General features: G+C 37.8%; 1 protein-coding gene and 1 long non-coding RNA gene across 2 annotated transcripts; both read left to right on the top strand.

Annotated features, from left to right (window-relative positions):
- The first annotated feature begins 13,546 nt into the window (after positions 1 to 13,546).
- LOC139725770 (uncharacterized) lies at positions 13,547 to 25,817 on the top strand. Its single transcript, XR_011710569.1, has 4 exons — positions 13,547 to 13,682; positions 23,721 to 23,792; positions 24,464 to 24,501; positions 25,371 to 25,817. It is a non-coding gene; the product is annotated as an uncharacterized lncRNA (long non-coding RNA).
- An 8,538-nt stretch (positions 25,818 to 34,355) lies between these two features.
- On the top strand, positions 34,356 to 107,668 carry LOC139725769 (cilia- and flagella-associated protein 337-like). Its single transcript, XM_071636851.1, has 31 exons — positions 34,356 to 34,520; positions 37,701 to 37,761; positions 38,550 to 38,658; positions 45,441 to 45,524; positions 48,941 to 48,994; positions 57,494 to 57,559; positions 59,163 to 59,197; positions 60,125 to 60,248; positions 60,881 to 60,983; positions 61,591 to 61,678; positions 63,432 to 63,565; positions 64,293 to 64,395; positions 67,450 to 67,548; positions 68,002 to 68,066; positions 69,794 to 69,858; positions 70,768 to 70,927; positions 75,073 to 75,230; positions 75,819 to 75,983; positions 80,093 to 80,208; positions 82,149 to 82,221; positions 82,715 to 82,885; positions 83,297 to 83,485; positions 84,289 to 84,451; positions 86,689 to 86,823; positions 89,690 to 89,841; positions 93,505 to 93,567; positions 95,478 to 95,619; positions 96,380 to 96,498; positions 98,760 to 98,795; positions 106,182 to 106,320; positions 107,330 to 107,668. The coding sequence occupies exons 2-31, from the start codon at positions 37,703 to 37,705 to the stop codon at positions 107,596 to 107,598; spliced, it is 3,438 nt and encodes a 1,145-aa protein (XP_071492952.1). The 5' UTR covers positions 34,356 to 34,520; positions 37,701 to 37,702; the 3' UTR covers positions 107,599 to 107,668.
- Positions 107,669 to 114,846: the final 7,178 nt, after the last annotated feature.

Genomic DNA, 114,846 nt, shown 5'->3' with positions numbered 1-114,846 from the left:
GAAAATGAATAAATAATTGTTCAACTTATCAATGAATCTTGAGTAGTTCTTCATATGTTGAAAAACACTAGAATAAATATGCAACAGAACACTGAAACTTTTCTCGGAAGCGTTTCATAAACTAATTTTTACTCTTTCAAAGTTTGGTAACGTATCTGGCGTACCGTAAATGAATCTGTCGGTGAAGTTACAGAGCAATTTCTACTAAATATTCTTCATTTGAACATAACTTTAATTTTTTATGGAAGCGTCATTCTATGCAGAATTGTTTTATGAACACTTTGTTTTACATAACATTATTTGTCACCGTGGGTGCCCTGAATTATACGTAACGTATCTGCTAAATCCGAAAAGCAAAAAAATGATATGCTGAATCTTAGCTTCGTCTTGTAAGATAAACGTTCAAAGTTGTTGCATAGAATATGAAAGTGGCTGGGTTTTATAGAATAGAACTTTGGAGTTTATGAGCACACAACGATTTGTTTGTAAAAACATTTACAATTTCTTTTCAGCATTTTGATTGTGTGGTAACGTATCTGTCGGAAAACTTGGCATTAAGTTGTGAGACACTGATGCAGAAAGAAAAATCATGTGGAAGTGTTGGTCTTTTTCACCTCTCTGTCCTTTTGGTGTAAGAATATAATCCTGAGGTCCAACAAAACGAAGCATGTAAAATGTGTAGGGATGAATTTTGACCAGATTTGATCCCCAGAAAGCACAAGACCAATGAGCAAAATTCGGTCACGTATCTGGGGTAACGTATCTGTGGTAACGTATATGGTCGATCATATTATCATGAGAGCGATATCTACCAAATATTTCTCACTTGTACTAAACTTTAATGTTGAATCGATGCGTCATTCCGAGGAGTAATGTATAATATACAATTTGTCTGACATTGCAACATCTGTCGCAGTGGGTGGAGTGAAAAGTATGTCACGTATCTGTCCAAATAAAAGTGTAGAAAACCGATATTTCAAACATTGTACCGTATTCTCAAAAAAGAGCTGTTGCACAAAAAATCTAAGTACTTGCAATGTATGAAGTATATCCTCAGGGTTTCATATACACAGGGTCATTGCATAGTCTTGTTATTTTCGCAATGCTGTAACACTAAAGAAACTGGTAACGTATCTGGCGGTGAACTTGGCGACAGGTTTCAAAAGGCTGTAAAAAAAGAAGTCAATAAAAATTTTGGAACTTTTTGAGTATTGTGATTAGCTCATATGATATGCTCATCGTCCATGAAAATGATATTTGGAAAGTGTGTTTGTGGACGGAGAGGAGCAATAAAACATAATTCTGAAATAGCCGTCGACACTGCGTTTTTGGGGTCTTAACGAAGTTTAACAGCAAAATTTTATACAAAAAGGCAGATAACCGCATTTGATCGTGTTTATTTTTAACAAATAAAGTCCTCGTGATATATTATAAACATTTAAATAGTATCTAATAGGTTTCAGGGAACCGCAAACTGTCATGGAATGTCGGCGACACCAAAATTCCGTATTTGAACGCTTTTACTGAGAACGGGCCATATGTCCTCACTAACTACCCTTTGGCTGACTTCAATGGGCGAATCCGAAAGTTCCTGGCTGAGAAGCCGTGCACGGGTAATGTATGATATTGTACTTTCTTCAAATGAAATTACATATTTGGGGTGACCATTAATACAATTGATATCAATATAAAGGTAGATATTACATTCTTCTTGTCACAAGGGGACACTATTGCACTTTTTACATGTGCATACTAACATTATTCTTTAATTTTTTTCCAACATTTTCTTTACAAAATTCAAAGGAAAAAACTTGAAAAATGTTGTGTAAAAAACCTATGGGAAAATCAATTCTAATGGTTCTTTACACGTTTTTACACGCATTTTTCCTATTTCTATTCAATATAGCCGAGGGCCTTGATCTCGACGTTTGGACACACACTACACCACGGCAGAAGAAGTGGAACAAGTGATAAAGGAAACAAGTTGCAACCACAACCAGATCATGGTAAATGGCGAATTCTGGAGAGCGTTTGGCGAATGGATAGAAGTGAGTTCTTGAAATGTTGCAACCTACATTGTTATCCCATCCCTAACTTCCCTTTAGCGTCAGTAAAATAGGTATTAGCATCAGACATAAGTAAATATCATTGCTAAAATGAAACAAATTTAAAATGAAATAGGATAAAATATCACAAAGTATAACAAAGTGTGACGAAGTATGATGAAGTAAGCGATAAACTGACCAGCTTGTATTGATTCAATTGGATTATTTCGATGATTGCAATTTGTTTCTAATCCCACTTGTTGAAATCCCATTTTCTGTGTCTCATATTTCTTCAGGTAGTCATCAGGACCGAAGGAGAAGTCAACTATGTCAAATTCGCTCTAATAGAACATGGGATGCGATGGGGTGATGTGTGAGGACGAATTCAGCCATTTCATGAAACTAATACCGCCACGATGTCTAGACTACCTCGAGGTGCACTCCGGCCTGGACCTGACGATGACGGAGGGACGGATAATGTTAAATGGCGAGTTACGAAACACCCTTCGTAAATAAGAAAGGGTGTTCCAACCGATGGCGGACATGCTAGGAGTTACTGCAATCCTGAAGGTGGCGGCAGATGGCTCAATCATTGACATAGTGAATATTTATTCATATTTAATTATTGTGTCTAAAGTTCAAATAAAAAACGCAGGTATTCATATATATCATTTTGTTGAATAGCAGGTGGGAGGTATAGAAAATTTTCTCAGATTTTTTCATATAATTTTTTTTAGAAAACGTTCCAAATGGTACAAACCCTGTAAAAAACATGTTTTAGGAAATTTTCATTTCACAGAGGTTTTGTACACAAAATTTCAAAGACAGCTGGAAGCACGACTAACAGGAATTGCACTTTGAAACTTACACATGTTGGATCTTCTATCCCATCAATTATTTTTTGAAAGTATGAGTGCATAACTATACTTAGTCTTCCTTCCAGCCGCTTTCAAATATTGTATGTATGGTGTATACCTAAAATTTCATTTTAAGACGGCTGGAGCAAAGACTAACTGGACTCTAGGCCTGAAAATCACATATTATGTTAGATCTTGGGCCAGCCCAATAATTTGTGTGAATTTCGAGTTCTTAACTATAATTAGTCTTCCAGCCGCTTTGAAATATCGTATGTATGGTGTATATAAAAAGAATTAAAGACGGCTGGAGCAAATACTAATCAGACTTTCGGTATGAAAATCACATATGTTGGCCCTTGGACAAGCCCAATAATTTGTGTGAAGTTGGAGTTCTCAACTATAATTACTCTTCCTTCCAGCCGCTTTGAAATATTGTATTTTAAAGTGTATATAAAAAAATCAAAAACGGCTGGAGCAAAGACTAACCAGACTTTCGGTCTGAAAATCATATATATTGGACCTTAAACCAACCCAATCGTTTGTGTGGAGGTTGAATTCTTAACTATAATTAGTCTTCCTTCCAGCCACTTTGAAATATTGTATTTTAAAGTGTATATAAAAAATCAAAAAAGGCTGGAGCAAAGACTAACCAGACTTTCGGTCTGAAAATCACATATATTGGACCTTAAACCACCCCAATCGTTAGTGTGGAGGTTGAATTCTTAACTATAATTAGTCTTCCTTCCAGGCGCTTCCAAATTTCTTTTGTGTACAAACATATGGTAAAATTAAAAGCGGCTGGAGCCAAGACTACTCGGAGTTGAGATCTAAAATTTTGGAAATTTGTATATCTCGACTAGGCCTATCTACCATATCAATTTGGGGTCTTAACTCAAAGGTCAGTCTTATGTGATTGAGCCCTAAAGGGGGTTTCACACCAGGCTTTGCGTAGAGTTGCGTAGAGTTGCGTAGCGACTACGCCGAAATCGGCTGCGTACTCATGAAAAATAATTGCGATGATCCGCGCAGGATTTGCGTATCCCCGGCGTAGGGTTACGTATGGTTGCGTAGGAAGCGCGTATCAACCTAGCTTATTCGGCGTGTAGTGGGCGTAGAGTTGCGTACATAAACGTAGGTCGGGCGTACCGGCCGCGTAGAGTTGCTTACAGTTGCGGGAAGTTGCGTACCGCGGGCGTATGCACAAATTAATGAAACTGCAGAGCTACTTCAGCATAGCCTTCTGCTTCTTATTCCACTAATTGCCTGCTGTTCAAACATGATATGGTGGGGAGGTTAAATCCTTTGCTGGTATATTCAGTTCTCCAGCATTTAGCAGTCCTAGAAACAGCATTCGCATAAATACGAACGTTTTGCAAAAATGAGAAAAGAGAAGAAAGTAAGATGTTGCAAGAATCAGAATTAAGAAGTACGTGGGTCAAATCTCGGATCCAGCGGCGACCAAGGGGCAATACGAACAATTGATGAAAAAAAAAACTGCATGCCGACGATGTTTCTTCATTTATCAATTTCATGTGATTTAAGCCACAGGCGTTCAATAAACTCTTGACACGACATGTACCGAGAATTACACAATAAGATACAAATTTCAGGAAATCTTTAGAACCTAGCTTCAAACTTGCCATAACCTTCACTTGATCAAGATGACCGGCAGCATTATCATGAAGTAACTTCAGGTTCGTGGAGATAAGTACAATGCCCACCTGCATTAAATGGCACTAAATGGCACTTGCAATTGCAGTAGCTTCCTCTACCTTATTGGGCATCCAAGGATCCAAGCCACCAATAACACGAGGAGACAACATGTCTTTATGTACCGATTCTCCCTGACACTCCTCCAGAAATCTTTACTAGCCTGCCAACTTTATCTCGTTGAGTTTTCACTCATGTCTGCGTGCGCTAGCCTGGTTGATTACTATACTGTAGCATACCTTCTACCCCACTCTCCATATATATATATATATTTTATGACTGATACAGCAGCTTCTTAGCCTCCTTGTTACAGTCTTTACGAGTCTTATCATAGACCATCCGGTGCTTTTGAACCCACTCCATTAGAACATGTACCCTTTCTTGGTCAGTTAAAGCTAATAAGGCTGGAAGCACGTTCTGTTTCCTCTACTTCGGTGATTTAGGGAACTTCCCGCTTGAGCTTCATTGCCAGATTAGTTCACACAGTTCTGGCGAATTGTCTGCATCTTGATCAGTAGAGGCATGTAAAAAAAAAAATGAGCAGGAGAAGAACTCTTGCACCTACCACAGCAGTTTGCTCTTCTTTTTCGGCCTTTTGCAGTCATTAGGCCTACAAAAGATATAATGAAGATTCGAAGAGCACAGGAAGATACATTCACCAGCCATTCAGAGTCCAGCGGGATGAATGAAATCATGTAGTTTTCAAACATGGATCTCATTGAAATGCCAAATTTTCTCCAATGATAGAAGTCTACGCAATTGTAAGCAACACTACGTAAATGTACGCCAGGTCTACGCAAGTCTACGCAAATGTCTACGTAACAGTGCGCAACACTACGCCATGTCATACGCGAACCTTAAAATTGACTTCGCGTGAACACGGTTTTATCGCGTACTGTTGCTTATAAATGGCGCACAGTTGCGTAGTGTTGCGTAGACTTGCGTAAAACCTGCGTATCAGTGCTCTACGCGGAGGGTACGCGAAAAAATTAAACATGTTCATAATTTTTTGCGTACATCTCGCGTACGTATTTTGCGTCCCTCGGCGTACTCTCCCATAGAGTTGCGTACTCACAGCATACAGATGCGTAGTGTTGCGTAGTCACTACGCAACTCTACGCAACAGTACGTAAAGCTCGGTGTGAAACCCCCTTAACTCTAACCCTAAACCCTAAACCCTAATCCCTAAACCCTAACCCTAGCCCTACCCCTAGGCTCGGTTCAAACGTTTTAATTATGTCAAAAATTTGACTTCCATTATTGCTCACTTATTCACAATTCGAAATGTGTTATAAAAAGGTATTTTCATATTTTCAGGCCTAATTAAGGTATGTGTGATCTAATTTTAGTATCTATGTCTATTATAAAGTTTTGGTACCTCAAAAGTTTCCCGGAATTTTTGTGTTTCAGGTTAAAGTACCTTTCATATAACTGACACTGTGAGACTTACTCGCCCCAAAGTGCTCTCATGTCTCAGTAATCATGCAATTAATTGCGACCAGCAGCCCCATACGCATAGCGTAATGGGGCTTCGCATTGTAGCATTCAGGATCATGACATATTTAGAGCGGTTACACACGGTCAAAATTTCGTCATTTGAATGATGATTCCAGTGAAAAATAATTCTAATGACGAATTTTTAGCACGTGTGGAAACAAATTAGAATCACGAATACTAATCACAATCACGAATTCAAATTCTAGTCCGGAGGTGAATTCCAGTGAAGTTTCACTCAAATTACGGTGCGAAATGTGCGTGTGTGATGCTTGACCTCCAAAACATCTTTTGAGGGGCGGAGCTTACGTGACCTTTCAAGCACTTCCGTAGATGATACGCGCGCCGCATGCATACACTCGATCGTACGTTTCTATACGAGATCGCAGTGTGTGTACCTATGTGTGTATACCTCGTTGTTTTGATTGACAAGTCACCAAGGATTACGTATTGCCTTCGCTCGAGAATTCGAATTCTAATCACAATTTTCGAGCGAGCGTGTGTAAGGTCCGATAATTCTAAAGACGAATGGCAATCATCATTACAATGATGATTCAAGTTACGAATTTTCTCTCGTGTGTAACCAATCGCGGGTAAATATCAACTTCAATCCAAAAATTTCTTCAATTTGAAGACTTACCAATTAAGTTGAAGTATTGAAAACAGGCTTTGGGCAACGTTTGGTTCTGCCAATAGTCCCTTTCTGTTCGAATTGATGACTGAATGTGACTCGGTCGAGAGGACCTTGGGAGAACTACATACATTGAATACTACGGCCAGCGCATGCGCACACAAACATCTTATCCGTTAATGGATTTGAAATTTGTGCGCATGTGATGCGTGCGCATGCGCTGGTCGTGTACTACCTCGGCGGCGGTCCTGGTACGAAACCATTATTGCATGATTACTAAGACATGAGAGCACTTTGGGGCGAGTAAGAAAGTCTCAGAGTGTTAGTAAACCTGAAACACACACTAAGACAAGGAAATTTAGGGAAACTTTTGGGGTACCAAAACTTTATATTATCTTTAACGCATTACAACATTTTTGCCGGTATATGTTCCTTATGTCCTACCACCTATGCTTATCATCTTCCTAGCAGGTTAGGATAGGATAGGATAGGATTAGGGCTTACTGAATCCCAAATTGCGCCTGTTCATGCATACTCTCATACAATATACCTAATTATATGATATGCCAAATTCAACCATTATTTTTAGTTGAAAACCTCGGACCCTACATTGGCCCGATATTGGAATAGGAAGGTGTAACATTAATGTTTTTCTTCATTAATGATATGTGAAACGTTTTACATTTATACTGCTGCTAGTCCAGGTTACATAGCTACCTGTAATATGAATTACAATTCTGAACTGTATGTTATACGCGCGGTCTATATTTTTACAGCAAACTATGTTCTTGCGACTCTGCTGCGTTAGCAGATTTGCTGTAACTTTACAGTACTTTTTTTGCAGTGCATGCAAATTGTCACATCCAATTGATCTCAGACGTATCAGAAAATACCTTAATTACGATAGTAATACAAAAACAATAGTTCATGCTTGCCTTACTTGTAAGTTAGACCACAGCATTCATGGTTATCATAATATACGAACTTCCTGATTTTCAGGTTGGGCGAATTTAGCAAGTCTAAAACACTTGTGCTACACTGATTTACTTAGCAGATAAAGATTCCTAAGGATCACTCTGAGTATTTGAAGAGATCTGCACTCTCTTCAAATTCTACAACATAATAAAGATCTTGTGAATTGTATACCCTAGACACATTAAAGAACTGCAATGTACCACTCAAATCTAACAAATATATTATACTCATGACCTGCGCACGTTGTAAGGATGGCATGTTCCGTTACAGTGTAAAACAAAAGAACACGAGGAGACTGAGCATTTGCTTGTGCAACCCGATACGATTGGATTCACTTACCGTTAGAAATTTGTACATTTCTTTATACTCTAGCATCATTAATTTGAACCAAAACTAAAGACATCATTAAGCTTATCATTGAGTTCTTGCGGGGTATGATAGTGAATAATACAAAGGTTTACGAAATGATTTCATTATCATCAATTCCCGCGCGCACAGAGTCTGTCATTGATCTCGCAGCAGACCGGTCGGAGATGACCGACTCTCGCACACACTCAGAAGCTTCCACCGAAGATTCGTCGAACGAAGATGACGGCGTGGAAGCGTTGTCTGAACTCTCCGCTGAATCACCAGAACTAACTAAACGAGCAACAAAAGAAAGCAAAGTGAAACAAACGAAACGGAAGCAGAAATCATCGAAAAAAAGTGCCAAAGAAGAAATGAGTGAAGTGACAAAGAATAATTATATTTGTGTTCTCTTTTCCCAGCAGCCCTAAATAGTGCCCAAATAAATTCAATAAAATGCTAATAAGGATATCCATTTCTTGAATAACGTAGAAGATATTTTCCTGTAGCTATTAATTGTATTCTTCAATTTTCTTGATTTAAGTCAGTAAAGCAATCATCCCAGGGGCATCGTTCTGTTTTAATGATGGGGGTAGGGGAGGGACTTGGAGTTTGAATATCTGTGCGAGGGAGCGGAGCGGCCTAGCGGGGGGAGGGGGAGGACAAATTGGCATTTTCAGACCTGGAATTCAGCGATCTGGTGCACACTTTTGGTGAAATTTGGGATTTTTTTCCTATCAAAAAACAAGTAAGAAAAAGAAATATTCATAGATAATTGAATGACTACATCGTGGTATTTCAGCTCTTGCTCCGCCTGTGCGACATCACTGTGAAGGCCTACTAAATAGTGGGGCCTATCACCGGCGTAGCCAGGATTTGATCTTAGGGGGAGCGGTTAGATGCGAGGGAGCGATGCGAGCGAGGGGGGAGGGTGTAGGAGGGGAGTTTCCCCCTCCCACAGTGAGAACTTTTTGCATATTGATGTTGTGAATGGTGCAATTTGATGCATTTTTTTTTGCGTGTTCTATCGACTTGAAACAGTCCAACATGTTTAAGGTAGCAGTACATTTTATGTAGATTATTATTGAACAATTTTGTCTATAAAATGGTACCATTCAAAGAAACTTCTTGTCTTAATAATAATGAAATAATTTGCTTCAGAATGGTCTCATATTCAAGTAATGTGCAGTTTAATGCTTCCAGGTTAGCGTCCCTGGTCAGTGACGGAGCATTAATCTGCACATTACTTGAATATGAGACCGTTCTGAAGCAAATCATTTTCACACAACAATAGATATACAATGAACTCTTGAATGAATCCCATAAGGATTGGAACAATCATCTCCCAGCATTTCCACTGATTCCCACTGATCAGTTACTAGCCTTCCCCTTTAAGAAGAATGTAAAAAAGCTGAGTTGCAATGCAAAAAGATAAGGCACCCGGTTTAGATGGAATTTCTGCAGAGTTTTATCAGGTGTTCTGGCCTAGAATACAAGCGTTTCTCGTAGAAGCCTTGAATGAAAATTACTCATGTGGAATCATGTCAAATACCCAAAGAAAAGGTCTCATCACATTGTTATTTTAAAAAGGTGATAGTCAACAGCTGAAGAACTGGAGACCTATCACTCTACTCAACTGTGGCTACAAGATAATAGCAGCAGTTTTGGCAGTAAGGGTACAAAGGTCATAGGCGGAATTGTGAATGGAACGGAATGGAACACAGACAGGATACATAAAGGGCCGCTTAGTTGCCTGCAATGTAAGGTTAACGAAAGATATCATTGAATATGTTATGAAAAGCGGTAAAACCGGAGCAATGATGCTAGCAGACTTTGATAAGGCATTTGATGTCTTAGACATAGAATTTTTGAGTTTGTCTTCAGAAAGGTTGAATTTTGGTGAATCATTTCGAAAATGGATTCGTATTCTTCACACACACATATCAAGCTCTGTATTGATTAATGGTTGGATATCGCAAAGTTTTAATGTGGAAAGAGGAGTCCGACAAGGATGTCCACTGTCATCACTATTATCTATTTTAGCAGCCGAATTCATGGCAAACAGTATTAGAGAAAACAGAAGTATTCGGCCAATGTAATTAGCAGGCTATGATTTTCAACTGAAACTGTTACAATATGCTGATGATACTTTGTTTTTTGTTCAAGATGAAAAATCGTTTGAGGAAATTTTAAAAGAGTTATATTTTTTTGGAGATGTAGCAGGTCCAAAGATTAACAAAGATAAAACATTCATGATATGGTTGGGTAAACAAAGTGAACGCTGGAATTTAGATAAGTTTTATTTGAAGTGGTCGAATAAACCAGTTGGATATTTGGGGCATTATATTCATCCTGATGACGCAGCTTTGGAGTTAGATAGGGAGCAAAAATTATTCAAGTTGCAAAAAATTCTTGACAGTTGGACAAAGAGATGTTTAACCATCTTTGGACGAGTTATTGTTTTAAAAAGCTTAGCTCTTAGTCAAGTTATTCATTTGATAATGGTAGATTCAATACCGCTTAAATTTTTGAAGATTTTGGAAAATATGATGTTTAAGTTCATATGGAAAAAAAATGACAAAATAAAGCGAAGTATTATCACAGAGGATTTCAGTAAATGTGGAACAAAGATGATGGATATACAAAAACAATTGTTCAGTTTTCGGTTGAAATGGCTGGGTCGTTTTCTCAATGACTCAAGAGATATATGGAAAATAATGTGTTCATATTGGTTTGATTTGCTAGGGGGTATTATTTTGCTGCTGAATTGTAACTGCAACACGAGTATCATTAATGATATTGATACAAAAATCCCTAAGTTTTATAAAGAAATTTTACAGGCATGGGAACAAATACGATATTGTACTACAGTGAAAGATATCAACAGTGCAAACAGTGGGTCAACTAATGTTTGAAATCAGATTGTTTGGCATTAAAAAAAATTATATTATTTGACAAGCTTTCACTGTTTTATAAAGATTGGTAGGAAAGTGGCATACTCTATAAAAGAATTAATAACAATTAATGGTTTCCGGTCTCTGGAATACATTATGTCAAAAATAAATTTTAAAACAAGAAAATGTACTGCAATTTTTGATTATGCAACATTACAAAAAGCAATTCCAGTAGTACGGATTAATATGATAGATAAGGAAATGTTTTATAGTTATATCAGAAAAGACAATGTATTGTGTATACCAAGTGTGTGTTTCAAAAAAAAAGTAATTTTATTATGGATCTAAGCAGCAAGGCTTTGTACAATTTGATACCTTCAAAAAAAAATTAACCAATACATGTTCTTTATACTGGGAGAACAAGTTTCATTTCCGAGCTGATTGGGCCAGTGTATTCAAATATGATTTAGAAAAACAAACTACGAGAATTTAATTTGAAATTGTTGTATGATTTACTGCCAGTGAGAAGTAATCTATTCAAATGGGGTTTAAGTTATGATGATTTGTGCCCGAACTGCAAAGTAAGAGAGGACATCGTTCATGCCTTCATCGCATGTAAACTTAATTATTTTTTTATATATACGTAAGGAGTCTGTTACATTAAATCAAGATGTATACCATGCAACAGTAACAAATATCAACGTTTCACATTTGCTGAAAATACAGTGCAAGAGTCACTATAGCTTGTTTTTGACAATAGCATTTTGGAGTATTTATAAGCTTATTTTGAAACGGAATGAAACCAGTAATGATAAAAGAAGCTGTTCTTTAAAGCACGTGTATATGAGAGAAATTAGAATGAGAATAGAAATACAATGTTACATAAAACATAGAAGAACATTAAGGATAAATGCACAATTGTTACCAATCGAATTGTTGAATCTCTAATGCACGATTGTGTTTGTATCACTTTTATGTGACATCGTCATGACAATATTATTTTGATTGTGTATTTTGAATGGAATCCTGAATAAATCCTCGGACGAGGCAAAAGAAAAAAATTATCATCATAACAGTTCAAGCTTTGTGGACGTCAGTATGAAGGAGATCCATCCCACCCAATAATAAACAGTCGTTATGTAGAAAGAAATGAAAAGTTTCTCGTTAAAAAAAGGAACAAACAAAAGCATCATGAAACATTAGTGCCTGTGTGAGTTAATGTTGATTGCTTTGCGGAAACATCGTGGTAAATGATGAAATAAGATCCAGAATATATCTATTAACAGGAGTTCATGGGTTCGATTACATTCAGGTGCCTAATGGTTTGTATAAGATGTTTGATTGCCATGATTGTATACAGCACGTAGATGGGTCTATATTACATGGGATATTGTAGAGTGATGATCCCAGGCCCCGTGGGAGAACAATTCAAGGCCAAGAGACTGAATCGATAGAAAAGTTTTTCTATCTATTAATTAACATTTTCATTTATTCCGTTTTCTATTATCATCATTTTGGTGACAGAGTTATTTCAAAAGCATTCAAGCCAGTTCTGCTAAATACCTTGGCTTCTTATAAGGCAATGACAAGGTCTTCTCATCAAAATGAAACATGTACGTGTACGTGTAGCATATACTGTTATAAATTAGAGAGCGATTAAGTATTTTATAAGAATGCAAGTTAAGTGTTGTGTTCCTCATCTGTAACATTGCTAATCTCTGTAGGGATTGACTTTCACATATAAACATGATATCAACAATATAAAGTGTTTTTATTTATTCATTTATTTATTCGTTTTCTTTAAAAGCAGGCTTGTCCCGTTCAGAGCCCCAATGGCCTGCTTTGCAAGGGAGCCCTGCATCACATACAAAGGTTACAAAATCAAACAAGAATTACAAATAATATCGGGCAACATATATACAAATAGAAAAAAAAAACAAATGAAAACATAGTACGACATAATACAAGTGGTGGTCATATGAAATAATAAATAAATCAAAAGATAGACTGGTGAAGCCGGAGGCGTTTCTTGAAAACTGGTAATGAAGGGGATGATTGAACGGGAATTGGTAGTGAGTTGAACATTTTACAAGCGGAGTATGAGAGGGAACGTTTCTTATTGTCTGTTTTTGGCTTAGGTAAATATAACTGATTTGCTGGGACATGTCTGGTAGGATATATAACATTACGTTGGGATTTTTTTTAGATATAATTTAAGTAAACCAAGGACTCATATATTTAAACCTCTCCTAAAAAGATCCTCATTTCTCATTTCTAAATCTAATATTGTAGGCCTACTCAATACACGATGACGTCATTGTTCTAAAATATACTCTTGGTATAAAGCAAGACTTAACTACGTTGAGCCTCATAAAGAATAAAATATCACCGGTAGTCTTCTGGGAGGCCATTTCTTGGCTTTCCGAACAGCATTACCTTTCCACTACATTGCTACCATACACATCCACATGATCCTCCGATTTAAGCATTGTGGCACGTCCACTGTTTAACTTTGTTATCACAGCCATCGGATCAAAGTACAAACTTCGACAAAGTTACAATTTGCATGAATGATAGTGCTATCGGGGACACAGCCTGGAACTGAGTTTGTGCCAGCCTCCAAATGCGCCATTGACACGAGCAAGACAATGATTATTCAAGCGCCATTTAGAAAACGGTGAATTAAACGTTCAACTTGGTTCTTTATCATACCAGCAATTCTACCCACTTGGTAAGTATTTATAACTGCACGACTCAAAACACTTGTCAGCTGCTTGTGGACACTATGGTGGGTCCGCACTATACAATTATAGTCAAGTCGGTGTGTCTCACGTATACATATAGAGTTAATAGTCCTATTGAATCTCCACTCCGTTTCCTTCGAGCGTCTTGTTATAGTTTAGCTGTTTCCTCTCGCTATGATGTCATTATACAATGTATAATGAGAGTGAATGAGTAATGGTGAAATTTGATGTCATGACATGCGCCCGGTGTCGTATTTGTCGTAGGTATATAGGATGATATTTATTAATATAGCATGAGCCCCTATTGCCTTTCCATAAAATGAAATTTAGATAGATTCTGTAGATGTAAATAGATTTCAAATCACATGGTAGTTGCCATGAACGAGCACTTCTTTTTATTTGCTTTGGATGGATTTTAAGTGTTTGTTCTCGAAATCCCGTCGTGGGTGATAGACGTTGACGGATCTTAATATAAGATGAAAAGAGACACGACCGCGACACAATAAATGCTGGAATTAACCAAGAATTGTGATAGGAGCCAAACAGTCATTAGACAACCGATTGACCACTACTGAGAAAAAAAAAAAAAACCAGTCACGATTCTACTCCTTTCATAATATCTTCCAGGAAATGCTAAAAATGATATTCAAATCATTTGTGATAATTATTTATCAGCTTCTGATATTATCGTGACTGTCGAAAGCTTCTTCAAAGTTGCCAGAAATCAGCTTTCAGAGAGAGAAATATTTGTTTGAGCTTTACTGTATTAATCAAAAAATTATGTAGGCGATAGACGGTGTGCTGTGTGTTTGATTTTATTTCATTCTATTTTACTTTATTACTTTTACAAAGTAAATATAACGTTTAAAAAAAAGTATTCCAAAAATATTCAAACAATTGGGACAAAGTCTTTGTAATCTATGCAAATTAAAGACCTTGATCTTAAATCGGAACCTGGACATTGGCAAGGATGACAGATTTTTTTTTCTTTTTAATCATCCTATAAATAATACAGCTATTCATACCAGCAAAACAAGCAATGGAACACTGTTAAAAATAAAAATTGATTCAGCGGAATTTCATCTTTGATATGCGTCTTGAATACCATGATAACATCGTGATATTATAGATTAATAAAAATAAACCATACAGCAGCATGTGTAAATTGAAGTAATCCACATTTTATTTGTTATCGATTTTTTTTCCCCTGAGGGTTTTGCTTCTTTATTCACAAGTGCAAACTTGGTAGGTCACCGAGGTCACAATAGAAAATGAAAGAGTCTTGGTGAAAATATACGTGAAAATTCCTTTTGTTCGTCAGTTTGTTGTGAAATGGTGGTTGTTAAAAAGAGTAGTATGGATGGCCGCAAACTGTCATATCAAGAAATTAATTTGTTGCGGAGGTTTAAGTTCATTGGCTTAAAGATAATAATAATAATAATCAACAGTGCTTATACACACATACACACACACACACATATATATATATATATATATATATATATATAGCGCATAACATATCATGACATTGCATGATGTCTCTATGAGCTAAAAAAAAATGGAAAGATTATACAAAAACATACAATTTCAATTACAGTGATGGTACCGAGTTTCATGTTTGCTTACACTGTAAAGATAAAAAATGCGGGTGTTTTCAAAACAGACTCGAATCTATTGCTATCAGTGATTTGTCTTAAATTCTGGGATAGAATATTCCATAGGGTAGAGGCGTTAAAGCAACTGTTCGTGATCCATAAAATTTGCTTCTTGTATTTGGAATAGCAAATAAATCTGGGGATTTTGAATGAAGGTTACTCTCTGGTGTGTAGATTTGAAGTACGGTAGTAATGTGGAGCAAACTATAAAATAGAAACATTCGAATGCTAGTTGATAGCAATATCTTAAACTGAATCCGACTTTCGACTGGAAGCCTGTGTAAGCTTCTTAGAACTGGTGAAATTTGTTCATGTTTCATAATTTTTGGATACTACTCGTGCAGCAGAGTTTGGATTGATTGTAATCTCTGTATCTGTTTGACCGGCAACCCACAAAGCATTCCATTACGAAAATCTAGGTGGCACATGACCAAAGCATGAACTAATCGTTCTGCTGTGTGTTGTCAATGAACTCTCGAATTTGCCATATTTTGTCAAATGCGAATGAAGCAGAGCGACATTTTCGCGACACAAAATTTTCCATGAGCAATATATTCATCATCCAAGATAACATCTAAATTTCTGCAACGGTGTGCTGCATGGATTGTAGTACCACCAAAATCAAGAGACTTTATGGATTCTACTGCCCCAAAACGCGAAGAGATATGGAGAAATTCTGTTTTGGCACTGTTCAATTTTAGCTCATTGAGTATCGACCATTCCTTTGTCGCTCTGATACAAGATTCAATCTGTGGGATTACATTCTTAACTTCACATTTCTTAAAAGCCAAATGAATAAATGAATTGGTTAAAGATGCACATGGTTCTCAAAGTAGCTATATAGTATCAGTTTATTCAATAGCTGTGATTAGTCTTCATATTTCGCGACAATTTTTTTTCATTCCTGTGTTAACCCTATAAATCCCAAGTTACAGTATTTCGGCTCCCTCCCGCTATTTACCAAAACATAAAGAAATATATATGAAATATGCTAAAATCACGCTTTTTCTTTACATTTGTTTATTTCCAGGATATATGTTATCATTTCATACCAATCATTTTTATATTTGCCACAAAGGAAAAGCAAGTCAACTTTCACTATTTGTTATGGTTGAAATTTCTCAAGGTCAACATATGGGGCAGTATTCATTACAATATAAAGAAATATTTGAGACCTATGACGCATTGTTTGCAATAGGTATCTAATACTGGTATCACATTTCATATTTCCATAGTATTGGAAATTTGAGTTTGCAGATTGATAATATGAGAAAAAAATGATAGGCCTAGTACATGCAACCCTTGTGTGAAAAAGACACAAAATAAAAGGGTAGTCTTTGGAAAATACTGGGTTTTTTTCAATTATTTTTTATACATCTATTGTTTTATGTCTATGCCACAAAAAGTAAAGAAAATGTATTGTAATAAGAAGACCATTACAAGCTAATTCACAGCCATCATTACTTCGTATTTCGGTCCTTCAGCAAATTACAGTCAAGAAAACGTCCATTTCATCCATTATTATATTGTTATCTGAAATTGGAACAGAAAAAAATGCAAAATCTGACGAACGTGGTTGTAAGGTTACGGTTGCCATGGCAACCAGCAATATCGGACGTAGCTAAATTATATATCAAAATGTTAGCAATACAATTTTAGGAAAAGTCACCAAATTTGGTTAAAATTGGGTAAGGGGCGTAGGAGTGGCAAATGAAAATATGTTAGGGGCACAATGTGCCCCCCCCCCCCCCCGTGATATCGGTTGATAAACGCTTTCCAACGGGTGATCCCACCACTGCAAGCCCTTGAAGCTTTTACGTGCCATGCACCTTTTTCTTTCAGTTTGCTATACTTTTCCATTTATTCTTTTAAGCTGGCGTGCTTGCTACCTTGTTATGACCTAAGAATCCCTTTGTTATGTGCTACGTGTGAAACATGTTCATTTCATTCTAAATTGTATCATTGTGTAGAAAAAAATAGGGTGGTTCTATGCTCCCATCAGTAATGTTTATAATGAAATAATACTGTTGGTCGACCTAAAGGCTAGGTGTTCCACGTGTTCATTCTGACCAGATACTTTCAATGTCACATCATGTCAGTAGAGTGTGTCAGACAGCAAACCTCGATCTGAAAAACATATCTCATGCTAGAAAGTATCGTGCAGAGAATGCAGGTAACCATGCATGCAGTATGCTCTCTTGTTCTGAGCAGGCTTGATTAAGGAAATTTTCTGCTGGCAAATATGAATGTCAGTGATGTGAACAGACTTCAACAAGTCCAACATCGAGCGGCTCTCCTGGTGCTGGTTGTAAAGAATAGATCACCTAGTGCTCCTTTACTAAAGCAGTTAAAACACTGGCTCCCCAACAAAGATCACATTGATTACAAACTAGCCCTTCTGGTTTACAAGTGCATGATGAATAGCTCGTCAATACCTATCCCACCTGCTACCACACATACAGTCTACAATTCCTGTCACAAAATGATAAAACAATCCTACAAATCCCACAAGCAAAAACCAAAGCTTCTGATCGCACATTTTCATATGGTGGATCTGTCGTCTGGAATACTTCACCAAAACGACTCTGCCTAATATATGTGTATCAGAAGAAATGCTTAGAAGGAAACTTAATAAATGTTGATTATGTTGTCTCTATATTTCGTGAATGTCGGATGTTGATTGTATTGCGATTTGATCAGATCCTGCAAAAACACTCAAGGAGAAATAGTTATCATTTGTATTAGTAGTACTTAGTAACTAGTAGTAGTATCAAGCTGTGTTGTAGGTCATTTACTTTTTATGTTGTCCACTTTATGTGTATATCACTGTAACCTATCAAATTTCAAGTAATGATATCAACTGCAAATATGCAATATTGAATAATGAATTAGCCAAAGTTCAAGAATGGTTTTAGCAAACAAACTGAAGCTGGATGTTGATAAAACATCATGTATGATTTTTTTTTAAATATAGGTTTTCCCGGCCAATTTCGCACTTTTGTCAATCCAATTCCTAATTGCTGCGTTCAATTTAGCAAAATTTAGCGTAGATGACATGTTGGGTAGTTCAATTCTATGATCTCTTCATTCAAATTCATTTTGGAGCGTTCAAATTATCTTTACCCTCATTCTCATTAACACTTTTTCAATTGAAATTCGTAAAACAAACACCATTTCGTTATTCGTTCTTTCAATTTAGAATGATATAGTCACGTGATCACGGACATGCCGCACTCGTTCATTCAAATTCATTTCGGGGCATCCAATTTAACATCTTTTGCAGTCAATTTAGCCCGCATGTTTATACTTTGGTTCTTTCTTTATTTTTTTTCAACATAGTTATTGTATTGCAGGTGTCATTACATTTCATATTTTCGTTCTTATTTCAGAGATTTTGGCAAAAGATTTTTTTTTCTTCAATGTGCTTAGTGATTCTTCCAGACCGAAGATATAGTGCATCATGTGGCCACAACCACTGACAACTTATCTTGCCGTTGAGTGCTTTATTCCGAGTGTGTCGGCCAGTTCTAGGAAGTCAAGGTTATGATCATCAAATGTTTCTATAATTCTTTTTCTGTCTTCTTGAGAAATACGTCTGTATCTAACTTGCGCTGTCATGACTGTAAGAAGATGAAATTTATCTGTAGTATTGGTACATGTAGACCTAAAATGAAATGTATGAAAAAAAAGGGGCGTTACAGGACAACAAACCCGAGTTATGTATGGTAAGAAATATGATACTTTTACTGCTTAACAGTGCGTGGATGAAACAAAAAATCACATAGAATACGCGTTTAAATGTTATCACCTTTTCAAAAAAGAAATAACATGACGTTAATTTGAATGAACATGTTAGGAACTTGACTGCCCGTACGCGAAATTGAATGACTGAAATACCCCTTTCGGCCAGTGTTGGCAAATTTGAATGACTGAAGAGCACGTGCCAGTTTCAATGCTCGTTTTACGAATATTCGAATGGCACATGTGCAAATTTCATTGATCGAAATGCTAAATTGAACGACCAACTTGCAATTTTGAATGACAGAATGTGCAGTGACGAGGATTTTCGCTAAATTGAATTAACCTTTTATCAAATGGACTGACAAAAGTGCGAAATTGGCCGGGAAAACCTATAAATAAAATGATAGTTGTCACCGATATCAACATTTAAGTGGTCCGCCCAAAGAACATAGAACTATAGACCCAATAGAAGACATTTTGGTGCAGCTGAATATGGGCAATCCAGCCATCTTGTCGGGTGAAAAATGAAAACAAACTTTTTCAGGGGAAATTCAGTCCAAATACAGTGTTTAAATTAGTCTGATTAGAAAGAGTAAAATATTACGAGTTCAAGAGTATAAATCTGATCGAATAAATAAGAAAGAAAGAAAAATAAGAAAGTTATGACATTTTGAAGTTTCGCTATTTTGGGGGGTAACAGTTCTTGAACAGTCAATATGAATATACAGATGGCAAAGCGAGCATGTCATTCCCTCACAACTTACCATGTAAAAAATTGTAGTTTGTACATAAAATTTTGAAATTGCCAGTTTTTCATTCAAACGTAATTATGCCCGAGGCTCAAATCCTCATATATCTAACTGATCACTATTCTGAAGTTATTCAACCAGGAATAACGTTTTGTTTCAATCTTCAATGACCGAAACGTAGAATTTTCTTCGTTTTTTATTTTCTTCGTTTTTTTTTTTTTTTTTTTTTTTTTTTTGTCGAGCCCACCGGAGGTGTGGGGAGACTAAGGGATCGCCTGCGGCGTCTGTCCGTCCGTCGGTCGTCCGTCCGTCCGTCCGTCGTCCGTTCGTCCGTCCGTCGTCTGTCCGTAACGCTACAAAAACTTGAATAACTCTCTACTGAGGATTTCAATTTCAATCAAACTTGGAGGGAAGAGTGGTTATACAAAGTTACACATTTTACCAAACATGAAGGGCACCTCAATGTCAAAGGTCACAGGCAGAGGTCAATGAACTTTAGGGCCTAATGATAAGTTTTTAGGGCGCGTTTCGTTTATGGCTCGTAACTTTTGATGTATCTGTCTGTTTGTGACCAAACTTAGATGGTAGATGTCCCTTGGGAAGTTGAAGGTTGTCACAAGGTCAAAGGTCACAGACAGGGGTCAACGAACTTTTAGGGCCCAATGTTAAGTTTTTATGGCGCAGTTTGATTATGGCTCATAACTTTTGATCCCTTTGTCCGTTTGTGACCAAACTTGTATGGTAGATGTCCCTTGGGAAGTTGAAGGTTGCCACAAAGTCAAAGGACACAGACAAGGGTCAACGAACTTTTCGGGCCCAATGTTAAGTTTTTATGGCGCATTTTGATTATGGCTCATAACTTTTGATCCCTTTGTCGTTTGTGACCAAACTTGGATTGTAGATGTCCCTTGGGGAGGTGAAGGTCATCACAAGGTCAAAGGTCACAGACAGGGGTCAACGAACTCTAAGGGCCCAATGTTAAGTTTTTAGGGCACGTTTTGATTGTGGCTCATATAACTTTTGATCCCTTTGTCCGTTTGTGACCAAACTTGGATGGTAGATGTCCCTTGGGGAAGTGAAGGTCATCACAAGGTCAAAGGTCACAGAAAGGGGTCAACAAATTTTCAGGGCCCAATGTTAAGTTTTTATGGCGCGTTTCGATCATGGCGCATAACTTTTGATCCCTTTGTCCGTTTGTAACCAAACTTGGATGGTAAATGTCCCTTGGGGATTTGAAAATCACCACAAGGTCAAAGGTCATAGGCGGGTCAATGAACTTCCGGGAGTTAGAAAAATATTAATTTCTTGTACGCGAATGGGCGAGACACAATTTGGCACTTGCCTTGTTTTGTTTTGGTTTTTCTACATGATCAATTAAAATTGTAAGGGTATGACACGGTTTGCTCACTCATTTGCATATTCATATCCACTGTACAAGAACTGTTTTGCAGAAATTAGCAAAACTTCAAAATGTCATATAGCTTCCTCATTTTTCGTCCGATTTCAGTCAAATTTGTACCGTTGAACTCGTAAAATTTTACTCTTTTTATCAGAATAATTTTATTTGCACTGGATTAATATTTTCCTCTTTAATCAACATTTGCAATATCCACATGAACAGTGTAAATGCGCTGCTGATCCATCGCCTACTGAAACGCGCGCTTTACTTTTTGGGATTTAGGCACTTCATACTCGGTATATGTGAAATTATACTCAGGCTAATCGTTGTAGGAAACGAAACTTTGTAACTATTAAACAAAACCAGCGAAGTGAACTTAAGTTCGTAGTTTGGAAAGCTGATCTCTTAAAGCAAAGGAGAAAGCACTAGCACTATGTGATTTTCTGAAAGAGAACATTATCTCTTTGGTATCGCTGATCATTACATGACTGACAAATTCTGAATGTGATTGAGGTAGAAAAAATATAAAGGCAGCATTACCTAGTCTTAATTTTAATTTCCGAGAGCCAACTTCTAGCTGCACCAGGGGTGGGGTAGTTTTCTAGTCCATAGATAATTTGATGTCATGGTATACGTCCATACACACCTAAACATCACTGGTGCAATGTGCAGTTCTATGAGTACATTACTGTTCATTTTCTGTTTTGTAATCAAACCCGTCATAAGACGGTATCTTGTTCTTCTTGATCATCTACCGCCCATCATACAGCAGGCCTGTCATGCAGTGGTAGATTCAAGTCTAGACCAGCATTTTTTTTTAATGAGCGATATTCATCAAGACAGATATACTTGCTGGTATCTACATTGTTTGATGTTTAAAAAAAAACTGCTCCATTATGTTATTAGTATTAATGCTCCCCCACTCGGTCTTTTCGCTCCCTATTCAGCTTGAGTGTCCCCCCACAAAATATTGAATATATTCTTGTTCCCCTAAAAGCTGGACTGCCACTTTTCCTATACGTTGATGGCCATGTGTGTGTGTGTGTGTTTGTGTGAGTGTGTGTGTGTGTGCACGCGCGCACGCGCTCGTGTGTGTTATAATTTGAAGAAATTTAACTTATTGTGATCGCCTCATCCCCCCCCCCCCTTTCCGGGTCTGAGTACCTGTCTATCACGCCGTTGGATGTGGGTAACTCAGTAAAAAACAAAACAAAACAAAAACCAAAAACTGCTTCTTTAGCAAATTAAATGAATAATATGAACAATAAATGAATAAATGAATGAATAAAGAAAGAAAAATAGAATAAAATGAAGTTAGTAATAACAATAATGCAATTGACACGACTGATCTAGCTTCTGTAAACATGCGTGCAATAAGAAATCTGGAATCTGATTTCATTTTTTTCCTTATATAAACATATTCTGCGACGTTTGCGTTTCCGAATTGCTTCAGGATTTGTCATTCCTTTCAATAAATTTCATGTAAGAATTCATCTTAAATCAGTATCTTCGAATCTATACCCTGCAGGCAATGCTTATTTCTCTTTCTTGGTGTAGTCGATAATTCACTCATTCAATTTGTTGTCATCTATTAACTTTTGTTTAAAAGGGGAATATGGAACGATAAAATCAAACAATATTTATTATATACAATTCAAAATAAACAGGCCCGACAATAGATGAGAACCTTCCATGGAAAGAGAGCGGAGATTAGGAAGATCTAAACCCCATCTGTTTCTGATACAACTTTATAGTTTGGACTCCTTAACTTAGAACCCCCAACTTGGGGAAAAACATTTTGAAACAAATATCCTTCGGAATCTGTTTGCATGAGATACAATAACATACTATATTCACGTCCTACATTCATCTGAGGGATGAATAGATATATCCATGTCATTGCGGATCTTTTATAGAGTAATCCAATGAGTCATAGTTGTTTCGTCACGTGGAAAGAGCTGTCATCACATGAAGTATAATTACGTATGTTCATTTTGACGGCGCCTGTGAGACATGGAACAATTCATGGAACAGCAAATGCAACACTTTACCATCTGTTTACTGGATTTTGTATCTAAAATCAATGTCTGATATATTGAATTTGTTGCAAAACTTGATTTTCAAATACATATTATTTTTTTACTTTCGTCTATCCGTTGTATTTTGAACAAAAAAAAAGTCACAGAAATAAACTGAAATTAAAATCTTAAAAATAAAAAGTATATCGTCCGAATGAATTTCACGAAGCTGACAAACTAGCACATCAATAATTTTTTTTTTAACAAAAGACAAGAAGTAAAAATGTGATCTAAGAAAAAAAAAAGAAGACTTTGATATTAATCTTTCGTGAAGAAGGACTGAGTTATAATATGCTTTACCAAGTCTTTTCCTCTTGCAGTCTATGACATTCTTCGCAAAATTTGTATTGTATTCTGAAGATTAAAAAGATTTTCTTCTAATTGCCATTTTCTTTTCGGACAGCATGGCACCGTGGGGTGGATGATGTTATTTGCTGGCAACTCTATAGGTTGATTCGCAGGTGCTGTGTAAGAGGTGGGAATCGCACAACTACTTTACTTATAAGGGGGCTTCAAGGGCATTATTTAGTTGTGTTTTTTTTATTCTTATTATTTGATATCTTATTTTTTTACATTCCAAAGTGTTTTTTTTTTTTACTTCCATGGATCTTAAAGAGGGATCGTCACGCTGACCGAGGGCTATAATGCTTTCTTGTGTCGATGAGGTCAAAGAGGCAACACATTGTTTTTCTTTCTTTTTTTTTCTTCAGTGTTAAATGTTGTATCTCCTATTTGATCTATGCGCGGCTGAAGTTCACAAATTTTAGTCAGAAACAGTCGTTCTTTTGGCGATGGGTCATCTTTCCATATCATTACTTTTATCTTGAAAGATTTGGCATTGCGGTAGGCCCTTGTGATGCTTTGCTTTGGGGAAAAATGTATGCAACGTGCAATTTCAAGAATAAGTAATCCCACTAAAGGATTAAAGGGAGTTTGTTTCTTCCAATACAGGGATTTTATCTTTTTCCATAAAATAAAGGATTGAAAACCCATAGCCAAATACACTTCCTGATGGGAACATGATGTTCAACAAATGTGTGCCTTCATAATTAATGCTTGCATTTTTACACACAATGTGGCTGGATTTATATCATTAATGTAATCGCTGATGTTAGTTCTTTTGTTTTTCTTTCTTTTTTTGTAAAGCGCCGGGATATATTGACTACGAATGATGGTGGCTATAGGTAAGTTTGCTATTTACATAGACCATATGTAATTCAGAAGAGAAACTGGATAAATGTATGTATATATATATATATATATATATATACATATTTATATATATATATTTTATATATATATATATATATATATATATATATATATATTATGTATACTACTACAACATTATGACTGGTCATAAAGTAATCGGGATTAAGTCGTTTCAAAATGATTATAATATCTGAAAAAAAAAGATATGTGCACAATATTTGTGCTTACAGCTCAACAGTTGCATATAACTTTTTGACATTGCTGTAGATGATCATTGTAGTACATAGGTGAGACAGAGATCGTATGTGAATTTAGATTCGACCCTATAAGCTTTTGTTTTCCATAAGGCCAAGTCCTCATGACAGAGTTTATATCTGATGTTTGGTCCAAAGGGGAAGGTTATCCCTATAAAACAGTTATGGCTATTCTAATGGTTGACTGTGTCAGTCATTTTATTCTGATGCAAGTCTGACTTTGCTTTATCTGCAAAATCAAAATTATAAAAAGTAACAAGCATGCCTACCTTAGTGTGTCTCGATGGATCTCAGCTCCACATGTCTAGATGAGCTCACAGAGTTATAGCATGGGTTTGAGATATCGAAGGGTTATAATATCATGAATGCCCAGTTACAAGCAGCCCATAGTTGTAAGTTGTATATATGGCGATCAGAATCAGATGAAAAATTACTTCGTTTACTTCCTGCCAAGTTACACTCTATTGTCTTGTGAACAATATATTTGTTGAATTTATGCAACCAATTTCAGCAAATCGCAATCGAGTATTTATCAAATGAGGTATGTCATGACCGATTGTGTTTGTCATTCAAACCTCTACTGGCAGGTGACTACATTTGGGTGGCAGTTATCATTGCTCTCGTCATTTTAATCTGCTGTTGTGCGACGTTTTGCAAGTCTTTTGGATCACGACAGGATGGCGAAAACAGTAGCGGTGCTAATCAAAATCGTGTGCTCCATGTCGAGAGTGTGTACTCGCCCCCGTCACCCGGGATTCGACCCGATGACTTCTCACCACCGCCCATCTATTTAGACTACACCTCATCACCGTTCAATTTTGCCCCCGGAGATGGAAACGAAGGTGACATTGGCTTGACTAACATGGGACAAGATATAATCGATGCCCCACCTTCTTATGATGACGTCATAAAGGCCGATAGCAGTCGATGTCGAAGAGATGGGCAGAATGAGAATAACAATAGGCCTTCAGAAGGACCAGACGCATGACAACGTGATCCACATGATCGCCAAACTTTATAAATACTCACGAATTATTATATACAGTGTATGAATTAAACAATTCCCGACATACCTTTATCTGAAGGGTTGGACATATGGAAACAAATAGTCTTATACCGCTTCGTAATGGGAATCTGCAAGGAAAATACCGCTTCGATGCCTATCTCCATATAGGCGCTGCTGGATACCCGTGAACTGAATGCCTATGCACATTCTGATGACAAGTTCGAAAAAAAAAATGGCCACAAAATGTAGAAGACTGCACTCTAAGCAATACCATTGTGTTAAACTGCCAATTATGCATCAAATCTTACATTCCTACTTAAGCAACCTGTGTGCACATTAATGATTCTTTGAAGTATGCAAATTACAATGCTTCAATTAGCGGTGCAGAACAGAAGATATTATTCTGACGGCCTTGTCATTGTAATGTCAATCTATGTCTGTATCTATTACGTCGATCAATAACAAAGTTAAAGATCACACTGTGGCATGCTTTCGTGTTTTGACCTTACATTTCCGTATTCTCAATTTGTTTATACGATACAAAAGTAGTGTAAGTGTGATCCCTATAGTGAATGTGATCCACGACTCGTGCAGACTTCTCAAAGTAGCGTTCAACGCAGCGCCGGACGATTCCTGACGCACAATACATTTTACATTTGTGCTATCTCTATTGGCACAAATGTAAAATGTTTCAATCGCTTACTGAGGATGGTTAAGATACACTGATTAGATAGCGTCATAGTCGCTGCATTTTTCATTACAAAGATCGACGATGTAAAGCTCCTTAACTGCCAATCGAAGTGTAAATGCAGATGCCTTCTTTTGCATTGATTAAAATTAGTTCAGTTGGCTGTACGTATAGGCCTATATTAAAGTGGCGATAGCGTAAATACAGTTTACGTTCAAGTTGTCTTGGACCGATGGTATCAACTACTAGTATAGGACTACTATAACGACTATGCACTTGTTCCATGGACACGATTAAGCTATTGACGAAGTTTGTCTAAGAAGGATCTCTATTCAATTCAATGCAATTCAATTCATTTATTTTCATTCTTCTTCTTTTTTCTTTTTCAACAAAAAACATAACACAAGATAAATCAAGTTTTACATCATAAACAAAGAACATTTGCCTTAATTAATAAATGGTATCAATAAACATAGGTATCAATAAACAATAAACATCTCTATGTATATAGCATAGGCATCAATAAACAATAAACATCTCTATGTATATAGCAGGCGGAAAAGCGAATTAAGAAACGAACTGAGATTAAAATATTTACCATCATTTTCATACTCACCGCAGGATCCACGGAACGTATTTTAATGTGTGTGTGTGTGGGTGTGTGTGCGTATGTGTGTGACGGCGGGATGTGGTGTATGTGTTTGTGTGTCCCTGCGTGGAGGGGAGTGCATGCACGGATACTGAGGTTGAGGAGTCAATGCTTATCGCCTCCCCATCCCCCTGCACTCCCCAGCGGAATCTCCGGGCGAAACCTACGGGATTTTTTTTTTTTTTTAACTTGTTTTTAAAAGAGTTAAGGGTTGCTGGTTTTTTTTCTGTTAGTTAGTTTTTTTTTTTTTTTTTAAGCAAAGGGTTTGTGTGAGTGTGTGTGGGTTTGTTTGTGTGTGTGTGGCTGCACCCCCCCCCCCCCCCCCCCCCGTTATGAGCGCTCCTTTATACGAAATTACCGGTTTTATAGTAGTGTAGAACAACATGGCAGATGTGTAGGTGGTATGAGCTCTATGGGGCCCAGTGCCGTATATTAATATACGGCACTGATGGGGCCTATGCAACAGCGCCCTCTTGAATCCTGAATCGGTTTCCCTTTAAAGAGACTGTACAGTACTGGTTGAGGTGGGGATTCATGTTCTGAACATTCCTAAGTGAGATAATGAGAAACCTCTTATGAAATATGAAAGAGCATGTAATTTTAAGAAGGATTCAACGATTGTTTGATGAAAATTGGTTTACAAATGGCTGAGATATTTTTTTTTAAAAAGTGATAATAAAAGGCTACAGGCCACGCCTTTTATTAGCATCTCTTTGTTTCACCTTGTTTTTTGGATATCTCAGCCACTTCATAACCGATTTTCATCAAATAAAATTTTGATACCCCTTAGAATTGCATGCTCTTTGACATCTCACAGAGTGGTTTCTAAATATCTCGCAAAAGGTTAAACGCTAAGTAATGCTAATATATGCACTATTTGCTATTAATCACTAGATAAAGCTCCAAAGACGCATTTCTTTTTTTTTTTTTTGGTTTAGTTATTCTCTTTGGTGTCATTAGCAAAATTTGACCACGACATTGTTGCAAGCGTGAAAGTATGTTATTTATTGATCTTCATCAATAAACCAAAAATAATCAATCACGCATTTTTATAAAATTTGAATGTAAGCACAGTTTGCATTGAAATCGTACAAGAATTCACGGGTTTTTTTATCAGCATATTTTGATCTGACATGCATGTGCATATTTAATGCGTAACTTTGGAACTGCGTAGGCCTACTGGGTCGAAACATCACGACGATGCCTCTTTGCGATGACGACATACCACGCGGAATGTGATGGGGGGGGGGGGGGCTCCGAGGCCCCCCAGCCTAGTTAGGGCGAAAGAAACAAACTCCGGGATCAATTATTCAATTATAGCTCGGTTTTCTGAGCGTTCTTTATTCTTCTGGTCTATTATTTTGAGAATTATGCCTATGCATGTGTCTTTTATGTGTCTTGTAAACGTCTCGCCGGGAAATATGAAAAAATTCGCCGGGAAATGTGCAAACTATATACTTTAGCGATATTGTGTATACAGATAGTGGATAAACTCCATATCAAAACTGCCCACGAGCTTCCACTATTTATATTTTCTTAATGAAATCCTTGACAGATTTTCAACAGAAGTGGCAGGTAGCACGATTATGGCAATGGGATCTCGATTTGTTTATAATCGCCATCCCCCCCCCCCCTCCCGAAAAGGGGGGAGAGGGGCCTCAAAGTCCCATAACTACGGTTTTATCGAAATTCTTCTTATATTCTCTAAATAAGAATGAACTAGGTTGGTTCTATAAAGACATTGATGACAGTAGTTCAAGTTTAATGGCAGATCCAGCGATGCAGGGCACCGGCCATAAGTAGGGAGGAGGCTTCAAATTGAGTCCCTAAACTAGTGCTATGAAGACATTAATGACTAAAATTGCATGTTTGATTATGACGGATTCAGGGGTGCCCGGATCGCGGGGGGTTGGGGGTGATTGGGAGGACAGGGATTTTCTACATTTTCAGTATCTTCTTGAAAAGTCTACAACAGATTTTCACCAAACTTGTCAGATTGCCTCATTACGGTGATATGATCTTTATAAGTTGAAATTAGCCCCCAAGTAAACTCCCCCCCCCCCCCCGTCGAAGGGGGGGGGGGGTTGAAGCTTCAGAGTCCCTAAACTCTGGATTTTTAAATCTTCTTCTGTCGAACAAAAAAGATAAAGTGCCTTAAAGTTAGTGCCTTGAAGACATTAATGACTGAAATCTCATGTTTGATTATGGCGGATCAAGGGGTGCCCTGATTTTGAGGGGGGGGGGGGGATGATGAAGAGGAGGGGGATTGTCCACATTTACTGCATCTTCTTGATAAATCTCAAGAAGGATTTTTACCAAACAGATAGCATCTTTACGGTGATATGATCTTTATTAAATTTTGTTAAAATGAGCCCCACCCCCTCCCAGCGCCAGGGGGGGGGGGGGGGGGGGGGGAGCTGAAGCTTCAGGTCCCTAAACTCTGGAATTTGTAATCTTCTGTTGAACCGAAGAATATAGAACTATGTTTATATGAAGATACTAGTTACTAAAATTTCAGGTTTGATTATGACTGGTCCAGGAGTGCCCTGATAAGGGGGGGTAAGGGGGAGGAGGGGGATTTTCCACATTTTCTGCATAGTCTTGTAAAATCTATGACGGATTTTTACCAAACTTGGCAGATAGTGGTGATTCGAACTTAATTTGTTAAAATGACCCCCCCCCACCGCCGAATGGGGGGGGGGGGGGGGGGGGGGGTTGAACCCTCAGAGTCCTTATACTCTTGTTTTTGTTTTGTTTTTTAACTTCTGTCGAACCGAAAGAGTTCGTGCGATAAAGACATTACTGACAGAGATATCATGTTTGATTATGGCGGGTCCAGGGGTGCTCTGGTCGGGGGTAGGTGGGGGTGATGGGGATTTTCAAAATGTTCTCCATCTTCTTGAAAACTCTATGACGAATTTTCACCAAACTTGGCAGATAGCATCCTTATGGTGATAAGATCTTAATTTGTTAAAAAGAGCCCCACCCCCCCCCCCCCCCGCCGAAGATTGAGGTGGGGATAAGGGGGGGGGAGTTGAAGTCTCCCATTCGCTAAACTCTGGATTTTTCTGATCTGTCGACCCGAAAAAAAGAAGATAGAGCTAAGTTAGTGTTGTGAAGACTTTCATGCCTAATTATACCGGATCCAGGGATGCCCTGATGGGGGCGGGGGCGGGGGATACGGGGTGTTGCGGGATGGATGATGAAGAATGTATTTTCAGCATCTCCTTAAACAAATCTATGACTGATTTTCAGCAAACGTGGGAGGTATAGCATCACTACAGTAATAGAATCTCACTAACGGGCAACAAACCGCGGGGGGGGGGGGGGGTGGGACGGGCGTGATTCGGGTGAGATGAAGGCTCAAACCTAAGGGATTGAGAGTGAGTATATCATCTCTCCCACCATACGTACGTAAGAGAGATATAAAGATAGTACCGCGCTTGTTTAGTAAGTACTGTTAATGCATGAAGTAGGTTCACTAAGTGATGCCCAAAAAAGGAGGGGGGTATTAAGGATGCTTAATTTTCACATTTTCGTCTTTTTCTTGAAAACTCAAGACGCATCCCTCGGGTAATAAATTCCATTTCAGCTTAAAAAAAAAAAGCCTTCTATACAAAAGTGATGGAGCTAATAGAGTGCTGTTATAGTAAATTCATGAATTAATTTCAAGGGCGGGGGAGGCGGATTTTTCACATATTCAGCTTCTTCTTGAAACCCTTATACATTGTACATTTTATAGATATTCGCCAAGCTTGGCACGTAGCGTAGCGTATTTATCTGGTGATATGACCTCAGTTTGTTTAAATGAGCACTGCCCCAACCCATAAGGGAGGGGATGGAGATCCCCCGCACCCCCCTCCCCCACCACCACCATCTCCGCCCCTTGAACAAGACGAGGGGAGTGGGGTCGTTCGCGTGGAATTCAGAATTTTCTGGAAAATCCTACATATATGAAAATAGGAATACATACTTGAAGAAATTTTCTTTACAACCAAGAGTAATTGAACACAATTTTATCACATTTTTAGAAGGTATAGACCTATACTTTGATGAAATTTCACGTCTGCTTATGACGTTGGGGATACCTCGGTCTTATCCCCCGCTTTGGGGAAGGGTAACAAATTGGACTTGTTGCCCCTTCAAACAAAGTGGGATTCTATCACCCTATAGAGATGCTACCTCCCACGTTTGGTGAAAATCCGTCAAAGATTTCTCAAGAGGATGCAGAATATGTGAAAATCCCCCCTCCCCCTCACTCCCCCCCCCCTTATAGGAACACCCCTCTATTCGCCACAATCAAACGTGAAATAAAGTTTCATGGCATTAACTAAGCTCTATCTTTCAGGTTTGACAGAAGATGAAAATTCCAGAGTTTAGCAGTGTGTGTGTGTGTCTGTGTGTGTGTGTGTGTGTGTATGGGAGGGGGCTCATTTTAACAAATTAAGAGCATATCACCATAAAGATGCAATTTGCCAAGTTTGGTGAAAATCCGTCGTAGATATTTCAAGAAGATGCTGAAAATGTAGAAAATTCCTCTCCTTGCCCTTAACCTCCCCCCCCCCAATCTGGAGACCCCTTGATCCGCCATAACCAAACATGAAATTTCGTTCATTAACGCTCTGTCTTCATAGCACTAACTTAGCTCTATCTTTTTCGGTTTGAAAGAAGAAGATTAAAAAAATATCAGAGTTTAGGGACGCTGAAGCTATTACCTAGACCCCCCCCCCCCTTCGGCGGTATGTGTGTGTGTGGGGGGGGGGGGGCTCATTTGAACAAATTAAGATCATAATTATTACCATAAACATGCTATCTGTAAAGTATGGTGAAAATCCCTCGTAGCTATTTCAGGGAGATGCTAAAAATGTGGAATATCCCCTCCACCCCTCCCCCCCCCCCCCGATCTTGGCACCCCTTGATCCGCCATAATGAAACATGAAATCTCATTCATAAATGTATTCATTGCACCAACTTAGCTCTATCTTTTTTCGGTTTGACAAAAGAAGATTTTTAAAAAAAATCAGGATTTTAGGGACGCCGAGGCTTTAAGCCCCCCCCCCCCCCCCTTCGGCGATGGGGGGGGGGGGGGCTCATTCTAACAAATCAAGATCATGTCATTACCATAATGTGACTGTATCTGCCAAGTTGGGTGAAAACCCTTCCTAGGTTTTTCGCGAATATGCTGAAAATGTGGAAAATCCCCTCCCCCTCACCCCCGATCAGGGCATCCCTGGGTCCGCCATAATCAAACATGAAATTTCAGTCATTTATGTCTTTATAGCACTAACTTAACTCTATCTTTTTCGATTCGACATATGAAGAAAAAAACATCAAGCGTTTAGGGACTCTGAGGCTTCAACTCTTTCCTCCCACCTCCTTGGTGGTGGTGGTGGTGGTGGTGGTGGGGGTGGGGCTCATTTCAACAAATTACGATCATATAACCATCAACAATTATATGCCAAGTCTGGTGAAATTTCCTTGTGGGGTATACAAGAAAAATGCCGAAAATGTTTTTAAAAAAAAAGATTGTCGCTAAGACAGGTGGTAAAGATGATAATGGTTAATGTGCAGCTTTGATTGAGAGTTTCTCTTCCATCTACGAGTAGCCTATACATAATATAGGTGAAATGAATGGTTTGCACATTTCCCGGCGGCTTTTGCACATTTCCCGGCAAAACTGAACATTTGCACATTTCCCGGCGTCACGTTTGCACATTTCCCGTTGATGAAATTTAGAGATTTGCACATTTCCCGGCAAGACGTTAGCACATTTCCCGGCGTTTGCACATTTCCCGGCGTTTGCACATTTCCCGGCTCCACACCCTCCCCCCCCCCCCTTAATAATAATAATAACAATAATAATAATAGCTGCTTATATAGCGCATAATATTCCTGGAATCTCTATGCGCTTTACATAATTGAGTAAAATACCATAAACTACAACTTACATAATTTTAACAAAACAATATAATTAAACATACAAAATACAACATAATTATCATAATCATTTAATAACAGAACAAATATGTTTTAATAAATAAGGCTCGTAATTCCGAAAATGAAATAAACTCACTGTAATGACAAAATACGTTGCAGTAATTAAAAAAAAAAAAAAAAAAAACTGCTTGAATATTACGCAATGAAAATTCGATATTGTCTATTGTTTCCGAAGGCTCGTTTATCCGTAGATGAAATAGGGTTCGTTATTCCGAAGGTTCGTTGATCCGAAGTGATATAGGGTCCGTAACGAACCTTGAGCTTTATTTCATCTTCGGATTAACGAACCTTCGGAATAACGAACCTTATATCATTTTCGGATTAACCTATAACGATCTACCTTCGGAATAACGAATCTTATTTCATTTTCGGCTTAACGAACCTTCGGAATAACGAACCTTCGGAATAACGAACGGCACCCAATATAGAATACTGTTCAGCTCTGTTACCTGGCGGGCGTACGCCACACGAACGTCATGCAGTATGCCAAAATTGATACATAACAATCACATTTCTGCATCCTCCATTTTTTTTCTCAACATGATGTTGTCGGGGGGCGTGTTTTTTTTAGACGGCACAGATTGGGGAAACTAAAAATCTATCGGGGACCCTATCCCTAAACCTAGCCCTAATCCTAATCCTAACCCTAACCATCAAACCCTAACCCTAACCCTAACCCTAACCCTAACCCTAACCCTAACCCCAACCCTGACCCTAACCCTAACCCTAACCATAACCAAAAACCCTAACCCAACGTTTTTCCCATAGGTTTAACACGCGCCATGCCCCAATCTGTGCCGTCTTAAGCGGGGGGGGGGGGATGATAAGAGATTGTACAGGCCATCCCCCCCCCCCCCCCCTCCATTTCAGGGGAATTCAGGATTCCCCCCCCCCCCCCCGGATTTACGCCCATGATACACAAACATGACATCTTATTGTCAATCACACGCGTACCATACACATGCACAGTGCTTACGCCCTCCCACCACACCATAGCATAGTTTCGAAATGCTGGAGTAAGAGCAAAGCTGTTTCTAGGCCGAGATGTCCTGGGCCGTTGGCAAGGAACACAACAATCGTGAGCACAAGAGTCGCACGTACAATGTACACATAATTCTGTGCGTCGCGACAGGATCGCCGCAGCAGCTCCTCCGCGCCGCTTGCGGAACTTTCACGTTGCGAAGACAGAACCTTTTCGTGAAGGAAAAATGAAAAAAGCTGCGTAGAATATGTTTGCGGGCCGTTGACATCAAAGCTGACAGGGAAAGGAACAACTTTTGGACAGGATTTTAGATGCACTTTGTCTGAATTCTCTTTTCAAGTTAATTAGCTCCGGTTTTTCACGTTGACGCCTTTTTCCAAGGCCGGCCTAGCTGGCGCTTGCACCGTGCACCGTGGTAAGCAGTTGAGTACACTCGAGAGTACGAGTGGTAGCCTGGCACATTCATGAATCATAAGGCCCTTGTTGGCTATTATTGACCCCATTATTGATTGGCCGCAGGCCTACAGAGGGTAATTGTTTGAGAGTTGATAAGGGTGACAAGTCTACCAGTACCTGATTTAGTATTGTATAGATATATTGATTTTGTTTTCACTTGATCTTATCGCTATATCGTAACGTTAGAGGTCGAAGACTAACCGTGTTACAGATTTAAATCACAGTTGCTGACAGCGTTTTCACTTCAGTTCAAGCAAACTTGTGACGAGTTAGACTTACAAATGTCCCTTGGGTCAAGTTGGGAGTAGAACTCTATGCATGAACATTAAGCCAACCCTAAACCTACAATTAGTATTGATCAGTGGTTATTGATCTAATATGTTGAGTTTACTGGCATCAATAGTTCTAGTCAAAATCACATCAAAGAGCTTTGAAATATAAACAAACTGCAGTGCGTACTGCTGTTGTAAGTGTTAACTGTTGTCGACTGATATCTGAATCAAACTTCATTCATTCATCGCAACCAAAGGCAAAGGAGAGTAGGGTGCACACCCCAGTGAAGTGATCCACCTCACATTTTCTCTCATCCAACGTGTAAGGGTCAGTCATGTATCAGCATATCGTAAACTGTATCCAGATCCAGGTTTTTAGGCAAAGGGAGCAGTTCTTCTCAGCATCCTATTCCTAATCACCTTTTTAAAAAATCACCATTCTCAGTCTCGGACTACAGTCTATACAGAGTCAAACTTTTGTTGTGTGTGTTAATTCTAAAGGAATGACCAGTTTCATAAAGGATGCCCTCCCTTTCATCACAGTGATGTAGCCACCAGCAGGTTCCCATATTTTTAAATACACTGGAGCTGGAGCTGGATTGGTTTCAACGTTGCACTTGGCATATATTTCATAGCATTTTTTATTGTTTCACGGACAGTGCTATGCACCTAATTATGTACCCATGTACCAGTTTATAGGGGACTGGGGTACAGCTGGCGGCAGATGTATATTATCAGCATCCAAATAAAGCCACAAGTGGCACACAAAATTTAACCGTGTTTTACTAGACTGCTATACCTGCCCACCACCGTATGGAATGGAATGGAATGGAATGGTTTATTGATCAAACTTCGCAGCCGAACAGCTGAATTGTGTCTGATTTACATCGATAAAAATACAGTTAGACAAAATAACTTACATACATTTGTATACAAAACACGAACAAAATACAATCATTACGACACCAACAAAACAAATCATCAATACATCAGTAGTGGAAATACATTCAGTACCATATATAAATTATATTGCAACAAAAACAGAGTTGAGTGAAAAACAAAAAACAAACAAAACCGTTTTATGTATCTTATAGCCTCCATTAGTGACGTATCACAACCCTTTAAGCTAATAAAAGGGGTATTGGAGAATAAGGGAGGAGGCGTGGAATGAGGAATGTTGAGAGATAAGATGCTACATGTAGTGTGAGGCTGAGACAGGAACAGAGTGAGGGGGAGAGGAGAAAAAAGAAACAAAGGCTAGGGGAGAAGAAAAGGGAGGCACAAAGATAGAGCAGGAGAAATGTAAGGATAAAGGAGAAGAAGAAGAGTGAGTAGAGGGGAAAGGGAGGAAAGAAAGGGAAAGAAGCTGTATGCGTCTGGATAAATATAAAAACAAGACAATTCAAACAAAATGGACATACAGATGTAAGCACATATATTGCACTTCAGTTGAAGGACAAATACAAACATTTCTATATAAACTTCTGCATATAAATACTTCAAATTATTCAATCTTCGTACTAGTTCTTTGATTGTCAAAATATATACAAAAATAAATACACTAAGCGAGTCTGAACATTATTATGCAACAACAGTAATGACAATATGATTCCAACATTAAATAGTTGAGTCGTGACCTTTCACCAAATCTTTACACCATAGCTTATATATGCGTGTATTGAAATTTCAGAAACATAACTTACTTCCTTTCTATTCTCTTAACCGTTAACCTTTAGACTCTGACCCCATGACACAAGCCCCCCCCCCCCCCCCCCCACCTGTCATGACTTTCCTTCTGACGGCTCACTTGTTCTTGATCTTGATGGTGTACGTTGATCAGCCCTGGAAGAGCAACACTCAACTTTGGTTCATAGGTCATGGTAGGGGGGACATTACTCAAAGTGTTTGAATAATGTATCTTTGAATAAACTTGGATCAGCTATATTGGTTATTGCTTGTGGTAAGGCATTCCAGTATCTGGTGGTTCTTCTATCTCCTATCATCTCACTTCCAGTATACTTTGTATAGTGTAACTTCCTTTTTGAACTGCCAAAGGGATTACCTCATCAAGTATCAAGTATAGATTTCTATATTGTTCCTTAGGAGGCTGTATGGTGCTGTACCAGGTACCATAGTTATGGGTAAACTCGGCCTAGCGGGTTAATTCGGCCACTTGTAACGCGCTTGCTGGGGACCGAGTTAACCCGCTAGGCTGAGTTTACCCATACCTACAGTATCCATATACAATACGTAGGTGATATTATTTCTTGTCGTGCATATGATTCAAATTGTGAAAACAGGAACAGTTTCCATCAGTCCAAAAGACTTTTATTCTTAAGCAGTTTAACTCTAGTAAGCAAGGCAAGTTATGAGTGTGTGCTGATATTAGTAGGATTGCTGAAAAACAAACCAGTGAATACCTCTTGGATCCCTGGAGTTTGTTCAAAGACAGAAAGTGCATATTATAGACTAGGGTTGGTATTCTGAAATCCTTCCTAGGAAGAAATTTCTTTCTATTAAAGTCAGGATTTTTTTTCCTAAGTGGTATTCTGAAAATCTTCCTATACTTCCTTAGATGTCCTAAGTCTGTTCCTAAGTTTTTTTCCTAAACTTAGGAAGAAACTTAGGAAGGGGATATACCACTTAGGAAAAAATCCTGACTTAGGAAGAAATTTCTCCCTATGAAGGATTTCAGAATACCACCCCTTGTTGATTTTAACTCTTGGTATGTACTAATCTTTTTAACATAATGGTTGTCAGTGACAGGGTACAAATGGGAGGGGAAATCATTGCATACACTGTAGTTGTACATAATCGGTGCATAAGGCTTGACCATTTTTTTTTAAATTCCTTCTTTTCCTTGATAGTAATGGCTTCTTCACCAGAAGGCAGAAGCTCTCAATCCATGGAGCAAAGTCACAGCAACAAGTAAGTGTACGATAATCGAACTTTGTCATCATCTAGTGACAGTGCAGAGTTATGCAATCAAACCTGCCTATAGCAGTCACCCTCGAGAGAGGTTATCTGACATAACAATTAAAGTGTGTATTGCAGATCTTTTCAAGACCATGGAAACAGTCTGGAAATTAGTAAGTTCCATATGATAGGTATAAGCAGGCATGATATTCTATAGATTTAAATCTCATTTCAGATTTTATTTTTCTCAAGTCTGTACACATTTTGCTATTTTCATGTATCAAAATCACCTCAAAATTGTGATTTCCTTTTTTTTTAAACCTCAATATCATCCTTGAATAAGTTAGATTAAAAAGGAGAAAAAAAAAAAACCAGAAGTATAAATGCCAGCCTATTGGTGGTGAAATATATAGAGCACTTTTGTTTCAGAGTGCCTGATGTTATGATTTTTTTTTCCTTATAGTACAAAACAAGCACCCTGTATGCTCGGGGAGCTCCCACAGTGTACAAAGTTTAATGGAGCACCCCAGGGTTACATGTAGGCTAGGGGTCAAATCACATGTAGCAGTGTCGGTTGTCGGTCATGTTGCTTGCATCACTTGTGAACTTGTAGCATAAAATGTTCCCATGATCAACCTAAATTTCAAAGATGTCATTAAGAGAAGACAAAATTGTATTTTTATTGGTATTTTTGGCATTGTGTGTGCTTTGTTTTTAAGACTCGTCAGAGTTTGCTTCTCATCAGAAGATTTTCTTGTACAAGGTAGCCCTGTAATTGGAACCATGCATTGCCTTTACAGGAAGGTTGAATCTAGTCTAGGCAGCTCCTCTGGTGTGATGATCTATGGAGTCAAGATTGAAAACACACTTACCATCCAAGATCTACAGGCTTTAAAAGCTGCATTTATGGTATGTATACTCAATTTGCCAATATATCACAGAGGGCAATCTGTTCTAGTTTTTAAGAGCACCTTCTTTTTCTTTTTGTAATTTATTCTGTAATTTTTTGTATATTTGGCAGTGTCTGACATTTTTGTTCTGATTGAAATATTAATCGACAGGTGTTTATGTTGGCAGTTTTTGTTTGTAACTCACATTTTGAAACAGTCGTATATTGTAGCTGCTGTTCATATTTTGTATATTTGGCAGTGTCTGACATTATTGTTCTGACTAAAATGTTTACCGGTATGATGTTGGTAGTTTTTGTTTGTAGCTCATATTTTGATATTTTTTAATTGTGTGTAGGGGGGGGGGGGGGGGGGGGTGGGGGGAGTTTCTGTTTTGTTTTGTTTCATCTGCACATGCGTGCTCCAGGGAACAGGATTATGGGCCAAGGACAAATTACACATTCCTCTCTCCCCCTCTGTCTGTCTGTCTGTCTCTCTCTCCCTCTCTCTCTCTCCTTCTCTTGTTATGGAGCAAAGGGTTTTGGGTGTACATTGTAAGTATGAATGTTGAAATAGTAGATGTTGGAAGTGATTTGATGTACTTATAAAACCCTATAGGGGATATCAGAGGGTTTATTTAGTTATGTTTGATATTACTGGTTGTTATGACAATTGCCAACTGAGACTCATGTTATAGTCATTTGTGTGTGTTTGTGTGTGTGTGTGTGTGTGCGTGTGTGTGTGTTATTTTGAATTTTCTGATGTAAGTTGTATATTTTATAAATTTAAAATTGGGGGCTGAGAACGGTTGAAGTAGCTTGATTTATATAGGGTTATAAAGAACTGATATATTGTATTGTATAGTAGAGTTGTAGGGTGTTGTTTGTATTCATTGTGCTTATCATAGACGTAATTATGTAATTGTGATGTAAAATGTGTTTGTATTATCATGATCATTTTGTCGCAATGTAATGCCAGTGGAATTCAAATTTCTATGTCTGACATAGACCAATAAAGAAATGAATGAATGAATGAATGAATGAATTGAAATGATATCTTACTTTTGTGTGCAAGAGTGGGCATACGTATTGTCTATCAATTATCGATGTTGCTGTCTAAGCTTGTTGTCATGCAGGGCTTTTGTAACATCAGAGAATAAGTCATATACCAAGGGTAATGATGTTGCAGGACTACGTATTGTACTGTAGGCCTATACGCCATATACTGTATTTCGCAAGTCTAAATCTTTGCGAATTGGGGATTCCCGACGATTTGTGAGTGGTTAAATTCGCAATCCTGGAGTCCTGTACTGAACAGAGAAATGTACATGTGTACATCACATTCAACGTGGTGATCAGAGTCAATATTTTCCCGTGTCTTTAATTTCGCGAATGGCACCTGACTCGCAAAATTCGAGAAAATAAAAACCTGCGCTTTGGTACTTCTGCACTGTCACCACAGAGCTTTTGAATACCGGTATGCTCAAAATGTTGAAAATTCTAGCAATCCTCAGCACTTCAGATGAAGCCTCTAGCTTGATTAACCATGCTTTTTTTTTTTTCCATACATTCGGTATCACACCAGAATCATCTAATGAGATACAATCTCGGCGTTTTCACATCAGCCCGATAAAAATCCAAGCTTGAGAAATTTTTCACGATTGTGAGTTAGCGCGCTATTTCATTTCTTATTCACATCAGCCCAAAGAGAATCAGCCCGAATTTTTGTCGAGCTAATTCGACAGCTGAGTATGTGCAAACAGCATCGGTAATGTGTGTGCCCTCTCAAAATTCCTCATGATTTGTGTGCAGTTTGCCTCGATTGATCAGGTCACACACGCTAGGCAAGATGGGATGCATCGCGCTAATTTCTCGAGTCATTTTCACATTATCAAATAGCGCGCTACTATCCCGCTATTTCGGAAATTTCCCGAGTTGGAATCGAGAAATTTTCTCGATCAGAGCGATACAATTAGCGCCCTGATTTGTGTTCACATTTAGCGCGCTATTTCGCTATCGGGAAAATTTCCCAAGTCAGAAAATAGCGTGCTATTTCGAAACATCAGGCTGATGTGAAAACACCTAATGTAGAGATTTCTACTCACTGCAATTGAACTGTCTGATCGTGATTGTATTGCAGGTGTTATGTGTTGCCTTTTGACATTTTATGAATTAATCATGCAGTACAGTCACTAAAGTGAAAACAAAGTTTTGGTAAGGGTTTGAAAACCCGTCTGGCACCATTTCATATTTGCTTGCAATATATCGAAAGAGTCCACAAAGAAACTTACCTGGCTGACGCTATTTGCCGGAATGATGAGTCGTTTTGGAGTATTTTGAGAAAAATAATAAAAGTCAGAAAACCGACTTTTATTCCAGAAGGATCCAGGCTAACTCGGTCTCAGGGAAACCTTGACCCTATTTCAGACAATTTATACACAGTTCGTGATCGCCATGTATTCTACTGTATAATGCCAAACGAGGCCTAACTGAACGGTTCGGTGTAAAAATGGCAGAGGTAAAAATGGCAGAGGTAAAAATGGCAGGGGTAAAAATGGCAGAGGTAAAAATGGCAGAGGTAAAAATGGCAGGGGTAAAAATGGCAGAGGTAAAAATGGCAGAGGTAAAAATGGCAGGGGTAAAAATGGCAGGGGTAAAAATGGCAGAGGTAAAAATGGCAGAGGTAAAAATGGCAGAGGTAAAAATGGCAGAGGTAAAAATGGCAGAGGTAAAAATGGCAGGGGTAAAAATGGCAGGGGTAAAAATGGCAGGGGTAAAAATGGCAGAGGTAAAAATGGCAGAGGTAAAAATGGCAGAGGTAAAAATGGCAGAGGTAAAAATGGCAGGGGTAAAAATGGCAGAGATGAAGATGGCAGAGGTAAAAATGGCAGAGGTAATAATGCCAGAGGTAAAAATGTCAGAGGTAAATAATTATCACGTCAGTGGTAAAAATGTCAGAGGTAAAGTTGTCAGTTAGTATCAAATAGTATGTAGTATGTATGTTAGTTTAGTAGTATGTAGCACAGGAGTGTAAGAACATTCGGGGCTCGTGATTGACTTCCAGATTTTGATTTATAATGTATGCATTCAAAAACTGTTTACAGTGACTGTACAGATTGCACCATGTCAGTTTAAAGGTGAGAACTAATGCTACCCGTTTTCATGGGAAGTCGCTAAATTTGGCAGAGTTTGTACTATACATCAGGGTTCTCGCCAGGAATTTCTTCACGCTTGTCGGCATTTATGCGCGCTGTTCTGGGGGTGGGTACGGGAGGGGGGTTCCCACTGCCGCGCGAAGCGCGGAAGCCTTCGCTAATGCTCAATACAACACAGATAAATCGCCGCTAAAATGCCACTAAATGCGACATTTTCATGGAGATGTAATGAACGTTGTTGTGAGGGGCATATTCTCACAGAAACAATGCAGAAACTCCATACCTTTTGTTAGCGGCAGTTCCTAATAGGACCATTTTACACTTGCTTGGAAAGACCACAATGCTACGAAAACTGTGGCACTTTGATGATTAGATTGAACTAGATAAACGACAATATTACGGTGAGCTTACACTATACAGGGTGGCCCCAAAAATCTGAGCAGCAGGTTTTTAAGACTTTGCTGGGATAAAATGCGATAGTATTTTAGCTTGTTGGGTGGAGAATCCATTCTTCATTGAAATATCATCAGAATCAATTTGGTGGAGAAGTCTTTATTTTATTAGCAGATCAGTTTGAATAGTCATTTCCGGGGTTTGCTCGTGTAGCAAATTCAGAGCTCTGTCCTGCATTGATATATGAGATCGATTACAACACTTTTGCTGCGTGAGAAGTAATCATGAAAAATGAATTAAAGCTATTTTTTCATCATTGATTAGAGTAAGGCTCTTTAGATATGTACAAATGACAAATTTCTCACAAAAAGGATATCCTTTGATACACGTGGGTCACAGAAAATAACAAAATAACCATGTAAGAAAACCTGTTTGCAGGCAGTTCGCTGTCACTATGTTAGTCTAAAGTCCTCATTGGATGGGGTAATTACCCCTCCCTCGTTCGAGAGGGTGTGAAAGTTTGAGTTAACATGGGTATTACGATCTGGTGTTGCAGAGGCGGATCCAGGGAGGACCTCAACCGGCGCACGCCCCCCCCCCCCCTTTATTTTTTGTTGAAACAAAAGAAATAAAAAGAAAAAATGGGGGGGGGAGGGGTGCGTGCGCCCCCCCCCCCCTTTAATTTTGTAAACACGCCCCCTCTTTACGGAATTCCTGGATCCGCCCCTGTGTTGTGAATGAATTTTTTATTTTGAAGACTTTGGAGTCATGCTAAATTTAATGTAGTAATAACACAATGAAAAGGAAGCCAACAGTTCAACAATTCAACCCCGGGTGCATGACAAATATAAGTATACGCCTACTTTCTTTTCTGCATGAACCAACCCCATATTTACCATGCAAACACGCACACTGTCTATGAATGTGAATAAGTTCTTCTTTTTGTGCTGCCCTGAGAAAGATCGATTGTGATCATTATGCACATGTTTACTTTTTCTTTTTTCGTTTTAATGTTTATAATAACGTACATCATTTACGTAACGGTTTATGCACTCTTATCTCATAACCCGATGAAAATGTTTCGAATAAACCAGAAAGAGGCCAGGTGATGCGATATGTATTCTACCTGTAAGTGAGGAAAACGAGGGAAATATTTTGTACATGTACGTAGGCCCTACTGGTCATGAAGGAATACAGTTTTCATTCTGGACAATTTTTGTACATGCTCCATTTGCAATAGTTTAAAGACCTTGGCGGCTGGGTGGGAGGTTTGGTCCTTTCCATTAAAACGCAGAGGTTATCCGTGAGAAAAAAAAATGCAGGAAAGTGTAGGGGAGACCGGGAAGAAATGGGACATTTTTGCATCATCATGAAAGATTCCATGTAACTTTTAAAATATTTTGTCAAACTAGGTCATAATCATAATTATGTAGTATAGATTCTGAAATTTATCGTAGAGTACTTAGTGATACCCCTATATATATAAACACATTTTCGTGTAATTAATGATTTGTTTAGCCCCTAATTTTGGGGGAAATGGGACGTCAAGCGGGGAGAAATGAGACAACCGGGAGAGAAATTAGATAACCATCATGACCAAAGTAGGATTTACATGTGCCGCGGGGAGAAATGTAACACTGCCCTATCAAATTTCTCCCAGTGGTAACAGAAACAGTAAAAGATCCCTGCGAATTTTTCATTTTTTTTAACCTGCATGTCTGTTATCAAGCAATGTCATTTTCAGAAGTTTGCACACTTATTAAAATACCTCTAGGACCTACCAGATCTATAGTGAGTTTGATATTTTACTGACAAGATACCTGTAGAGCTGTACAGTGGTTAATATGTCCATTTTCAGGTGTACCGAGGCTCGTCTTTTCACTGGTATAATGGGATTGTTGACTGGCCGAGCATTTTTCAAGTTGCATGAGTGTCCCATATTTCTCCCCGGTCTCCCCCGTGCTTTATTTCAGGAGAAGGCACGAAAAGCGCGTATTGCGAGAAAAGTGTCAGAAACATGAAGAAAAAAAAAATCTCTGTCACTTTTACCTCGTCCTCTTGCATTTCTACGACTAAATTTTTATCAATGACAGTTTTATGTCTCGCATTTTGACCACTGACATTACGACCACTGACAACTTGACCTCTGACATTTTTACCACTGACATGATAATTATATACCTCTGACATTTTTACCTCTGGCATCATTACCTCTGCCATTTTTACCTCTGCCATCTTTACCTCTGCCATTTTTACCACTGCCACTTTTACCCCTGCCATTTTTACCTCTGCCATTTTTACCTCTGCCATCTTTACCCCGGCCATTTTTACCCCTGCCATTTTTACCCCTGCCATTTTTACCTCTGCCATTTTTACCTCTGTCATTTTTACCTCTGCCATTTTTACCCCTGCCATTTTTACCCCTGCCATTTTTACCCCTGCCATTTTTACCCCTGCCATTTTTACCCCTGCCATTTTTACCTCTGCCATTTTTACCTCTGCCATTTTTACCTCTGCCATTTTTACCCCTGCCATTTTTACCTCTGCCATTTTTACCTGGCACCAACTGAACAGACTGGAAAGTGCGTGCTAATCCTGTACAAAATAAATGGACAGCGCGCGGTCCTCAAGCGTATACGCACATCACCTCAGTTGCTGAGACGCGCTGTCTTTGAAGTTTTTGTTGTTGTTTATCAAGCGTCTTTGATTGTTTTTAGAGGTGCTTGATAGGCGCACACCAATTTTGCATGCGCGCCAAAAGGTTTTTTGATGCGCGCGTTGTAACAACTCGGACCATTACTGCGAGTAGCCAGAAGCGCTATACAGGCCACTCCCATAGTACAACACTTTACAATCTAGAGGGACAACCAAGACAACTCAGCCCGCCGTCAGAGCGAGGCCGAGTTATCCCCGAGTCTGAGTTTAGCCTGACCCCGTTTGGTTAAGTTATGAGACTGAACCTTTTTGGTTAATAATATTTCGAATTTTCGTTGTTACTCATTGAATATCTTGTTATTACAGCGTTATTCCGCACATTTCCTAGGCATACGTTCATGTTTGGGAGAGAAATTTGACAACTTTGGCAGGCGTCCCAGAACTACCGATGTTTTGGCTTTAAGGATATAGTCATTGTGAGAAACTAGAAGTATCCAGTTGTAAAACTAAAGAGGATAAAAGTAAGACAGGTAAATAGCACATCAAAAATGTACTTATGGAGGTTAGGGCATTGATACATTGATCTTTAAACATTCTTACAGAGATATACTGACAGAGATGGACTTGATAAAGAAGAATTTTGCAATCTTCTGGACACTGTGTTGACAAAAGGCACACAAACAGAGGTAAGAACTTCAACTCTGCAATCATTTATGAATGTATTATCCATGATAGTTCATAGTACTCAATCATCATTAATTTGAAGAAGAATCCATTATCCACTGCTGTAAGGAATCAGAACCATCACTGGCTGTTGGTGGAAGCTCGGTAGTTTTAAGTGGATATGACACCCGTCTTTTTAACCAGGAGGTCATTGGTTCTAGTCCATCCCGAGTAGGTGTGTACCCATGATTTATTTTTTTTTAATTTTTTGATTTTTTATTTTTTTTTTGGGGGGGGGACACAGAATAATCACTGCTTATTCATGTTGATGAAAGGCGATTTGTCAATCAGTTGCAATAAAAACAACATAACCCAAGAATCATTCAATTTGAATTAATGTGCACTACCCACTGCTACGAGGGATTAGAACCATTACTGGCTATCAGGTAGAAGCTCGATAGTGCAGTGGATGTGATGCCTTTCCAGAAATCAAAAGGTTTTTGGTTCGAGTCCAACCTGAGTTTTTATACCTCCGCCAACGAAGTGGCAGGAGGCATTATGTTTTCGGGTCGTCCGTCCGTCCGTACGTCCGTCCCGTTTTGTTTTTGTGGATATCTCAAGAACCGTGTGGTGGTTTTACATCAAACTTGGTATGAGGGTATATCCTGGGGGGATAGTACGTCGTATGGATTTTAGGGTCACGGGGTCAAAGGTCAAAGGTCACAGGTTATTTTGTGAAAAAAAAAGGTTGAAATTTCATGTTTTTCTCCATATCTCGCAAATGGTTCAAGGTATCTTCATGGAACTTAGTATATGCATGTACCGATGGGCAGTGATTATCTAGGGAAGTTGGGGGTCATGGGTCAAAGGTCAGGGGGTCAAAGGTCAAGGTCAACTCCTCAAAATATCACTACTTTCCTTATATTTATGCAATGCCTGAAGGATTTTTTTTTTGCTTGATGTATGCATGTATTACCCAATATATATTGTGAAAATTATTTCCTTCGGAACAGTCTCATATTCAATTAATGTGCAGTTTAATGCCTCTTCACTGTACAGGCATGCTAACCTAGAAACATTGAACTGCAAATTACTTGAATATGAGACCATTCTGAAGCCAATAATTTAATATAATGTACTCTTAAATGAATCCCACAAGAATTGGAACAATCATCCCCCAGCATTCCCACTGATTCCCACTAATCAGTTACTAGTCATCCCCTTTAAATGCCTGCAATGGTGCAAGGTCAAATGTGTGTCAAAGATCACTCTTCTTTTATCCCTTTGAGGACGGACCGATTTTGCTACAGCACGCATTTCCCGTAGACACCTGCCTGAGTAGACTCGGGACTCATCCTCTATCAGTAAATGCAATGAAATTTTGCAACAATGAATTCAGCAAGTAACATCCAATTATGATATTTTTGTTTAGGAAAGATGGAAAATAATAGGCAGTCATTTGTGTGGAGTAATAGTCTTGAAAGGACATAGTCAATGTCCAGGGTACTTGTACAAAATGTGCCACTCTCCTGCCATAACTTCAGCGAAGAATATGTGATGGTAAACTTAACTGGTAAGAATAGATGAACTACCACCATAATATCCAAGGTCAAAGGTCACTTGAACTTAGCTAAAACTTTCATTTTCCAGTTATAGCATTCACTAGGACAGTCCAATTATTCCAAATTGATATGAAATATTACCTTTGTGCAGAAGCGGTTAATCAAGATTAATAAACTTTGTCAAAATGTGACAGCAGACCAGGTAATTGTGGAAGAATATATGTAGAGTAATTGCTTGAGAAGGCAGAGGCTATCCTGTTGATTGCACACTGCAGTTGAATTGTTCTCATTTAAATACTACCAAATTCTAAGTGTAATATCTAGGTAATATTTAATGAAAATATCATTGTTTCAAATGGATACATGTATGAGCAATTATGTCATGCTATGTCATGCTATGACATGCTATGATGAAGCAACTTTGCAGCAAAGTGAAATGGTGTGAATTTTATGTGAAGTAAGTTCTCTCCCCATAAAATTTCCTTGTTATCCCTCAGCACTACACTCTGTTGGAGACATTATGATTATGGGTATGTCATATGTGGCGAAACCATATTAAGCTTGATTTGTGCTACAGTAATGATAAGGATATTTCTCGTCACCCTCTATTCCACACATTTTTCTCCAAAAGGAAAGGAATGGAACAGCAGTTTAATAGGAGAAAAACAATAAGAAATGAGAAATTGGAGAAATGACAAGAGTTGGTGAAGTTGAAGGGAAGAGCCAGTTCGGTCTTATTGTTAGTTCTAACGAATAAACTTTGTCACCACAACTGATCAGATTTTGCTGTTAAAAGAAGGGTCCAAAAGTACCTGGTTTGCTGCTACTGAAAAACATTTTTCTGTGCATTACTTACATTTTGTACGATAAAGCTTGCTACATTATAGCTTAACCCTATTTTAACTGGGCTATTTGAGACCAAGTTTTTACTTGGGGGGGGGGTGTCAATTTGACCCCCCCCCCCCCAGATCTCGGCCGCCGATCGCGCGATCACCTCGAAATTGTGCCTAAAGATAGAGCCGGATGTCAACTACAAGATTACATGGTCATACAATAGAAAAATATTGACTTTCTATTTTTTATAAATGCAAATTTATGCATGAAATCATATTTTCACCTAAAACTCCATTAAAAAGACTGAAGGATTGCTAAATTTTTGTGTCAGAATTCCTCAAGACACAGCAAACAATTGTGCTGTTAAAAAATAGCACAATCAAAATCAATTTCTTTTGTTTTTTATTGTTTTGTTAATTTCTTATGTATTTTATTGTTTTTTCGACCTTTTGTTTTTCATTGGTTTTTTGCCAAAATTTGTTGCAGGCACTTTTTCAAGCTTATCTACACTGGAATTGATTAATTTTAATGGTTAAAAGTTGAAATAATCTAATTTATATCAATTCAACCAAAAAACACAATTTGCATTGGATTTGCACGCGATATCATGAATTTTTGAGCTGTTTTCGGGTTGACATGCATATGCAAAACATTATGTAAGTTCAGAACGGTGTACCCGGACGTCACAAATTTGGTCTCAAAATATGCGGGAGACTTTAATGAAAAAAGTCATGAAACGATGCTGCAAAATCTTTGCACATTGCGGAATCGTGGCGCGAAACGTCGAGGGGGGGTCAATTTGACCCCCCAGTTAAAATGGGGTTAATCTATTCTACAAAATGGGAATAAAGGCTCATATGAGTCACCTGAGGCATGGTCACCCTACACAGAACTATGCATAGTTTCTCTGTCCACTATTTTGATTCACATAGGTTGGGCAGTGTGACCGCAAACTTTTCAAGAATTTACCAACAAAATTTGCTGCAAGACTTCGTGCATGCAGTCTAATAATCACAACTTCTTATGTTTACTTTCTTTTGCAGTATGCTGAGCTTTTTGACAAGATTGATGTGACGAAAGAAGGCACTGTCAATTGGGTAAGATTGACACAAAGTTTGGTGGTGATAACAGACTATTACCTAAATGTCACTGAACCTTGATTCTTTGATTTTCACTGTGTTGGACTTACTGTATGTCTTACTTTGATCATGAGATTTCAGTGAACTGGTATGAAATATGCACAATACACTGTACATGTATATGGTTGTAGGATCATCATATCCCTTTATCATATATCCAGTTGGATTTTGTTAGTGAGTACTAAAGTACTTCACACCATCTACAGTGGTTCCACAAGATTTTACATTTGCTGTTAACCTATGTGGCTTTTTAAAATTCTTTAAAGGTGCATAGTCCCGGTAGTATAGAGGGCACTGTTGATGATACTGCCGATCACCATTAGCATTGATACGAAGATTACCTAAGTTGAGCTGTCATCAAGAGTAAAGTGCATAGGTGTTGCTATTTTGTAAGTAGCGTTGCCTTCGTTGTCTTCTCTGCGCATCGCACAGTCTGTAGTAATGCCAGGGTGCGTGCATATGTGCTTCTTATCATGACATCACAAAAAAAGTTTGCTAAAGCTGTTATCCCCTCAGCCGAATCATGAGCCGAACTGTGATCGGACCACTGACTACAGTGGATCGGACTTCTTCGGACTTGGGGAAGTGGGCCACAGCGTCGATAGCGTAGGTCTCTATAGGAAACTTGCACCGTGCGCCCGCGTGCGCATTTGACTATGTGCCTTTAACTGTGTATACTGTAAGCATGATATCATACAAATAGTTGAATTTGTGATTGAAAAGAGCAGTGCTGGAGTGAGACTGAAGCCTTTTCAGAAGAAAAGTTAGTTGTTGATGTCGTACCTGAGAGACTCCAGGCATTGCATTTCTCGTATAGAAAGTAATACTGCTGTGTATTGCTAAGTTTGCAAAAGGCAATCGACCATCAGAATTTGCAAATATCAAAACACTGCAAAATAAATGGCCTATGCAAGAACCTCACACACCTATCAGAATGCATCATTAGGTCAGAAACATTTTTCTTTATCTTTTTTTTTTTTTTTTTTTTTTGCTATTTGAAAGTTTGACATTCCAGAGTGGGTGGTACAAGGCAAATTGTCAATTCTGAGAATTCTGATTTCATCTAACCAATGCATCCGAAATCCATTAATCCAGCAGTGCTGTCCAGGAGAGACTATTGCAAGAAAAAAAAAAGAAAAACAGTGGGGAAAAACAAAGCAGTACCGTGACTTTTCATGTGCAGCAACTCCCTCGCCTTAACACTAAGTTATCCCATCCATAACCAAGACTCACACCTACGTTTGTGTTATCAAGTCAGATGTCTGACAATGAAGATGACGATCAGCAAACTTTCAATATCAGATTAAAGCATTGCAGCTGCTAAAATGATGAGGAGAGGAAAGATAGCCCCCAAATCAGGTAAAAAGTCTGCGCATCAAACTACTTTTCCAGATTTCAAGCAATTCAAACAAAATTTGGCACACATGCTAAGCTCAATTTAAAGTTGTGCAAGATATATTTTGCAACATAGCAGAAAGTATGTTGCCATGGCAATGGCACATTATGGCCTTCAAAATCAGACAAAAGACTTGCAGATGAAATTACAAGTGTACTTCTCCAGTTTTTCAAACTTATATTAAGTTGTGCAAGAATTGTTTCAAGAGTACCAAATGCTGTGCCATGATAACAGGGCATTGTGTTTCCCAAAATCAGATGAAAAGTGTGCAGATTGAACTACTTCCCAGTTTTTGTCGAGCCCACCGGAGGTGAGGGGAGACTAAGGGATCGCGTGCTGCGTCTGTCCGTCCGTCGTCTGTCAGTAACGCTACAAAAACTTCAATAACTCTTTACTCTTGGCTCCAATTGCAATCAAACTTCGAGGGAGAGGGGTCATACAAAGTTTCACATTTTACCACATAATACAGAGGTCACCTCAAGGTCAAAGCTCACAGGCAGGGGTCAATGAACTTTAGGGCCCAATGTTAAGTTTTTATGGCGTGTTTCTGTCATGGGTCATATTACTTATGATCCATAACTCCATTTGTGACCAAACTTGAATGGTAGATGTCCCTTGGGGAGTGGATGGTCACCACAAGGGTAATGGTCACAAAGCATGGGTTAATGAACTTAAGGGCCCAATGTTAAGTTTTTATGGCACGTTTCTTTTTTGCCATAAATTTTTACCCTTTTATATCTCTTTTCATCTGTTATATCTCTCTTTTTTTCATCTGTTATATCCCATTCGCGTACAATTTCTTGTACGCGAATGGGCGAGAGACATTATGGCACTTGCCTTGTCATACAATTCCAATGAAATGTGACATGCCTGTTAGCGCAATGTAAATATGTGCAAGGCACATTTTCAGTATATTAGAGTATTGGAAGTTGTGTTGCCATGGTAACATGGTATTACGTCTGGAATCTCATTGAGATCAGGTTAAAATATAGAACTTTAAACACATCGTTACTGTAATATAAAGTTGTGTAGAACAAAGGAGCGGAAGTGTGTTGCCGTGGGAGCAGTGCATTATGGCCAGCAAATCGGGACAAACCTTTGCAGTGAAGTTCTTTTTTCAGTTTTTATGCCTCCGCCACGAAGTGTCGCCGGAGGCATTATGTTTTCGGGTTGTCCATCTGTCCTTCCGTCCGTCCGTCCGTCCGTCCGTAATGAATTTTGTGGACAGGGTAACTATCAAAACCTTTTGAGGTATCCTAATGAAACTTGGCATGTATGTGTATTAGGGGGTGAAGTTGTGCCTATCAACTTTTGGGTGCACATGTTCAAGGTCAAAGGTCAAAATGTCAAGGTCAAATACATAAAATTTCACTATTTCCATCATATCTATGCAATGCTTGAAGATATTTTCTTGAAACTTAGTGTATGAATTACCCAATTAAGATTCTCTGGTGAAAGTTTTGGTCATGAGGTCAAAGGTCAAAGGTCAAAAGGTCAAGTAAAAAATATTAAAACTTCACCTTTTTAGCTCACCTGAGCCAAAGGCTCAAGTGAGCTATTGCGATCGCCCTTCGTCCGGCGTCCGTCGTCCGTCGTCCGTCGTGCGTCGTGCGTAAACTTTTTACATTTTCATCTTCTTCTTGAAAACCCCATGACAGATTTTCATCAAACTTGGCAGGTAGCATCCCTAGGGGGTTAGAAACTCAATTTGTTAAAATGGGCACCATGCCCCACCCAGGGGGCCCCCAGGGGGGCCCAAACCCCCCAAAATTAGGGAATCTGTAAAAATCTTCTTCTCTAGAACCAGAAGTGATAGAGCTAAGTTAATACTATGAGTTAGTACATTGATGACTGTAGTTTCAAGTTTGTTCATGGCAGAATCAGGGGTGCCCCCCTTGGGACCCAGGGGAGGGGGGTGGGGAGGGGTTCTAATGGGGCCTAAATTGTACATTTTAATCTTCTTGAAAACCTCATGATGTATTTTCGTCAAACTTGGCAGGTAGCATCCCTAGGGGGTCAGGATCTCAATTTATAAAAATGGGCACCATGCCCCACCCAGAGGGCCCCAGGGGGCCCCCATCCCCCCAAATTAAGGAATCTTAAAACATTTGGGCCCTTATTGTACATTTTCATCTTCTACTTGAGAACGCCTGGTCAAATTTTGGTAGAGCTGTGAATAATTTAGATTAGTGACTGCGTGAAAGGTGAACTTGCGATACTCAGGTGAGCGCTAGACCCGCGGGTCTCTTGTTTCTTTGTACCTTGGAAATTGTTCAAGGTATCTTCATGGAACATAGTATATGTACTGACTGGCAGTGATTATCTAGAGAATTTAGGGTTTATGGGATCAAAGGTCAGGGGTCAAAGGTCAAGGGCAACACTTCAAAATTTTACTATTTCCCTCATGTTTATGCAATGCCAGCAGGATTATTATTTTTTCTTACACTAGGTGTATGCATAACCTAATAGAGATTCTCTGGAAAGTTTTTTTTATGCCTCCGCCACGAAGTGTCGCCGGAGGCATTATGTTTTCGGGTTGTCCGTCCTTCCGTCCGTCCGTCCGTCTGCAATCAATTTTGTGGACAGCGTATCTAAAAAATTGTTAGAGGTATCCTAATGAAACTTGGCATGTATATGTATGAGTGGGTAAAGTTGTGCCTATCAACTTTTGGGTGCACACGCTCAAGGTCAAAGGTCAAAAGGTCAAGGTCAAATGCTTAGAATTATACTATTTCCCCTATATCTCTGCAATGCCTGGAGGTATTTTCTTGAAACTTGGTGTATACATGAACTACCAAATAAAGATTCCCCAGAGAGAGTTTTGGGTCATGAGGTCAAGGGTCAAAGGTTAAGTGAAAATTTTAAAATTTCACTTTTTTCTCCATATCTCAGATGTTTCAAGGTATCTTCATGGAACTTAGTATACAAAGTGTATCTCATGCATGTACTGACTGGCAGTGATCAATTTAGGGTTCATGGGTCAAAGGTCAGGGGGTCAAAGGTCGAGGTCCACTCATCAAAATGCCATTATTTCCTTCTTATCTATGTAATGCCAGCAGGATTTTTTTTTCTTGAAACTTAGTGTATGCATTTGTTACCCAATACAGATTCTCTGGGAAGTTTTTGTCAAAAGTCAAAGGCCAAAAGGTCGAATTATCAAGTGAAAGTGTTAAATTTCACTTCTTCTTTAAACTTAAAAAAGGGTCAAAAGTTGGGTACAAATCCCCAAATACCTGCACGCTTAATAGACAGTATAGCCATTCATCCAAATAAACCTAGTTCAAGGAAAGCGAACATTCAATGCATGTGTGACAAACCTGTCATTTTAATATTTTGCCAGTTATGTGAAAATGTCATCACACATTGTCAAGGCATTGTGCTATAGACCTATTCGGAGAACCATGCATTATGACGGAGGCATACCAGTTGCCATAGCGACATTTCTAGTTTTCTTTTGTTTTTGCCTCAAAGGTCAAAAGGTCAAAGATCAAGTGAAAGTGCTGAACTAAGTTTTTCCTCCATATCTTGGAAGTGGCTCAAGTTATCTTGAAACGTACTACATATTTATGCATGTTCTGCCTGACAGTGATTATCTTATGAATTTTAGGGTCAAAGGCCAGATGAAAATGGTAACAATTTTATTACTATTCAATACAGAAATTGCACTTTTTCTCCATACCTTGAAAATTACTCAATGCATTATAAATGTATGAATGGGTCACAGTCAAGTTGAAGTCCGTAAATCCCAAATACATGCTCTCCTATTCATCCAATTAAACCTAGGTCAAGGAAGGTCAATATTCAACACATTTGTGACAAACTTGTCATTTTAACATTTTGCCAATTTTGTGAAAATGTAATCACACATTGTCCACATGTACTATTTAGACCTATTAGGAGAATCATGCATCATGGCGGAGGCATACCAGTCGCCATAGCGACATTTCTAGTTGAGTGATTCAAATCAAATATGGTACACTTCTGAACTTCATGTAATGTTGTGCAGAACAAATTTGTGAGAGTAGCAGAAAACCCTGAGGGACACCTGATCCTACTTCCACATGAGATGAAGTTGTGCCTTCCAGTACAACTTGCTGTTTTCAGTTGTTCAGGAAGCTAGATATCCACTTGATATTATCATCTCTGATGCTGTAGTACTCCAGTTTGAGAAGCAATCTCCTGTGTCCAACTTTAAGGAAGGCTTTTCCGAAGTCGGCCACAATAACTTCAGTCTGATTGTGTTCCTCCATATTCTTCCAAGAGCTCACTAACAAGGCCCAAAAGTTGAAGCTTACAGGAATGTCTTCGGCGAAAGCTATTTTGATGGTCATACAGGATGTTGCTTTTATTGCTAATTCTCATAATGTTACTAGCAATGATGCGTTCCAACAGCTTAAATACAAGACAGATGGGTCGATAGTTTTCTAGGTTCCTTTTGTCCCCCATCTTAAAGATAGGCACCACATTTTCCCATAACCAGTCATGTGGAATTTCCCTGGTTTCGGAGGAAAGATGGAAGATTGCGCAAAGTGCTGGAGCAACTACACAAGATAACTTCTTCAGAACTAGGGCTGGGATTCCCTCATATCGAGGTGCTTTTCCAGGTTGGAGTCTATAGCCTGCTGTGGTGATGTCGATTTCTGACATGGGTGATTAGGGAGACTCTACGGGGAGAAGATCTGAGAGTGGACTTGTCTGCAGAGTGAATGCCTTCATGAACTGGCGGTACAATACTTCTGCCTTCTCCCTTGAACTTGTCACTGATTTTCCATCTTCCTTTAACGAAGGAATTCCATTGCTGTCTAGTCTGTTGTTCTTCACAAAGCTCCAGAATCTTTTCATACAGGTATAACTAAACTCATCTGATGTGTCAGTAGGTGTGAAGAGAGATTCTACATGATTCCAGTAGGCTGTGTATGACTGTGCTTGGATGTCCTTTTTCAGCTTCTGTAGTTTCTCTTCAAGATTCAGTGGGATGGGTTCTTGTCCCCGCCAAACGAGTTCGAGCAGGGGACTATGAAACGGGCTCCGTACGTGTGTGTGTCCGTCCGTGTGTCCGTCCGTGTGTCCGTGTGTGCGTCCGTGTGTGATCAAAATCTTCAATTTGCTACTTTGTCTTCTCTGTCATTTATGAGCCAATTTTGATTCTGTTTACTTTATATGATAGCACTATGTGGGAGCTTTGAAACTTCTACACAGAATTTCAGTTGTGACCTTTGACCTTGACCTTTGACCTATATTGTACATTTTGCTACAAAATGCTACTCCTTCGCCATTTCTAACCCGATTTTGATTCCGTTTGCTTTATGTGATGGCACTAGCTAAGGGCTTCAAAACTTCTACACAGAATTTTGACCTTTGACCTTGATTTTTGACCTATATTGTACATTGGCTACAAAATGCTACTCCTTCACCATTTCTAACCCGATTTCGATTCTGTTTGCTCTATGTGATGGCACTAGGTAAGGGCTTCAAAAGTTCTACACAGAATTTTGACCTTTGACTTCTTTGACCTTTGACCTTGATTTTTGACCTGTATTGTACATTTTGCTACAAAATGCTACTCCTTCGCCATTTCTAACCCGATTTCGATTCCATTTGCTTTATGTGATGGCACTAGGTGAGGGCTTCAAAACTTCTACACAGAATTTCAACCTTTGACTTCTTTGACCTTTGACCTTGATTTTTTACCTATATTGTACAATGGCTACAAAATGCTACTCCTTCGTCATTTCTAACCCGATTTCGATTCCGTTTGCTTTATGTGATGGCAGCAGGTGAGGGCTTCAAAACTTTCTACACAGAATTTTGACCTTTGACTTCTTTGACCTTTGACCTTGATTTGTGACCTGTATTGTACATTTTGCTACAAAATGCTACTTCCGGCGGGGACATATATTACGCACCGCGTAATTTCTACTTTTCCTTGTTTCTTCTTGAAACAGCTGATATATTTTTTTTTTTTTGCAACCTGTCCCATTTCTTGATAAGCTGACGTAATTAGTTGCAGCAATTTGTTGCAGCATTTGGCTGCATATATGCATTTAGGAATTTAGTTTCAAATGGCAAATGTTTAGAAATATGCATGTGGCCTGATGAGCACTCCTCAGGCCACATGCATGATGAATGATTGCACGATGAATGATTGCAAAATTATGCTGCAGACACAGGTAAGGCAGTTGTGTGATTTTAGATGAGCTGTGACTGTAAGTGATATACAGTGTATGTGTGATGCGTGCTGTGTGTCTGATTCAGAGAGGTGAGTGATTAGTATGGGGTATCTTCTTTGTAGTCTCCGCATAATCGGGTAAGGAATGCTGTGCCAGACACTACCAGATTAAGCAGAGACTACTGTATTTGTAAAAATAGGCACTATACCCCTAGAGTCACCCCTCCCCTGTATGAAACCAGAAATGCTCTGAGTAAATACACTTCAAACACTATTTGAAGCAGATCCAGGGACTATCCCTTTGGTGCTGGGTCTAAATTCAGGGCCAGTTTTCACACCTATTTACATTCTCTACAAACTTGGCAGGTATTATTTATTGCAAGTGTGATAGTAAATAGACACCATGCCCTTCTGGAAATCCCCGAAAGCTCCTCAATTTTGCTTTGTTCTTCGTGAGTAGGACTAGTATACCCAGTCATTGGGTGTCCGGACAGGTTGTGGGACCGGACGCGTACTGTAAAGTGCGTCTGGTTTGACAATGACGCGCTTACATAAACAGTTGTTTGTCCGTGAGGAGCTGCGCGTAAATGCATATTCAAAGTAGAATAAGCAAGTCAGCATGTACGTGAGAGTCTTAAGTGTCCGGACACCCAACCCCCCCATCCTAGTCTGCAAGAATGTTGTGGGAGGTAAACTCATGATCGATGATCAGCTGAGTGCTAGACTCCTTGGTCTCTTGTTCAAAATGTGACAGGCATCAGAAATAATGGCATACATGAGATTATCGGTATGAATGGATAAGGGAGCTTTACATGCAATCAGACGAATGCTGTTTCCTGACTATTATGCACTTCAAAATGTCACAATCTTGTCCTGTAAATCATCTTCACAGGACAAGTTTACATCACACCTTCTTCTGGAGTATGTAGAGAAGGATGACAGAGTAAAGTCAACACAGGTATGTATGAGGATATTGTATTGGAATGACATGTAATATCTTTTGTTGGATTTTGGTCTCTTGTCTCTGTACAAATGTGAGTTTCTTAGGAAAAGTAGAATTATGGTTTAAAATTTTTATTTTATTATTTCTATATTCTTTTTGTCTAACATGTTTGATTCTCTCGTTGGAGAGACTCCTTGGAGACCAGGCTAGTCTCCAGGAATCTTTAAGTTATGGAGTGGTTGCAAAGATGTCTCCACGCTCATCAAGACTCTAGTCATCACCAGTTTACCATCTAGTCTCCAAACCAATGAGATACCCACTTAAAGCTAAAATGTGTCAATGTTCAAGTGAAATATTAGCCTTTAACCCAATCTGGGCAGTGGAAGTATGGTGTGTATACAGAGACATTGAGATATTCCATGACAAGCAAGGTGGCATAATCTTTAAGAGTTTTGTTAAAAGTTTTAATGACAAGCAAGGTGGCATAATCTTTAAGAGTTTTGATAAAAGTTTTTATTATTATTATTATTATTTCTAATCTGCTAGTCTATGCTCTGTTAGGTTGTACCTGCCTCTATATGCAGTGTATTTCATTCATGCAAAGTGTTTCTACAGCAAACAAGAAAGAATTATTAAGAGTGAATAGGGAGTTTTCGCTACAGGACGGAAAGACCGAGAATACACAGAAGCATTCACCTGTGACAGTCCCCGTACTCGGACTTCCGTCCCCATATCTATGCAGTTTCGCTTTCCCGTTAGGACGGAGGCATGGGGACAAGATTGCTGATTGGCTGGCTGGCTGGCTGGCTCACTCCTGCCCAGCTGCATCGGGACCGAACGCTATTTTGGCCGAATACCGTACCATTTTTCCCCAGGATGGGACGTTTCTCGGATTTGATCATGTGCAGAAGCAAATTTTGCACATGGCACGCTCAAATACCAGCTGCGTCGTACTTGCAAAAACTCCCTGATGACTGTTTATTCCAGGAATTAATCAAAATGCATTACTTACATATTTTGATTAGATTTGATTGAATAATTCAATTTTTAAATCATCATGTATAATGCCTGTTAATAATTTGATGTGTGATTTTACAGTTGCCGCAAAATATTACTTTACAATTTTTATTTATTTTTGAAATTACAATGCATATGAAATATTAGCTTCGTATGTCACCCATCAGCCTTACGACTTGAAATTGTATTTTTGGACACAACATCACCAGGGGCCCGTTGCATAAAAGTTACCATTATTGTAACTTTGCCATCCAATGGTAACTTCCATGGAATTCTTGATTTTGATTGGCTGTTGAGTATCATTACCATGGTAGTTACCATTGGATGGCAAAGTTATCACAATAGTAACTTTTATGCAACAGGGCCTAGTTGTTATGATGCAATAACCCATTCAGTAATGATTGTGACGAAGGGTGGAATTTATCAGAGAAATATTGTCAGTCTGTGGTAAACATTTATATAGTGTCCAGTGGAATTTGTCTGTATTTTGGCATATCAACCATGAAGAATAAAGTGAAGAGAGAGTGAACTCTCAAAGTGTAATTTGGTTGTCAGACAGTATTGAGCTGTAATGATCAATGGTATTTTCTATGACTTTCAGGTACCCCAGTGGAAGGATATTAAACACCTCCCCAGGTAAGACAGAGAAGAAGTGGAAAGTTATATTGATAAAAAACAATTATGGTAATTTATGATTTTCTTTATAGCACATAATGATCTAAAGGATTCTCTATGAGCTTTACATTACTTTTGTCATATACATCAGAAGAAAAAAATATATATTATATACTTTTCAAAGATTTTGCAAATTGCCAAGTGTCTGTCTCAGCCCTGAGTCTGTCTTGATTATGAGATCAATTTAATATTAGAGAAAATTGTGATAGGAATGTATGATTGATTTTGAATACAAATATGTAAAACCATGCCATGTAGTTTCAGCAATGATTTGGCTTAATGAACACAGACGAATATGTTCCTTAAGAAAAGCTACAAGAACAAAACTAGTATTTTGACAACTATAATCAGAATTGGCCTTTTTGACAAAATGCCTTTGTGTTGGCAACCTTTTTTGTGGTTGGCATTAATCATTGAAAAATAATGTATAATATGACCATTTTTAGAGTTGGTTATGGGAACACAGACTGATTACTGACTACTTGGTCATTCAATTCTAATTGAAGTTATCCCAAGTATACACATGCAAAACTTTTTTTTTTTTTTGGGGGGGGGCATTGCATGAGTAGATGTTACTCATTCGTTACACTCAATGCCTCATGAACATTGTACTCCAACGATAATGCTGCAAAAATTCAAAGTTGCCGAGATTGCAAGACATGATTTTACTTTGGATTAAATGACTGAAGGTTCTAGACTGAGTAATTTTGATTTGATGATTGCAGAGCTGGAGCCAATGGTATTAATGATACATATTGCTCATTCAAGGATACAAAGATTTTACTTCTATTGAACACATGAAGTTATATTTGAGATGTATATTAAACATGATTTTGTACATGTTACTATACATACCATCAGTAATATCTGGTTATTCTGTTCCACAAGTCCTCACAAGGATGTTGTGCAGAAGGTAGCATACATCAAGAATACATCTCGCTACATCATCGTGAGCAAAGAGGGCAGCATATCAACATTTGACAGTCAACTACGAACGCAGAAATCCATCAAGGTGAGAAAGGGAGACACATTTACAATGTACACGTATAAGCTAATCTGGGGTGTGAACATCTGCACAGCAAAAGTGCATATCAGTTGCAGTTATAATGTACTTGGTAACTATGCACATTGATTGTTATTAAAGTCATGAGTCCACAAAGTTAGATATAATGTAATGGCTAGTGTAGGGCTGTGCATGCGCTGCACTCGCAACTGTATAACTGAACAGCTTTTGCAGCATACTTTAGCATTGTTGACAATGGGAATTTTATTAATCACACAGAATGTTCATAGTTTCCTGTCAAGCAGTGGACCACATTCCATGTATGTACCGTAATGTTCCTGCATAGATTTGAAAGAAGTCAGATGAAACTGGGTTGTGATTTACTATTGCTCGTATGGAAGTTATCAGACAGACCAAACAATGTAAAGCCTCAAAGACAGCCATGTGAGAGATGAAATGATTTGAAAGCATACCTTTATTCACAAATTTTCATAGTGATCCAATTTCAAGGCTAAAACTTTAGCTGTGTTATTGAGACACTGTTGTCATTACCTCATCATTTCTAATATCAGTTTTATGCCATCATGTTTATTTTCTATATCTTTCCTCTTTTCTTCTGTTTCTTATTTTGTCTTATGTAGATTAGCAATGAATCAGTAAAGCCAAGAGACGTGTGGGTCACAACATTTGTTGTCCTCCAAAACATCAACAAGATAGCTCTTGCATTTACTAGCAAGGAGATCGGTAACGTTCAGCATTTTATTGTTGTTTATTAATACCTTGATCTATTTGTTCATGTGTTTGTCCATCCAAACATCTGATTTTTGTTTACATGTGATGACAAACAAACAAATGGAGCTTGATATAATTTCACGTATATGTATATGAGTAAATATGACGTCACCAAAAAATCAACATTTTATGGGTGGAAGATTTTTTCTGGAAAAAAAAAAGATTTAACTTATTTGCTATCATTTTTCTTTTATTTGTTTTGGCTTAAAACCATGTACATGTAGTACTTTGTATGCATTAGTTCTAGATTTACATGTTCTCATTTGTTAATGTCAAAGGTAGCTTGGCAATTAATCACACACACACACACACACACACACACACACACACACACACTTTATATTTGCATTGCGTGTTAATTTTAGTGAGCTTTGGGCTACATGTATAGAGAGGCGTCAAAGAGGTTCATTAACTACAATCTTCTGTGTAAAGTGCATTTACTAGGAGTTATGTCAACCCTAATTAAAACCTTTTGGAACATGGTGTTTCAATTTGTAAAAAGCACCAAATATTCAGATGACGCTGCAGTGCATACTATTCATTAGGGCCTTCTTTTCAGTGTTTTATGATCTCAGTTCCAAACTGGAGTTCAATGTACAGTACAGAGTGTATGGGCTTGAACATACCCCTCTCAGCATGGATCACTGGTGAGTTTAGCATGCTCTTTTTCACTCACACCTCTTACAGTAAATCTCCCCTGCATTATTTGGTGTGTACACCAGCAGAATGCTCGGTAATAATTTTGTGTTTTACCAACTCATGCTCTATAATGTGCCTTTGTGTATCACTCATCAGAGAAATCTGACTTTCTGGGGTTCAGTGATTTTCTGCATGTTTAGCTGCAGTTATTTCTGTAAAAATAAGAGGTCTCCGTAAATTCTTTTTTTTTGGGGGGGGGGGGGGGCGGGGGTTGTATCACAAGCACAGAAATGACAGCCTAAATGAATATCCTGACTCACCCAAATCAGAAACATAATTCTTTATGGGATTGTATAAGTTTTCATCAGTCTTACGACACGTATGTAAAGAGGATGTTTTGAATGCTTTGTGACTACATGTATGATGAATTTCATATGAATTGTGAGTTGATGCAATGATTACACCATGAAAATATCTGTATCACAGTTGGCAGTATTAAGAGAGAAGAGTTACAAGTGTATGTCTAGAGAAGTTCTGCATCAGCAATAAAGATTGTTTGATTGATGAGTGAGATAGTTTGAATGTAGAGGAGATAAGATTTTAGGTCAATGATTTCTGACACATGAAATTTGGAAGTCTTGCAGCAGTTTTATGACAAAGGGTCACTGTCATACATCATGCTTACCAGCTTATGAAGAAGAGTCTCTGTCTTCAAATGACTTCTTACCAGATTGGAGATAGACTGTTCGTTAAAGGACAAGTTCACCTTCATAAACATAAGGATTGAGGGAATGTAGCAATATTAGTAGAACACATCATTGAAAGTTTGAGGAAAACCAGACAATCCGTTCAAAAGTTATGAATTTTTGAAGTTTTTGTGCAGTACCCGCTGGATGAGAAGACTACTGCAGTGTATGAATAACTTAGATGTCACATGCGTACAACAATATAAGGAAAATATAAAGAGAATTTCACAAAATTCCATCTTTTGAAAAAAGTACACATTCCCCTGACTCGTTACCGATAAATGTTATGGGTAATATTATTCCCCCTGCCTTTACAAAGAGGCAAGTCAATTGCTCTTTTATTATGCGAAAAAAGTGAAAATATGTTGAATTTTCTTTTATATTTTCTTTATACTATTGTACGCATATGACACACAAGCTGTAGTAGTCTCCTCATCCAGCGGTTCCAACACAAAAATTTAAAAAAATCGTAACTTTTGCATCGATTGTCCAATTTTCCTCAAACTTTCACTGATGTGTTCTACTAATATTGTTGCATTTTCTCAATCCTTATGTTTATGAAGGTGAACTTGTCCTTTAATAGTTGATGGTGAGCTGTTAATTGAATCATGCAGTCTGCTTTAACGTGCTTCTGGCAGATGGTGGTCATTGTATCTCGCTTTTGTTGAACCATTGAGCTGCAAGTTAAACTGTTGTAATCATCTCAGATGTATACGTCTTCCTAATTATTTCTGTAATCAGGAGCTGGTTCAAATGTATCATGTTGCCTTGTAGATGTTACACTGGAGCATCATCAAAGATAAGCTTTGCAATATTTGCCATCCCAGCAACACATGGGCAGTTTTGTTGGCAATAATCCTTTTTATCAGATGTAGACAAAAACAGAGTTCTCCCTTTTATTTTTTAAGCCATTGCCATTATTTTTTTTTTCCCATGAACAGTCATATAGCGATTTTCAATTTGTTACAAATGCACACTCACACTATGCTCATTTGATTGTTTTGTTTTTACAAAGGAGTAACCCAAAGAACTCGAATGAAGCCATTCTAGTGATGGGAGATACTGGTGGGCATGTTAATGCTTTCCACTTCACTTCAGCAAATATAGCACTGTTTGACAGACCACAACAGCCTGGTGGAGAAGGGCAGGGTGAGAAAAAATATATATTGACTCTAGACATCTTCATTTTGTGAAAGAATTTTCTGTGTGTTATTTATGTGTAAAAATTACTGATGTCACAGTCAACAGGTACCAATCTCTCTTTATGTTCCATTGCTGTGGTTATACTACACAAAACTACTTGTAGTTTACTTCCCAATAACTTCCCATAGTGTGAGCACTTGATCACACAACAGAGATAACTACATGTACTTTGAGTGATGCAAAACTTCCCGTAGTTTCAGGCTCTAATACGCATGATCTACATGGGCATAAACCATTCACCCTCCTTGAATATATATATATATATATGTACATTTAACAGTATGCATGCAAAATAATGCCCAGTATGCATAGACAGCATAAAATGAATCACAAAGATGTTGCAGCAGCCTTCGTGTAATAATATAATTCAGTTAAAAAATGAATGAAAATCAATTTAGAAACAAAAAGAAAGTCCAATTAAGCAATTTTGGAATTAAATTTGTCTTCTTTCACCTATATCCCTGTCCCTGACATACGTAATCATGCTCTGAGGTACATTGGCAATTCCTAGCTTCCATGTATTCATGTTTGACAAAAGCTTTTTTTTTAGAAATTGCCATATTGCCAAATGTTCTGAAAAAAAAAATCAATCTTTCATATTTTGCCATATTTATTTCAAAGTCAGAAGAAATTAACAACATATTTTTTTCTGCGTCATCTATTTTTTTCTCAGAACAAATAGTGAATGTGAGCTTCAAGCAACTGATGAAAGACAGGTTCAAATACTGTCGCCTGATAAGACACAATGGTCACTCGGAGTGGGCAAGGCAAGGCAAGTTATAACAGGACAAATTTTTCATTCGCAATTGAAGAAGTGCATTCAATTAATCATTAGCCACTTCTCATTTCAGAAATGATTTTTTTTTTCCTGCCTCCACCATGAAGTGCCACCAGAGGCGTTATGTTTTTTGATTGTACATCCATCTTTCCGTCTGTCGGAAATTGATTTTGTGGATGAGAACCATATAATGTTTATACACACACACACACACACACACACACACACACACACACACAATGTATATGTATGAATGGAGGAAGCTATGACTATCAACTTTTGGATGCACACACAAAAGGTCAAAGGTCAAGGTTATATCCTTTTTCCCCATATCTCTGCAATGCCTAAAGGTATTTTCATGAAAACTGCTGATAAAGATTATACAGAGAAAGTTGTGGGCCATGAGATGGAAGGTCAAGTGAAAAATGCTAAGATTTCACTTTTGTTGCCATTTACCTCAGAGATTATTCAGTGCATCCACTATATTGAACTATCAAGGATCAAGTGAAAATCTTGAAACATCACTATTACTCTCATATTTTGAAAAATAGCTCAAAGTATTATTGTGGAGATTGGATATCATTAGTAAGTGAAGTTGTGGTCCGGGAAGTCAAAGGTCAAGTAAAAGTTTTCGATTCCCAAATATTTGCTCTCTGAAACATGTTAGCCATCGAAATGAGACCTGGTCCAAGGAATGTACATTCATGGTTGTGCCAAACTTACAAATATGTCATTTCATTTTTTTTTTTTTTGCAACCATGTGAAACTTGTCTTACATTGTCAAAATGTACCACAGACCTATTGGGAGAACAATGTGACATGGCGGAGGCATAGTAGTTGCATAGTGACATTTTTAATTTTCTTCTGTTTTGTTTGTTTGTTTGTTTCACCCCAAGGGAAAAAAAGGACTGTAGTCTGGGTGCCAAAGCCACTTTTTGGGCCTAACCTTGTTTTACCGTCCACCCAATGTTTTTTGACAGTTTTGCCCTATTTCGGGGGTGCTGAATCCGAATCTGGATAATGCAACTCTTGCATCCTTGAGGGTTGTGAGATATTCAAGATGGCCACCAAAATGGTCTCCCAAACCGGAAATTCCCACGTATTTCTTTCTAAATGGTGAGAAATTGAAAATGATTGAAGGTTTTACCCTATTTCGAGGCTGCCGAGTCCGAATCTGGATGATGCAAATTTTGCATCCTTGAGGGTTTTGAGATATTCAAGATGGCTGCCAAAATGGCCGCCAAAATGGCCGCCAAAATGGCCGCCAATACCGAAATTCCCACGTATTTCCTTCTAAATGGTGAGAAATTGAAAACAATTGATGGTTTTACCCTTTTTTGAGGGTGCTGAACCGAATCTGGATGATGCAACTCTTGCATCCTTGAGGATTTTGAGATATTCAAGATGGCCCCCATTATGGCCGCCAAAACCGAAAATTCACACGTATTTCCTTCTAAATGGTGTAAAATTGAAAATAATTGATGACTCTACCCTATTTCGAGGGTGCTGAATCCGAATCTGGATGATGCAACTCTTGCATCCATGAAGTTTTTGAGATACTCAAAATACACAATACTCATACTCAATACATGGGAATTTCCGGTTTTAATTGGTGGCCATTTGGCATCACGCACAGGAATATATGGCAAGCAAAAATATTTGCATGCTTTTATTTTCGCGCTAGTTTCTGGTTGCGCAAAATTTCAACACCGCGAAAATGTCCACTTGTAAGGTAATAGATTATATTCTTTTTGGTCAGTTTATTCTATCTTCATTTGTTATCAAATAAAAATGATACACTTATCAAAGAACCTCGCAGTAAAAATGACTATCTTGTTAGAGATACATGTAGGAGAGATACGTTGTAGTTTGCAAGGGATTATGTTTTTTTATGAAAATTTGACTGAAATAGAAGATAGCCTCTGGAAGTGATGATTATTTTTTCTTATTTTTTAGATCAGATATATCTCAGAACTATATGTGAGTAAAGAAATGTCAAGGATTCTTTGAGGGAAAATATAGATAAGGGAATGTTGTAAAGGTGTTTCAAACCATAACGTTGAATTATTTGCCCACTAGCAGGTTATTTGCACGGTATCACATTCTTTTATGAAAATTGATGCTCCAGAAAGTTTTTATTCGGGAGCGCTATTTTTTCGATGTACCAAAACAATGTGAAAAGAAAAAATAAAGAATTCTTTGATAGCAAAATATAAATAGACAAATGTGTAAAGATATAACTATTAAAGAACAATGAAATTGAATACTGTGTGAGCTGTTATTTTTGCAAGGGTTTAATTTTCGCAAATTTTGCAAATCATACTTGAACTGAATTTAACAACGTGAAAATGTCACCATGCGCTAATTAAAGGTACAGTGCACTTATGAAGGCCTCTCTGTCAGTTCAAGAAAACATCTTGCAAAAATGTCCCTCATTTGCGAAGATATCTGTATGCGAAAATAAAAGTGTATACAGTGAATAACTGAAAATAACTGACTAACAGAAATTGTATTTGGCAGTTTGGCCATATATTGGAGAAATTTTACTTAAAGATTTTAACATGGGTTGCAATAGAGTGATTTGTATCTTCATCTCAGATACAAGGACTGGCGTAATTACACTGTCAGAAAGATAAATATCGTAGGTATGTAAAAATTGCACGCCCATTACTGTATTAAGTGTTTACTAGAACTCTTTTTAAAACTTTAACAATCAGAATGAAATATGTTTTCACCAAAATGTTCAAGTGAAATTAAATGGGGTAAATGAAGGGCAGGAATACTGGGGAAGCCATAGACTATGAGGATGTAATACATCATTGTTTTTAAAGTAGTGATAAAGTTTTTTGATAGCTCTGGATTTTGGAAATGTTTTTAAGACTGTCTTATTCTTAGTGTATCTTAGCTGCACTATAGAAATGTACCTTAATTTTGTTATCAGTTCATCAGTATGAACTTCATGCGATAAGAATACTGTAGAAACTCAGACATACTTATGTAGAGTCTGACATTCCACATAAGAATTGTACTGTTGTTATTTATTGATAGTGAGGTATGCTCAACACCTCAACTGCTTCATCTCATGCTCTACCACTTACCAAAGTGCCATGGTGCTGGGATGGATTGAGAAAGCCAAGCAAAAGATGAAAACGTAAGGTTTCCTGCTTGTCTTTGTTTAGTCATTTCAAAGCTTGATAATTGTTCAATTTCATCTACTGCCTGCCAAGGAAGATTGATGAGTGTACAAATTTTATGGTTACGTTGTGTTGTTTTGTTTTGTTTTGTTCTTTGCACATGGGGGGGGGGGGGGGGGCTTTAGGCTGGGACCAATTTGGGACCAGTTTTCACATCTTGATCTTCTTTTAAAAGACATGGTCAAATTTCTACGAACTTGGTAGGTATTACTACCAGTGTGATTGAATATTCAAGTGGATAACATGCCCCTGTGAATGTCCCTCCAAAGCTCCAAGTTTGCTATATTCTTCCGAGGTGACAGGCTGTAAGAATGGATGGAACTCGGTCTCTTGTTTGTTATATGTTACTTATATAGCAATCATGTTCTAAGAAATGAAACTCTGACAGCATTTCAATGTTTATTTGACAGGAATTCATTCAACATCTCACAAGGGGTAAATGCATTTGCCTACCATGAAGGACTGAATCTCATCGGTATGTTATGTCTCTTAATTTTTATATAATTATAACCATTTTCCTATCCTGGCTTGTTTGATAGTGACTGGCCTGAAATTATTTTACATTACAGGTATGAAATTCAATTTAATTCAATTAAATTCAATTCAGTTTATTTCCTCATAATCATGGAAATAAAAATAAAGATATACAAAGGATACACAGAATTACAAAGTATAACGAATAATATATAATACATGCATATACATTAAAAAGTATGGATTGACAAACACAAATTGAAATAAAAGAAAGTACAATGTAATTTTAAGACCAGTGACTCCCCTCTTGACAGACAGACTTTACACATATATGGAACTAGAAAAGCACTCTGAGAGTGCAGACCTCCGCCAAGCAGCTACTTTCCACCGATGATCTTGCTCTTCCCAAAGAAATTTTTCTCCTCTCCACTACTGGGCTCTTCCATAGAGATCAGTGATTTCCACACCCATAGGTATACATGCTGAAAAATCGCCCGATTTCCCAAAATAGAAGCCTTTGTTACGTCATAAACCCTCAGCTGCGCGGCGCGCCTCACCCAGCTGCAGAAACTGGAGCATGCACTTTAGTGCGCATTTGAAAACCTCAAAAATGCGTAGCTTTAACTCCCAAGTTCAGTGACCCTACCTGTCAAAATATGAAAAATCCTTCATAAATTCCCCCAAAATTCTCAGATCACTACCAAAATTTAATTGTTTCAATACTTGTGTCATTTTCAACCTTTCCTGTAAGTTTCATCCAAATCCGTTAACCACTTTTTGAGTTATTTTGCACAAGGACAAACAAACAAACCAATGGTAACAAAAACATAACCTCCCTTGGCAGAAGTAATAATGGTCTGCATAGCCAGGTTTTTCCATACATTATGATGCTACCTCTTCTTCAGATAATATGGTACTTTCATTATGTAAGAAGCATTAGATGAATCCGAATTAATGTACAGCAAGCATTAATTTTCCAGCAAGAAAAGATATGTGAAAAGATATGTGAAATCTTCAATATGTTCATATGTTGATTTATGTAAATTTTTTACACAGAAAAATTTCAAAATTATTTCTACTTCTTGACATAATTATAAGGAAATTAAGAAATATCAGAGATGGGGGAAATATGCTGCAGATACTGTTACATGAGTGGTATAAATCAGATTAAGAATTAAAGAAAAAGAGAATTAAAGAAAATCAGACAGATATCTGGGGAAAAAACACCAAAAGTTATATGATGTCAAATGAAAATGCAGTTGTGGCATTGCATGCCTGATGCTCTTTTATTTGTACAATTGTTTCCTCCAAAGCAACATTTTTTTATTGGAACCTGCCCAAGGTATAGCAATGTTTGTGTTATTTACATTTTGCATGTAAAGGCAAAGAACACCACTTTGTGTATGTACATAGAAAGCAATGTGTCTGTCTGAAAACGGGGGAAAAAAATCATCTCTAGGTCTATGGTTGGAACTTGAGATGCTATGTTTAGACCACCTTGTGCATTTATCGTGGTCATGAAATTCTTATTACTTCCAAATGGTTTGTAATAATTGGTTGCTGCACCTTGCCAAATTTATTGAGTTCAACTTTTTATTATGGTTAGATTCTTTTTTATCCATAAAAGATTTGAATGATTTCTAGTGTTGCTGTCGTAAATCATATGTAAATGTGCATGTTTCTAAGAGCTCTGAAAGCATGTTGTAGTGGATTTTCTGATTTGTACAGCCACTGCTGGAGTAGACCATCACGTGTGTCTGTGGAACCCATATGTTGTCTCAAAGGCTGTTGGGGTGAGTATTTATTCAGACTTGTTGCTTTCTATGCACTCTTTGGCAAAAAAAAAAGAAAAAAAAAAAGAAATACTCTTTTCCGATCAGATTACGTATGAGTATGAACATGCGTTCCTATGAAAACTTTTTATTAGAGCAGGAAGTCAATCAACCCTTTATGTGCCCAGGTACTTCGCTAAATTTGCCAAGCTTTCTTATTCACCATTCAGTAATCCATCCAAAATTTACCTAGTTGTAGATTAGCATAAAACCCACTAAGGTGTGGCAATGTGCCTTGGTTCAACTGGAAGGTCAAAATGACACAATAAGGATTTATATAAATGAACAAAGAAATGAGCAAAGAAAATGGGATTCCAATTGAATAGGGATTAGAAGGAAAGCATTCTCTATATTCAGTGACAATTAGTTTCTAGACATCTTTGCTAATGAATGAAGAAAGCAATTTAGCTAGCTTGCCAGTTGGCGAACAAAGCGTGGTAAGTGTTACAAAAATATAGAAGAACAAAAGTTCACACATTCAGTTTGTTTCTCATACATGTATACTTGCATTGAAAAGATTAGACGTTAGAGAGCAATATATTAAAAGGGAGAAAAATACCTGCACCAGCCTAATACATGTAGTATATTTTAAGACATATCCTTGACAAATGACTATGTGAATGAGTCCTAGTTGCATGTTTTCTCCATTCTGTCAGACTTGATAGAATATTCTTCTGTGGTGTTAAATCATGTAAGCATATCAGTCAAGAGTGGGACAAACTGTGTGGGCATGAGACATGTTTTGCCAATCAAAAAGCAACATCTAGATATTTCACGGCATGATAAAGTGTGGATATTTTCCAGGCAAGAAAAGAAGACAAACATTTTGTTGTCAAACTATTAAATGTGTTTTGTGTCTAATGTAACTAGCTTCTGCGTGGTCACATGGCTCCTGTGATGCATGTCCAGTTCAACTTTTCCCGAGGACAGCTAGTCAGCTTCTCCAAGGATAAGGTGTTGAGAATCTGGGATGTACAGCTCCAAGTCTGCTTGCAAAGGATTGCTGGAATGTTCCCCAAGGGGACAGAGAGTGAGTTCTTGTATCACAGTATGAAGCGAGCTCATTTAACTCATTTGACCAGAATAGGTCCAATAAGGTTATGCCCTGGCAAGGTGTCCAGTGTCCATTGTCCGGTGTCGGTCATCCAGCATAATGTTGGCCATCCACAAGCTACTAATGCTTCTTCTTTGTCATTTTTTGTCCAATTTTTTTTTTATTATATGATCAGACTAAATTAGAGTTCAATTAAGTCTCACAGGGTCATTTGTATAATTTTCAAAATTGAAAAAAAACAAATACTTCATGTATCAACTAATTTCAATTTGTTAAATTTGTTTTTACTAAGAGAGATGTAGAGAATTGAACTATGGCTTTAATGGGTTTTTTTTTAATAATATGATTATGCTGATTTATTCATAAGATTGCATTTAATTTTTATCCTTTGTTAGTTATTCATCAAGTTTGATTGTTATGCCTGCGCCCGAAGGGTGCCGGAGGTGTTTATTGTCGAGCCCACTGGAGGTGTGGGGAGACTGAGGGATCGCCTGCAGCGTCTGTCTGTCCGTCTGTCGTCGGTCCGTAATGCTGCAAAAACTTGAATAACTCTCTACTGAGGACTTTAATTTCAATTAAACTTGGAGGGAAGAGTGGTTATACAAAGTTACACATTTTACCAAACTTGAAGGTCACCTCAAGGTCAAAGGTCACAGACAGGGGTCAATGAATTTTAGGGCCAAATGTTAAGCTTTTACGGCGTATTTCGATTATGGCTCATAACTTTTGATGTATCTGTCAGTTTGTGACCAAACGTAGAGAGTAGATATCCCTTGGGGAGTTGACGGTCACCTCAAGGTCAAAGGTCACAGACAGGGGTCAACAAACTTTTAGGGCCCAATGTTAAGTTTTTACGGCGCGTTTCGATTGTGGCTCATAACTTTTGATCGCTATGTCCGTTTATGACCAGATTTAGAGGGTAGATGTCCCTTGGGGAGTTGACGGTCACTACAAGGTCAAAGGTCACAGACAGGGGTCAACAAACTTTGGGCCCAATGTCAGGTTTTTACGGCTCATTTCGATTTATATGGCTCATAACTTTTGATCCGTATGTCCGTTTGTGACCAAACTCAGATGGTAGATGTCCCTTGGGGAGTTGAAGGTCATCACAAGGTCAAGGTCATAGACAGAGTCAATGAACTTCCGGGGTTTAGAAAAACATTAATTTCTTCTACGTGAATGGGCGAGACACATTTTGGCCTTGCCTTGTGTTTTCTTATTGTCCATCCATCCGTACTTCCGTCCCCATACGTTTACGTGATTAACTTGAGTAATATTGAGTGGAATTTTCCCAAGCTTGGTCCAAGTATAAAGTATGATGGGGCAATTACTTGATTAGACTTTTTGGTGCAATCGGCCAGAGGCCTAAGGTCAAAGGTCGGGGTCAAATCAGGAAATTGTATCCATTTACGTGGTAACTGTAATCTGGATCAAGCAAATTTCACCAAACTTTGTCCGAGAATGACGTATGATGGGGCAATTACTTTGTTAGTTTTTGAGTGAAATCGGCCAGAGGTCAAAGATCAAGGTCAAATCCTTTATGTATACATTATGTACCAGTAGCCATAGCGACATTTCTAGATTGTTTTATGTTGTAGATGTATGCATAAGTTAGACAAACAGAACTTCTTCTGAGTGTATTGACAATGTGTATGATCATTATTATGCTTATTCTTTGTATTCATCTTATGTCACAGAAGAAAAGCTTTGTTCATCAGCCAGTTTTCATTTGTTTGTCTGTGCCATAGCAGAATGTGAGATACACAAAGATTTTGCCCCAAATTATGACATTTTGGTCATAACAATCAATTGTGTAAGTTAAGGCAGTTTAATCACAAAATTTGCACGACATGCTTTTCTCCATCATCTATTGGCCAATTGTGAATGTTTGGGTTGTTTGGGGGTTTTGGAGGTTTACTTTCTTTTTATACCCCCGCCAAACGAAGTTTGAAGGGGGTATATAGGAATCAGCGGATGGTCGGGCGGTCGGTCGGGCGGTCGGTCGGGCGGTCGGGCGGTCGGTCCGTTGCAAATCGTGGGTCGCGAACTACTTCCTCAGTTTTCAACCGATTCCCATAAAACTTGGCACAGATGTGTGCCTTGGGTTGTAGATGTGCAAGACATATTTTTTGACAGTACCCAAAAGTACGTTGCCATGGTAACGGCATATTATGGGCAAAAATGAGTACAAATCTTGCGTCGCGAACTCCTCCCACAGTTTTTGATCAATTTTTATGAAATTAGGTACAGATGTTCATCTGAATATGTTAATGTGCAAGACACATATTTCCGCAGTGGCAAAAAGTGCGTTGCCATGGTAACGGCATGTTATTGGTAAAATATAGGGCAAAATGCTTCATGGCAAAACTGCTTCATCAGTGTTCTTCCAATTCTCATGGAATTCATATTGAATGTTTGTCTTAGGATATAGGTCAGCATGACACATTTCTTGACAGTGACAAAAAGTATGTTGCCATGGTAACAGCTCACATATTATGAGCCAAAATGATGGAAAATTTTGTGTTGCAAACTACTTCCTCAGTTTTTGCCCAATTTCCATGAAACTTTGTACAGATGTGTGCCTTTGGTTGTAGATGTGCAAGACGCATTTTTCGACAGTACCCGAAAGTACGTTGCCATGGTAACGGCATATTAATGGCAGAAGATCAAGGAAAGATCTTGCGGATTTAAATACTTCCTCAGTTTTTTGACCAAAGCTTATGAAATGTGGCACACACCTTGATCTTGGTGGGAAGATATGGAAGACATATTTTTCGGACGTGTCGGAAGCTGCGTTGCCATGGTAACGGCATATAAATGGCAGAAGATCAAGGAAAGATCTTGCGGATTGAACTACTTCCTCTGTATTCGACTGAAGCTCATGAAATGTGGCACACACATTGGTCTTGGTGGGAAGATGTGCAAGACATATTTTTTGGACGTGTCGGAAGCTGCGTTGCCATGGTAACGGCATATTAATGGCGGAAGATCAAGGAAAGATCTTGTGGATTGAACTACTTCCTCAGTTTTTGACAAAAGCTTATGAAATGTGGCACACACAATAGTCTTGGTGGGAAGATGTGCAAAACATATTTTTCGGACGTGTCGGAAGCTGCGTTGCCATGGTAACGGCATTTAAATGGCAGAAGATCAAGGAAAGATCTTGCGGATTGAACTACTTCCTCTGTATTCGACTGAAGCTCATGAAATGTGGCACACACATTGGTCTTGGAGCGAAGAAGTGCAACGCATATTTTTCGACGTGTCAGAAACTGTGTTGCAATGGTGACAACATCTGACAAGTGTAAAGTCATTGTTTATTTGTTTTACTTTGTACTTTCTCTGTTTTGATTTGTAAATACTGTTGATTTTTTGTATTTTGTTACAATTGTTGAAGCGCTTTGTGTCTGTTTAGAAAAAGCGCTATATAAATATTGGTTATTGTTATTATTATTATTATATTAAAGTCCTTAAATCCCAAAATACCTGCTCTCCTATTCATCCAATTAAACTTAGGTCAAGGAAGGTGAACATTCAACACATTTGTGACAAACTTGTCATTTTAATATTTTGCCAATTTTGTGAAAATGTAATCACACATTGTCCACATGTACTTTAGACCTATAAGGAGAATCATGCATTATGGCAGGGGCATACCAGTCGCCTTAGCGACATTTCTAGTTAAATTTTGGTTTTTGTTTTGTTTTTGATTGTAGATATAAGTAAGATACACTAAACATCTACATAGTATCTTGATTATTTGATCAAACATTAAGTTTGGTAATTTGTGCAATTTACTGTATTCATGAAATAGCTTTTTCTCCTTCAGACATGTTTGTCTATTTCCTGTATGTTTCTGTATAGCTAGGTGAGATACATGGAATTCCTAAAACATGTGATATAGATGTTTGACCTAAAAGAAATGTAATGATGAATTTAATGTAAATTCTTTGAGAAAGTTACAAAATTGCTTTCAGTCTGACTTTTTATTTTTGAAATCCTAGCTGAAAGTCAAATGAAGCAGCAGGCACACTTATTCACAGGGCTTTGTGTGTGTTATATTTGATAATACTCAGCCTATTAAGTTTGTTGTCACTTTGGTTTTCCTCTTTTCTAAACAGTGTACACCTCCATGTACTTCCACGAGATGACCAACCGTCTCTTCATCTCTTTTAACTATCAACTAACCATGCTTGAAATGAAGCCAGAGGTCAAAGACCGGGTCATGAGCCATGACAAGCCTGTCAGCATGGCCATCTACAATTCTACATTCAATCAGGTTCGATAGGCTTGTGCAATTTAACTCTATGCATGTATCGTTGCTGCAGCGACAAGACCTTATATCTACAAAATGTTCAGGAAAGAGAAAAAAATGGCACCCATAGCACTATCTCTAATGGGATAGCCCTTCCGTTGACATGCTATGGTCTTCATTTTTGGGGTAAATAAGCAAGGATATGGAGAGGACATCACTTTTAAACCTGATTATTTGACTATTAATCCAAAAAAAAGTCATTTTCACTTAAATTTTTGATACAAGGTCTTGTCACCCCAGCGACGATATGCATTTTATTTTAGATGTTGCAATTCCTGTTTCCTGTATCAATTTTTCAGCCTGTACAATAACTGTAATCAATATACACTGTATTTACATTTTATTATTTTACCAATTATTTCTGAGATCTTATTCAAGTAAACTCAAAGTTGAAACATTTATTATTCATTTCTTATCATCAGTGTTTCCTCTATTAAGACAAAACTTTCTTCCAGAGTGATTATATCTTGTGGTAAGAGATCATAAAGTTTATTGGCATCCATGAGTGGTGATCAGTTTTAATATTATACCAATGTACCAATATATTTGCAGGTTGTGAGTGCTTGCCATGGCTCCACAGTCATCGTCTGGATGCTGGACAGTGGTCAGAAGGTCAAGCAATTTCTCAACTGTCATGGAAATGCAGAAATTACTTGTCTTGCATTTGACCACAATGAAACCAGGATCTTCACAGGCAGTTCTGATGGCACTGTTAAGGTAGTAAACATCACAACTCTCATTTGCAAAATTAGACATGAACTACATGTACTTGAACATGCAAGAATATTCACATTTTAAAAAATAATGCAAGTCTTTTCAACAACAACACACTTCTGTTTAGATTTTTATGCGTTTAAACGCAGTTTCTAGTTTCGTTCAAAAACCGCAAGTCTTTTCTGCAAATGCTCCTGCATTTTAAATACGTTGCTTGTGATTTGATGTAATTGCATCTGATATTTAGAATTGCGTTTAAACGCAACTGAGTTTAAGTTTCTTACAATTTTCTAGTTTCGGATGATTATCAAACGCAAGTCTTCAGCGTTCCATTTGATTTGATGGACTTGCATTTGATTTATTCACATTTTTGCACAGGCTTCTGGTTGCACGTAATGCCCGAAAATTTCCACTTTTACAGTACAGTAAACCTCGCTTAAGTCGACATGGCATAAGTCGACAACTCGCTTAAGTCAACACGATAAAAAAGTCCCGATTTTTGCCTTTGTTATTCCTTGAAAATTTCTTCGTCTTATTCGGCATTTATAAGTCGACAACTCGCGTAAGTCGACCTGATTTTTGAGTGCCAACTGAGCTGACATACATGTACGTGTTGATTCCCTCGTCTAAGTCGACATAATTTTTCCGCTCAAAATCTTATCGCCATTCTCTGAAAAAGAATTGTTTTCCCGCTCCGATTCACATCATTTCTACTCGGTAATTCGCTAGCATACGGCACAGTATCGTTCGCACCATGCGTCCATTGTCTTGTACATGTACAAGTACGTCAGAATAGAGAGGGCATACGCTCATTTACATTGGAGAGTTACATGTAATACCCAAAGCAGTTCACTTTCCCCCTTTTCTCCTTCTCGTTATTCTCAAAACGCACAAATTTTGTACACCTATATAGATCCTAGTAGAGAATCATTATCAGAACATGAAATAGGTGTTTCCGTTTATCCAAATATTCTAACATTAATTATTCCGAAGCGATATAAGAAACCTGAGCCCGTTTTTAGAAAATTGATTAAAATGCAACTACATGTAATTAAATGCAAGTAAAAATCAAATGCAGGTGTATCAGATCACGAGCATCTTTGCTCATAAACGCAAGTACGTTGCTGAAAAGGCTTGCGTTTGATAATCATATGAAACTAGAAAATAGTTATACGTACGAACCTGAAACTCAATTGCGTTTAAACACAACTCTAAAAATCAATAAGAAGTCCATCAAATCACGCGCAACGCTGTATTCAAACGCAAGAGCGTTGCAAAGAAGACTTGCGGTTTTCGTAAGAAACTAGAAACTGCATTTAAAAGCATCTCTTAACATCTGCGGCGTTGCGTTATTGTTGAAAAGTCTTGCATTATTTTTTATCTTGTACGCAAAAGTAAGAATTAAACGCAAATCTGAAAATCACATGCAATTCAAAGTCCATCATATCACACGGAACGCTGAAAAGACTTGCATTTGATAATCATACGAAACCAAAAAATTGTAGGGAACATTTTTTTTTTTTTAACTCAATTACATTTAAACGCAATTCTAAAAATCAAATGCAAGTCCATCAAATCACACGCAACGCTGTACTTAAATGCAAGAGCGTTGCAGAGAAGACTTGAAGTTTTTGTGCGAAACTATAAGAAACTGCATTTAAACACATCTCTAAACATTTATGTAAGTGCGTTATTGTTGAAAAGACAATCATGCATTGTTTTTATTTCGTATGCAAAATCAAAAATTAAACGCAACCCCGAAAATCAAATGCAAGTCCATCAAATCAAACGGAACGCTGAAGACTTGCGTTTGATAATCATCCGAAACTAGAAAATTGTAAGAAACTTAAACTCAATTGCGTTTAAACGCAATTCTAAATATCAGATGCAGGTACATCAAATCACAAGCAACGTATTTAAAACGCAAGAGCATTTGCAGAAAAGACTTGCGGTTTTTGAACGAAACTAGAAACTGCGTTTAAACGCATGAAAATCTATACAGAAGTGTGTTATTGTTGAAAAGACTTGCATTATTTTTTATTTCGTAACTGAACTTTCACCGTGACCGAACTTAGTCTTCACTAGCAGGGGAAAGACATCGCAACATTTACACGTTTCAAACTACCAAAACGCATGCTGCTTTACGAAATGTCAATGAAAAAATAGTAGCAAATTATTGTTACAGTTCGCTATGCCAAAGGTTTAAATCTCAGTCCAAAGTTAAATTAGTCTGACAATGCAAAGAGATTTGTTTTTACTAAGGTTATTAATCTCAAAAGATGTCGTTTTCGGATTAACAAACTTTTCTTCTTCTTTCTATTTCAGACTGGCCCGCGCCATACAAAGCGGTAATGTTGCGAATCGAGAACAATTCATTTTCAGAGTATAGCAATAGAAATTTTTAAAAGCAAAACAAATATGGCGACTTAGGGAAGGAAAATCACACTCAGTCAGCACTGAAAATTATCTCGCCAGAATCATACGAATTTACATGCATATCTTCGCAGCAACGCACTTATATTTAAGTCACAAAGCCGCATGCAATTTGGGGAATATGCGTTTGATTTTTCAAATCAAATTTAAAATGTACAGTGTCTAGAAACGGGCCCAGGTTTCCGATCCAGCTCTCTCAAAATCTCTCTAGAGATTTTGGAATTGTGCGTTGTCATTACTAATCCGCGCGAGATTTATGCATGAACTAAACCATAATTGTTGCTAATGTCAGTTGGTATGTTTTAGCGACAAAAAAAGTAAGATTTGGGTAGCGATCCGCATCGTGGTCTTAGGCTGTATAGGGGAAATTAGTTTTCATTTATAAGTCGACAAAATGTTGACTTACGCGTAAGTCGACTTTCGCGTAAGTTGACTTTCGCGTAAGTCGACATGTTTTTCTCAGTCCCGATTATGTCGACTTAGGCGAGGTTGACTGTATATTGTTGATGCCAGAAAAATGTGCAGTTTAAACTGTCCCAATGTCATCAGCATTTATCAAAGTACATTTAATATTATCAGGTAGGCCTACCTTCTTCACCTAAGTATGACCAGAACCACAACCCACCACCCCCCCACCCCCCCCCAAAAAAAAAAAACCAAACAAACAAACAAACAAACAAACAAAGGAGTAGCAATAAGTAGCCAGAGTAGCAATGAGGTCCATACTAAAGTTTAGTATGTTTTCTATATAATATCTGAAACTTGGAGCTAGTAAATTTACTTGAAGCTCTGTTTGGGCGATGGGGTGGGGGTGGTACATTTCATGAATTTAAAGTGTTTACGCGTGACTCTTTTTGTGTCTCCCCTTCTACCAACAATTAGTCATGATAGTGTGCTTGGAAATGCTGCAAATACTATATATGCAAAACAGACAGTAGTAATGTGTACACACTTGTAGGGACTGTAGACTTTCTGTCAGAATATCAGTGGTAAATCAGAATTGATCGTCAACTACACATTGAACAAATAAAGAAAAAACAAACTTTGTATATAATAGAAGTAGGCAGAAAATCATAGATGGCATATTTCATTTTCTCAACAATAAGGATATGCATGGACACTTTACATGAAGACATCTGTTGATGAAAAGAGTTAGTTTGGGGATTATTTTCCCCTCCCTCTTTGTTATGATTGCATTGTGAGCCAAACATGTATAGACTGGAAAGTATCCCAACAATTGTGTAACTATATATCTTGTCTCCACTACTTGCAAGCAAGGAGGATTAGAATATGTGCAAGCATTCTGCAACTGGGTGCATGCTACATTTCACACAACATGTTCTTTTGTCAGTTACATGATCATGCATGAACATGCTGTGACTGTCTAACCAATATAAAAGACTTTAAGGGGGTAATGTAACTTACAACAAAATCTTATAGACCCTGTGCCTGTGTTTACTTTAGTTTTAAATCCTTGTATTGTTCCATATACAATAGTGAATAATTCAGTGCAGCTAAACTTTGATCCATTTATTTATATTTGTTTTTATGCCTCAGCCACGAAGTGTCGCCGGAGGCATTATTTTCTTCTTAAAGTCTATCCTTTGAATATGGAAAATCACTCTATGCAGAGAGGAGGTTCAAATAACCCCAAGGAATATTGTGTCTTTTGTCTAAAGATGTGGGATTTCAATGGTCACTGTCATCATCTCTTGAATGCTGGGATGGGCAACCCTGTGGACATTAGTCAGATAGAGGTCATGAAGAGAGCCCTCATTGTCATCGGATGGGACAGGTAGGAAGCATTTTTCATTGACTCAGGTCATTGTTAGCTAGAATCAAACCAACCCTTAGTCACCTCAAACCACTCAAACTAATAACCTCCAGCAAATTTCTTTTCTGTGCTAAGTTAGATGTTGAATATTTTAGATATTTTTGTGTGTATCTGTATGTATATATGTATGTATGTATGTATGTATGTGTGTGTTTATCCCTCTTTGTATAAATGCCAACAGAGAGAATTTCCTACAGACAATGAAATAAAATATGAATCTTAATCTGAAAGAGGCATACATTAAAGATAATATAAAGTTTTGGTACCTCAAAAGTTTCCCTGAATTTTTGTGTTTCAGGTTAAAGTACCTTTCATATACTACTGACACTGTGAGACTTACTCGCCTCAAAGTGCTCTCATGTCTCAGTAATCATGCAATTAACTGTGACCAGCAGCCCCATACGCATAGCGTAATGGGACTTCGCATTGTAGCATTCAGGATCATGACAGATTTAGTATCGCGGGTAGATATCAACTTAAAATCCAAAAATTTCTTCAATTTGAAGACTTACCAATTAAGTTGAAGTATTGAGAGCAGGCTTCGGGCAACGTTTGGTTCTGCCAGTAGTCCCTTTCTGTTCAAATTGATGACTGAATGTGACTCGATCGAGAGGACCTAGGGAGAGCTACATACACTGAATACGACGGCCAGCGCATGCGCACACAAACATCTTTTCCGTTCATGGATTTGAAATTTGTGTGCATGTGATGTGTGCGCATGCGCTGGCCGTAGTATTCAGTGTATGTAGCTCTCCCAAGGTCCTCTCGACCGAGTCACATTCAGTCATCAATTCGAACAGAAAGGGACTATTGGCAAAACCAAACGTTGCCCGAAGCCTGTTCTCAATACTTCAACTTAATTGGTAAGTCTTCAGATTGAAGAAATTTTTGGATTTTAAGTTGATATCTACCCGCGATACTAAATCTGTCATGATCCTAGATGCTACAATGCGAAGCCCCATTACGATATGCGTATGGGGCTGCTGGTCGCAGTTAGCTATGCATACACATGTTTTGTATGGGGCTGCACGCTGCTGGTCGCAGTTATCATGCAATAATGGTTTCGTACAATACATGTACTACCTTGCCGCCATACAGCGGCGGCTCTGGTACGAAACCATTACTTAGTATTGCATGATTACTAAGACATGAGAGCACTTTGGGGCGAGTAAGTCCCACAGTGTTAGTTATATGAAAGGTACTTTAACCTGAAACACCAACTAAGACAAGGAAATTCAGGGAAACTTTTGAGGTACCAAAACTTCATATTATCTTTAACAGCCTATGCTGTTAGATTGTCGTAAATTATGAGATATAGAGATGGTTGCCACTTTGTACCATTAGCAAGAGGTACAAGTAACAGTCATTTTAAGTAAGAAAGATATTTGCAGATTTACAATCTGTTATCAGAGATAGTTGTCTGTAGATTCATTTATTGTATCTGTTCATGTCTTAAATGTGTCAGAAAAAAAAAGTTGTAAAGATTAATATTTTCTCTCTCTGTCTCTCTGCCTTCTAAAATTCGAATTGATAATTCTGTTACATTCTGAAGCCTTGAGGGAGATGTTTTGTAAGTTATACAAGATCAAGATCAAGATTTGATATTTATTTAACACTGGTACTGAGATATTCTAGAATTGTTATCCTGTAGTGCACAGAGTGCGTGTTACATGTTGTGATTTGTTTAGTTATGTTTAGTCTGTGCTACTGCACATTCAGCTGAGGAAGTGTGACAAAGATTAACTATCTCACTAGCAAGGTTTTTGGTAATTTCCCATCATAGTTAGATGTTTTAAGTCTTGTTGTGACTTATTGTTTTGTCTGATGTATGGATAAAACATTTCCCATCATTGACAATCGGCTTTTGAGGTATTTCCTCCTTTTTTATCATGCTCTTCAAGGTACATCACAGTGTTTCGCAATCAGCAAATCCACCAATATCTTGTTGAGCCATCCGAATGGAGAGGAGGGAAGGTGAGACAAGGAAACTGTTGAGAATCTATTCAGCATCATTTAACACCAATTCAAGCAAGAGTCATATTTAGATTACTTCTCTTCTTTTTTTCCCTCTGTGTAAATTTTGTCCATCAAATACCACGCATTGTAAATGTGCATTCTGTGAGTTGTCATGTTTCTTCGTGTAGTCCCGTGTATTATTGAGTTTTTATGGTATAAGACTATCTAATTTTCGATGGTATGTACCTCATGAGGAAAAAAAAAATATATATATATATAAACCTCAGCCCAATTTCATGCATTTCATTACATTGGGCAATAGCATGCTTCTTTTTGTTTTAAAGAAAGAAGAGAGAAAAAAATGGAACCCTATTAAAACAAATATTTTTCAAAAAATTTGCATGCTTCTACCTTTAAGAATGGTTTATATCTAATGGTGCAGTACAGAGTACCAAGACACCAGGTTTATAAGTGTTAATGTGTTCACTGGTATTATACACTATACTGCTAGGAGCATCAAGACGATATTCTGGGTGCATCTTTCACTGGTCCTCACACTCTGGCCACTGGGAGCTACGATGGTGAAATTGTTATCTGGAATACAGGGTCAGAGGTTGCCTCAAGACATCTTCAGCAGCGCTTCCTGAGAAAGATGGCCAAAACTAGGGAGAAGTCAAAAGTGGTACAGACACATGGTCACTTATTTGAATGCTGTAGCTGTTATCTAGGGATGTTTTAAGACAGCTGCCTCTCAACTTTGTTACAGAAGTATGATATAAACTCATGAGATCCTGGATAAGTTTTCAAATTGTTGCAACGTTTGAAAGACCTTCACAGAATTTTGATGAAAAAAAAAAAATACTGCTGCTTTTTGTCATGTACAAGATATTTATCTATTATGATTTTGTCAAGACGTACATGCATGCTGTTTGGTCAAAGTACATGTACATACTTTATAGTTTGTGCATTTGCCATCCCTTTATATCGTGCAACTAATTGATAGAGTCATATGATACTTTCTGTACCATCAAATAGGATCTGTTTTACTGTGCATCAGTCGCTTTGTAATTGAATATTTGTCTGACTTTCTCAGGGCCTTCATGGTAGTATCTCTCCAAGCGCACAAAGACAGCAAACCCAGCTACACTCATCCCAGAGTAGCCGCCAGCATCACATCATGACTGCCAGGAAAGGAACGAAGGCTGCAGGTCTGGTAGGAGAACATAATGTGCCTGGAAAGAGACCGTCCTCTGGCGAGAGTCAAACTAGTGAAAGTGATGAGGTGATTTTAATGCTGTATGTAGAATAAGGATATACTGTTCAAACAAGGATTATGATAATATATTTAAACTACAACTTAAACTTTAAACCACAATGGATTATTGAATAAAAAAATTGGTACTTGCTGAGTACATTGGTTCAAGGGAAGTCAAGATATTGTTTCCTGTGCTGTCTTACATTAGCTGACATATGACACCAATATCAGCCATTATGCCTTTCTTTTAAGGTCAAAGAAGGTACACTATGTAGCAAAATGATTTTTAGAAACAGTATAAGATTCAGTCTTTCAAAGAATCAAAAGTACCTACATCACTACACTCCTATGAGTTAGCTACTATTAGCAATAGCACAGTTGTATTCATAGGGAGTCTTGAGTTCCGTTTTTTCAATGGAAACTACAGTGTAATGCCTTTTATTCTCAGTTCATGTAATATTTCTGTCGCTAATTGACTAAATCATTCTTCAGAGCAAGTCATGATTGATCTTGAATATTGGAACATTGTCCAGGGTTTCTACACACATCATGCCTGCATCACATATAGTCATATTGTGATCATACAGAAAATATTATTGATGAACAGAGTTCATTACAATGTACATTGCAGCATTCTCCATACAAAGCTCTGACTTCCTTTTGAATAGGAAGTGGGGGAAAAGTAGGTCTTTGTGAGATAAAGACCTTATATCGGGGCCGAGAATTTTTGGTATGTCTCCCACATTTGACTTTTCTGCATGAGAATTTTTCATTCTAATACACAGATGTGCCAGTTTTTTATTGTGATGATTGTTACACACCTTTCCCAGGTGAATGATTACTTCATCAAACGACTCGTGTTTCTTGAGGGCCGCAAGCATTTGTCTGCAGGTGGTGGAGCCAACTTGGTATCATGTGGTGGCAATGGTTGGGTGCGCTTCTGGAACTCTAGTAAAAACTTGCTGCTGGCAGAATTTGTGGCTCACCAACATGGTATGTTAGCATAAGATATATCCCTGTATCTTTATGTCTAACTTTGTTTTCATGCCTCCGCCACGAAGTGGTGCCGGAGGCATTATGTTTTCGGGTTGTCCGTCCGTCCGTACGTCCGTCCGTCCGTACGTCCGTCTGTCCGTCCGTCCGCCCGTACGTCCGTCTGTCCGTCCGTCCGCTTTCGTTTACGCGATAACTTGAGTAATATTTACTGGAAATTTACCAAATTTGGCCCAAGTATGAAGTATGATGGGGCAATGAGTTGATTAGATTTTGGGTGAAATCAGCTAAAGGTCAAAGGTCAAGGTCAAATCATGAAATTGTATCCGTTTACGCGATAACTCAAGACTGGATGGAGCAAATTTCACCAAACTTTCTTGGAGGATGATGTATGATGGGGCAATTACTTGATTAGTTTTTCAGTGAAATCGGACAGAGGTCAAAGGTCAAAGATCAAGGTCAAATCCTCAAATTTATCTGTTTACGTGATAACTCAAAACTGGATGAAGCAGCTTTCACCAAATTTGGTCCAAGGATGATGTATGATGGGACAATTAGTTGAGTAGATTTTAGTGACATTGGCAAGAGGTCAAAGGTCAAAAGGTCAAGGTCAAATGCTGAAAATATTGCTATTTCCCCCATATCTATGCAATGCCCGCAGTTATTTTCTTGAAACTTAGTGTAGACATGTACTACTGCGTAAAGATTATTCAGAGAGAGTTTCATGTCATAAGGTCAAAGGTCAAAAGGTCAAAGGTTAGATGAAAATATTGCAATATCACTTTTCTCGCAAATAGTTCAATGTATCTTCATGGAACTTAGTACATATGCATGTACTGACTGGCAGGGATTATCTAGGGAATTTAGGGGTCATGGGTCAATAGTCAGGGGTCAAAGGTCAAGGTCAACTCCTCAAAATGTTAATATTTCCCTCATATACTAGTATATGCAATGATTGCATTATTAGTTTTAAAATTTAACATATGTACATGTATATATATACTTAACCCGTTGAGGACGGGTTGATTTTGCTACAACATGCATTTCCCATATACGCTTGCCCGAATATACTCGGGACTCGTCCTCAACGGGTTAATGGAGATTCTCTTGGAAATTTCTAGCCAGAAGGTCAGAGGTCAAAGGTTAAGGGTCATAGGTCAGGTTTAAATGAAAAAAAAGGACATATTTTGTACTGTAATTACACTCTTTCTTCATACCTTGAAAATTATACTCAATGCATAAACTTATAGTAAGGTCGGTCAGAAGTCAAGTAAAAATTTTCAATTCACCAAATATGTACCTGCACTCTTTAGTAGACAATTATAGCAAACCCAGTTCGTGGAAAGTGAACATTCAAGATATTCTGACAAACCTGTTCATTAGATATTTTGCCAGTTATGTGAAACTGTCATCACACATTGTGAAGACATTGTACTGTACACCTATTGGGAGAATCATGCATTATAGCGGAGGCATCAGTCGCCATAGCGACATTTCTAGTTAATCATGCTCCCTAATATATCATACCAGTAGGTAAATTCATTGTCTTTTCCTTCTTTTGATTTTATGAATCAGTCTTTCACGGTTATGGTTGTCTCACTTTACTATGTGGATTAACACAAGCTTTCTGGTTTAAAAGAATTCATAAATGTGTATATGCATGTGTTTTCCTGTTCATATATTTTTAAAAAGTCATTTCACATAATTGGCTCTTTGTTTTATCTTCAATTTTTTTTTTTTCAAATATAGTGTCCTAAAGTATTGCTGTAAAACTTTGGTGCATGCCATTTCAGTTTCTTGCCAATGATGTGAAACTTTACTTTATATGATAATTATAATAGTAATAATAATAACAACAACAATAATAATAATAATAATAATAATAATAAAATAACAGTACTTATACACACTGTAGCGCATATCTCATAGTGCATATGTCCCTGTGTGCTCAAAATATTGAAAGATTATACAAAAACATATAGATACATACAATTTCAATTGCAAATTGAATATTGTCAATATGTATAAATACATAATATTCTGTGTTTATTGTTGTCATTCTGTTGAACTTTACCTCACCACACATCATATACACTGTATCTGTTTCAGGTATAGTTATTGGCAGGAAGTGATTAGAAATACAAACCAAGGGAACACAAAATATGCTGGTAACTGTTTGGCACTACAATGTAAGTGATCATTTGCTGTTTGTGGTTTTTGTTTTTTTTTTATTGCAGTTGGGCACATAGTCATGGCAGTGAGTTCTGACAGTCACTATTTAGTAACAGGTGACAGTGAAGGCACCATCAAAGTCTGGAAGATCCAAGAGTATTGTTTGCACCAACCTGAGAGCATCACAAACACACCACCGCGTAAGTCTTTAAGTCTCTACACCCAAAGTTTTAATGTCTATCACTTCGAATCAATTTTAATACATTGACCTATACACCCACTACTACTGTTTTCTTGTGGTCATGATGTATCATATTAATTACAGACTTTGAAAACACTTATCTTAACCTCCAACAGCCATTGTGTTGTTCTATGTTACTTCCATTACTTTCAGTTACTTTGCTACTTCACAATCTGTGTGCTTGTTTCGTGCATTTTTTATTCTATTTGACCTTGCCCCACAAAACCCACACATGGTCACTGTGGTTGATTTTCAGGTAGGCCTGAAATTATGCATTTGTTTCAACTTGGTTTTGGGGTTGTTATGTTGTTTTGACAGAGATACCCTGTTCTATCTCAAGATTTGGAAGTAAATGATGAATGAAAGTATTTATTTTGAGTTTTTATATCCCATGTTGTTCCACACACAAATAGAGGGTCATTCGGTATAGGCCTACTTGAACAGATCCTTCATAGTCCCATGATACGGAGGTAGCACTCTTACATATCTGATTTTCAGTTATTTGTTTTGGTGGGTTGTATGCAACCAATTTTTACAAGTGAGATACACCTGTACTTTATGAAGCCGAAAATCTAAATTTAACCTGAGCAAAAAATTGTATCTGGCAACTGCTTATGGGTTTTGTGATACATTGTCACACTACAATGCACAACTGTGAGTTCCTCGAGGCAATGTAGTGTACGGGTATGGGTTTTAGAATGTGAGAACTGCACTGTACCTCAAATAGTTTGTACCAGTGTAAATTCCCTTGTAGCTTGATTGACTTGACATCATGAGTTTGAAACTTTATGTCATTATGTCTCTGCCGTAAACTATGCCTGAGGCATTATATTTTTTAATTGTCCATCTGTCTGTCTGTGCGTCCCACATCTTGTAATTGCATATTGGATTTTCCTTCATCCTGCCCCAGGTATGCTGCTGTAAATGGGATGAAGATGTTAAACTGAATCACTCATTGTCAAAGGTCAAAGGTTACCAAATAATGACTAAAAAATTACCATTTTCAGCTGTAACTTTATGGACAGTAGCTAATTGGGGAAATGATATGATAAGAAGGGTTGAAAAAGAAAGACTATTATATTCATTAAATGATAGTGTGAAAAATGATGACAGGTCAAAGCCAGTGTACTTAATAATAGTATTATTAATAATGATAATGATAATAATAATGATAATAAAATTATTAAGATAATAATAATAATAATAATAATAATAATAATAATAATAACAGCACCAACAAAAACAACAGCAACAACATATAAATATCCCATCCATTAGACTACTAGTTGATTTTATTGTTTGTTGTTTTTTTTTTGACTGACTGCAACTACAGTGTAATGTAGATCACATGAAATGCATGCAGTTGAACCTCTCGTATCCGAACAAGTCGGGACAAGGGCTCATCCGGATAAGGGATTTGGCCGGATACGAGAGACTCAATGCTTTATACATGTACATAGGGCGTACATACACATGTACTGATGTAGCCTATTGTAGTACCACATGTAGTAATGTGTATACTGCAACCTTTTCATTGTTACACTCAGTAACAGACCCCAAAATAGAGGTTGGTGTTTGCAAGAATGAAATCATTTTCTTTTATAAATTCTTGGGATGATTTACCTAAATAATTATTAGGAAATGTATCAAGTATATGTGATTCATGTGTGTTTGTGTAGGAGTCCTCAAGGAGTTGGGAATCCCCCTTTCCTCCCGTAATCATTTTTAAAAAAAATCACAGCGAGATTGCGTCCGTATACTAGAGAGATCCGGATAAAGGGAGGCCGGATAAGAGAGGTTCAACTGTACATGATATTGCTTGTGGTTTACTTACGTGTAAGTAGACAATGCTGTGTGAACAGGACATGAACTGTACTCAATTCATGCATTGTGTGTAGTGTCTGTTGTATTGGAATAGCAGTCGACTCGAGAGTATATTGTGTAACAAGTGTGCTAAGAACATGTTGTTCTGAAATCAGTGTACAGTTATGTATGGTCACATGACCTACACATGCATCTGCCATTGGATGCTTTCTATTCAATTCGGTTTTATTTCAAATCAAAAGAAGCATAACAGTTAGTCCGCAGACTAATAATGTCATGCGTACAGAATAAAAATACGTACATGCATGATTACAGAACATTCACAATCCAAGAAAAAATCAAAAAGTTAAAAAAACCTATTAAATTATTCAGTCATACCAATATCATACAAAGCGTATTCCTTACAGTCCTATAATTACACATTACATTTACACAAGATTAAAACTGGATACACATGTGGTGCTATTGCTGTAAACATACATACATTGTATAGATGCAGACATTCAAAAACAGACAATATACATGTACTATGGCTAGAGCAGAATAAATTTCCACATGCAACATAATGAATAAAAAAACAACATTAAATCAGCGGATGTGTAGTACCATATATGAAAAAACGAAAATACAACAGTTCATATCTTTGAAAAATAAAACAAACAGAGATTGCACTGATATCAAATCACCTTTCAGCACTATATATCATTAGTATCATATTACCATTGCACTGCACTTCAGAAAAAAAAAATATCACATGGTGGGAGTACTAGTATCTGTGGCATTACATAGGCTTTAATTATGGGAATGATATGTGCAGTGCATTGTAAGTATTTCAACTCAGCTTGCTGCCTGTTAGTTTTCTCCTAACTTTGGATATAGCTAATGTCCTCAGCCCAGCAATACATGCATCATATGCAAATGATTTGAAATACTTTGTTTGATATCTTCCTCACTTGTGGGTCAAGCGTACAGTTGCAGTATACTTTTTTTTTTTCATCCAGCCCTTCTGTCGTCATGGCACCTTCATACTGATAGCATCAACCATCTGTGTTTTTGTGAACGCAATGATCGATTGCTGATCATTTCTGCATCTGCTGACTGCAGCGTACAGCTCACAGATATCTATGGCAACCACATAGGAGCATTTGGACAGGTAATTCATGAACTCTTGAATTCCAAGATTGAGATGATTTGGATTTTACAGACTGAAAAGTGTAATAACTACTGGAAGAAAATATTGATAATATCATCTTATCATCTTTGTTACCAAGGACCATTATTCATAGACCACAGAAAGAAGTGCTTTTAGCATTATCTTGATTTTTTTTTAAATCATTGCATTTTTTGTATAGGTTACATCATTGTCCCCGCCGAACGAGTTCGAGCAGGGGACTATGAAACGGGCTCCGTACGTGTGTGTGTCCGTGTGTGTGTCCGTGTGTCCGTCCGTGTGTCCGTGTGTGCGTCCGTGTGTGATCAAAATCTTCAATTTGCTACTTCTCTGTCATTTATGAGCCAATTTTGATTCTGTTTGCTTTATATGATAGCACTACGTGGGAGCTTTGAAACTTCTACAGAGAATTTCAGTTGTGACCTTTGACCTTGACCTTTGACCTATATTGTACATTTTGCTACAAAATGCTACTCCTTCGCCATTTCTAACCCGATTTCGATTCCGTTTGCTTTATGTGATGGCACTAGTTGAGGGCTTCAAAACTTCTACACAGAATTTTTACCTTTGACTTCTTTGACCTTTGACCTTGATTTTTTGACCTGTATTGTACATTTTACTACAAAATGCTACTCCTTCGCCATTTCTAACCCGATTTCGATTCCGTTTGCTTTAAGCGATGGCACTAGGTGAGGGCTTCAAAACTTCTACACAGAATTTTGACCTTTGACTTCTTTGACCTTTGACCTTGATTTTTGACCTATATTGTACATTGGCTACAAAATGCTACTCCTTCACCATTTCTAACCCGATTTTTGTCCCCGCCGAACGAGTTCGAGCAGGGGACTATGAAACTGGCTCCGTACGTGTGTGTGTCTGTGTGTCCGTCCATCTGTCCGTCCGTCTGTCCGTCCGTCTGTGCGTCTGTGTGTGATCAAAATGTTCAATTTGCTACTTCTCTGTCATTTATGAGCCAATTTTGATTCTGTTTGCTTTATATGATAGCACTACAAGGGAGCTTTGAAACTTCTACACAGAATTTCAGTTGTGACCTTTGACCTTGACCTTTGACCTATATTGTACATTTTGCTTCAAAATGCTACTCCTTCCCTATTTCTAACCCGATTTTGATTCTGTTTGCTTTATATGATAGCACTACATGGGAGCTTTGAAACTTCTACACAGAATTTCAGTTGTGACCTTTGACCTTGACCTTTGACCTATATTGTACATTTTGCTTCAAAATGCTACTCCTTCGCCATTTCTAACCCGATTTTGATTCCGTTTGCTTTATGTGATGGCACTAGGTGAGGGCTTCAAAACTTCCACACAGAATTTAGACCTTTGACTTCTTTGACCTTTGACCTTGATTTTTTACCTATATTGTACATTGGCTACAAAATGCTACTCCTTCGCCATTTCTAACCCGATTTCGATTCCGTTTGCTTTATGTGATGGCACTAGGTAAGGGCTTCAAAACTTCCACACAGAATTTTGACCTTTGACTTCTTTGACCGTTGACCTTGATTTTTGACCTATATTGTACATTTTGCTACCAAATGCTACTCCTTCGCCATTTCTAACCCGATTTCGATTCCGTTTGCTTTATGTGATGGCACTAGGTGAGGGCTTCAAAACTTCTACACAGAATTGTGACCTTTGACTTCTTTTACCTTTGACCTTGATTTTTGACCTATATTGTACATTGGCTACAAAATGCTACTCCATCGCCATTTCTAACCCGATTTCGATTCCATTTGCTTTATGTGATGGCACTAGGTGAGGGCTTCAAAACTTCTACACAGAATTTTGACCTTTGACTTCTTTGACCTTTGACCTTGATTTTTTTACCTATATTGTACATTTTGCTACTAAATGCTACTTCCGGCGGGGACATATATTACGCACCGCGTAATTTCTACATTTCCTTGTGATTCTGTTTGCTTTATGTGATGGCAATAGGTAAGGACTTCAAAACTTCTTCACAGAATTTTGACCTTTGACTTCTTTGACCATTGACCTTGATTTTTTACCTGTATTGTACATTTTGCTACAAGATGCTACTCCTTTGCCATTTCTAACCCGATTTCGATTCCGTTTGCTTTATGTGATGGCACTAGGTGAGGGCTTCAAAACTTTTACACAGAATTTTGACCTTTGACTTCTTTGACCTTTGACCTTGATTTGTGACCTGTATTGTACATTTTGCTACAAAATGCTACTTCCGGCGGGGACATATATTACGCACCGCGTAAATTCTACTTTTCCTTGTTCTAATATCAGAGGATTACCATCTAAATGGTTAACCACTTGTGTTACAAGGAGGAAGGAAACATGTGAACTTGAAAGACACAGATTTTTCAAGCCTCTGGCTTTTCCAGGTTTTATCTCATCTTGTCACACTATTCCTTTTTACTGGTTGTACTACATAAAGAAAGAATTTGAATTTGGTTTGAGGACCATGGTGTGGAGTGAAAGATTGAATAGATTTTGTTTATGCTGCATCTACACCTTTTACTATACATGTCTTGTGCATGACACAACATGTTTTTACTGCTGGCTGCATCAAATCAGGCCATCTTTACAATACAAATTTCAATACTGCACCTTATCTTAACCTGCTCATTGAGAAAGATGAGTGTAATTTATCATGCAATTTGATAAAAACATAGAATACTATTAAACCAAATGGCATCATAGTCAGTGGTAACATATTGCATACTATGGCAAGTTATGGATAAAGAATTTAGTGAAGGTGCTAGTTTCATTCCCTGGTGTATGTACCAGAGGATGCTGTGGATTGAGTAGTGCTACACCTCCACCATGTCACATTTGTGTGCATGATACTGACCATGTTTCTTGATGGACTTTATTCAAATTCAGTATGGAGGTATAGCATTAAAGATTTGGGAAACATTGAAGCTACTTGGAATGATTGATTGGCTGTATTTTCCCAAAGAAATAGAAAGGTAGCCTTTTTACATGCTGTTTCCCTATCAGCACATCCACTCAAATGTAACCTTTCATACCCTCCTCTGAGAAAGTTGTGGTATACAAGCCTTGATAGCTATTTTGCCTTCATAAGGGTGTTAAGAAGTTCAGTACTCAGGCCTGATGGCATCACAACCACCACCATGAAGTAAATCTCATTAAATGTTGCTCCCTTACTCTAGCATGATTTCTCCTTGTCTCTGTCAACCAGAAATATTTCCAAGCATGGAGTGTGGTAAACATCACCCCTGTGTTTAGTGGAGACAAAGCATAACCCACCAAACAAAAAAGAGTGGCTATGAAATTGATTGTCTCAAACTGTATAATAGAATCTTACATTGATTTCTTTTGTCACTCTTTGCTTCAGGAGTTTGAGAAGCAGAAAGATTTCATTAATTTGATTGCATTTGTGAGTGTGAAAAGCAACCATGAAATTTATCCCACAAGAAGCTTTAGTGGAAAATGTAGGTGGTTTGCCTTCAATACTTCACTTAATTAATGCATGGTAGGATAGCCAAACTAGAACCCAGAGACAAGAGAGGATATGACACCACAGTGGACACCATGTATGTATTCATCCTTTGTTACATGCTACCAGATGTGTTAAGAACGTAAATTATCTAATCAGAAAAAAAACTCTATTTATTTCTGCAGGAAGATCACTGGAAGATTGAGCCATACATTCCACCACCTGTGCCAAGCGAAAGTGATCTTCAGGTATCTATCTGCCAGATGTTGCAATCTCCAGAATTTTGCCCTTTTCAGATATTCACACTTTTTGACAAATCAAACTGATTATGGTAAATCAGTGATATTTCATTCAAGTGATATGACTATACCATTTCATAATGGCACCAGTTATATCAGATCTAAAGACATAAACAAAAGCAACATTAATAGTTTTGAAATACATGTACCTACATATATATCTGATGTATTGCAGTGTTAAGTTGGTTTGCTGAGAAGGTACTCTTTTTTTATTCTTTAGATTTCTGTTTTTGTTTTTTTGTTTTTTTGTATAAAGAGTACCATGGTGGATAAGTTCCTTTAGTAATTTGTGTGACTTACAGTGGAAAGCAAAACAGTCACTTCGTGCTAAATACATCAGTGGTGTTATGCATTAGAAATAAGTCATTCAGTGTATTGAACACAGTCATCATGACCATTATTGGGCCTAAGCTGTTTTCATTATTCAAGATCTTGAAGATATGCTACATTTACATTATGTTCCTGGCGGGCACAGCAATCGAATTTCAGACCACTGTGGACAAAATGGGATGGACATACCAGTGTACACAAAGCAGGGGGATGGGACAGGCAAACCTGACAGGCCATGATTGCTGTATATGTCAGGACAGATTTTCAAACTCTCCCAAAATTTGCCTTGTCAGTCATGATGCAGATGAGAAACCTAGAATGGATGAATGCAACAATACGTGATAGCACACAATAGGCCGTAGCAAAACTGGAGACGGCCCGTAACTAGAGGGAAAATATGTGTGTTTCCTGGCATCTCACAGTCCTTTGAAATTTTATCATGTTCTGCCACGTTCAGTGTGCATTTTGTCCTGTTTTGTCATCTTTTATGATAGCTGTTTCATCGCATTCAATCTTGTTCTGTCCCGTCATATGACAGTGTACAGTGCATTGCCTACTTTGGTCTAACATTAGGCACATGGTCTGGGAGTGAATATAAAAACTGTTCCGGGCAGGGGAACTTCATTCAAGTCTGAGCAGTAGGAAATACATTTCTGCATCTACAACATGAAGAGACAAGACCTATAGCTACAGCTGATATGAAAAGAGAAGGCTAAATTATGCCACCAAAGAAGCTAAGATGTACAAAAGTCCTCCCAATGATTTGGATGTATGCAACCAGCAAACAGACCAATGCAAAATCTTATTCATCTTTAAGGCATTCATGATGTTGTCTCTTTGAAGTCTCAGGATACAGTCAAACCTGTCTATAGCGACCACCGTCTATAGCGACCACCTGCCGTATGCGACCACTAGACACAATCCCCCAAGAGAAAAGCCATGTTAACAACCCTGTCTGCAGCAGCCACCTGTCTACAACAGCTTCTTCTTTTTTTTTGTCTCCCTTGGGTGGCTGCTACAGACAGGTTTGACTGTACTGTGAATGCTATTCCTTGGGAGGCCTTTTTGGTACCTTGGGCACAAACATGCTACACAGCTGCCCAGCATATACTTTTTGTTCATAGTATACTTTGACAGAATGTGAAGAAAGTGTCAGACCTTGATCAAAACATGAGAAAAAATGAAAGACCCCATCAGAACCTGACAAGCCAGGAGGGAACATATCGGCATCCGTGGTAAACCTTGGACCGAAACATGGTGCACATTTCATCCTTCCAGGACTCAGCAGGCTCTTTACCTCACAGCCTGTCTTGAATACCACGATAGACCATGAGGAATCATAGCAAGACCTGACAAACCTTGAACGTGGAGGAAACAAATAGCCAAAATCCCATGGCTCACTACATTTCAGGAGAACAGGGCTATTGTCGCCACTGGGAATATGTACACCTGGCATAAGATTTTACGATCATACAGAGAAATGTGTGTTCCACCGAAAGATATATTTTCTATTGCTTTCTGTTTTAAAGGACCCTACAGAATCTTGTCATGAAGCAGATGGAATGGATATTGACAGCTCAGACAAAAAGGATGAAGAAGACATGGAAACGGACAATCTGGTTGACTTTGACCCGCTGCAGAAAGTCAACACTTGGGAAAGCACAAGACTAGGTATGCAGGAGACAATTGTAATTTAGTGCCATGAGTATCACATTCACATTATCACAAATCACATTACTGTAGCCTCTGTTGATAAATGAATTAACATCAGTCATACAAGAGTACTTGAAAAGGTTTGCTTTCATTCATCTTGAAGATGATATAGCATGAAAAACAGTTTACAGAAAAAGATCAACTACAAGTAGTGTGTGTAAAGGGAAAGATTTTATGATCTAAAATCAATTCATGTAACTCTGACAAGGGATGCACACAAGAAAGGGACGAAGAGTTGTTATTTCATTTAAGTATTTTTTTATATAACAATTTTACCTCGCCTGAGCCAAGGCTCATAAGAGCTCTTGAGATATTCATCGTGCGGCGTCCATCATGTGTAAGCGTTTTTACATTTTCATATTCTTCTGCAAAACTGCATGGTCAGATTTCCACCAAACTTGGCAGGGATTACCGCTAGGGTGATTGAATATATATATATACATGTATATCAGTTCAAATGGACACTATTTTACGGCATTCCTGTTTTCATTGCAAACTTGCTAATATATAGCTGATACTTTACAAGATACATTTTCAGGCCCTCCAGGAAATTGGCATGTGCCATTTTTGTGGGTTTTGTGGTGCATAATCACATGTTATAAGTTCCTGCAATTATATACTTTGACAAATGATTATCAGTGTACTGTTCCCAAGTATAATTCTAAACACAAAAGCATTGTGTGGATGTGAACATTCCATTTTTTGCCATGCTATATAGGTAAAGAGTATCAGGCAGTGAGGATGAATAAAAGAGAGAGGCGACAACCAGGAACCATTCCAGACCTCCCTTACCTGACCTGGGAGAAAACTGGCCAGCCACCAGCAGGACCTTATGCTGTAAGTCACTTCTTTATTTTATTTATGCCTCCGCCACGAAGTGGTGCTGGAGGCATTATGTTTTCTGGTTGTCCGTCCGTACGTACGTCCGTCCGCATTCGTTTACACAATAACTTGAGTAATATTGACTGGAATTTTACCAAACTTGGTCCAAGTATAAGGTATAATGGGGCAATTGCTTGATTAGATTTTGGGTGAAATCAGCTAAAGGCCAAAGGTCAAGATCAAATCATGAAATTGTATCCATTTACACAATAACTAAGGACTGTATCAAGTAAATTTCACCAAACTTTGAGGATTATGTTTGATGGGACGATTGCTTGATTAGTTTTTGAGTGAAATCAGACAGAGGTCAAAGGTCATGGTCAAATCCTAAAATTTATCTGTTTACGTGATAATCAAAACTGGATGAAGCAACTTTCACCAAACTTGGTTCAAGGGTGACATATGATGGGACCATTAGATTAGTAGTACTTTTAGACAAATCGCAAGAGGTCAAAGGTCTAAAGGTCAAGGTCAAATGGTAAAAATGGTGCTATTAACCCCATATCTACAGTTTGTATGCAATGCCGAAAGGTATTTTCTTGAAAATTAGTGTAGACATGTACTACGTGTAAAGATTCTCCAGAGAGAGTTTCATGTCATAAGGTCAAAGGTCAGGTGAAAATGTTGCAATGTCACTTTTCTCGCAAATGGTTCAATGTATCTTCATGGAACTTGGTACATATGCATGTACTGACTGGCAGGGATTATCTAGGGAATTTATGGGCTATGGGTCAATAGTCAGGGTTCAAGGGTCATGGTCAACTCCTCAAAATTTCATTATTTCCCTCATACACTAGTATATGCAATGCTTGCAGGATTATTTTTAAAACTTAATATCAAACATGTATTACCTAGTGGAGATTCTCTGGGAAATTTCCTGCCAGAAGGTCAAAGGTTAAGGGTCAAAGGCCAGGCAAAGATGCAAAAGAAAAAATTATATTTTATACCGTAATTACACTTTTTCTTCATACCTTAAAAATTGCTCAATGCATAAACTTATAAATGGGTCGGTCAAAAGTCAAGTAAAAATACTCAATTCCCCAAATACATGTACCTGCACTCTTAGACAATTATAGCCAACCTAGTTCAAGGAAAGTGAACATTCAAGACATTTCTAACAAACCTGTCATTTCAATATTTTGCCAGTTATGTGAAACAGTTCTCACACATTGTGAAGACATTGTACTATACACATATTGGGAGAATCATGCATTATGGCAGATGCATACCAGTCGCCATAGCGACATTCCTAGTTTCGCTTATGTGATAGGACAACATGGAAATTCTACTTTCCTTTTATCTGGGTGTCAAACACAACACTTTAGGTTGAATGTCTGTACACACATCAATTGCATTTTTATTACAAAGGGGAAAATATGTCGATGTGGGTATTTAGCAATATTTTGCCAAAAATGCACATTACACCAAGCATCAAAACATATTTTTCAAGCCAGCACCAACTCCAAGCTAATGCAACCACACACAATCAAGTGCAATGTATTTAGGATGTGCTGGCAATAGAGCTGCCCAGATGAGCTGTTGTTAGTGCCAGTTATTAGTATACTTATACCTAGTAAAAAAATTGGGTCATTACAGCGGATGAAAAGGCCGGTCATGTGATAGCTCTCAGCTAATCTTTTGATCAGGATCCATAGTCACCATTTCATAAACCTTTAAACCTTGTGGTATTGACTTGACCTCGGATGACTTCTTCCTGAGACATTTCATATAAAAAATCTTTGCAGTTGTAGAGATGGCAGTGAAGGTGTCTGACGTATAGTTGAATCAAAAGGGCATGGTCTAGTCAGTGAAAAAGACTTTCCAGCAAGGTCTATGATCTTACAAAACCAGCTGATGCCTGCAAAAACTTAGATGGGAATATTTTGGTCACTGAAAAGAGAAAAATATGGTTGACATAAATTACTGACAAGAGTTTTCCCATATGAAATGGATGTTATGTATAAATAAAGAGAAACTTGCCCTAACCCTAGTCAATGGAAAAAAGAAAAAAAAAAACAGAGGGATGTTCCAGTTGGGGCTGCATCATCTTGATGGATTGAATAGTAGCCTCTTTCAAAGCTCTTAGTGGCTTGAAGTGTAGAATTTCTCGTGACAGTTTCCATAGATGTAATTGTTTTCTCGTTTGATCTACTGTTGTAGTATGCAAAATTAAAGGAAATTTGTGTATTGTTTTACATTTCCTTCTTCCTGATCAGTCAACAGAAAAACTAAGGCCTCCTATGTGGACCCAGGTAAATTATTGTGTGAGAGTTTGATATCAGAATGTGTAATTACTGATATCTGAAAGATATCAAGTGATATGTTGTAGGTGGTTTTTGTTTTTGTTTTTTCTGTCCTCTGCTCACAGTTGTACCTTGGATGACTTTTAACTTACTTTTATTTCTTGTTGTAACAATTCTTTTACAGTCACTGTAATTTCCATTTTTATTTGGTATGTCTTTTGGGATACTAATGTGATTCTTTATGATGGAATGATTGCATGTATGCAGTGTGCATGGTTATGTTCTTTTTGAAACTTTGAGTGCTGTAACGGAAAAATGATTATTTCACCCCTAAATATAGTCACATGTTTATATAGATGTTTTGGTCTTTTGTTGTTGATGTAATAATATGAAAATCATTTCCCTCGCTACTAAACTGTAATTCTGGTTGTTGTTTACTCTTACTACCCTATTAACCCAACTTCACATCATGTATAAACCTCTTCGTATTTTCAGGAGGGAGTTTCATATGATTTCTATTTTCATGAACATGTGGAGAATATTTGTACAGTTCCTGGTTTCTGTACATGTCTGATGTCAAACATTTGTGGTCTTTAAGTGTCTTGGTATTTCATGGGACTGATAAACCAGCTACGAGACTAATTTGATTTACCTATATTCAAGTGCATCAATGTCATACATTGTATATTTCATTCATAATTGATCCTCTTTCATCAACATTAGGAGAGAACAACATATAACAGTGAATTTATCGGCAAAACATCTTATTAATGCAAGGAATGGCATTGAGGATATCTACAGGGCAAGCTGGTACCAGTACTGAGAAAAGGCTTGAAAATGATTAATGAATTAGTCTGTCATAGTCCATTATATTCCTCATTCATGTATGTTGCATTTTTTGTTTTGTTTTTTAAAGAGATCAGAGCATGTTTCTAGAGGGCCTAGATGTTGTCATCCAGCTCTTTGTGCAGCTTTTCTTTTGAAACATATATATACAATATATATATATATATGAGGATGCACAGTATTTAAGAGGCATATCCCATCAATCCACTTTACAGAATAGGCAACTTATAGCTAATTGCCCTGGCAACACCCCTTCTTTCATAGACAGAATTAGTTATGCCGCCCACGATTGATGTGATGTCATCAACAGAACACTCAGGACCAATTTACCACATAGCCTGTGTATACAACAGGTATACAACAGAATGCAAGAACATTATTTTGTTCACTTCACTACACTTTTGGTCTCGGCCAAGTTTAAGATGTTGCTTCAAATCAGATATGATTTGCATAAGGAGCAAAAAAAAAAAAAAAAATCCTGTAAAAGTGGACATTTGCATGATCAGAAACTAGCATGAAACTAAAAGCATGCAGTTCATTTTGGCTTGTGAAATGTACAGGCCCGGCGATACCATGCAGTTAACTCAGCGATAAGATACTAAAGCTTTTGATTTCATAACGGTCATCTAAAGTACTGTGCGAAGGAAGGACAAAAAAAAATCGCAAAAGTTCACCTCCACGTATCTTCCATATTTTACCACCAAATCCCTTGAAACTTCACATATACATGACTATATACACTGTATGTCTGATATGGATGCGTCATATTACATATACATTTTTGGCAGATATGCTGATGTATCTCTAGAGATATTTGTATTTTTCTGTTTGAGTTGATCATGGGAAATGGTTATGATTATTTCCTGACACAAGTCTACTATAGCACGAATATGCAAACAATTAACAAATTGCTAACCTGTATACCCCAGATGCAGTAGATTCACTATCTGCGAAATTTTATTTGCGCAATTAGTAGTTATATCAAAATCAGAGCAAACAGACAACCAAGTTTATGAGATAATACTGGACATGCACAACTAGATCATCTTTCTGCGCATGTGTTCTCTGCTGCTCAGCACACGCTTAGCCAATCAGAGGTTTCTGGTTTGGCGACAGGGTTGGTCAGGTCAGCTGTTGCATGCAACATGGAAACCAATACTTCGGACTGCATAACGCCATTGCACACAAAAGCCGGATAATCTATCTATAGCGACCACCTGTCTATAAAGGCCACTCTTTTCGTCTCCCGTTTTTGGCCGCTATAGACTGGTTTGGTCGCTGCATTTTTTGTTGTTGTTGTTGTCATATTTGTAGTTTTTGTCCAGCCCACCGGAGGTGAGGGGAGACTAAAGGGTTTTTTACACTTGTAAATTTTTGCTTAGTCCCGTACCAACGGTGGGGCTAAGGGGGGGCCTTAGTCCCACCGTTGGTACGGGACTATCCTTACCCCACTTCCTATTTACACTCGTTTTTGCCAAAGTGGGCTAGCCCCACCGATAATCCCGTACTATCTGGCCCTGCAAAATAGCAGGGTTAGCACCGCAATTGCGGTGCCAAGCAAGTGAGTGTAAACAGAACGAAAAAATAATCCCGGGCTAAACGACGGAGACGAAGTCCGACCCTCACTGACCAATCAGAAACGAGGTAATCAAGTGCTGCCGGTGCGTGCGTGTACGTGTACAGTATACAGCGTAATCATGAATATTCATGTGGTTTGGAAGTCCGGGGCTAAGAAATACGAGTGTAAAAAGGTCAGTTTCCTCCTTAGCCCCGGACAAGAGATAGTACGGGACTAACTGGCGAGTGTAAAAATTTGAAAAAATTGGTACGGGACTAACGATAGTCCTGGGTCAGAGAAAGTCCGGGCTGAAGAAACACAAGTGTAAAAAGGGCTTAAGGGATCGCCTGCGGCGTCTGTCCGTCCGTTGTCCGTCCGTCGTCCGTCCGTCCGTCCGTAATGCTACAAAAACTTCAATAACTCTTTACTCTGGACTTCAATTGCAATCAAACTTCGAGGGAAGAGGGGTCATACAGAGTTTCACATTTTACCATAAATGAAGGTCATCTCAAGGTCAAAGGTCAAAGCTCACTGGCGGGGGTCAATGAAATTTAGGGCCCAATGTTAAGTTTTTATGGTGCATTTCTATTATGGGTCATAAATTTTGATCCATAACTCCATTTGTGACCAAACTTGGAAGGTAGATGCCCCTTGGGGAGTGGATGGTCACCACAAGGTCAATGGTCACAAGCATGGGTCAACCAACTTTTAGAGCCCAATGTTAAGTTTTTATGGCGCATTTCTATTATGGGTCATAACTTTTGATCCATAACTCCATTTGTGACTAAACTTGGATGGTAGATGTCCCTTGAGGAGTGGATGGTCACCACAAGGTCAATGGTCACAAGCAGGGATCAACGAACTTTTAGAGCCCAATGTTAAGTTTCTACGGCGCGTTTCTGTTATGGGTCATAACTTTTTCCATAGGTCCGTTTGTTACCAAACTTAGATGGTAGATGTCCCTTGGGAAGTTGATGGTCACCACAAGGTCAAAGGTCACAGGCAGGGGTCAACAAACTTTAAGGGCCCGATTTTAAGTTTTTATGACCCGTGTGTTTTTTTTGCCATAAATTTTTACCCTTTTATATCTCTTTTTATCTGTTACATCTCTTTTTTTTTATCTGTTATATCCCATCGCATACAATTTCTTGTATGCGAATGGGCGAGACACATTATGGCACTTGTCTTGTATTGAATTTTCCACTCATTTCCTCGACAGACAAATCATAGATTCCCTAAATGGACCAACCATGAAATGGCATCTAAGAACTTGTGTCTTCACCGCACGTGCATGGAAAGTCTGTTGTCATTTTAGATGTTTGTTTTGTAAGGGCCTGCAAAAGCCAGCTACTATACTGCTTTTAATGATAGACTTTTATGTACAGTGCATTTGCAAAGTATATGTGCTATGTAGGTTTATGTAGTTGTATGACCAGGGAGGCACATCTCCCTGATTTCAGTTTGAATTCATGTACCAGACTTTCCTGAGCATTATTTTAGCATAAATGTTGTGACAACCACGGCATCTTGTAAACCTAGACGTATAAGATTCAATTCAAGATTCAAGTCATGACTTGAATAAGACTCTCCTGGAAGTGGAGATAATTATTCAGGTTCTAGATTCATATACAGACTTAGACGTACTTGGATGCAGTCAAAAGCCTGACAAAATTGTGTACAGGATAATGCCATGTCATTTGCTGTACATATACCCATCTAGTATGAATTGCAACGCAGTGTGCCAACTACTGTAAGTAAAAATCTATCTTAACTACGTAGCTTCCATTGGCCTATATGAAATGAAATGAAACATCAGATACAAAACTAGACTTTCTGTGGATTGGGCAAAGATACGACTGATCAGATGCTACATTTTGCAGATGGCCAATTTAGCTTTTCTCCTACTAGTCCATTAAGAAAATCAGTAAATTCAATAAAACCAAAAAAAAAAAAAAATGCTTCTTTTTTTAATCCAAATCATATCAGATTTTATGTAATCATGCACCTATCCCATGCCAAAATGTATGACAATACTAAGATAACAATTTTACATTCTCGTCTATATCTGTTGTTACATTGGCTACGCGGCAAATTGGTCTCGAGTTACATCAATGATGTCATGTGACAATCACACCAATGAGTTGGGGTGGGTTTTTTTTTTTGTGTGTGTGTATGTGTGTGTGTGTTTTTTTACCTTATACGTGTAGGAGGTGAGGCTAAGCTGGCTGAAAATTACGGTCCAGTATCAGAAAACCAGCCTTGAATTACAATTGTGTGTATTTTTACAGGACTTTTTTTTTTCTACTGACCTCATTTTCAAGTCCACAGCTATGGAATAAGTGTCAAAATGTGCTGTAATTTTCAGTTCCTTTAAGTGTATTGATATACAGAAGACAATCTATGTGTTGACAATCATAATACAATGTATATGAAAATCATGAAAAGATTTTGTTAAAAGTCTCATTGTAAGCATAATGTATGTACATGCTTGTATATTGCACTTTGTGCTGACACCATTAGCTGTTGTTACTTTGATCAATGCACAAAAAGTTAAAATGTTTGAAATCATTAGCCTGTTTTCCAAAATGCCTATTAACACATCATCTCACAGAGTTTTGCACCCTCCTCTTCATCAGATGTTAGCTGAAATCTTTGAAGTTTGTGCCGTGTGATTCCTCTAGATGCAAATGCTGCATTTAAGTCATATCTACAGTGTACAACAAAGATAGTAGAGATAACAAGATACGAAGGCGCGAGATAAAAATGGACACAAAATGGCTACCCTACGTAACGATCCAAAAGAGAGCTATAAGTACAAACTCAGTACACCTAGAAACATCATTCATTTCCAAAGGTAGTGGTATATTTATCATCTTAAAAAGATTTAAAAATTATAGTCGTTGCCTTTTTTTAGATTAAGAGGATTATTTTGAAGAACGAGATTTTAAAGTAATAAGGATTATTTCGTGGAGGTAAAAATTTGGCAACAACGTGATCTAAAAATAATGTTCAGGCTACACTCCCTCAAAGACGCTTGATAAACAACAACTACTTCAAAGACAGCGCGTCTCAGGCAAAGACGCACATCACCTGAGACGTGCTGTCTTTTAGTAGTCTCAGGTGACGTGCGTAATACGCTTGAGGACCGCGCGCTGTCTATTTGTTTTGTACAGGATTAGCGCACTTTCCTGTCTTATCAGTTAAGCATCTTATACAATAAGGGATAGAGTGGAGAACAGGAAAGCATGAACTATGTACATAAACCCATGATGTCATGTAAATCCACTTTTTTTCATTGTATTAGTTTACATGACTCATTGTAATTATTCAGGTATATTTCTGAAAACTAATCATCTTGCATGTGTCTTGAGATTAAGTGGCATTACAGAAATTCTTGATATGATGAACAGCCATACTTCTACATGACTTTAAGAGACAAAATAATGTCTACATGAACCACATCTATGCTTAATGGTTTTTGTTTTGTTGTTGTGTGGGTTTTTTTGGGGGGGGGTGTGAATTTCTGTTATAACAAATTATGATTTTGTGGTGTGATTTTCTTATGTACATGTACAGTTTAGTTTCATAATGTAGATTTAGTTATTAATCGCGAGAGGATCAGACAACTTTAGTGTAGCAAGTATGCATGTATTGCACACGGTGCATCAAGTTCTTCTGGCCAGTACACCAGGGCCCAAATTCATGAAGGTAGTACAAAGGAAACCATGGTTTAAACCATGGACAAAAATCATGGGGCGCCAAGTGTCGCATGGAATATTTCATTACGAAATTGGTCATATTGTCGCTAAAATGACCATTTCGTGGACGAAATGTTCAGTTAGTTACAAAATGTTGTTATTTCGTTACAAAATAATCATTTCATCGACGAAATGACTTGGCGCTCCATGGTTTTTGTCCATGGTTTGAACCATGGTTTCATTTGTACCCCCTTCGTGAATTTGGGCCCAGGTGTTTATAAACTTGCATCTCAAAACCACCACAAAGTCGCCGGACATGGATTTTTTTATTCAGGCAGATTCTGAAAGAGTAGACGCTCAGATTTGATATGATGTATAACCCAATGCAAATGGGCTTTCGTAATGTAGCTAAATACAATGTAATGGGAAAAAAACACAGCTATGCACTCTGAAAAAAAAAAAGAAAAAAAAAGTATTTCCTGAAAAAAAAAGAGGCTTTGAAGATTTGGGTCTACTTAAGTGCTTAATCTCACCAAGCTGTGCTCCGTTCAATGAATGGGACATAAAACAGGATATGAAACTGTAAAGCAACCAAAATAAAGGGATAATCAGATTAAACTGAAATTTAGCACACGCTATTATCATATTTTATTCATGACTACTACTAACTTCTAAGGCAGCTTTTCAAAGTTATTAGAGTTGAAAGTGAAGAGTATGTAGAGGGTACCCAGTCACACTATTCTACAAATATGATGTTCTAGAAAAACTTGGGGGGGGGGGGGGGAATCCCATTCATTTACAATTCCAGACATCAAAATTATGTAGAAGAAGATTTGCTTTTTCAGAAAATATAAAAAAGTAAAAATTGACCCATTTCACCCACATAGTTTGAGTCTCATTCGAATAGGGTTTACAACTTTCTTTATTGTTTTGTGACACGTGGTTACATTTACACTTTATTCCACATTTTATGACTCTATGAAATGCATACTGAAGATTCTGTCTTTTCATACATATAAGATAATGATGTGTGACATAAATAGCAGTCTTAAATGAAATTGTCAACACTTTTTATTTTCTTTTTAAGCATTCGAAAAGAGAGGCATCACACAGCACATGACTTGTATGCTTTATGAATGATGGGTATAAAATTTTAGGCCTTTTCACACATGACAGTTTCAAGGCAATCAAAGCTTTCAGCACAGTTGGTTAATGGGGGAGGGGGGTTTAGGCACCCTTGTTGATATCATTTTTTTTTTTTTTTAAATCAAATGATTCTGTGTTTGTACTCAGGCCCTAGGAGTATCTCAGTTGGATGAAGTTGGAACTCTACAGAAGCCTGACTTTATCGCTCATCCTCACAAGTATTTTAGGTCAGCTGAGGAGGCAGAAACTGGGTCAGATATCCTCCAGAACAAAGGTTCAAGTCCAGGTGAGCTGTTGATATTAACCTTTCAGCTTTATATTAAATGATGATAATGGAATAAGGTCTTGAAAGAGATAATGTGTGCTTCAGTGATGTCTCCTGTTCCGTGGTCTGGTATCATTTGGTACTTGATGTGACTGTTTAATGAGTTTCATTATTATTCATGATTGCTCTGAAAAGTAATTGATTCAGAGAAGAATGTTTTTTAAGTAATCTCAATTGTGATCTCTAATGAAAAGCAGTTAAAAAAATACACAAAGTTATCCTGTCACTTGAATTCTCTAAATCATGTTGAGAAATGGATTGTTGTATCAAAAAAGCATGTGTCAAAGTCTAGTTCAAATTATCATCTGTGCAACTGTGGAATCTCAAAATATTCCTCGAATTCTATATTTCAAGGAATGGCCTAAAGCTGATGCTAACAACGTACTTGTAGTTTGGCCAAGAAATGTAACATTCTAACCATGAATTCAATAATAGAATCCAACAGATATACAAGTATATAGACAAATTTGATTTCATAGTGCTTACCTATTGTAGTTCTGCAGAGGTGTCTTGCTTGCTTACAAGCATTCATATCTTCTTGAGCAATTACATTAGATAAATAAATTGGAAATCAAATGAAACAAAGTAGGGATACTGGAAGAAATCACTGAAGCACTTTAAAAAGTATTTTAGGGTATCCAAATGTCATTAGAATTGATTCATTGTGTAATAACTCCACTGCAGAAACTTCATATTTGAAGTTGACTAAATTTTACAAGGAAATTAATTGTAAAACGTATAGTCAAGTGAGCATAGCTGTTACGTATTGTATGTCAAACAGTATGAACAGAGACAAAATATTACACCATTCCTTACGTAAATGTGTTTATTCCTCAAGCTTACAGCAGCCTTTATTATGTATTATGTTGCACAGCATGCATTTGGACCAGTTTGTGTTGAAGCAGGTGTTGTTGCACAGCACAATATTTTTATTTGCAGTTAATTTTTGTTTTTCACCCTCTATCCAAAGAGCTGAAGAATTCTTTTGATGAGCGCTCCCTGTTCCCAAAGTACATCCTAGACTATGAAGCAGAGATGAAACTCAAACATCGATTCTTGTTGGAGGGACAGCTTGGATCTAAAGCCAAAGATAAGAGGAGTGGCAGCCGAGTGTGGAATGTCTTATCATCGACTTCCAGCATTCCCAAGACTGTTCGCCCCTTTAGACTCTCCCCTCTACAGGAAGTGGTGAGAAAAAAGAGTGCTGAAAAGATGTCACAGAGTATGGGCAATGTTTGAAGATCAGCACCCACATCAAGACATTGTCATCAACCATTTTAACTTCTTTTTCATTGCAGAGAGGTTAATGTAAATATTACCTGCCAGTACTTTTTGTGCTTTATCAAAGGTTTATTGATTATTATTACCTATATGAGGTAGTTTTGCGAGGCAATTGTAGTTGGTATTTTGCAGGGTCGTGGAGGTCAGCAGTTAATATTCGTTGGTATTTTGCTTCTTCCGGGCTTCGCCATTCACTTTTCATGTAAACATTCCGATCGACCATGAAGAGAAAACATTTAAGGACGTCGCTGTGTGTCTGTTACACGCACCGCAGAAGAACGGCGATAAATCAACTCATACAAGGTTGACCACTTCCAGCAGCACTACTCGTCAAACAATGACTAGTCCATTTGTGCTCAATAACTGTACAGTGACCATCAGTTATTACAACTCTCCAAATTGAAACAGAAGCAAAAATAAAGTGTAAAAACGTTCAGATGTTTGAAGTTCGCCTGTTACAACTACATATGTATCTTTGAAGTTGGAGTTGAATGATATACATTGATGAAAAATTTTTCGATTATGCGACATGTTGGTGATGATCTACAGGTACTAGTGGTCAAATGTGGCTTGATCTATATCATAGTGTATAGCCGTATTCACATATTCTCCTAATTTACCTAGGGGATAGGTAATAATTATGATATTGACTGGCCTTGAGGGAGATACCACATAAATATTGCCCGCACTGAAAGAATATTGGCCGAGTCGAAGACGAGGGCAATATTCTTTCAGTTTGGGCAATATATTCTGGTATCTCCCTCGAGGCCAGTCAATATTATATTAATGTACTCTGGCAGTACATGTGTGGGAATTCAACAGCCCAGGAGGATGCCAACTTTTTTTCCACAAGCAAAACAATGATTAGCTGGAAGAGAGGGCATTCCCAGTTCCATAGTTCAAATGATGTACCATAATTGTGATATACCGCTGTTGACATAAGTAAAAATCTTTAGCAGAGAGAATGTCAATTTGAATGAAATTGTGTGGTAAAAGTGACATAGAGGTAAGAAACAAATTTAAAAAGAAATGGGGAAAAGGCTGTGAGATTGAAAATTAATTAATAGTTTTGTGCTTTAATTGTAAGGAATGATTCATACAAACAGTTTTTAAAAAAGTGCATCAAAAGGTAGTATTTGCTGGGGGGGGGGGGGGGGGGGAGCAGAAATGTTTTCGGTTTTGTGTTGTGTTGTCATACCGGTATTCTCTCAAGAGAGGACATTTTCATATCAACAAATGGTCGATGATATCAAACGATGCAACAGTAATATTTCTGGTACAGTGAACATAATTAATATTTCTTTTCTGTCCAGTGCTAAAAACTGAGTGACCAAAATGGAAATATGGTTTAAGACAATGGCAAATACTGCAGGCTTGAGGCAGAAGAAGTTGGGCTGTACAGGTGCTGGTGTTATGAAACTTGCTCCTATGAAAATTCCAGTGTTAAGTACAACTTACCCATTTAATGTAATGATTGGTGACTTTTGCTGTCTGAAATATTATACAGGTTGTTGAAAACCTCAGGGTTTGAAATGCAAGTGAAGGAAAGACCCTTTACTGACATTTCAAACTCATTGGATGAAACAATCTGTGTGTTCTCTCTCCCACTAGTTATCTTTTTATGTATTGTTTCAACTAAAAGTCACACCATATTTGTTACTCATAGGCAAGTACTACTGCAAATGGTATTTCCAATATACATGTACTAAGTAAAATAAAGTTAAACACCATATAACCTGTTCCTTCCAGGAACCTGGGATTTCCATAACATCAACTCATAGATTGGATACCAGGTTCCCAAAGTGTACACTAGAGTGTCTTCATCTGTGGCCAAAATTTATGTTTGTATGAATGATACTGAATTGAAAATTTACTTAATTGACAGATTAGGTTTGTGCTATCAGTATCTGTTCTTTTCTGTCTCAGAATGACATGTACTTTAATGGCATAATTTGCCTATTCCAACAGAGTAGTGTGCTTGTATTGCTGCAAAACTTGTATTAAGATGTACAAAGCAATCAAGGCTGAGTTCAGTAGATTTTGATTTTTACAGGCCCAATTTAGGTGCCCGTATGGTGTTTAACAAAAGAATCTGCTATTCCAGTGCACACTCTATTCATATCTCACATCCAATCAATATTTTGCATGTTTCACGGCATATGCAGTTGACCATGGAAAGGAAATACAAATGTACTGCTTGACCGCTTTTGCACAGGTGGATTACCAACCTGTCCGTTCTTCGCAGATGGTGCATGGAGATTAGATGCTCTTGGGTTAAACTTTAGATAGTACTGATTATCATGTGAGTTTGTCTTCAATGCCATCATATAATCTTAATTCACAAATGAAACACTCTTGGATGAACGAAGCACAGTTACAGTAAGACCTCGCACTTCTAGCATGTCATGCTAAGTTGATACGAAAATATTTAAAACAAAATACAGTATGTATACATAAAATAACCCTTTATTTATTGTTTGTTTGGTTGATATTGACCGACCATGACATTGATATTGTGAATCGTCAAATGCTGCTGCTGCATCGCACTGTAACCACTGCTGTGCATTCAGTGCTAGTGACAAGCGTGACACTAGTCACTGACATATAAATCATCTCACAAACTGGCTTTAAAAGCTACAGTCCACTGCGATGATTGGAATATGTTCCGTTGCGTTTTCTCTCAATGATGGTTGAACATACGTTTGTTTTGAGTGAGATTTGGCACTGAAAAATACATGAAAATATTAAAAAGAATGTCAGCCAGTCAGCATCCAGATAACTGATAATCTGGATAATTGATGGCCAGATAATCAAGGTCCTACTGTATACAGTGTACCTAAAACATTTTAAATCAATACATTTTTTGCTTTGGGGCACACAAAAGGGGAGTCAGGAATGTCTGTTGGTAAGTTTTCATGTGTAGCGGCTAGTTATGGTAATTCCATTGTCACCCCAAAGGTGTATACTTTGTTGATATGTCAGTGTTTTGCCCTCACAAGGGCCTTTCAAGAAATGAACATTGGGCATTTTGCAATTGCCCTTTGAAATTCTCAATCATGATAAACTATGTATATACAACATATTAAGTTTTTGTGTCCTACGATGAATACTTTTTTTTTCATTGTTCATTGTCTTTGTGATTTAGAGTGTAAATATTGCAGTGACAATCAATAGTTAGGACATACAGTGAAAGATGCTATATCATTAGGCATGTGATAACATGATTTTGAATGTCTTAATTGTAGTACAGGGGAATCCCATTATAACGAGATCGTCGGTTCCGGGTGATTTTTCTCGTTATATCTGGACTCTCGTTGTATCTGAACACTTGTGGAAAGTACACTTTATATAAACATGCTCTATTAAAATTGGGTTACATGCACTTAATAATATGACGACTTCATTTTGAAGAACAGAAAAACAGGAAATGCAACTGCAAAATGCAAGAGCGTTCTCACAATAATTACAATTATCTTTTTTTTTTTCTTCGATACTTGTTATCAAATGTTTCAGATTTGACAAATGCTAGGTCAGCTATAATCATATATATGGGGCCTATTTTTTTGTTTCCGCATGTTAATCATTCTGCACATCTTCGAAGAAAGAGATGAAGAAAAATTTAATATGCAACTATTGGTAAGGTCAATGCGCTATCAATGCTGCATTTAGCATAACTCGCATGAATGAAAACTGACTAACAAAGTCCAAATTTATCTTTCATTCTATGACAAATTATTGATATAAATCATGTGTATTATGGTGAATGTTTACATCACAGTGTATACTTTCATTTTTTATTTCTTTCAATGACACTGTGCCCAACATTGATCCTATTTTTCTCTCTCTGTCACTGTACAGTGCGATGTGTCAAACGCATAATGACTTTTACCGCCAGAGCGCCATGAGCTTCCACCCTGTTGCGAAGCACCAGGTTGAATGTGTGCTTTGCGTGAATGTTTTATACCCGGCGAGATTGACGGGTGCATGCCGTTTACGAAAACAAAAACCAGTACATGTACCCGGTAACTGGTGAACTTAAATAGTATTTTGATTAGCTAGAGTTGAGTTAATTCAAATTTTAGTTTATGATCTCATCATATTTTATAATTTTGACGTCTAATTCAATTTCTTTCATAATCAAAGTTATGTAAATTGGGTACATAAATTCAACTGAGCGGCTAATGTTTGCGAAAGTAAGGAATAATAGCAGATTTTAAATTTCGTCAGGGTTCGGTAACAGTTGCAATCAAGTCCGAAAACAGTTTTCATTTTTGCAACCAGTTCTTCTTATCGCAAAGAAATTTTGAACATGTTCAAAATTTCTCCCGAAACTTACAATTCGCTACTTTCACAAACATTTACCGCTCAGTTAGACACTCCCTTTACATATCTTTGGAAAGGTTACCTTAACATTCATTTCGGATACAAAAAATACATGTGCACCATTTAAGAACACTAATTAGAATTGTAGCGTTTGTGATAACATTTTAGTCATATTCTTTAGCGAAAGCTACAGCTTCTAAATATTCTGATGCTGTTCCATCACGGCCTTCGAAAAGAGACTTTATGAACTTGCAGAGCGTCACCTTGACTGCGTTCTGGTTGGCACCGGCAGATGTTAGTCTCTGCTTGCACGCAACGATAATTCAGACAATATTCACGGAGAATTGACCTTTGCTGCGAATAGTGCATGATTTGTCCTGTTGTTTAGTTCCATTTAAAAAATAAATAAATGAATAAAAAGTTGTCGTTATGTCCGCACAAATTCATCTTTGTTTTTCTTTGTTTTTAGGCCCAAAAATTATCTCGCAATATCCGGAACTCCAAAACCCCATAGGCTAACCCGCAAATTTCTTTGGCACCGGACAATTTATGTTGTTATAAGTAGATTCTCGTTGTATCCGATCTCGTTATAACCGGATTCCCGTGTATTTGTCTCTTTTTCTTTTCTTGGGGGGGGGGGGGGGGGGGGGGGAGGTATTTTTACTTGTGTATCATTTATCACAATTGCTGTGCCATGTGCTTACTCATGTACATTTGGTACATTGTATTTGAGACATAATTTGCTATAATATTTCTCAGTGTTGAAAATGAGATTGTTGAATGCAAAATATCACATCAGCTCTACTACACCAGATAGTACAGAAATTTCCTGTAATGTTCATTTCTGCTCTGGGACTTTTTTGTTCGATTGTTCGCTTGTTCACCTACAAATGTGTAAATGTGTCTGCCTAGGGTATTACTGTAACAGTTTGTTAGGGCCAATGTTTGAATTAACACTGTTCTTGACAGTGAAATGTAATACTCAAATTGAAAACAACCCTCATGTAAGCAGGCCACATTTTGCTCATGCATATTTTGCTTTCTTTGTAAATCATTGAAGTAGTCCGTCCAGTCATATAAGATATCAAACATAATAAAAACAAGTCTTTGAAATGTCAATACAATGAGTTTTGTGTGCTTAAACTTAGAATTAGTCTCGAGTGCTGTACACGTAAGGAAAACAAAAATACATGTTGTACAGAGTTACAAATACATATTCATCTCTTGTACAGCTGAAAGCTGTAATGATGTGTCTGTGGATATCAATCAAATATGTATTCACTTCAGAATTCAAATCTATTTTGGCCTTAAAGGACAAGTTCACCTAAACTATGTGAATTGAAGGAATGCAGCAATGTTAGTAGAACACATCAGTGAAAGTTTCAGGAAAATGGGACAATCCGTTCAAAAATTATGAATTTCTATAGTTCTGGTGCCACCACTGCCAGATGAGAAGACTACTAAACTTTGTGATGTCACATACGAACACTGTAGAACCATGTCAAGAAAGTATAAAGAAAATTTTACAGAATTTCACCTTCCTTACTAATGTAATATAATGTAAAGTCAAGTGCTCTTTTATAATTAACCCTTTCCATACGGGAACCTGGTGGCCTGCGTGTTATGTTTATGGGCATTTCAGAATTCAGTATGGAACGGGTTAAAAGAGCACTTGACTTGCCTCTTTCAGATGCCTCTTCCAGAAAGGCAGGGGGAATATAGCCCGTAACATACATGAACATTAGTAATAAGTTGAGGGAATGTGTACTTCAAAAATAGAATTTTGTTAGTTTCTCTTTAGTTGTCTTCATATCATTCCACATGTGACATCACAAACTGTAGCACTCAAACTTTAAAACTTTGTAACTTTTGCACAGATTGTCCAATTTCCCTCAAACTTCCACTTATGTATTCTACTACAATTGCTTCCTTCACTCAATCAGCACATACATTAAGGTAAACTTGTCCTTTTAAGTATATTAAAAGCCAAGTCCCATGTGTAAATACAGTTTGTTTCACATATTAACACCTAAACAACCATTCACACTGTTGAGAATATTCAGCATATCTTTTGTTTGCTCATTTATTTACATCTGTACAGGAATTCAAAAAAAAAAAATAGCACTGTAAGCATGATTATTAAAGCTTTCACAATTCTTCCTTGGCACGTCAGTGTCTCACAAAACATAGCAAAGCAAAACTTGCTGGGTAGCATCGTTCCCACACTATAAGCCAGTTCGTAATTAGCTCATGTTCACATTGGTATAAATGACCTTTCTTTTTTCTCAGTTGGTTAGGCACTTTACTCGTTTTCAAAGCGGCATAATGCATAAGCTTGCCCGACGTAAAAATTTAATCAGATCAGAATACTCTATCAGTTGACAATTTAGCGGGCATCCATTTCATTGTTTTGTATAGAATGCAATAACAGCCTATTTCCTTTTATATTGCAAAATACAATTCTTGCTGTCAGGTGGATGTGCTGGCAAGCAACATTTAGATAAGGATCATATTAATAATAATCGCATCACAGGTGCTTATCTCAGTGAATTTACAAACCAAAATGCCTGTTGGTACAAATGACCTTTTTCTGCTCATGCGCAAAGTGGAATTACGAACTGGTCTATTCATGCTACCACCTGACTCAGTTTCCTGTGACGCATACAGTACATTATACTTCTCATTACAAAAAGCTTTTAGGAGTTGATGAAAACTAAGAAGAGACAAAATCCATTTCCTTTTCCACACCCTTATATGGTGTGGACTGTAGACATGCATGCCCAGCTTTTTATCTGGCCTCCTCACATTTAGTACATTCCATTCACCCATCTTCAGAAATCAGCTTGTGACAATGGAGAACAGCGAGGCAAAGAGTGAATGCAC

Source organism: Diadema antillarum, unplaced genomic scaffold (assembly GCF_040938485.1).
Source record: "Diadema antillarum isolate AM-2024a unplaced genomic scaffold, OU_Dant_1.0 seq00000059_RagTag, whole genome shotgun sequence".
NCBI classification, from domain to species: domain Eukaryota; kingdom Metazoa; phylum Echinodermata; class Echinoidea; order Diadematoida; family Diadematidae; genus Diadema; species Diadema antillarum.
The sequence above is the reverse complement of the archived record's forward strand: the minus strand, read 5'-3'. Positions and strand labels throughout refer to the sequence as shown.

Coding starts and splice junctions, on each gene's coding strand:
- LOC139725769 (XM_071636851.1), top strand. CDS start 37,703: ATGGCTTCTTCACCAGAAGGCAGAAGCTCTCAATCCATGGAGCAAAGT. Junction 38,659..45,440: donor CTTTAAAAGCTGCATTTATG/GTATGTATACTC, acceptor ACATTCTTACAG/AGATATACTGACAGAGATGG. Junction 75,231..75,818: donor ACAATTCTACATTCAATCAG/GTTCGATAGGCT, acceptor ATATATTTGCAG/GTTGTGAGTGCTTGCCATGG.